Source organism: Ixodes scapularis, unplaced genomic scaffold (genome assembly GCF_016920785.2).
Source record: "Ixodes scapularis isolate PalLabHiFi unplaced genomic scaffold, ASM1692078v2 PGA_scaffold11__112_contigs__length_91849675, whole genome shotgun sequence".
NCBI lineage: Eukaryota > Metazoa > Arthropoda > Arachnida > Ixodida > Ixodidae > Ixodes > Ixodes scapularis.
In genome coordinates, this window is record NW_024609837.1 from 21,375,168 (window position 1) to 21,519,346 (window position 144,179).

At 45.3% G+C, this 144,179-nt stretch overlaps 2 protein-coding genes across 2 annotated transcripts; one reads left to right on the forward strand and one right to left on the reverse strand.

Moving 5' to 3' along the window:
* Window positions 1–49,377: 49,377 nt before the first annotated feature.
* Window positions 49,378–78,467, reverse strand: LOC8053650 (zinc transporter 5). Its single transcript, XM_029984023.3, has 16 exons — window positions 78,259–78,467; window positions 77,813–77,910; window positions 77,595–77,717; window positions 77,443–77,509; window positions 76,136–76,306; window positions 74,823–74,910; window positions 71,555–71,631; window positions 70,135–70,305; window positions 66,312–66,597; window positions 63,024–63,235; window positions 60,083–60,240; window positions 59,451–59,580; window positions 58,163–58,346; window positions 55,131–55,360; window positions 51,035–51,163; window positions 49,378–49,697 (listed from the first exon to the last, which is right to left on the reverse strand). The coding sequence occupies exons 2-16, from the start codon at window positions 77,878–77,880 to the stop codon at window positions 49,509–49,511; spliced, it is 2,283 nt and encodes a 760-aa protein (XP_029839883.2). The 5' UTR covers window positions 77,881–77,910; window positions 78,259–78,467; the 3' UTR covers window positions 49,378–49,508.
* On the forward strand, window positions 78,468–108,656 carry LOC8036761 (importin-11). Its single transcript, XM_029984022.3, has 25 exons — window positions 78,468–78,711; window positions 79,870–79,970; window positions 80,411–80,483; window positions 83,669–83,872; window positions 86,058–86,187; window positions 89,015–89,122; window positions 89,220–89,296; window positions 89,767–89,866; window positions 91,206–91,298; window positions 91,773–91,928; window positions 92,606–92,646; window positions 92,765–92,909; window positions 93,562–93,667; window positions 95,360–95,523; window positions 96,442–96,482; window positions 96,562–96,627; window positions 98,419–98,776; window positions 100,428–100,507; window positions 100,938–101,018; window positions 101,405–101,500; window positions 102,126–102,239; window positions 103,090–103,211; window positions 103,943–104,035; window positions 104,235–104,310; window positions 105,184–108,656. The coding sequence occupies exons 1-25, from the start codon at window positions 78,577–78,579 to the stop codon at window positions 105,427–105,429; spliced, it is 3,006 nt and encodes a 1,001-aa protein (XP_029839882.1). The 5' UTR covers window positions 78,468–78,576; the 3' UTR covers window positions 105,430–108,656.
* Window positions 108,657–144,179: the final 35,523 nt, after the last annotated feature.

Sequence of the window (144,179 nt, forward strand, 5' to 3'; positions counted from 1 at the left end):
GTTGAAAGGAGAGGATTCGTTCAGTACTATAGCTTTCATTTCAGGCATTAAGCCTCCCTTCATTATTGACGGAGTGCCAGTTTTATAATCAGGAACGTGTAAATAATGATTGAATTCCTAAAAGTACTGGTTGATTAACAAGGAAGAAAAACCATAGAACGACTGAAATACGGATGACCATTGCACACAAATGCAACAATTTTGCAAATCGTTCAAAAAATATAGTATACATCAATTCAGAACACCTGTCTTTAAAAAGAAAAACGGTTAGCACGTTTAAGATGTATGCAAGTTTTCGGAATTCGACGAAGTATTTTATGCACAGCCTGTGTTACGTTAAACGAAAAGCATTCATAAGCCTCCAGACTAATTTAATACGGATTACAGATAGCCTTGATTAACCTGGAATTGGGAGGACGTTTATTTTAAAAAGTTCTAAACAAGTAAAAAGACTGACGGACCTCAAACGCAACAGACACACAGAGGCTTGAACTCTCGAGCCTGCAGCTTTAAATCTCCCATATTTTTGGTAAACTCACCTGATGACGTGTCAAGGCTTTAAAAAGCGTCCCTTAAACCTGCTCTACATTTAGACTTGCTAATATTGAAATGTCATTTTCTATCAAGATTGAGGTTCTAAGCGTCTCAACGAAGATGAAAAGGCAGCATAAAATTTAGAGTTTGGTTATAGGCGGTTTTCAATAGGAATACCAATTGTTCTGGAAAACATTTATAATAATTTATCGATCAAAGAATGTCTACTGAAAAATATACTACTCCAGAAATATTGTACGGGCAACCTCTCATTTACTGATACATGCCTGATGTCATTGCATAGCTTTAGAAAAAAAATAATTATGGTTTTTAAACAAGGAAATAAGTGGACTTTGAATGTCACACACAAAAAGAAATGCACGCGTACTCTCTCTTTCTCTCTCTCTCTCTTTCTGTCTGTCTCACACACACACACACACACAACACACACACACACACACACTTATACACTTATAGCCTTAAACATTTATGCACTTATACAGAAGCGAGAGGCAGCTAAGAATAATCCAGGAAGCTTAAAAGAGCGTCATCGAGAAGCCTTCAGAAACCACGTAAGTTGACGTGGGAAACGTAAGGGCGAATTTGACAGGAGCTATAACGCCTGCCCTTCAAGACGGGCTCATGTCGCCTCGCCGGTTTCTATCAAAATGCGAAACCGACTCGAACTGGGAAACAAAACACGAAAATAAAACCAGATCGCTACAAAAAATAGAAAATCTTCAGAAAAAGAAAAAAAACAAAAGCTAACACGGCAATCTAAAAACAAACTAAAAAGAAACACTGCGAATACCTTGACGAATGCAAAGAGGAAACCATTCCGTTAAGGATATATTTGTTCATTGTTCCTGCTCATATGGCTGCTTTCGTCGTTTATTTCTACAGACACAAACCAAGGCGCATTTGTAGAAGGTAGCACGACATCCGGTTGATGTAGACTTTTCAGAGAAGGAAGGAAAGACGAAATGGGGGGGAGAATGCGCCTGATTTGGCGAAATCTTCCACTCTAGACACTTTCGCAAAACAGAAACGCGGGAGAACCCCCTCGACTGAAGGCCGCTTCAACGAGTCGCAAGGGACTTTCGGTTGAAAGAGAAGAACGCGAAGAATGCAGTGCGCCATGAAGGCGCATTTATTTTCGTCGGTCTCTTTCTCTTTCCTTTTTACCCTCCAAGCCGTCCGTCGAGAGTAACAGAGTCCCAAGACAACGAGAAAAGACGCGATGTCGTTTTCTGGACGTGTTCCGTTTGTTCGCTGGCTGTCTGATCAGCATGGTCCGTGTTTAAGGAAGACAGACACAACCGCGGTGGGGTCCTGACTTTGTTACAGCTGCCGCGTTAAATAATTCTCTTTAGCGCGAAGCACTCCGTCTTCCTTCCGTTTGTTACGGCATGACGTTATCCGGGGCGAAACTGGAATTTAAACGAGTCAGTCAGAAATAAATGAATTAAATGTTATTCAATTTATTGCGTCGTAAGTGACTGCATAGAGGAACTTTATTTAGAAGTTATAAGGAGGCTCACCGTATTAAAAAATATTTTTGCAAGAATTTTCCAGAGCGATAACATAATAAATCATGGGTATGAGTCCTAATGTGCTTCAATCAAGGCAGTCACAAATCCCTGCAAGTCAGAAAAACTCAGATTTCGTTTTTGTAAGCAGATATTGCCGCTGGGAGTGTGTATTGTTTTGTACAGGCACCGAAACTGTTATAAAGATGTTAGCGACTTTTAGCAGACCATCCTTCCTTTTTCCCTGTGCTCTACGGCACCAAGACGCCACTAGTGAGCATGCGCGCAACTAACCTTTGTTTGCAGAATGCCGAATCTCCACGCGGGTTCCGGAGGATGTGGCAGGACGGCGAAACAAAGTACAAATGCTCAATAATTGGTACTTTTTTTACCTAATTATACTTCCGCTTACTCGTGTAGTTTAATTTAGCACAATGTTTTCTCAAGCACCATGGTATCCATTAAAACGGACACAAAAAGCAGATGACCTCGTATTTCACAGTCTGTCTACTATGCCCATTTTCATTTTCAGAGACGTCTCCTCGCTGTGCATGCGTCACGCTCAAACACAGCCATGGGAACAAAAATAACGAGGAACGAGGAGATAAAGGGAGGAAGAAAGGAAAATGGCCGGGGAATGTCGATGGAACAGATCGCGTTCGGGTGGGGATGCGATCTGATCTGCGCTCAGCAGCATGCTCGAACGCACGAATCGATCATAAATGTGGCGGAGGGGCAGGTAACGTGGGTAGCAGAAGAATTTCGCCAGAGACTCGCGAGACCTCGGGAGAGCTCGAAGAGGCTGCACGACAGAGACGGAAAGAAGATGAGGGGAAGAGGGAAAGCACTTGATCCCCTTCGGACTCATTAACTGCTCTTCTGATTGCTCATTGGAGCGCGACCTTCCAGGGCCTGCGATTCTTTCGGAGCGGCCGGACCAAGCCGGTCCCCCTCATTGTTGCCCGGGAATAAATTCTGGAATTAGCGCGCAGAAGGTTTAGCAATTTCGTAGTTTGACCAAAGTGCGCCTTTTTCGCTGGAGGTGAACTCTCCGTTTATTGTGAAATATTTCTGCGAGCGGTCTGGCGGAAGAATAGCGCCAAAGTCAGAGCAACAGCATCAACAATTTGTCTTTCGAAAAAAAAAAAAGTCGGCACACTAAATTAGGGTTAGGGGTTCTGTTAATAGTTTATTCAGTTTATATCAATCAATAATCCTTTCACCAGATATAAAACAAAAAATAAAACCGTCGAGTCTTCTTTTTGTTTCTTAGGGTATTGTACGCAGTGAAACAATTATTTACTGTAATGTACGTCGTGTATTTACTTTTTACTGTACGGGTTGTAGGAAAGGTATTCATCCAAGTGCATAATTAAAAAAAAAATTGCATTCTTAAAGGGTTATAGCGCAGGAAAAGGAATGCGCCTCGTGAGATAGATGAGGCCGCCTTTGCTGCGACCATTTCAGAATATGATTTTCTAAAGAAACATTCACTCATACCAATAAAGCATGCTGCTCCAAAGGAACCCTATATATATACCGGGTGTTTTTCTTTCTTTTTTTTAACTTAGCAGTTTTGTTTAAAAAAAGCCGTGAAAGTTAAATTAATGCGGTTTGTCCGAGTGAGTTATGCACCCGGGGGGACATTATGCGGGTGGCTAATCTGCGATTATTCGTCCTAAAATTCGTTAATTAACTTTTTAATTAGTGAAAATAGACATATGGTTCCAATTCGGAACTTGCTGAGCGTTATCGTAAATCAGTCATTTTCAGAAAGACTTTCACCCCGTGAGAAGCTTAGAAGGGCACTGTGGAGGAGGTACAAGGCTAGCGGTTACGGTAAGGCACCCGCGCGATTCTTCCGTCTCTTATCTAGCCCCAGCTTTGTACCTGCTTCACGAGTGGTAACTTTAGTACAATACTACATTACTAAGCTTCTCACGCGCGCGCTCAGACTTTTTTTAAAATGACTGATCTAGTGGTTTTCGAGGACGCTGAGCAAGTTCCTAATTGGAACCATATGTCAATTTTCAATATTTGAAGCGTTAATTAACGAATTTTAATTACCTAGCCGACTGATCGTTGCGATTAGCCCCCTATACTATGTCCCTCTGGCCGTGTAACTCACCTGCACAAAACGCATCAGTGTAACTTTCACGATTTGTTCTTGGAAACATACATGTTAAGTTAAAAAAACAATATATATATATATATATATATATATATATATATATATATATATATATATATATATATATATATATATATATATATAACTGAGAAGAAGAAAAAAACATGGTGCGAACAGCAACAACGCACGGATTATTCTACGACGTTTCGGCCGAAGTCAGGAAGGCCGGACTTTGGCCGAAACGCCGAAACGTTTCAACAAGATTTATTTTTTTTTTCCTCTCAGTTATATACCCACGCCTTCGCCCCCCCCCCCCCCCCCCCCCCCCCGCCACTATGCTTGTTATATATATATATATATATAACGCTGAAACTTTGAACTTGCAGCTTAAATTTCGTAATCAGAAGTCCGGCGAGTCTCCATTTGTTGAAGTTTTATTGCCAAAGGGAAGTGGAAGTTGAATAGAAAATAACGGTGGAAAGGATGAAAGCGAAACGAAGGCGTCTTAAGGATATTTGGTTTATGTTATTCAATTACGAGGAGGACCTTTAAAAAAAGCACCACGTATAGAGCTTTCCTTGGTGAAACATATGTATATGTATATTAGATAATATTTTTATGTTCTCGTAGAATCGTGAGGGCTGCCATCGATCGAATATTTAATATTCCAGCCTGTTGGGAAGTGACGATGTGGCAACAAATTAATTGTTAAACGCGACGTGATGGCACGAGCATTCTCCGCACCGCTCGCACCGTGTCGGTGTTTCTTTCCATTTTGTTTTCCTTTTCTTTTACTCAAGCCTTCTTTCTTGCAGTAAACCTTCAGTTGCCATCTTTCTGCTGCACGGGTCGGTCGTGTCCACCCCTAGTGAAAAAGTCATTTGTATGAGAAATGTCTTGTGCTCAATAAACACATATGAACCATGCAAGATATATGAGAACATATAAGAACCTTATACCAACTATATAAGAGCTATATAAGAACTATATAAGATATATGAGAACCATATAGGAAACGTATAAGAAACTTTTCACAAGTTTCTTAAATATTGCTTGTACGTTCTTATATATCTTATATAGTTCTTTTATAATTCTCATATAGTTCTCAAATGGTTCGTATATGTTCTTATATATTTTGTATGATTCATATGTGTTTATAGTTAACAAAAATTTCTCATAGAAATCAGAATTTTCAATAGGAAATTTTCAATAGGGACTTCATAGGAGAGCCGGGCCACTTTATTTTACTTTATATTTCTAAACTGTGTTTATTATTTGTTTAAGCTATACTTGAAGAAACGATTTTTGTATTCGGTTGTCTTTAGGCTGTTTTTTTTTCACTTGTTTGCAAGAAAATTCGCGTGTTTACCTCAATTGAAAAATGAAATACAAACCTTAAATATATAAATTAGGGGTAAGAGGTTATGACATTCCTCTCAACACTTGAATAAAATATTTGAATTGAATTGATTTTATCTTTATTTTCAGCAACAGTATGGCGAGGGCACAAGACAAAAAGTTACCTGGAGCTAGCTTCACTCGGTCCGGTGCGCTAGCACGTACAGGGAATGCATGATTTAAAAACAATCGAATTTAAACATTTGTAGACATGATACAAAACAACACAACAGATTTCACACAAATTCCTGTAAACAATTGAAAACATTGTTATAAAATATACGCAAAAACACTTACATTCACCTAAATAAACAGAGTGTGAACTGTTTTTTTAGTTATGCAATAATATTGTCACGACTAAATGTGATGAGAGGACGAACAGTGAACTGAAAATAACGGTTTAATCGGCGAACTTAGACCAAGCGAAATAAAGAACGAGCCTCGAGTTAGCAGAAAAACGGGCGGCGATATGACGGCGTAAGTGCAAGCGAGAGTAAGACTGACGCGACAAGGTCCCGCGCAACTCCTTACCTACTGTGCGTGACTATCTCAAAAATTCGGCCCAGAAGGTTCGAGCGTCGAGCGCTCGGGGCGAGAATAAGCAGGCACTTTTGAGAACACGAAAGCAGGAATGAATGATAGAAGTTACGTCCGAAGCGAGAACAAAAACTTCTAGAAGTTCGTGACCGAGCGTTGCTTCCTCTGCCCTGAGAGCGGCAATACCAACGCAGTTTCCAGTTCATGCAGTTGTTGATATGCATTGTTGGTAGGTTACAAGCAAGAAACTGCGGTCCGTAATTTGTACGGAAATGCGGAATGTTCCAAAATTTGCTGTGACGAACATTGGTGGCTGAATCACGTTTAGTGAGGTTTGCTACATCCGCCAAAAAAGTAATTAACTCCAAAGTTGAAATGCCGTAAGCAAAGAACAAATGACAGTCATAAACACTGAAAATATCCATGACATTGTACACCAAAAATAGTTGCTTCGCGTGTGTGCCGTATAAAACATCTGCAATAAAACTTTTTTTTTCTGAAGAATCATTAGTTTGTTGATATTAGTTTTGGTCGTTCGGTCGCAGACAAAATGGCAGTAGTTAACCTATGAGTCGAACAGGGTATGCTAAATTTTAATCTTAACTTTTGTGGGCAGAAGAAAGTGATTGTGACCGATAATACCAGCTACCTTTGGCAGTTTGTGATGTTGTAATATACGATGATCCCATTGCATATACTCTGAAAAAATTATGCCTAGCATTTTATTATGGTTCCTATTTCAATCTCGTTGCAACCAATTTAAAGTGCGTAATTAGTTTCAATACGTTTATCTACTGGTCTAAATACAACCGCTTTCATTTTAGCAGTTTTATTTCAAGGCCGTTTTGTTCAGATTATAAAGAAACTTCTCCAAGACAGCATTACCTTTAGTTATGAGTTCATCAATATTCGTCGCTGTAATGAACATACAAGAATCATCTGCATAGATTATAAAACATGAGTGTCTGCAGATATTTAGGATGTCGTTAATACAGAAAATGAACAGAAGTGGGCCAAATATGCTGCCCTATGGAACACCAGACAGATTGTTGCAACGAAGCAATATAACCATCTATTAAGACACGCAGCTTGCGATGTTCTAACAATTAATGAATAATTCCTAAGGACATGCTCTGTACACCATAAAAGGAAAGTTTATCAATGATCGTTGTATGGTTAAGAAAAACGAAGGCTTTGCTGAAACTCAATAAAAAGTTTTAGTGTTAACTGTAATTGCTCTATATTCCTTAATATTAGTTATTTTGGGATAACAGCGCATTCTGTGAACTTTCCATGCGGAAATCGAACTGAAAGTCAGTTACCGCTGAAGGTTTAATAACAAAAAAACGTCTAAACGACGAAAAATAGTTCGTCAAGCCCTTTAGAAAATATTGGTGATACAGATATTGGTCTATAACAGGAGTGGCCAAGCTGCGGCTCGCGAGCCGCGAGTGGCTCTTCGCGTGTGAAAGTGCGACTCGTGCCTCCCTCCAGCCCCCCTCCCCCCCCCCCCCCCCCCTCCCTCCCGGTCACAGGAGCACTTCCCCAAAAAGAGAAATGGAACGAGTTTTAAATCGAAAGGCAGGTGAGGCGTGGTAGTCTTGTGCTACGTTATACACCGTTAGACTGCTTTTGACTCGGATAGGTTGAAAGTTGTTCCAATTTCGTTTATTGCTCGGGACAAACGTTTGCCCCCCGACCCCCCCCCCCCCCCTACACACACACGGCTCTTGGAAGTTTCGTGGTTTTGTTTGCGGCTCTGTGGCCGGGTCAGCCTGGCCACCCCTGGTCTATAATTTATAACCACACGTTCTTACACCTCCCTTATGCAAAACTAAAACTGTTGCGAATTTCATGGTATTTGGGGACTTGCCAGCTGACAAGGCCAAGTTAAGTAGTATATTAACACTGGGGCCATTTAATCAATTACAAATTTAGTGGGCTTTATTTGTATGCCATCAATATTGTGACTTCGGCTATTACTAAGTACCATAAATACAGAAATACTTGTGATTCGTCCGTAGGGGCCAGAAAAACCGATTCGCCTTCTTGACTCGAGATAGACAAGGAAGCACACTCATTGTGAGCGCTGGAAGGTAAGTTGGTGAAATAGCGGTTCAAATACTCGGAGAGTGGTATTTTTAACACTTTTTCCCCAGATATTGAAAGCGTATCTATCAATTGCTTTGGACTGCTGCGTTAAAGACCTTCGTCTATGTAATGGTAGGGCGCTCTTTGTGAGTGTCACGGAAAAGACGTTTGTGATAATTTCTCTTTTGCCCATTTAAGTGTAGATATAAGTTGATTACGATATTTCTTGAACGCAATAATGTCACGGTCATCTCTAGACGAGAGATAGGTCTGATAAAAGAGGTTTCTTCTTGTATCATTGCTAAAATATTAGGGCAACCCATGGTTTCCTTATTCGCTTTTTAACCGTGACCGCTTTATACGGAAAAGACAGAGCGTAAATAGACTTAAACGTACTAATAAACTCGACATATGCGCTGTCCACTCACTGTTTCAAAAATACAGTACTCAAGTCAGTTTTCATTACCGTATTTTGAAAACATCGCAGTTCGCGGTCATTCACAGGTTCAAAAGGAAACTGTTAACTAGCGCCGCCGGATAATTGGTGAGTCTTAAACACAAAACAAAGATATAGGTAAATGGTGTTTTATGTCACAACTTGAAGTCCCTGCACTGCCATCAACAGTGTGTATAATTGTAACGAAAACATCAGTAGCATGTTAACGTAGCAGCTGGGGCGAGTTGGTTGCTCATTTTTACACACACTACAGCGCGGTTTGTTTGAATTTTGCTTTATTTTTCGTGTGTAAGGAGTGAGTGTTGCTGTAGTGTGTGTAAAAACATCAGTAGCAGTTGACGCAGAATAGGTAATCTTAGGGGGAGACGAAATGAGATTGAAAAACCCGCTACGACTAAGAGTGTCATTAAGTTGAGACGAATCAGACAAGTTTTCTCAACTGTTTAAATTAAAATCACCGCCAAGAACAAATTTTATTCACGCTAACAAAATTCAAGCATCTATACAAAAAGTACGAATAATCGTTAAAATTGCCAGCTGGAGTGCGATACATCACGTAGATTAGCTGAAGCACGTGTTTCAGGCTCACAATTTTATAGTTATCGGTAGTTTTATTAAGTGCGTCAAATATTTCGCACTGAATATCCAAAGCAGGGGAACGCACACCGAGGCGCGGGCAACGTCTGCTTTCCCACACAACTTTTAATCCGGCTCCTTACGTGATCGGATCTCGGCGAATAGCGGCGCGGCGGCACCTAGAAAACAGACGCGCAACTCCTAGCGCTGACGGACACGCAGCGCCATGAGGTGGCTGGTCGTTGAAACTGACGCACAGCGTCAGTTTCAACGACCGGCCACCCCATGGCGCCGCGTGTCCGGCGAATGGAAGCTTGGTGGACGCACGTTAACCAATGGGATCGAAGCGTGTAAATGGTGCCGTTGGCGGTCGACGCGCGCTAGCCAATGGGGTGGTGTAAATATGGGATGGAAGCGGTGCAGAGAGAGCCGTTTGGCGTGGCTTCAAAGCTGATGACGTCGGCTCGCACCATGCGACAGTCAAAGGGACACTGACACGGTATTTATGTTCCCGCCGAGGTTTTTAGTATATGTCACATATGAGAGCCTAACTACCGAGAACAGAATTTGCTGCTCGAAATTCGGTTTCTTTCCGCTCGAAAACCGCCGATCGAGAACTGGCCGGTTTGAGCCGCGCTCACTCTCTTTTCCGTGGTCACGGGCCGTTTTCTAAGGTTTCGACGCGACCACCAAATTTAATCAAAGTCGTTGGTCATTGAAGGGACGCAGTCAATACTAAAAACTAAAAAAAAAAAATATGAAACCCATTTTTTTTCGACTTCCAAAAAAGTGCAAATACACTGATTGAAAAAAAAAAAAAGGTTGCACAGACAGCCGGAAGCATTCTGTGCGTTCACTGCATAATTCTCAACATGGCATCGTTTCGCGTTTCGTGGGACTCGCGCGTGGCAGCGGACGACGGGCGTGGGATCTCTACTTCAGAACCGTTGTTCACGGTACCGGCGAATTCTGTCTTCCTTCGAAGGAGAAATTTTGAATTGATCAAAAGAATTGATATTCATCCCGTACGGTAAGCCCGACCAACAAGCCGATTGCACGAAGACGTCGCCGAGCCGTCGTTCCTTCTCGTGGCTGAAGACATCGCTCGCTCAAACGTCATGCACGAAGTACGTACATCGAGTTGAATACGCACGCGTACGGTTTCTTTACTTGGTGCGAATGAGGCCAATGCGTGGTGCTGCCCCATCTCAAGCCGGGAGTGCATGGAGGAAAATCGGCAGCAAAATTTCCGACATACAGTCGACCGGATGCATTACTACGACCAGCAGAGTTCCTCCAGTACCTCAGTGGAAAGACGTCTGCTTCATAAGCAGCGGGCACGGGTTCAATGCCTAGTGTAAGCGTACCTTTTTTTTTTCTTTTTTTTTTTCAAACATTTTGCGATGTTTTCATTTTTTTAATGTTATCACTGAAAAAAAAATGTTGTGGACGATACGTCGCCGAACTAAATGGTATGTGATTTCATTATTTGACACCCCTGCCGCACAATGCCACTTTCAGGTGTGAGGCAGCTCTTCACGCAACATCTTGGGGGTATTCTTTTCGGAGCCGATCACGGAAATTCACCACGGGCACTCACTACTCATCTCCAACTCTTCAATGTACAAAACAACTCATCTTGAACTACAGAACAGCGAGCGGAACAAATATAACTGCAAAGGAATCTAACGGCGAACGGATCCCGAACGCATTTTGTCTGCTGCACCCGGAAGAACGAAAAAAAATCACACGGTCCGGTGTAGCCACGTGACTTCCGCCACTCACTCTCTCCTCTCCACATCTCCGTGCGGTGCGTGGGTTTCGGTTTCGGTTTCAATTTCGAGCAGTTGCGTTTTTTGGCTTTATTAAAAAAATACGTGACTCTGTAGCAACAGATTAATTGGGTGGTATTCCAACACTATGATAAAGCGCCTGGCGGAAAATGAAAAAAATGTTTTTGGGTGGTGTCAGTGTCCCTAGGGTTTGAGCGAGCTAGTTTCAAGCCTCCGAGATTTTACAACACACGAGCCGACAAAAAAAAAAGGAACGCAATGAAAAGTGCAGTGGTACCTGGTGTGTGAGTAACAGAACCTGGTTTTTCTCAATGAAAATATAAACTACACATCGCCGAACCTTCTGTTCCCACCAAATATATCTCTAGCGATCGCAGGTCCAGGTGTCACAGTTTCCGAACCTCACGTTATTTGATGCAAAAGTTATAAAAGAGTTTCTATGATTTTTATTGGAAAAAATAGGACCCTTAGCTGTAACATATGCCATTTAACTTTATTGATTCGTAAAGTCCTTAGCCGCCAGTTCTTTAATTAACCTTCTGGAAAATAGCCTCAAACCTTTGAATCAGATAACTCTTAGTTGTGAAACATTGGCTTCAAGTCTCAATCCATGGCGCTATATTTGAACTGAGACTAAGAGTTCGACAACGCGTATTTTATCATCTGATGTGGGAACACCTCGGTTCGGTTTTGTCTCAAACGCTCAGTACGTTTCCACGATGCTAGTATCTGCCGAGCCCTTCCAATTACCTTCCTCGAAAAGAATAAAGGTGCTTTCTTTGTGTGGAAACCGGCTTAAAATGACGTACTAATAGATGTAGATTTATGCGTTTTGCCCAAATTTCTACGCAGGTATCCGAGGCAGAAATTATGTATAAGCAAGTATGATTGCGGCATGTTTTAAATGTAGCAAAACACACAACGCCCACTATATTTAGTGCTGTGTTCTTCAGAACATTGTTCTTACCGCCTTCACAGAAAGCTGTAGAAATGCATGGCATGACGTAATGCGTTTATGCTTGCTTTTGATGCTATACCCTGATGATCGGGGCTTGTTACGTGCAATCACAAAATTGTTGCCGTGAAATTATAAAATTGTTAGAAATGTGGGAAAAGGTTACCCATAAAACATAAAATTAAAGCGCGTTTTATTAACTAGAAATCGGATCGTACCAGTTCATCAGCCCTCATCATATCCGTCGGAGCTAATATTTAAATACCCTATTTGAACGAGGAAGCCGCGGTTTTTGAACCATTATGGTGTGCATTTCAAATTAAATATTGCCGAATGTCATTGACTAGTATACAACGCTGTGAATGCTACTGACGCGAGTGCGTGGCTTCATCTATGGTTTGGTTTGCGAGGGAAATTGGGCAAGTGATCCGCGGGACCAAACTCCATGCTCGCTCGAGCAGCTTCGATAGCGTTACACACTAAGCTTGAATCAGGATGTAGTCACTGACAAGGTGAGAACGACCTGGAAGGAGCTCCAGTTTTCCCGCCTGTGAGTGGGAGCACCCTAGCTTCGACAACGGTTCTGCGCCTCGTGTACCACGAGCGTTTGGGCGCAGCCAAGTCCCGGTGAAAGACAACGAGCGCGTGCCGGAGGTCGGGCGTTCCAATGAGACGCCCTTCCGCCCTCGCGTTGGCAATGACTATGTGGGTAGAAACTGGGGGAGAGGGAGAGATGAGAGGGCGGGGACGCCAGACAGCCGAGCTCAGACTGGAATGACTAGTGTGGAGACGCAAAGCTAGATGCCTTTTTTATACTCGCAGTTCGAACGCGTTCGAACGCAAACGCAGAAAGCTGGACGCCGGCGTTCGGCGTTCGTACGCGTTCGGAGAGTGCGAAGAGACAGAGGAAGTTATCTTTGCGACTACCAACTAATCATTCCAGTCAGAGCTGTGCACTCTGGCGTCCCCGCACGCTTCCGTCCGCTCCTACCTCTCAGTTTCTACTCGTATAGAGGTACAGTACGGCAGTGTTTATAATGTAAAGTTGAGCTGCCATTTCTATATTTTCATATTTCATCCCCGTGCTTTTCATAAAAGCGCTGCCATGAGCTGCCGAAAGATGGCGCTAGTATGCGATGTCTCTCTCTCTCACCCCCCCCCCCCCCCCGTCTCTCTCTCACCAGGTGCCTCTCGCGTCCCCCGCCTTGCCTGTAGAGTCCGTTATTTATAGCGAGTTCGTTTCACGGCACTCGTGCCCACGCGTGCCCACTCGCAGCGTGGAACGGGTTCGTTTCGGCCGGCGCTCCACGAGTGGTTGCACTCTCCGAGTTCGTTTCAGCGCTGACACCCCACGCGTGCATGCACTCGCTGCACCGAGAAAATCGGGAGTGCGCCAAAATGCAATCCCGTCATGCCTCGCTCCGGCGGGGCCGCCGAGGAGCGGGAGCAGACGACGAGGGTTCGTTTGCTACGATGTGTCGCGGAACCGAACGGAAAAAAAAAGTAGATTTTCTGATAGAAATCGCGTCCCGCGGGCAACGAAATCAAACGCGAGCTTGAATTGTGAGCGTCTGCTATTTCACGAAGAAAGCAATTGACAACCCGTGATTTATTTGCAGGTTTTAAATCGCTCTGTTGCCGTGCAAACGCTCAAATATACCAGTGTGTAAAGAAATGCTCAGAACAAACGCAACAGCGGCCCCCGAGATGTCTATCACCATCCGTGTGCGGGTGAAAAATTTAACATTTTTCGATAAAACTCCCCAGCAGAAACCTCTGACTGCCCAATAAGCAGCAGAGAAAGCTAAAGATGGTGACTTTACCCGAGGATTGGGCAACATCATCATGTTTAACATTTACCTACGCAGCTAACTTGCCCCGTCGTATTTTGTTCGAGAGAGCTCTCGTTCTCGACGCCTTCACCAAGGCTAATATCTAATCCACAATGACGATCCAAATCGAAAGTCCCAGTTTTGCTGGATATTCCAACAGGCTAGCTTTAAGCCGTACCCTTTCAGTGGTTCACGCATAATACCATGCTCAAACGGATCAAGCTTCTGCTCGGACAGCATCATCAGTTTTCTTCAGTGTAAACGGTTATAAGGATTGAAAGATCGCAACCAGCTGCTTTGTGGACAGCTGGTTGCGGAAATTTACGCCGTCTGTAACTATCTCTACGGAAGTCGAGCTGCTTGAAGACATCGCAACTATAAACTACAGGTTGCAGTTGCCAACGTTTGTAGATAAACGTTGGTAGCGACTGCATTCTCGCATTCCCACGCATCGCTCGGAACAGAAAGGCGCTAGTTTCGGTTTGAAGTCGGTACCTTTTCTTCCACATAGATGGCGGCAGCATCAGCCTTCTGCACTCGGTGCATTTGGCGAGTTCGTTTGAGTCCAGTTTTCCGTGCAACACTCTGTGAGTGCGATGCATTCTGGGAGAGAACTCGAACGGTGCCAGTGCGTGTGAAACGAACTCGCTATTAGTTCCGAGCGGTTGTAATTGCCCTTTGTCGATGTTTCGGGCTCCTCGGGGATCACGTGGTCCCGCTGCCACAGCAGCTACACCGGGGCGGGGTCCCACGTGCCATTGCGGTTGCCACTCGATCGCCTCTTCACCTTCTACTGGAGCTGTACCTCCCGGTCTTCGCCCGTGCGGAAGACCTCTCGGATCGGACTCCGCTCCAACCACGTGGTGCACCCCGTGTGCGCTCCGTCTGCGTACGTGGATGGACGAAACGCGGCTGCGGTGTCTGGATCGCGTCTCCGACTGGTGTTTCGCATCCTTAATCGCCCATGCATCGAAAGTGGTCCCGAAGTGGCAACACGTGACGTCACAAAAGCCGGAGTGTTATGCTGTTGGATGTAGCGATTCTGGGTGTGTCGTTGAAGTCCCGGCAGATAAGCACGAGCAAAGGCGAGTGTAGCTATCATTAAGGCGTGCCAACTCCTGGCTGCTGACGCTTCCCTGGGTTGTGACGCTGGAGGTCGACCTGCAGGAGGACAGGTATCCGCCACATCCAACACTGCTGCTGTGACGTCACCAGGATTGCGCCCGGCTACAACGTTACACTTCTATGACGTCATAACGCGGAAATGGAGTGACCGTTTTTTTTTGTTTTTGTTTTTTGACGCGGTAAACACATCAGTCGAAGACCCGTTCTAGGCGCCCGTAGCGGGGCCAACGTTCCCACGCACGTCAGATTCCACGTTCTTCGGTAGGCGCCAAAGCCTCACAGATGGACAGCCGACAGCGGCACCAATCAGAGTTTGGCAGCCTTTTCATCTTCACTCACCCCGCCCAGCAATATTTACCATAAGGTAGTTAAAATATTCAGCAAGCCAATGCTATGAACTGTTTTGCCGGTAAACAATATGTCAATATCGGATTTATTTATTTTATTTAAAAGAAACCCTGCAGCGCCTAAGCATTAGAGCAGGGGAGTGTGATAATATGATCAACTATTAGCAACAAACTTTGCTTGTGTGGATTTGTTATATTAAATGACACTGCATTGTATATGCAGTGTCATTTAAGCCCCGTCACCTCATATCGAGGTGATGGGGCTTGTATGCATTTCCATACAATGGAGCGATTTTACATGCGATTTCCGACTTATGTTTTTGCACACGGATACCAAAGATGCATGGAACCCTAGCCACATACTGTTTCGCTTAAAACACTGTGAAAAAAATATTTTAATCTATATTTTGATAGCCCAAAAATGTACATAGGTAACACAATAATTGCTCCAAAGTTTGACAACCCAAAGAGGCAGTGAGAAGTTGCAGAATTAGCAGAAGGTTGATAGCTAGCAAAGTTTCGTCGAAAGCAGATTTTAAACATAATGGCTGCGTATGAATCAAAACTCTAGCACAGATCGGTATAATTCGAAGTAAGCGAGGATTTATTTCCAACATTAAAAAAAAATGTGCCCTTTAATTTATTTTGTTTGGGTCCAGGAAAGCGTTCCTTGTGGGTACATATATAGTTGAACAAAGTGGGAACTAAAAAAATTAATAAAAGTACAATCATTAACATTTTTTTACAAATAAAGCATCTGCCATGGTACCACGTCTCCAGCTTTACTCGTAAGAGTGCTAAACATTTATTTATTTTCGATTCCTTGTAACTTCTAGGTGAAGTAAAAGTTTTCTCCTTTTTAACCAAGTCCTACGGTAGTTAGGCACAAAAAGTAAATATGAAAGTTTTTTTTTCTCCACTAAAATATTTAAAAAAAAACACACACAAGCAGAGCTTAGGCAGCAATCTGTCCACAATAAGCGGTAAATATGTTTTCTAAACAACAACGCAAATTCGTTTTGTCTAAAAAAAATTGAAGGATGCGCATTAATAAAACTTGCCGGTCTTTCCTAAACTTCACCCTCCTCAATACAAAAAAAAATGTCGCAGGTACATGCAACCTTTATTCTGTCATTATGGAATTTCAAATGTCAGAGTTTAGACCATTTTCTTTTCCTACGAGTGAGATTTCGCACAATAAATAATCTTTTCGTCGTTTCTATTTTGACTTCGTGTCTAGTTCATTTTACAGATTAAAATGTTCAAATGTTTCCTTTCGACAAGGCCGTTTTATGAGAGGTATGGTGCAGAAAATCTTTTTATAGGCATGAACTTTTCAAACATTAACAAAAATCCGTGCTTTTAAAAATGGTGAGAAACGCTTTCTACGCGCTCGAAATATTTTTTTTAAATTTACTGACTTAGTGGCTTTCGATGACAACACGTTTCTAATTGAGTTATACGTCTATTTTCACAAATTAAAAGGTAAACACATTTTTAGTTACTTATCTGACTTAATGAGAAGATTGGACTTCTATATTATGCCCCCTTAGCAGTGTATAGTTCACCTGCACAGACTGCATGTAACTGTCACCGAGTAGCTGTCACTGATTAAAAAACAAATATCTATAAAAAGATACCCTGTGTACGTAGTTTAGTCTACTTTTCATTGATCCGCTACAAGTGGGGCTAGATGCATAGTTTTATAGACCATGTGTTTGAATAATTTATGTATGTAATATTATGTTAATATGATTACTCGCACACGCTTTGATTTGTCGCTGTATGTTTTAGTTAAATGGTCAGCTAGAACGATAGGGACAAAACACAGACAGAGAGAAACAGAGACATACACACCGCTGTGTATGTCTCTGTTTCTCCCTGTCTGTGTTTTGTCCCTATCGTTCTAGCTGACCATTTAACTAAATTATGGACCAACTAGCTCAACTTCAGCCTGTTATTGTCGCTGTATTTTTGTATTTGCATAAATGAACCTGTCACTAGCCATAAGATATGGTTTCTGTTCAATGTATGAATTTTTTGTATCTTATTTTTAATGATAAAGAATGAAATAAAAAAAGACTTGTTTCTGACGTATACTTGAAGTATACGTCAAACCTATGGTTTAGTAATTTAAAACTAAAGTATACTTTAGTACTTCGATAAAGTATACTCAAAGATGTTCTGAGGAGGTTTTCGATACTGGCTAAATATGGCGATAGCTCACTTTGCAAGCTCTTACCATCGTAGAAATGCATAAATCATAACGATGCGGTGCCGATTTCCCTAGTAAAACGTAATCAAAGATCGAAAATCCCGAGTTCATCTCTGGCGATGGGAGAGCGTTGTTCCGGCTGCCAGGACGACATGTGTTGACACCAATCTCCAATGGAGGCGTCCGCCATTAAACTGAAAACGCTCCCCGTGGTTTGAGTTGTACCTTCTCAATAATCTAGTCTTTCTACGAAAAATAGGCCACAGAGGCGACGACGCCGGCGTGCTCCTTTCCTATACCCCGTTTTGCATTCCTTCTGCCTTCTTCTGTGCTCTAAAACCACAAAATAATAAACCAACGTCAACTTCGTCTTCGTCTTCGCCTTCTAAATAACCTAACGTGCCCTACATCTGAACGTCGCAATGCGTCGAACGTATACGGTGGGGCGCCGCATATTTTTGGAAAGGTCTATTCGCTCGACATCGAACAGAGTCGCCACCGTGCGGACGGTGTTGGAAACACTGCTATACTCCGTTTCACCTTATGTTGTACCGCAGACAAGGCTATAGAAGCGCGAGCTCATAGCGTTGGGAGCTAGAGCCACTATTGGGAGCTAGTCTTAACACACGAGAGCTTGTGCCGCCGAGATGTGCCCTAGAGCAAGGAGCTCGGGCTTTTAGCCTTTCCTGCGGTACATCCCGAGGTGAAACATAGTAGAGTGTGGATACCGCCACACAGTCGTCTGCTCTTGGCGCACGTTGAAACATGGATCCACGCGACGATGAAGGTTTGTTTTTCGGTGAACTGCGCTACTTACGTTGTGGATGCTTGTCGCTTCAAAAAGATTGTATCGTTCCACGAGAGTGGAAACACGCGAAGGCAAGGAATAACAAGCAGGATGCTTATATAATGCTGTTACTGTGGTTGCTGTTGTGATGCGGTTATTTGTTTCAGTTTCAGTGCCATTGCATATTATTATGGAGTACATTACCAACAGAAAGCGGTGCCTTGTTGAAGGCGAACAACTTGTGAATGCTGGGCACATTATTTAGTGCAGGTTGTGGGCCCAACGACCACGTCGACGAACGTATGCATGCGGAGTTACGTGCTGCAGCCGTCGGCTCTCAGCAAGGATCTTCACAATGTGAATCTGAAACTCACGAACGGTGCCACGATTGACGAACTTCCGTGCACTCGCTCTGCCAAATAACTATTGTTTGTAACCCCAACGGCCGAATACGTCTTTGAGAGAATCGCACGATTCGTCCTCCCGATCGTTTTAAACGCTGCATACGTAAAACCTTTTATTTTTGCGATCCCATTTATTCGCAAATTATAGGCATTGGAACCTATTCAAGGCAGCTAACTCTCGTGAATTTTAAAGACTTGAATTCTCGCCTCGAAACAAGATAGGTATTCGCGTGCCTCTGTGTTTTTGATAATTTAGTGTTCCTCGAAAATATTGGGTTCGCGAAGGGTTTTGCAGTTGGCGGTGCAGCCACTTCGAAAAAAGAATGACTCGAGCTTCGTACGTGGCACCCATGTTCTTTAGTGAGCTGTTAACCTTAGATGTAACCATGCCGTTTTCATCTGGAGGGATTTGCCGTTGAAAATTTGTTTTTTAGGCGAAGTGGCCCAAATCCTTCGTCACCCAAAGGGTGAGCACAATTCAGGAAGTATAAACAAGTAATTGATTAGGCTCAATAGTTTCTGTTGCTCCTTCGGTAGATTGACTAGTTGCCATCAGCCCTATTTACTACATACTTTCGACCGAACTTCAAGAAAATTTATCAGGTGCGTCCGACGCTCATGCGGGCACTGAGCGAGTCACTTCCGCTGCAGTCGCTGTCTCATTTAGTGTGGCATTGTGTAGGGGGGGGGCGGAGGGGGGGGGGGGAGGGAGGGGGGGGGGGTCTCGTAGGAATGACACTTCTACAAGGTTTCAAAAGTCGGATCTCGCGCAGTAATAAGTTCACATCCTTTCCACAAAAAAAAAGAAAAAAAAAAACGCAGCGGGAGAATCTACACAAGGGACGATCACACTGCCCAGCAGCGAGCGAGTATCAACGCGCACGCTTTACGCGTAATATACTTCAGGCCACTCGTGACACTTATGTAAACAGTTTTATTTTTCTAGTTACCTTGGCTGTCATGCATCGTGTGTTTGAAGTTTTGGGCGGTCAAATGTTAAGAGCAAAACCATCGCGTGAATCAGATCTCAACTTCGAGAGCCATCCTTTCCTCAGCGCGCCGGCCGCTGGATACGGTGAAAACTGACCCCCACCTCGATGCAATATGTATTGCACTGAGGCAATGAACAGTATGACCCCATGTTTTGTTGAAATTGCATTCACTATGATACTGTACGAGGCAATAAACGCGGTATCCTGCAGGTTCTTGGAGCGACCGCAGCTAGCCTATGGGGCAGCCATCTTCCTATCCACACATTGATGATGATGATATCGCGACAGTCGTGCCACCTTTAGTTCGATCTCGAGGCAAATTCCCGCCCCTGCTTGCTTCAATCTGGATGAGCATCGTACGGCCGTGCGGTCGTGTATCACCACTGCGTGGTGCAAGTTAAAAACCCCAGGCAGGCGGCTCTACCGCGCTGGTTAAATTTTATCCACAGCTGAGAGACTACACTAACTTCCGGCTGTATAAACATAAATACACCGAAATCATTATAAATATTTTCTGGACTATACCAGAAACGATCTACTGGCCGGAGCCATTTTCGGCAATCATGAGTATGGCGCGTGTACAGTGTAGGTGCGTGCTCCGCCACTACCACCGAGAACATAAGGTCTGCGGATGACGTCCCCGAAAAAGACAAAGACAAACGCAAACATATGAAGGCACCCTAGCCCTATTTACAAAGCGCCAAAAGCGACTTGATAGCGCCTGCATCACGCCGTAGCGATTCCCACACTGGCGTCGTTGGTATACAAGAACCGCCCATATCTTCTGACAAGAAGATATGGGCGGTATGGGCAGTTTGGGTTATGGGCGGTATATGGACAGAAGGTATGGGCAGTATGGGCAGAAGGTATGGGCAGTATACTTGTCAGGTTTTCACGTGAAAAGAAGACAAAGCTCTCAATGTGTTGTCCAGAAAACAAGAAAAGAAAACAAAAAAGAACAGGTGCTCGTGACACCAGAACCGCATCGCAGGTTGGAAGGTCATGAGAGAGCCGGATGATCTGAGGGTAAGAAGATTTTTTAGCCGACGCTTCGGTAGCTTCAGGCAACCAGACTTAGTCAAGTCCAGAAATTGAGCGCTCCGGGAAAGCGTGTTGTTTGTTGGTGATGTTTTTTTCGACCTGTGAGGGACGTCCGGACGACTGAGTTTAGGAATGGTCTTAAATGTATCCATAGAATTCGTGATAAACCGTGTCTTTCATTTTCGCCTTGGAGTTACTGTATCTGCTGCTTGCCGCTAGTCAGAGATAAACTCAAAGGCAGATTACGTTTTGAATGCTTTCTTTTCGTTCTCGTTTCTGTTCTTAACTGTTTCCTTTCTTACTACGTTTCGGGGTCATAATCTTTAGTCCTGACCTGTGAATTGAAAGAAGATTATTATTGGTCTGCTTTATTCCTTAATATTTTACTCGGGAAGGAGTCCCAAACGACGAGCATGCGCTGCGTAGAACACGCAAGCTTAAAAAACGCACAACGCTTCCGTTTGCATGCTACAATATGCTATACTAAAACCCTCTAATACAAAAAATCCAGTCATGTACGAACACGACACAGTCAGCCCTGGCGATAGATTTTCGGGTTTTGCTGTTTTGCGTCAAAAGTTTAACAACTGTCAAAGAATATTACGCGTGGAGTAGAAAGTCTTCGTGCTGCTCACTAACTTGTGCACAAAAAAAAACTATACCCGTCAATACAATTGTGGCTTAGAATGCTAAAAAGAAAAGCGTCGGTATCGTGTTTGTGTTAACTGAATCGCACCCTGTCAACTACACGCGACTGACCCTTTTCCTTAGGGTTTGACATTTTGCGTCTTTTCGCGCAATCATTGCACAACTCCAACTCATGCGTGATGTGCACAGGAAACGGGCTAACATATTTTTGGGCATAGATCCGCCTCTGGTAATATTAATAAAGTATACCATAATACTAGAGAGAGAGAGAAAAAAAAAGTAGACGACTGCATGGGAAGTTCAAGCCAGTTTCCTTTCGGCTAGAGGTGTTATCCAAAAGCAGAAATCATTTCTTTTGAAAGGGAGGGAGGGTATGCTTCCAGCACCACATTTTCTTCCCTGCTGTAAAGAAAATAAGGAAATAAGAAAACACAATGAGAACACAACATGGAACGCCCTACCCTTCAAAAGTAACCATGTCAGCCAACAAAACAAGCCCAGAGACACGGAAACAAAACGGAAGTGTCGAGACTGAGACGATGTTGTGTACGTCCTTTTTGTTTTCGTGTCTCCGGCTTTAATATGATGCCTAATACTCACCAGCTCACCTGCGCCCTCACTCTTTTTCCACTATGTCGTTACTTCGTCACCGAAAAAAAAGAGAAGCAACTTAAGCACAAATTTGAGCCGCCCCTGAAACTCGTACCACAGGGTCGTTCCCAACTTTTAACTAATGTTCCCGTCCTGGCTTCGATCCGGGGTTATCCAAGCTGGTGGACACTGGCGCCATCTGGTCTCCACTGTACGGCCAGTTCTTGGGAGATCGTCAGCTGCGCAAGCTTGTTGTCCTGGCCGTGACCGCTGCCTGTTCGTTCTTCCTGCTCCTTGCACTCTACCCTGTCCTGATGACCCACGTCGGGTCCGGCCTAGGGAGCATCAGCTTGAACCGCAACCAGCAAGAGAACGTCGCGTCCTACGCCGCGGACATGCGGCGCTCGATGAGCGGCCCGCGCAGGGATCCCTGCGACGACTTCTACGGGTACGACGGGTATCCTGAATAGCAAGCCCGCGGTGCTGTATTTTCTACGTCATTCGCCGAAGGCCACCACGGTCCGTAGATTTGACACGAGTGATGCGACTTGTGTTCTGCTAGCGAGGCACGAATCCCAGCCGGACGCAGCACTCGGTGTCTAATCTGTGCCTCGCGCTGCAGCTTTCACTAGATGACGTAGACAGCCCAGCACCATGGCCTTGTAGTTTGTGAGGTGTTGGTAGGGGCCCCTTTAGTGTAGGTTAATGTAGTCCTCGCCGGGTAGGGTGCTTCGTGACTTCGAGACGACAGGGCACAAGAGGGCCTCGGTCGGGTTTGTACGATAAATTCATTTATTTTTCCACACACACACACACACACGCATACGCACACGCAAGCACGCACACGCGCACACGCGCGCACACGCACACACACACACACACGCAAACACACACGCACACACACACACGAAAACATTTGCAGTGTCAAGTGCTGACAAAGGCATGGGTGGTAGCGTGTGGCTTTGAAAAGTGCCACCTATGAACGAGTCTTCATATAACTAGAGGCATATCTGCTGAGCACACAAGAGCGTGTGACTTCGTCTTTAATGCAGACATGTGTGAGAATGGGTGTAGAATTGTTAGAGTTGAGCTATTCCCGTCACTGCCCCGACCCGAATCGAGAGGCGACCAATCACACGTACCCAATTCTTTCAGCTTAGTCCTCTTCTTCCCAATTACAGTCTCTAAATTCATACGCTACCATCACATCCTTTTGCACGCAATGTCTGACCTAGCACAAATGGAGTGTTCACGAAGTGCTCGTGTCGAATTCATGAGCCGTATTCTACTACAGACGGGATGGGGTGTACCAGCGCGGCCAGGTCAACATCATGGTTCCCGCGACTACGGCAGGTATTAGCGGTGAGATGTTTCGGTGGTACCCTCGTTCGGTTACCTTTCGTGACGTCATTACCTTGTGAACAACAAGTTCGATGGTGTTTGTAATGAGCATGGTGAAAGCCTGAAATCATAGCGGTCTCAAAGCAACACTGCCAACACCGCCAAAATTGAAGTTCTTACATTCCTCTTATTTCTGTAGATCAGACATCCCTTGCTGACGTCATAGTCATCATTCGGCCAATTGTGGTGGGCCGACCACAGCGACGCTTTCGATCGCTCATGTCGCCAATAGCTTCGAGAAGGAAGGATCGAAGAAAAAATAGCCCGCTTCAATCCTTGAAATTACACCACCGTAACTTGAAGGCATTTGGTTCCGCGGCATTTGCGTGCTTTTATGCACTGCGTAACATTGAAACCCAATGTCGTTCCACGACCACTTTACTGCCAGAGTCCCTCTAGGGCGACAAACAGAAACAACCAACACCGACAAGCCTCGTGCACACGTAGGTTGCTCGCAAAGGTAGTCTTATCAGGCTAACAATCCCTCGTGCTTACTTCACGAACACCGAGACACTTCGAGTCTGCCAAAGGTACCTTCACGCGCACCAGGCCTGCCGGTGTCGGCTGTTTATGTTTGTCGCTCCCATGGGACTTGGGCATAAGGATTTCGACGTGGCCGCAGGTTTATCTGCAGCCAGTGGCCGAAGACTCACCCTCATTTCGAGCAACAGTTCCACCTGGCGGACAACAGAGTCAAAGTGGCCACTCTAGAGCGACTACTCACCCGCACGGAAGGAGTCCAAAATGATGCAGTCGAGGCCACCGTGGCGGAGAAGATCGACCAGGCGCTGAGCCTGTGCCTGGCCGAGCACGTGAACCGGCACGAGCACGCCGATCGCGTGACCCTGCTGCTCAACTCTGTCGGCATCGACTGGCCCAGGCTCGTTAAAGTGTCCCGACGGAACGCGCCCTTTAACTTCCTAAAGGCGTTCCTCACCTTCGACCAGCGAATGGGACTACCCGTCTTCTTCCAGGTGGTGCACGCTCTCACCATGTATAGTAGGTGGCAGATTAAGAATGCGGTAGATGCTCCACTTCTCAGCATCAGCTCTCTGCCTTTGATGCTACCTATGGCCCGCGCAGCCAAAAGCCTTAAAGCAACGAGCACGTGCTAAAGGCGGAGCTTCCATACTTCGTGCTTACAGGTCTTTGACTATAGACCTTTCCATTGCTTATCACCCGGGCGAAAAATGCTGAGTCACTGAGCTGTGGACGCATACGCAGCGTCTGATACACCGCACAAGAGAGCAACAGCGCATGCTCAGAAGGAGTTCCACAACTGAGCAGACACAAATGACAGCGCGAAGAAGGCGATTCTTGCAAAGGTCTATACACCTTTTCTACGTGGGCGCCGCCATCTTTAATTCTGGAACTTCCGGTATGCGTGAAAACATTGCTTTCTTCTCGCCTCGACAGTAGAATCTGTTAACATTTTAATTGCAACCGTCAGACCTTCTTGTTATGACCCTTCTATACTTTTTTACTTGTTCGGGGTTGTAATCTCTTGCTTTTTTTTTTTTTTTTTTTTTTTCGGAACGCATACCGGATAGGAAGACAACGTGGCTGGGTGCGAGGCTAAATGAAAAAGGTGTATAAGCGACAGTCCATTGTAGCATATCAGACGTGGCCGAAGAACCCGTCTCGTATGCACTTTGCATCATATACATGGTTACTTTAAATCCACGTGGCGCGTAGTATGATCTGTGACGACGAGGCTGCATTTTCAAAGCACAGACCGCGTTGTCTACGAAACTTTGCGGACAGTTTATGTAACTCACGTTTTAAAAGCGGATATTTATTTCATTTTACAGCATTGTTTCACGTTATCCTCGAATAATTGAGCTCTGATGCTGCCACTTGATTTTCTAATCAGGTGACTCGAGGCAGTGCCTCTATATATAAGTTATAATATACGCACTATGCCTGTCAGCTTCTCTCCAAGAGGTTTCCAGGCCCGATGCTTCACCTCACAGCACGCACGTACGGCTAGGTAGCGCGGCCTGGCGGACGTTCGTTTTTGTTTTTTTTTTTTTTCTATTTTTTTAGCATGTTGCATTTACATTATTATTGAAGATATATCATATATATGTTTTTTTTTTTAACAACATGTGGGAACACTGTTCCGGATGTGACCGCCCTGACTCAAACGAGTTTCGCTGAGACAAAATACGAAACTACGAAACAAGCACGGCCAGGCTTCGCTTTTGCAGCGCGAACGCGAAGAACGCTTGACCGCTTAACCGTCTGCTTTGGCGCCAGTTTGGGGCTTTGGCGGTCACCTTGAATCGCGCGCATAGAAATAGTTGGCGCCGGGTCGTGTGCGGGTGAAAAGGTAGGAAAATAAGAAGTAATATTCCGCTGAAAACGGCGAGCTGGTCCCGAGCTGTCAATCAAAAACATTTAGATTTCTTGCTGTCGGTGCTGCTGGGGCGACATCATTGAACCTCCTACGGAAAAGAGGGTTGGCTTCACTACACAGCAGGTTTGTACGCCTAGGTGCCTCCACCGCACGGCAACCACACGTACTATTTAATAATAATAATAATTTATTTTCCTCCTTTTTTTACAAAGAAGGGAGATAGGGCAAAAAGCTGCGTGGCTTGCAGCTTGACGAGGCCCTACTCCGTGTAGCAAAGCAGCAGAGACATTTCAAACAGGACACGCAAAAAACAAAGTACTACACCTTATTGCATCGATTGTCTACAAAAAAAAGTCTTTAACACTGTTTTCCAATAGCATTTCGCGTAGCATACCCTTTGATTTTTTTGTAATGTCAATATTTTCACCTTCGAGCTCACTTAAAAGTGACGGTAGTGTATGTTTTAAAGAAGTTAGTCCATAGTTCGTGCGGGAAGTAGTAACACACCAGCCCTCACTGTGTCTAGTTTCATACGTCTGGGTTGTTCTCTCCAGGCCCGACAGTACAGAAAGAAAAAAGTTGTTATTTTGTTTTGCTGCCGCATTGTAGGCTCCCATCAAACGATAGTTGTACAAATGCTTAATTGTCACAGCTTTATGTTTACGAAAAAACTCCTCGGAAGAATGCAAAAAAGAAACATTTTCAATTATGCGAAATACTTTCTTCTGTGTTAGTAGCAGTGTTGTCAAGTTTTGTTTCGTTGTGGTTCCCCAAACCAGGTGACAGTACACGTAATGTGTGTAGATCAGAGAGTAATACAAGAGCAACTTCACTCGCGCGGGAAACATAAAACGAGTTTTTGATATTATTCCTATGGCTTTGCAAACCTTCCGGTGGATATACTCAACGTGTTCAGTCCAAGAGAATGATTCGGTAAAAATGACACCAAGAATTTTAACAGATCTTGCAATCTCTAGGGGGATGAATTCATCGTGATATTTAAAGGCAACGATATTTTACGATTCCGTGGTCTAAACAGTACGCATTTAGTTTTGTCTGTGTTTATTTTTAGTCCATTGACTTGCATCCATAAGTATAGGTTTTCAAGAACAACTGCCGCCGTACTTTCGATCTCAGAAGTTGTTTGACCTTTAATAAAAAGAGTGGTATCATCTGCATATGAAAAGAATTTGACGTTTGGTGCGCATTGTTCGATATCATTTATAAACAATACAAACAACAGCGGCCCAAGTACCCTCCCCTGGGGGACTCCAGTCACAATTCTTTTGGTTGCTGAATTATAATTATTTATGCTAACAAATTGCGTACGATGTTCCAAATATGATTTTAAAAGTTTAAGTCCAATTCCTCGAATGCCATAGTGCTCTAACTTTTTAATTAGTAGGTTATGATTAATTAAATCAAATGCCTTAGAAAAGTCAACATACACACCTAGAATAAGCCCTTTATCCTCGATAGATTTGAGTATTTCTTCCTTTTGCATTAACAGCGCTGTTTCAGTTGAACGCTTCTTCCTAAAACCGTGTTGAAAATCGGAGAGTATGTGATGTTTTTCTAGATAACAAGAAAGTCTGTGATGCATTATTTTTTCAAGACCTTTAGAAAAGATTGGTAACAAGGAAATCGGTCTATAATTGCCCTCTCCCTTCCGCTTGCCAGTGCTCGGAGCTGACAGCCACACTGTAACTTATATAGGAGGCACTGCTCGAGGATAGTGGCATATTGCTATTTTGATTGCCTCTTTAGTCTGTAAGCCCTTGAACTTCTATCGATCAACTGAACCTCGTGCACGTTTACCGTACCTCTGTATCCTCTCAGTTCCTACCCGAAGTGGACCTGCGTGGAGCAAACAGGACGGTGCTCACCATGTCGCAAGGCTGGTTGCTGCAGCTAACCCAAGAGCTGAGCGCCAAAGACTGCGTGCATCTGGCCGAACAGTTCGGACTCTACGACCTAGCACGGAGACTGGTCGACATCCACCAGCGCGTTGTAACGCTCGCGTCGCATCTTCACCAGAGCTCGGTGGATGAGACACCGACCTACGTGAAAGTGAACAGCCTGGCCGAAGAACTAAAAGTCCCGCTGAAGGCCGACACGATGCTTGAAATGATCAACGCCAACTTCGACGAAAAAAACCACGTGAGACTATGGCTTAAGGTCTGGCTATAGGCCCTGTGGCTCGTTGCTCCTCTCTTCCCACCGTTGTTAGGAAATGGTGGGAGACACTGCAGTCACTAATGTTAAAATGACGTACATCTAAATGCTTGTGTTTAGACAGGCTCGCAGAGCAGAGCTCTGCAGTGTTCTGGGTAACCTTCATCAAAGCACAAGCCTGTAAAAAAAAAACAATAATAATTCGTGAGCTTTAGTACCAACACACATACAATCCGTTTGTTGTTTAAGGGAATCGTTGAGATATAAAATAAATTAAGGAAATATGCCGATTGGGACAAACCGCGTGTTGATGCCTGATGGTTATCTAGGGAACGTGCTAACCAGTGATATAATCAGACTCTTGAGTATTAAGTGGCTGAGGGCTCAGGAAAGTTCAAGAATGATTAATAAAGCTTGGTGCTGTTGTGGCAATTACGATTATTGATCAAGATTGGCACATGCAAAGATGCAGGCAGTTGAATTTTATGCTTGCCTGTCCTAAAACATGAACGCGTAAATATATATAAAAAATAGATTTTATGATTATTGCAGGATTGCGTGAGGTGTGTGACAATAGGTCTAACCTATTTTGGGGCTCCATCTAATGTAACCAATGGAAGTTATATCTGTCATGTTACGTAACACAACGTAAAGTAACGAAACAAAGACGTGACGTTCTCATATTTGTCGCGGCTGCCCCTTCCAGGTATCCCTAGGAGACGACGTCTTCGTGACGGACAGAGGCCGTTCCTCCTGGAGACTCGCCGCCGTGTTCTCGTCGGAGTACGGCGAGGAGGACGCCGAGGCGGCGGCCGCCTACGTCAGCGTGCTGGTTCTGCGGAAGCTTGCCGTGCAGTCGTCGCCTCTGCTCACGAAGGCGCTCGGCATGTCCATGTATTACTGCTTCGAGGCGGTGCACGACGTGGCACCGCACGCGCTGGCTTTGTCCATGGCAGGTGCGGAAAGAGAGACGCCATAAAGGCTGCTTCCCGAGTTCGTGCCGGTTACGTGCCAAGAGCAACCAAGGCGACCGTAGCGAAAGGGACACCAGGACGACCGGGACTTACGGTTGCACGTTTGCCGAAGCTAGACCAAACCTTTATACACACTTAAGGGTGTAAATCAACTTGTGCCAGGTCAAACACCCTAGAGGTGTTGGAGGAACACCCTCTAGGTGTCATAAGAACACCCTTGAGGTGTTAGAGGAACACCCTCGGGGTGTTACAATAACACCTTCGATGTGTTACAAGAACACCCTCGAGATGTTACAAGAACACCATGAAGGTGTTACAAGAAAACCTTCGGACCGCTGCTGAACAACCCAAAGATATGATGCGTGCGATCTTAACATCCCTCTAGGGAGAGTTGTTTACGAGCAACAAGTTTACAAGCAACGTGCACCACGTGCAGTTCTCACGTGCACTGAAAGGGCCAATATTGACGCAGTAAATCACGCGACCCTGTGGACTGTTCCGCCGCCTTATACCGGGTGATACTTTTTATTCGGGACAGATTTTTAAGAAAGGCGTCTTCTACTGTTTTCACCTGAATGCCGTCTTCACAATATATTTCTTGAGCTAGGCGAACATTTCCAGGGCGAACAACCGTCACAGTCTAGCAAGTAACTAACTAAAATTAGTGAATTAACTTTTTTTAATATTAAAAATAAACATGATTTTAATTAAAACTTGCTGACCGTAATCCAAAACCCCTAAATTAGTATTGTGTTAGAAACACTTTGAGCGATTGAGAAGCGTACTAGTGCACTAAAGTTACAATTCGTGCCATAGGTACAGTGTACTCAACTGTTAAACATAACGCGGGAGCGGTGGCCGGAGAGACTGCATGCGCCATCTACCGGCTCACTCTGAAAGCTTATGCCGCTGTTGTTTTCTGGAGTTACACTCCCAGCTGCGAAACGATAACCGATGCGTGACTCGGCGATAAAAAAATCGCTTTTTGATTGTTTTTGTTGTTGTTTAAAGAAGGTGGGCCTTTATTAGAGAAACTGCAAGATCACCGAGATATGGTAGCCCGGCATGGTAAATGCGTAGATGAGACTAAACAGACTGGAAAAAACAACAAAACAAACAAGTACAAATTTAAAGCGTGGGTGATAAAGAAAGGAACGAAGAGGTCGTGCGATAATTGTATCGGGGACTGGCGACAATCCCAAGAAGAGCCGGCTTATTCTCTGCCGCATCATTGATTTAATCGCTAGACAACTCTGCTATCAGTTTCGGCCACCGCTCCCGCGTTATGTTTAACGGTTGAGCACACTGTACAAGCCTGGGGCTATGATAAGAGACGGAAAAATCGCGCGGGCGCTTTATCGCACCGGTAGCCTTGTACCCGCCGCACGAGTATTAACTTTAGCGCAATACTGCGCTTCTCACACGCCCAAAGTGTTTCTGAAATTGACTGATTTAGTGGTATTCAATTACGCTCAATAAATTTTTAATTATTATCTTATACTTATTTTCAATAATTAAAATTTCATCAACTACTTTTAGTTCATTTCTCCCCAGATTCTGACGGTTGCTCACCCCTCGAATGTCAGCCGCGCTAAAGAAACATATAATGAAGACGGCATTCACGTAGCAGTAAATACGCCTTTTTTTAATCTGTATCGAATAAAAAGCATTACCCGGTATATTCGACAATTAAGCGACACTCGCTCACAGTTGAGTGTCTTTCTCAATTTAGTTGTTGCTTTGTTTTCGTCAATATTTCCCAAGAAACGCGATATATCCAAGTTCAAGAAACGCGTCTCCAAGTGCTCCAAGTGCGAAAAATTTGCACATTCAATATTTATTTGACATAGTCGCTAAAACAACCTCCCCTAAAGTTGTTTTTAAAAAGCGAACACCTTTCAGAAAAATGTTCGCCGCACTTTATCGTATCACACACTCATTTCAGACCCTTCAAAATATGAACAATGTTCCATGTAACAGCACCCTTTCTTTGCGATTGAAATGGGTGTTTGGCTCGAAATAATGATGCTGAAAGAATGTAGCCACGGGTGTAAGTCTCTGAAAGAGGCTTTTTAGGCACTTAACGGAGTAAGAGTTCTTTGTGAGTACCTCTTACATGACTTGCCGCGTTGTGTATTGCGAACACTTGTGCCCATCACTTGCAAACAGTCTAAATCAAACGTAAGAGAGTCGAGCGAGATCTGACATTGACTTTTTTAATTTGAATCTAGTTACTTTCAACAGTGTTTAAATATTAAAAATCGTCAAGCTTCTGAACATTTCGCATAGCTTGTGAAAATTTGCTGCAAAAGGTGATTCAACTTCATTTCGAGAGCGCGATTTTTCTCAAACCGCTTTAATTGATACTTAATAATATGCCCTATGTATTACGTAACAATATCGGTACGTTTGAGAATCTGTGAAAGATTTTTCCCATACGTTTTCGAATTATTCGTGTATTTAAAAGATAACGACAGCTATTTCACTATTGAATACACTTGCCCCACGTCCTATATGATTTTTAAGCCCCAAAAATATAATAGTAACTGACCTCAGACAAACTGCTGTGCATATAAGACAAATATGCCACCATTTAAATTAATTAAATATTAAAGCTACACTCCGGCATTATATATGTATAAGGAGAAGGCATTTCTTTTTTCAGTTGGACACGGATTTTGCCATGTATAATATTTTTTTTTATAATTTTAGAGGCCGCGAACGTCACGCAAGACATTCCTGTGATCCACTCGATCACACGTCATCTCCGCACCGCCATAGAGCTCTCCCTCCAAGACCATGCCTCACCTGAGCAGGTTGCTGCACTCAACAAGCTCAAGGAAACACTCGAGATAGTCGGTGAGCGGAAAGAATTTAAGAATTCTACTTAATACTGCTTGCAGTAAACGCAGGCGTAAGTTTATTAAACTTTTTTTTAGAATGATGAAGAACACACTTTAAACGTAGAGAAGCATCGGCTTAGTTAAAACGAGAGCTCAGTAATGTATCGTTTCAACCGTTGCCACTTCAGGAAGGTACCTAAAAACAAGATTCATCGTGACGGCATATGACACCGGTGTTCACGCCAGAAAAGAGATCTACGTGTTATCGAGGATTTACGTTTCTTCTCATCAAGGATATGGCTACGAATGAAGTTATGCTTGCGATCATACGCGATGGCGGTTAAGGAGCTTCAATTTTGTCAACTGTTCTATCTCAGAACGAAGACGCGCACTGTTGTCCTCGGCAAGGTGGCTGTCTTCGTTTACCTTGCAAAGGGGCACAGTAATTGTGGCTGTTATTCTGTGAGCGCACTGCGCGATACATCACTCTCACGGCACACAGGCTTTTTTCTTTTCTTTTCTTTTTTTTTTTGTACACACACGGACGCCGTAATTTCTTGCCTTGAAACAACTAGGTGGAACACGTTGATAGTTAAAATAATTAAGCTGACGGCTTCTTTCTGCTGACTTTGTTGAGTGCAGTACTCGAAGCCTGGGACACAACTCCACGTGAAGAGTGCTTGCAGTGCTATATAAGAATCGCTCAATCTCCAAGCTTGCCTTCTCATGTTCATTAACGTCGGAATACACTCAAACGGTTTTTGTTGTTGCTGCTGCTGCTGTTGTTGTTTTCATTTATTTTTTTTTTTTTCTGATATGCTGGCGGACAACTTCCTGTGGCATTTCGGACGAAGGTAAGAGCTCGCCCGTGCGCCCACAGCTGTGACTGCGTAGACACAAAAAAAAACCCGAGGTCCTCCCGAGGTCCTCCTGAAGGAGTTCGAGGTCCTCCCGAGGTCCTCTCAAAGGAACCCGAGGTCCTCCCGAGGTCCTCCCAAAGGAGCCCGAGGTCCTCCCGAGGTCGTCCCGAAGGAGCCCGAGGTCCTCCCGAGGTCCTCCCGAAGGAACCCGAGGTCCTCCCGAGGTCCTCCCGAAGGAACCCGAGGTCCTTCGGGAGGACCTCGGGTTTTTTTCGGGAAAAGTTACCCATAATGCACCGCGCGGTTACACCGACGGTGACGCCGACGCCGCTCAAGCCGGAAACGGGCGCCTAAGAGCTGCGCTCTAAAAAGTTGTCCGCGAGTACGGCTAATCGTCGACTTTTAACCTTTTCCTTCTGGTACCCAGTGGTCCCCGAACCACTGATGAACCCCAGCGTCCTCGAGCGACACTACAGCCACCTGCCTGCATTCCGCGCCCCCTTCGTCGCCTCCTACCTGTCCGCCCACGAGCGCCGTGCTTCCCGCGCCAAGGCTACCCTCGGGCAACCCGTGGTGACCAGTCCCGTCACGTCGCACCGCCTCCTTTCGCAAAGCCGGTGGCCGGAGTCGATGCGCAGCGCCATCTACGTCCCCGTCGCGGACCTCGTCAGCCCCATCCTCGTTCGAGGCTCGATAGACGCGAGCTACGCCGCCGTCGGACACTTAATTAGCCGGGAGCTGGTGCGGGTCCTCGAGGGCCTGCCATCGAGGCGCTCGCAGAGTTCGGCACATCGGGCGAGATTGGACTGCCTCCGACGCCGAGCCGGAGACGGTCTCCTCGATGAGATCTACGCGGACACGATGGGACTCAAGGTCAAATATGCAATTTAAGGCCGGCTGATTCGGACACTTTCGTCCGCTTACGACCGAGTTCTCGTGATTTCTTTCCCGGAGATACCACACTGACACTCCGGCGCCGTCTATGAGGTAATCCCTGAACTGCATTTCACTAGAGCGAAGGTTTCACGGTATTTGCGAGACCACATGTGCGCACTATCTGCGAGAAATGGTAGTTTATATATCATAGCCAAAAGCTCTTTCACGCCAAAAAAAGAAGAAAATGGTGCACGAAACAAAAAAAAAAAATAAGGAAACTGCAAGCGTTCCACGGATACCCGATACTAGCTGCAAGTTGGAATACTGAAGACTTGTTCACGCACTTGCGGCTGGTTACGACTGTCTCTTCAAATCCCTTACAACCAGAGATCATAGTCGTGCCATCTATCGGATAGCCGTGGAACAATAGCAGTTTTTGTATGTATATATATATATATATATATATATATATATATATATATATATATATATATATATACATATATATATATATATATATATATATATATATATATTTTTTTTTTTTTTTTTTTGTAGGAGGAATTTGTGGCCGAGTGTGTTAGTACACCTCAGCACGGAGCAGGTGTAGCGAAAGCTCGCGCTACAGAACCTATGCATCTTGGGTTCAATCGCCACTCCTTGCCCGTTTCGATCTGCGAGTTTAATCTAAACACCTGGCGAAAATGCCAACGAGGAATTCTGCGGCCGTGAGTGACCGGCGGACCGTTTTCCTCCTCGCCGACTTTATCGCCAAGTGTCCAGGTTAGAATCCCTGGATGAGCATCGCACAGGAGTGCGGTCGTGTATCACCACTGTGTGGTGCACGTCAGAACCACGGGCTGGCGGGTGCAATGCACTGGCGAAATTTCTCACCTACACCTGAGTAAATTCCGACTACATAAACATACATCAATTATTATTATTATTATTATTATTATTATTATTATTATTATTATTATTATTTCGTGCACTCCTTCCTTCTTGCTCGTCTTGAAAAACTTTTAACATTGTTTTAAATTACCATTCGTAGAAGAAACTACGTACATTTGATCTCACATATACCGTAAAACCTTCGCTCTAGTGAAATGCAGTTCCAGGGTCGCCTCATAGATGGTGCCAGCGTGCCAGTGTAATCTCTCGTCGTAAAAGATCAGAAGAACTCGGCCGTAAGCAAAAGCAAGTATATATATGTACGTGTCTTCATTAGATTTTTGTTTCATTGCGATAGCAATTCAGAGCGAACTCTAAGCACATTCACGTCTGTAACTCGGTTTCTAACCAACAAAACAGGCGGCACGGATCTGTTATACATGGTGTCCAAAATAACTTGCACCAAACATTAAAAAAAAAAAATGGAGCGCACTGTGAGAGTGAAATTAAAGGAACCCTGAAGAAGTTATTAAACCAAAAACAAGTTGGAGTTAAATTTTAGAGTATTTTTATTCCGTGAATCTGAATATTACGTTCGTTTTCCCCGAAGCTGTATCTAAACGCAAGAAAACACGAAAAACATCCGACCAGGCGTGACGCCATAAAAGGGTTTTTTGGCCGCCAAGCGCGTGTCGCTCGTGTGGGCAGCCCATGCAGTTGCAAGTTTGCCAGGTATAGACGCTTTGCAGCAGCTGTGCATGGATGCCGCCGTAACTGACCTTCAGTTTTTGTTTCCTCTTATTCCGTTTATTTCAATTCATCATTACCATAGCAGGCCAGGTTATTGCCATATTAGATTCAACTGTGTCCTTTTCTAAAGCATCGGCCTTTATAGAGGATCGTCAACAACCGTTTCAGTTGCTCGGCATCTCGGTAAGACAAGAGAAGGTCAGCAATGGCGGCTGTGATTTGGCGCGTGTGTAGAGCGTCTATATTCACCCGCACTGACACCAGGCGTCACGTATTTTTCTAACCTTTTTAAAAATAGCAAGAGTGTGCGTACATAGCTTCATAGCTTTGATAGGCGCTGAAGATGCGCGAGAGCGGAGATTCCGAAAACTCCTGTGCACTACGTATTAGAGGGGTGTCGTGTGAATCTTCGGAATACTTGCCTTTAGAACGCGCCAGGAGGCTCATAACATAGCCTCCATTATACGATATGCTCATGACAACAAAATGGCGGACCAAATTCCCTCAGTGAAAACGCCCTCTAGCCAGCGGTATTTTCAACAGATAGCTTTAAGGTTCTGGATGGGTAACGGTGGAGAGACCTTGGATCCAGGCGGTGTTGGTCTAAAGAGATCCAATCTCTCACTTATGCGGGCGACATTGTTGCTCTAAGAGAAGTATCAAAGCGCCGGCCTTATACGTGGCTTTCACTGACGTCAAACCATACCATTTGGGAAGGAGGGGGGCGGGGGTGCTTGCTGCTAAGCTAAGCGCGTAGCCTCCATATCATACAGTTCGTACCATCGAACTGGTTTTCATCGGCCAGAACAAGTATTAATGGCCACCAGCAGGATGCAATGACGTCACGAGCGAGCCACGTGTACTCTTGCGTTTTATTCTGTTTACCCCAGCCTGTAGCTTCGGAGTTCACGTGCTACTATTGTTCCCCTCGTACCTTTTCCAGCTTGCCATGAAAGCACTTCAGCTGAGCCAGAAGTACGAGCCACTCGAGCCTTCGCCATTGGACTCGGGCTGGACACGTGAACAGCTGTTCTTCGCCAGTTCCTGCTTCAAGTGGTGTGCCGCCGGGAGAAACGTCAAGCTTCGGGGCCTCAGCTCGGAAGTGCGTTGCAACGAACCTCTTAGGCACGAAGAGACCTTCCGAAGGGCATTTAAATGCTCGACCAAGTCGCCCATGGACAGCAGGTGTGGTGGTTGGGACATGTGGTGAACGGGATGAAGGACAGGGCAGTAATATTTGTTTCGCTCTCTCAATAGCGGGTTTTACAGAATTGGGGACAGTCGATGTGAATGCGCTTTCGTTAGAAGCCACGGGCGTCCATTTTGCATGCATGGCGCAATGTCTCGCAGATCGTAGGCGGGTTCACCGTCTGATAATCGGTTCTTTAAATGTGCCTTGCACCGGTTCTAACGTGTGAAGATAGATACGACACGTTGAACAAGTTTATTTGTTCGGATGTCAGGGAGTACGAATGGTGGTTCAAATCAAATAGCGCTGCGACATTATTAACTCAAAATTGAGTCATGTAACGTCAATAGTGCGCTAAAATATTTCTGGAAATCATCTTTTTGTGTGTGTCTGTTTGAGACATACGAGTTCATTAAAGTGTACCTTAAAATGTATTTATGAATACAATAAGTTTTTTTATTTATTTTTTTACTAAAACAAACATTTTGACTGTCTTTGCGTTCCTCTTTGAACCATCTCATAAATGTCTCCGGAAAATTCTATGCCAGAAATTTTTGACTAAGAAAAATAGTAATAGTCGTTTAATTTGTGTTTTTCCCTTGTCTAAGCTACGATTATCAAGTTTCAGCAATAAATAGACAGCAAATACTGGCGTCTCAAGAACCCGGTAAGTGCTTCGGGGTTAAATAAAAACTCCAGCGTAGTGCGCGACAGATTTCATTTCATATTATTTATTTTTCTCTCGGGGCCCAAGGCATTACACAGAGGAGTGGGTTTAACAGTCAAGAGGTCCAACGCGTCAAGAGGTCCAACGAGTCAACAGGTTCAATATTGGACTTCATGACGCATTGGACCTCCTGATGCGTTGGACCTCTCGACTCGCAGTGGATCTCTTGACACGTTGGACCTCTTGACGCGTATCACCTCTTGGCCCATACTGGATCTCTCGACTCGTGCCTCGATGTGTCAAGACGTCCAACGCGTCAAGAGGTCCAATATTTGAATATCTTGACTCATTGAATCACTTGGTGTGAAATATGTACAGGTAAAAAGTGTAAAAACAAAACATGCAAAACAAAATAAAAATATAAGTACGAGGGCATCTAAGCTTTCTCTGATGATGTGAGAATGCGTGAGCACTACCTATGCCCGAGTTGTGTTGCCGCAACAGAGAGCGCGCTAATTTCACGATCAAGAGGGCCTAGGTTTGAAACCAGGCCTAGGTTCGAAACCAGGATGGTTTAGTGCTCACGTAACCAGAGAGGTCACGTGACCAGGGGTTTTTCTTCTCGGTTTGGTCACGTGACCAGTTTTTTTTTTTTTTCACATGACCAGATAGGTCACGTGACCAGAGAGATCACGCGACCAGTTTTTCTTTTTTTGTTGGATTGTGTTGGACAAGTCACGGATTGTGCCGACGGCTTTTTCGCTGACTGAGCCAGGTAATGCGGACGCATTAAAAAAGCAAACAACAGAGATGCTAACAAAATAAGGCGGAAAAGAAAAATGTCGAAAAAAGAGTAAAAAGTTAAGCTGTGAAGACTTCACACGGTAGGGGGGATCTCACGAACACGGCTTTGATACATTGTTTCTGCCCGGTGATGTAATCAGTGTTCGTGCGTACATGGGCGTACCAACCGAGGGGGCGCAAGGCGTGTGTTTTGCCCCCCCCCCCCCCCCCCCCCCTAAAACAGCCGCCACTGAGCAGGGCAAACACTGGCCGAAGCCGCCCAAGGAATACTAAGGGCACCGTCCCCCGACCCGAGGGCATATTGTTAACGTGAAGGCGATACACACCCCAGCAACGGCGCTCACGCCGGATTGGATGGTACGTGGAGATAGGCGCTGCCGCCGTCAATGTAGGCAGCGGTTGCAACGCGAGTTTCCGAAGCGGTAGCGTATACCTTAGTGGTAAAATATCTGTCTCATACGTAGCGGACCCGGGTTCGATACACGGTGTGGGCTTACTTCTTCTATTTATTATTTTTTTTTTAGCATTTTGTTTTGTCGAGGCATTTGACGATATTCACGACATTTCTTTTTTGCGATTAACACTGATAAAAACGAATGTTGTCGACGAAACTTCGCTGAACTAAACGGTATGGGACTCTATTTACCGAGGTTCATGTTGGACAGTAGCGCTCGGGTTGCCGGCTGGACGCCGCAAAGCGGCGTGTAAGGGGGGGGGGGGGGGGGGGGTGCGTTAAGTGGGTTAATAGTTTTGTAATTACCAGCTGCATACTGCCACCGCAAAGTGGCGTGAACGCAGGCGGGGTGGTGGGTTAAGGCGCTTCGAGTATACATGCGCCGTCCAAATCCGAAATTTAAGTTCCCGCGCGTTACCGAGCAGCCAATCCGGCGTGAGCGCCGTTGCTAGGGGGTCAATCGTCTGCGCCATAAACATTAGAGACGAGCCGAATCTGCCGAACTTCAAATTCGGCAAAGTCCGGTACATGCCGAAATTTCGAAGGAAAGTTTGGCAAAGATTCAGCGAAAAATCGGCAAATGTCTGAGCACGCGCGCGAACGCGACGATTGCAAATGGACGCAAATGGACGCCGAGCAGTCGTGCTGTTACCATCGTAGAGTTTAGTACAAACAGCGGTTACGGCGGGGTGCGGAATAGGCAACACGGTAACTGTGCGTTTGTCAGCCTTTGGGAGTGTGGTTCTCTTCAATATTCTCCACCTCAAGAACAGAAAATCGACCAGTAATTTACGCAGTTCACTGCGCAAGTGACAAATGATGCGGTACATTTTGAATAACGTGATTTTAATTTGACCTTTCCATTGATGTAACGAGGTAGTTGAAACATTGACTGACAACTGAAAATTACGCTCAGTGTGCCCAGCCCACTGCTGTCAAACGGGCAGAGTCACGAGAGCTGGCCAGGATGTATGGGGAAGATATTTTCTTTCCTTTTTGTGTACTTTATATTGCGTGTATATTCTGTACATATAAATGTCCGTTTTGTTTTTTCACATGTGGTGGCGGGCTGGCAGGCACTCTGCGGAAGGTAGCAGCTTAGCAGATAGATTACGAAGGCATGCCATAGTCGCATTCAAGCCGCGACATTGAGCCGTCGGCGTTTGCGAAGGGATCGCGCCGCAGCGCGCAGTTGTCAGGCGCCGCAGCGTTGCATACGCCTCAGCTTCGCAAACATTCGGGCAAATGGTTCGAGGCAACAAAGCGGCGTGCTGTATATTGGTCAAGTAAGCGGAACTCGAAGGCATACGCTGCAGTGCGAGTCAACGGAACGAGCGCAGGCGGCCAAATCACTCGGCTCTCGCTTCGCGATTATTGATTCAGAGCTCTGCCTATAGTCCTATGACATGTGCGCGGGTGTTCATAAACGGCTCCTCTCGACTGCACGCGGGTAAAATGAACCAAAAATAAACAGCTAACAGCGCGATAGTGATCGGTAGCAACGGTAGTACTCACCCGGCGAACGACGCGCGAAGCGGCGTGTTGTCCGTCGGTACTCCCGTCGAAAAAGGCAAAATGAAGACACAAATACTGTATATATACAAGAAATATCGCACGCCGAAGAGAATATAAACACTTAAAATAAAGAATACGATGAAATAGATAAAATAGGTAATAGAATCGAAAAACAGAGGATTAAGAGGAGACAAGCTACACGGCAATGCTACCTCAAGGGAGAGCGGCCAGGCGAGGGACAGTCTCTCCCACAATTCCTCGCGCGCGGGCCGGGGTGCTTGGGGGATTTCGCAAAAGGTCTATTGCAACTGTTGGTAAAATTAAAATAACCCTTTACTTAAATAAAACAAAAACATTCTCTAAATTTAGACATGCTTGTACGAGGGCGAATCAGAAAGTCTTTGCCCCTTTTTTTTTATTAGCCAAAATAAGGTAGATACAGGTAATTACAAATATACGTACAATTCTACATGCTTTACTATATTTTTTTCACATAGCCCACACACAGGTACAGACATTTGTCCAATCGCAGCACTAAATTTGAGATGGCCATGTGGTGGAATTCGTCCGGCTACCCGAACGCTCATTGTCATGTAAGTCTTCACGGCCTTTTGCAAACTCACAAGTCACCACACCACCACCTCGCACTCCTCAAAGCGAGACACCTCTACCCATACGTGGGCTGCATTTCCCTATGAATTTCGATGGGCGCTCGTCCCTTGTTGCATAAAAAACGAATCAAACTTCGTTGCTCGTACGCCGTGGACGTGTGAAGCACAACCGCCATCTTACAACTGACAGCAGCGCCGTGCCGCGGGGCTACCGACAGATAAGGCCGGGCCGGTCCAAGAAAGGTTCACCGCAGGAAATGGATATGTTGACTTCGCATTTACAGTCGTAATTTGATTAAAATAAAATAGGAGCAAAGACTTCCTGATTTGCCTACGTATCAAGGTCTGGCCACACTGTCCACAAAGTCGAACCGGTCGAACCTGGTTAAAAGTTCGAAGGTTACTCGAACCGGTCCGAACCAGTCGAACCCCAAAAGTTCGACCTAAGAATCTGGTTCAACAAAAGTTCGCGACACCCCTTGATACCATTATGTCGCACACGCAGACAAATCTGGGCGGGGGCATAGGCGTGCGCACAAAAAAGGGGGGGGGGGGGGGGGGCAGGGGGGGCGGCCGCCCCCTCTAATCATCTAGGGGGGGGGGGGGGGGGCGCAGAGTTGGCCCGACTCTAATCATCTAGGGGGGGCGCCGGCGGTATAGGCCTCCTGCGCTGAAGCTTTGAACAAACTATAGCGCCCTCATTTTGGGTAGTACAAGCTCACCGGATTGAGCACATCCCTACTTATGGCACGTTGATCGAGCTTTTTTCAATTCTATGTGGTGCTAAAGAGCGAAAAAACAACTTTGGACGCCAGAAATCGGCCAAACTCAACGTTGTAAGAGAATCGAAAGTGCCAAATTCATGACATCACCGCTAGGGCACGCGTCTCTTACCTTTGCGTAGTGACGTCACAACACCTGTGTCGCGACGCTTTAATTTGTTTTTCTTTTTGATGTCTACTTTGGAACGCGTGAAACGGCATCTCTTGGCTCACGCCGTCTTAGCTTTGACGGCGTTCGAATTTTTGTTCTGTCTTTGCATTTTCATCGTGATCTCGCGCTCCGCACCAGAGCAGGCACGCTTCTGCTTGCGTGACAGTTTGAGACGCTAAAATTTGTACTACCCAAAACAAGTACTAACAAGTCTTATTCGCAGCACTCTCTGGGCAGCGCAGGAGGCCCATGGTTTCTTTTTGGACGGCATAAAACACCGACGCCAAAGTTCCCTCCCTCTAGTGCGCGCAACGAAAAAAACAACCATAAAAACACGCCGCGACGCAGTCAGTCATCGAACAGTTCGTGACAAAATCGCGTAGAATTTTGCTTAGACTTTTCACGATTGGTGAAAAGTACTATATCTCCCACGTGCTACACATTTTCAGTAATCTAGTCATAAAATATTTTTACCACCACATAACATATCCATTAGTTTGTATAATGTTTGTTGGGCATGACATAATGCGTGCGTGTTATCTTGTTGTTTCTATTACATGTTTCTATCAACCGTCTGAAAGTAAGATTATCAACTGTACATTTGGATGCTCAGAAGAAAAAAAATGGCATGTCATAGCGTTTATCTTCAATAATTACTAAATATTGTAACTTGCTGTTTCGCGTATTTTTAATCTGCGGTATATTCTCGTGCTTTTAAGCGTTGCCATTACGTTGTGTATTGAGTGGCGTTTTTCGTCCTCTGCATGAACGTTGCAGACGCCATATGACAGCTTTCGCCATGTGCAGGTGCACCCATGCGTTTGCCCTGTATGTATACTATATTTTCCATACAAGCAGAATCACGTTGAGGCAATATTTTTTAATATTTTGTGCTGTTAAAGATGGCATATGTGTCGTCTCTTTCTCTGGTTGAGAAAGAATAAAAAAATTTTGTATGCGCGTTGTGTCACTGACGCCTCAGCTGCGCAGGGACTGCCTTTCTTTGCGGACGTTTCGCAAGAAAGTGAACCCTACTGCTTAATAATATTTTGTATATGTTACAATTCAATATTGTTGAAATAAACGTTTCATAACCATATCTCGTCTCAGCCCTACAATATGAGCGTAAGGACATCAGTGGGAGTGCGTTGATAGAAAGCGGAAGGGAGGGGGGGGGGGGGGGGGCGGCGGGGGCGGTTTGGGGGAACCTTGCCCCCCCCCCCCCCCCCCAATGAAAAATCCTGCGCACGCCTATGGCGGGGGGGAAGCGAACTTGTTCCGGACTCCGGGGGTGGACCATCTACTGGGTTCCTCTTAACCTATCATGCACTATAGAGGACAAGTGCTCTGATGGTGATAAGGTGAAACAAAGTGGAATATTTGGTTTGTTCTTGAAGGGACACTGATAGGGTATTCATGCTCGCCGAGGTTTTTATTTGGACGTGACCTATAAGAATCTAACTACCCAGCACACAATTTGCGGCTCGAAATTCGTTTTTTCTTTGCCCGAAAACAGCCCGTCGAGTATTGGCCGGTTTCAGTTATTTTCTGTGGTCGTGTGCTGCGCCAGTAAAAACTTTAGCGCACTCCCTGTGTTGAAACTTATTGTACGGAAGCGGGCATCCCGACAAAGAGGAAGAAGAAGCGGGAGCTCGAGAAATAGAATGCACGAGATGGATCGAGGCCTGGCCATGAGCGGACGATGCCGGACATTTTAATGTAAATATTTGTATATAAATGCTGCTGTTGGCTTCATCTACTAACGACTAGTCAGCCGTTCTTACAACACTCCCCACGCTCCACGCGCGCTTTAAATTTTTTTCTTAAAATTAGCTGATTTAGGGATTTTCGATGACGCTCAGCAAGTTTGTTTTTAATTTCAACCATGTTCTTTGGGACTTAATAAAAGGGAATTTTTGAATCTTGGTTCATCAGTTAGGCCATTAATGTGTGTGTTTAGAACCCCTGACTTCCACCGCCGTTGGAAGGTTTTTACTGAAAAGAGTTTATTTTCTTCTTTTTGTTTTTCCGCGGTAAAGCTTCTCTGAAACACCGGCATATTGAATTGAACAAAGTTTTCAACAGTGGTTTGTGTTTCACGGTAAGCGAGTTGTTTCTTTATTTTATCCAGCAAATGCATTTCATTGAAGAAGACCCCCAAACCTGTACGGTAACTCCAGGCTTGTTGCCAGTAAACTTTAGGCCCAAACAGAGCGGATGCTTTGATTGGGCCTGGCGGGATGACATCAGGTTCATTGCATGTATAGTTTTAGGCGAGACAGGCATCGTCACTACCTGTCAAGGTTCCTAGACGGGCATTAACAAGCGAGGCTTTGGCGACATCCACCAGGTGCCCTTTGCTAATCGTTCAATTCGCTTTAAGATTCCTTTTCTTGCCTTTTTCAACGAGAATTTGGTGTGTAGCGTCCCTTTAAAGGGATACTACAACGAAATTTCGACGCTCAATTCTGGGTCTATTCATGTTCAAGGGAGTATTATCACATCAGACACATCAAGCTCTTGGTGAAAAAGACAGGAAAAGGAATTTTAAAACGAACTAAACGATTAGCAAAGAGCACCTGGCGGATGTCGCTAACGCCTCGTTTGTAATGCCCGTCTAGGAACCATGACAGGTAGTGACGATAATTGTCTCGCCACCGGCCACGACGAGAGAAGAGCTGAAGGAGGAACTCTCCCCTCTCCGACACTCTCCTTTGTGGTTCCCAGAAGTCGCTATTGTCCCTCTACAAGATTGTAAAAGATTAACCCGTCACTCAAAATTCGTACAAAGGCAGCTTTGGGGTTACTTGCGGTGGCCCGATCGCTGGTATGCTTCTGCTGGTTTCAGCGGATCCTACGAGCTACCGGGGCCGTGTGAATTTTTGGAGAGGGGGCAGAACGACGGGCGCGGAAAGTGTATCACGGGCTATGTCCACAAAGCGGGATTTGCTGGGTTAGCTGGAAGCCTCCGCTGCGTCCGGACGAAAGGTCCCGAGACAAACTACGTCACGATTGCTGCGGATGTGACGTGCTCTCCGCTGGCTGCTCTTTGAGCGTTTGCCAGAGTGGGCCGTTTATAATGAAAAATACAGCCATCAGGCTCAAAATAGAAACGTGCGATTGTCATTTACCGATATTGTGGATCATATATAACCTACTGAACGCGACGGGTATATTTCAAATTGCGTTGAAGTATCCCTTTGAACTTTGAAGGGATGCTACAACAAAATTTCGGCGCTTATTTGTTGGTTTATGCGTGTTCAACGGAGCAGTATCACATTGGACCACGGTGAAAGAAATACATTTAGGTGATGACACTGGCCGTTCTTCCCGCGGGGGGCGAGTGACAGGATCAGGGTGTAAGACAGACAGGTGGGGAAACGGCCGATAGAAACATACCGCAGCGCCGTGACCGGATTGTGTACTCGTCTGCTTGCGGGTGGCTTGCGGGTACCCCCGATTTGCGACAGATGGCGCTGCGGCGAGAAGAAAAAAAATGGAATCGAATTTGCATGGAACTCTATGGGAGAATGCGCAAAATAAACTGAGAGCACGACAGTCCTCCATTGAAAATCCACGAGAAACTTTCTCCATCAGTTTAACCGGTCGCCAGCGTTCGCCCACCTGGAGTGAGAGTTCGCGGTGCTCAACATAGATGGCGCCACAGAAAAAAAGAAAACCGAGGGGGACACAATCCGGACGCTCATTTGGCTCTCGTTTCACCACCTGTCTATCTTACACCCTGGACAGGATCGTGTTCGGAGCTAGCCTCGAACCAGGAGTAGTCAGTTCCGCGCCGCCGCAGAGGCCACTGGTCTATGAACACCGTAGGTATGACCAAATACTTGTTGCCTTGCAAAGGCGAGGCTCGGGACGTCATGCCATCCCCCCGATCGGCGCATGGAGGGGGGTATGGCGCACGTGTTGCGCGTCTCGGCCACTGGGGGGCAGGATCGCGGGCGCAGAGATGCGCTCAGATAAAAAACCGAAACCTAGAAACGCGTCAAAAAAAAAAATTACGGAATGTCGTAAAATGTTGCCCGATCCTTATATATTTTAAAGAAGAGTTGATTTAGTAGTTTTCGATGACGCTTAGCAAGATTCTGGGTGGAACCGTATGTTTATTTTCACGAATTAAAGAATTAATTAATAAATGTCAGTTAATTATCTTGCTACTCAGTTTGTTTTTTGCAATCCTTGACATCCGCCCAGGCTGGTAGTTTGTTCCCGCAAAGAGCTTTTTTTTTTTTTTATCTCGATCAGCACATTTATAGAGCTTTTTTGTTTTAAAAGACTTTGCAAGAAGAGCTTGTTAATATTAATCCGAAAGCGTTAACTGCCCCATGGAGCGAGCCGATGTCAACACAGAATACAATTTGCAGCTCTAATTCGTCTTCGTTCCGCCCGAAAACCGCCGATCGAGAACTGGCCGGTTTGAGTCGCGCTCACTCTCTTCTCCGTGATCACGTGCCGTTTTCGATGGTTTAGACATAACCACCAAAGATAATCAAAGTCGTGGCTCATCAAAGGCACACACTCTCAATACTAGAAATGGACAAACAAATATGATACCCATTTTGGTGGCTTCTAAAATGCTGCAAATACGTTTATACAAAATAAAATGGAAGACGTTTACAATCCTTTGTAACGCCGAATTAGAACGCAGCTCTTGAGGAGGAGGAGGGAAGGGTACAGAGGGGAGAAGGTGGAAAGTCCTTCACTACTAACATTGGTGTGGATCGACGTGTGCTTAACGCAAGACGCAGAAAATGCACATCTTTGGTGAGAGCGTCGCGTGTAAATTTGGCGGGAATTTAGCGGGCAAAATTTTTCCGCTAGATTTAGCGCGGATTTTTTTCTGCTAGTGACGTCACTGGTGGTCCTTGTGTCGCCATCGTGATAACGTCATCGTCACTGATGACGTCATCAGTGACGTCACGCGTCCCATAATGCACCGCGCGGTTACGCCGACGGCGACGGCGACACCGCTCAAGCTGGAAACGGGCACCTAAGAGCTGCGCTCTAAAAGTGGCAGAGCCACGTGACTTCTGGTAACCTTTTCCTTTTCTATATTTCTTCTTCCTCTCCAGCTCAGTTTCAGTTTCGAGCAGTTGCGTTTCTTTACTTTATCAAAAATATACGTAACACTGCAGCAAAATATTCGTTGGGCAGTCTTCTGACACCATAAAAAATCCTGTCAAAAAATTTTAAAAAATGGGGGGGGGGGGGGGCGGGTTGTTAGTGTCTCCTTAAATGCACAAGTTTGCATTTTAAAACATACTTCCCTACTGTCGAATTTTTTGGGGGCCTTGGGACCTGTCAAGGTGTCTGTAAACAGCTTTCCTTCCTCGTGTACCCCAACATTGCGTTCGTTTGAAAAAAAAAAAATTATATTATTATAATTTTATTATTAATATATTTCCCACTATTGGATCTCCTTTGGTCATGTTGCCTAGCTGCTCCTTGGTTGGAGTCCAGGATCCCTTTCAACACGCCCTTATACTGTTTCATACCGGTAGTCGACGGCAGGTTAAGAATTTGATGACGCAAGTTGAAAAAGCTCCGCCCCGGTCGTTATTCGCCAGCAATAATCCCCTCCGCTGTCTAAAATGAAGCATTTCGTCTGTGCCGCGACATCTGCTCAACACGACAGCGAGGCAGTAGGTTTCCGTCAGCTACTTTAACGGCCAAAGGCAAACAAAATAAAACAAGACACACACGTAAAAAAAGAAAAAAAAACGACAACGTTAAGAAAACATTTTACACATAAAACCGGAAGCGCTGTTAGTGACGCCACGTTGCAGCACTCTAAACTTCCGAACCAACACTGTCCTAAAGCGCTTAAAGGCCGACGTACACTTCGCGCTTTCCACTTTTGCCCGCCCACTCCTTTCCTATATCCTCTCCACCCTTTACCTTGCCGCAACTTGGCTCCCCTCGCAGATTAGGAGAGGGGAGCGTTAACAGGATTATCTTCCCTGCAGAAAACCGAGCACGTAGGCTCCCTGGAAGGCGGCTTTTCCTCATTAAAACAGATGCTGTGGCCAAGCATTCCAAAATCGCGCAGGAGCCTCTATGATCGGAAGCTGGAGATCGGCCTCCGCATCTTGAATCGCTCGTTGTATTTACTCGTATCTCTGAAATCTAACTAATCATCTTAACGTGTTACCCTTAGTGCCCTGGTACGTGCGCTGACATTGCACATCGTTGGAGCACACGTTTATAGAGTTCGCCTCGTCGCGCCTAGCAGCCGCGAAGATCGCCGGCGAAGTGAGGACGACGGGTGTATCACTGGAGCGTGTGTCAATAGTCAACCCCCGTTCACATCACGCAGCCGGCGTGCGGGCGCGCGCTTTGAAAGTCCTGGAAGCTCCTGCCATCGGCTTTGGAAACCGGTGGACGCACACAGGCTGCGGTTCCGTTCTTCGGCCTGCCACGCCGTTCTCGGCGCGCAGTCGTCTTTAACGTGTCACCAAGCCGCAAGCGCGCGGTATCGTCGGCCCTGTGTGCACTGCATATATGCACAACGACGAAATCGCTCTGCCGTGTTCTGCGCATCGCGCGCACGTCCTTCATGCGCCCGCCAAGTGACCTGATCTGCCTGCAGGAGATGAGGGGTTTCGGGAATGTTCACCCCGGGTGAAAGTGCCGGGAGCATTGCGACATTGGTAGAATTGGATTGCTCCCTCTTCATGTGGACCGTAGGTTCACACGAAATAAAACTCACCAGCATTAAAACACATACAGGGGCGATGGAACAATTTTTGTACTTTCAGTAAGTACCACTTAGAATTATTCCTAGACATTTGTGACCTACGAAACACGCGTCAGTTTTTTTCTCCATGCAGTGGCAGCTACAAAAAAACGTTTGAGAAAAACGTTCAGCCCTTCCACTCTCGTGAAGAAGGAAGACCAGCGGTGCTGTACTCGATACACTGCCGCAACGCGCACGCGCCCGTTTCCCGCTTCTTCTCGTCCGACACGCCGCCGATCGTGGATACGTCTCCGGCGAACCAGAGTCGGTCGCACTCGGCGCACGTGACGCCAAACGGGTTCTCCACGAACTCCCTCCGGAACCTCGCCGTCGCACCCGGGAACTGTTCAGCCGGCGTGGAGTGCAGTCGTCACCGGGCCTCGCGCTTGCGTTTGGCCTCCGTGGCACGATCGTCGTCCGCGGCGTTGGCCCGCCGGTGCTTTTTACATCGCTGGTTCTGTTTTCGGCGGCTCGATACACTGTGTGCCTCTTCTTCGTCGTCGTGTTGTTCGCGCTGTTTCCTACGATGAATTCCCACCAACGCGCAGAACTATCCATTCTTCCATTATAGCTGGAAAGGTTGCCGGCGTCTACGAGCGACGGCGGAAACTATACTGGTTGTATGCTTGCCGCCGTCGCTTATAGATGGCGGTAGCTGTCCAGGTAGGTTCGTGTCGACATACACGGACACGATCCTGGGGAACCTAGCCCTTAACAGCTACTCTGTAAAAACCAAGCAGTATTAGCCCCCTCAGCTCGCAGCCAGAACAAGCGGCCATGTGACCTGGAGCCAATTGTATGCTGCCAAAGTTTATCATAACCCCGCGCTGGTGTTGGCAAAATACAGGTCACACGCCGAGTTGCACGCATCGCTAAGGTTCGGCTGTTCCCGTCATCGCATCTATTGGGCACGAGCTACTACCCAAATGCATGTCGAGGCATTGAATGTCGTGAGCCCAAATCAAATGCCCGCACAGTGCTCATGCTCGCTGTTTGAACTGCATTTAAATACTACTGTCGTCATGGGAATCGTAAAGCTTGACGACGAAGTCCTTGGGATCGCATTAGTATTGAAAATACCGACAATGTGATTCCCACAACTTTGTTATCAGGTTTTGCGAAAGACAGACTGAAAGAAAACATCTTCTTTTATCTTTAAAATTACTTGGTGAAAAAGTACAGCTTCTTGGTTAATGGCATTGCATGCAAGTATACTTAAGTCCCACTAGGGCCAGAAAACTTGTGTAAAGATAGAAACACTCCTACCCAATATCGATCACGGCCCCTTTAAAATCACCTAAGCCTCTCCATAAAGAAAAAGGGACACAACCAGCTATGTAGAAAGTTCACACAGCATTGTTTATTAGTGCAACTACATATAACTTCCCCCGCAGTCACACACTGTACAAAAATGGTTTACTATGGAGTTCTGACGACGCACAGGCTGGCAGCACCGTCTTGCACCGTCATCAGACGGCTTTGACAATGCACACGGATAAGGCACCGTTGGCGGTAGGCTGATGTGCAGCGGACCTAAGCAGCACATTGTTGTAGTACGCCGAGCTCGCACGAAGGCCGGACATGTGCTGGAAGAAGTCCTCCTTCTCGATTTGCACCGTGAAGTAGTGGAAACCCAGTTCCTTGAAAATGGCCGTCACCTGCCATGGAATGACGGTTTATTAATTTCAAGTAACTTCGCAGATAGAAATGGAAGAAGCATGAAACATTAAACATAGGACAGCCCCTTTCGAAACAACCCCAATTACAAGCTAGCATTATAACAAGCTAAGGTCACAATGAACTACTGTTATATAACAGACTTTTGAACAAAGGTAAGAACAGATTTATTGTCTCGATCGGTGCTCATCATGACGAAAGGTACGCTCACACATGTCGAGGACTATTGCTGCTTTGAGAAGCCAGAGGAAACTAGACACGCGCGACGGGATCGCCCTCCGGCGGAAGGAAAGGAAATTAGGCACGCAAGCGCTTGGAACAACGACAACGAGAGGGCAGTGCGCTTCCCTACCCCTCCTCCTTCCCATTAATTTTTCCACTAAACTTAGTGGGAAAATTTCCCTGCTAAATTTAGAGGGGAAATTTTTCCACTAAATTTGGTGCCGAAATGTTTCTGCTAAGATTGATGGAAAAATTTCCCCACTAAATTTGAGGGGAAAATTTTTCCACCAAATTTAGCAGGAAAATTTTTTCACTAAATTTAGCAGGTAATTTTTTCCACGAAATTTAGCGGGGAAACTTTTCTGCTAAATTTAGCGGGGAAATTTTTCTGCTTAATTTAGCAAGCAAATTTTCCCTGCTAAATTTAGTGTGATGTATCTGCTTATTCTAGCAGAGGGCGGGACATGTTGGGCAGCGCACGGGAACCGCGTGATGTGAACGCGCAGTTTGAAACGGCACGGGCCTCGGTCAGTCAAGAGCCATGATTAAAACAAACAAGTCGAGCGACTAACAACTGCAACTGGGTTCTTATTCGCGATACATCACATTTAACAGGTAAATTTTTCCGCTAAATTTGGCACGGAAATTGGGGAATTTTTCTGTTAAATTTAGCGGGTAAATTTTTGAACTAAACTTACCAGGGATATTTTTCCACTAAATCGCTAAATTTAGAGGGGAAATTTTTCCGCTAAATCACAAAATTTAGCGGGGAAAATAAAGTTTCTGTAAAAGCACACGAAAAATCCATGGAACCCTAGCCATAAACAGCTTCGCTGTAGAAACCATCAAATAAAAAAAAATATCTAATTGTTTGTTCCATCCAGATTGGTTATTCTCTACTGTGCCATGACAGTCTTGAAGGCACCTATCGTTCTTAAATCCAATCAATGATGTATATGAAAAGGAACAAAACCAGTTTCTAGCTAGTAATTGTCCATGCCTGTTATGCCTCTGTGTCCACTGTACATGTTCTGGATCATTTTTACCCTTCAAACCAAAAATCTTTGAAATTTTGTAGAAAGCAGAAGCCACACACCTGACTCAGCACTTTCTGGGCATTGGCATCCTTGGTCACTTGAACGTGAATGGACCCAGCCAAAACCTCACTCGTGTGATACCAGAAATGTTCGTTCTGATAAGATATCACACCGTCCACCTTCACAACCTGCGCACACAATGGAATAAAAGCCGCGAGATGAAGATGCCACATTTCTCGGACTTGTTCCTCAATAACCCGAGAAAGGCACTATGGTTTTGTTTCCGTATGGTTCAAAATGCGTTGGTAACATTGGGCATTGCTGAAGAATTCAACGACACCGCAAAACAGTTGTATCTTTCGAGATTTACTTTCTCCACAGCAAGCCACAAAATAAAAATCAGTTTGGAGGAAACTTCTGGCACATAAAAAAAGTTGTCATTAGGGGTGTGAGAATATTAAAATTTTCCAATATGAATATTCGAAAAAAAAAATAGGTTTGAATAATAAATATGTTTCAAATATAAGTGCACCATTCAGAAATAACAAAACAAATATGTAAATACTTCCTATATTACTTTGCAAACCAAAAATGATAACCAATTCAAGTAGATAGATAAAACTACCCGACTAGGCAGCATATAAACAATGCAATTAATAACAACTGTTACATGAAAGCAGGCAAAAGGTGCAACTGATAAGTTATACAAATTGACAAAATTAAGAGTGTACAAAACTGCACATGTCTAGACAGCATGTAAAATGCAACCTCTAATGTTGTCATACAAACAACTGGTAGTGACCTGTTTTTTTTAAGAAAATAATTGAAATTGCCCTTGACCAGCCAGCAAGTTAGATATCAGCTGCAAGTGCAATAATTGTAAATTATCATGAAAGAAAAATAATTGTTCCACATGTTCAGTATATGAACAACCCCTTTTGGCCATGACGATTGCTCTTGCAGCAGAAAATACCCTTGTTCCTGTAGCGGAAGTTATAAGGGCGCTAGAACAGTGACAATGCATGCTTGGCAAAACGAAAACCAAAACTGCTCCTTTGTCGTGGGCCAATACACACTTGTTTGAACAATTAATGCACACTTTTTTCGTCAAAATCGGTGCCAAAAATACATCCACGTTACAATCGAAACCAAAAGTCGAAATTCAAAAGAAAAAGCAACACTCGGCGGAAGGTGACTAGACCCATCGCCATCGAAACCATTTGTTTACATTCCCATTCCAATAACCGTATCACGCGAAATCTCTCATGTCTACAGACTCTCATGCCGTTAAGACAAAAAAACAAATTCCACTAGGAAGCTTTATTTGAAATAAAGGCCAACATGCTAGCAGTGCTGGCCTTTCGTTGCGTGGCCTCACAATCCCAGCAACCCGACGAGCTTGCAAAGTTGTTTTGGAAGACGACGCTCTCAGAGGCAATGGTTGCGCACTCGTACAAGTGTGAGAAGCATGGCACTTGGAATGCTTTAGACGAAAGCAAGGGGTACTTCTTTGGACAGCGAAGAGCCATAGTCGAACTTCGACAGCGGCGACTAGTGTACGGTATTTATTTTCATGTTGGCGTGCGTTTCATAAAATTTGTTCTATGAGATATGCATTCAAACTTGATTATTTTACCTGCGTGGTAGCATATCAGCAGCAATTTACATTTTAAATACCTGGGAGCTAAATCTGCCTACTAAGTTTTGGAGGCACATCAAATTGTGCAAACATGGTAGTTCTACATAGAACGTAAATGGCAAGGGTTTATACAAAAATTGCTACAATATTCGCAATTTTAGGTGACTAAACACGGCTTTTGAGGAAGCTCTGAATGTTCAGGGCATGTCCCAAGCGTAGACTATTCGGTATTTGCGCGAATATTCATACACTACCCGAATACTTGGCCATAACCGAATAATCGGAAATTTCCGTATACAGTCGCCGACCGATTTTTCGGACTTCGCAGGGACTGAAAAAAATGTCCGAAAAATCTGCAGATTAAGAAACTTCTTTTCATTACGTCTAAGCGGGCTTAAAAAATCCGTAAACAGTGCCTTGCTCCAGGTTACGCCTCCATTTGCATTTGGCAACTTTCTATTAGCTTGAAAATCGCTGCCTTCTTTCCTAGCATTATGGTCAAGTACTTTCTGCTTTTCTTAGCGAAACATTGTGGAGGCAGAAGAACAAATGGAGCAATGACATCCAAACCAGCAAAGTCCAAAAACACGATTCACAGAGACGAGATTGACATGAGAGGCGCAAGTTCATGACTGCAATGACGAATGAACAAAGCATAAAGCAAAATAGTAACAACAATGATGATGATAATGACACGCAGCTAGAGAAAAAAAAAAGCCGTGCAGCGTCATTTAGCAACAGGACTTAGCAGTACTCATGTAGTGCTGCCAAACCAAGTCAATCTATGTGCAGCCAACATAGAATCCAAAATGGCCGCTCCTCGATGGTGTATCCCGCTGATCGCTCGCAACAATTTTGTCTGAAAAAATTTACTTTCGGACTTCCAGCTGTTCGAAACATCGGTCTTTAAAATGCACTATTTCTATTGGGTAGGTCACAGTTCCTCCTTTAGGCCCGGAATATCCAACAAGTCTGAATTATCGACGTCTAAAAAATCAGTCGGAGACTGTATGTGATTCTCGAATCCAACAGGAGTCAAATAAGAAAAATATTCGATTCGTATATGAAACCTCGAATATTCGCACACCCCTAGTTTTCATCTATTCGTAACAACCCCTCTGTGGTGCAAGGCATGCCTGTTGTATCAGTACAGTCATGTCCCGTTAATATGAACCCCATTAATTTTAATACCCCAATATACTACAGGGTGTTACAGGAAAGGCTTTCGAAAATCCCTAAAAATAGGGTGGTTTAGAAAAAAAAGCTAACTTTTCTGGGAACAAACTGCCGGCCATGGCAAGCATCGGGAGATGCAAAACAAACATGCCAGTTAACAAAAAAACTTACTAAATAAATTTTTAGTTTCTGAAAGTGAACATAAGGTTCCCATTAGAAACTTGCTGAGCATCATTGAAAACCACTAAATGAACTCATTTCACAAAGGTATAAGGTAGGGGCAGCATTTTACGGCGTTCCCACAAAACGCTCAATTTGGACGCGTCCCTAGGTTTCAGTTTCTTATCGTAGCACATCTCCGCGACAACGGTTCTGCTCCCCAGTGGCTGAGACGTACACCAAACGGGAGAAGGACCGCTGGCGCAAAGATGCTCTCCCGTAAGAGACTGAAACCCAGAAACGTGCCCAAATTGAGCTTTTCTTCGGAAAGCCGTAAAATGCCGCCCCTGCCTTGCCTCTCTCTAAAATGAATTGATGTAGTGGTTTTCGAAGATGCTTAGCAAGTTTCTCATTTGAACCACATGCTTATTTTCACCAACTAAAAAGTCAACCAGTAAATTATAATTAATTATTTAGCTAATTAGAACGTTTTTGCAATTCTTGACGTCGTCTGTGGCCGGTAATTTGTTCCCAAAAATAATTTCTTTTTTTTTTTTCTTTTTCTCTACCACCTTATTTTCGGGGATTTTTTGAAGCCTTCGCTGAAACACCCAATGTGTTTCAGCGAAGGTGTTTCAGCGAAGGCGTTTTGGGAACAAACCAAGTAAACGCGTGCGCTTTCGTCTCGTTATTAGGGACATTTGTTGGGAGAACGGAGGTGTCTACACTGATGAGGCACGACCGCACTTTGTTTCAGGCAGACTCACACTTATGCGTGGCAATCCTTACTCAGCATTTATTAGTATTTGTTATACAGGCAAAGCTGTCATAAATTTCTTGTATGTACTGTATACCACCAAAAGATTAACAAGGATATTGTTTTTTAATTAAAAAAATGCATAATGGAATGCAAAGTAAAAAAATTATAGCATCCTTATGAGTTGCATTTAGTACTGTTTTAAACAGATCTAATGTTGTATACAAGATATTAATTAATTTTATTTTTCGCTTCCATTTTGCCGATGCCACCCTCCAGCACCGAACTGGGGCGTCGGCACGCTGCAACAGCAGCTTTCTTTCTCCACCAGCTTTGTTGCCCTTCTGGTAAAAATAAACTTGAAACCTAAACTTAAAAAGAGGAAAAACTGTCCCTATGCATGCAGCACACTAACAAACCATACCTTGGCAAGTGCAGTGGTCAGCTGCTTGTCCTGCAGCTCCAGAGGACACCTGAGCACCAGGATCAGGGAGGAGTGCTTGAGGAGGGGCAGCACGCTCAGGAAGATGAGCACGGCGATGAAGAGGGAGCACACGGGGTCCGCAATCAGCAGACCAAACTGGTCGATGAGCAGCGACGACACGATCACGCCCACGCTGCCCAGGGTGTCCGCCACTATGTGCAGGAACACTCCTGCGGAGGAAGTCCAACATTAGACTTACTCATACAGGCTCATACAGACTCTCAGAACGCCGGCTCCTTCAAACAAGCTCTCGGAATGCCGAGCCCTTCAAACAACTTTCAGGGTGTAATCTCCTTCAAACAAACTCTCGGACAAAACGCCAACCTTGAGGACCTACCGCATGATGCAGGAAAGAGCATCTACCATGGGATGCAGTACCTACTCTAAGTACTTGCATAATGAACACATTTTTCTTCCCGAAAAGTCTATACATATTAGGGGGGGGGGGGGGGGGGGAGTACATTCATTACGCAGGGTAAAATTTCTGCATTAACACACTTTGCGCAAAGTTCATTACACAGTCTAAGCTCGTTAAACAGACCTTGATTTTGACCAAGATTTCAGTCTGTTGTAAGAGGAGTATGTTGTATGCAGATATAAAGTTGAGTCAATGGTATGTGGAGGAAAACCAACCGAACTTCACAAATCGGTATGCTATATCTAAACATCTGTTGTAACCAGGTCTGTTGTAATGAGTTTAGACTGTAGCTGCCAATATGGTATGGCAGGGCACTGTGGCATAGCTCCACTGACGGAGGCACACTTGCGGCTAGTCATGGGAGTGCCACAGTAACCATGCTCTATAAATTGCTAATCTTTTCGGGCGCTTTCGGTGTACCTTTCGCTGAAGGAAAAGTACCCTTAGAAGCTCACGGAAAGCGATGCGACCGTTATTAGGCCTAACCACTTCTACGATTTCACTGTCCACACGAAGGTGTGCTTGTCAACATCAATGCATCCGATGGGCAAAGCATGTCCGGGACTGGGCGATTCCCTGACCCCAGCTTTGCTAGGTGCGTGCGCCACTCGGTTTCACTGTTGATCGCTACCACAACTATGCACTTGCAGCCATTACGAGCGCATGCACTGCTATGCTATGCTTGGCTTGGCTTGGCTTGGCCGCTTGGTGGCAAAAGAAAATCGGCTTGGCGGCTGGCCGAGTTGGGCGCAGTTCAAGACTCGCGGAGCCGAAAATTGAAGGTAAATTTATTACGTGAGGAAAAAAACAACTATTGATGCCTGCTGTTAGGGATGTGTTTATTGTGCGAGTAAATATGGTATCTCATGACACAAGAGAGAGTGCAGGCGCCGCTTCCCACCTGCCCTCACCCATTCACTTACGTTACCTTCGTAGTCTGCTCCAGCGGCCTGTGCGCCCAGAGTTCTCGCAGCCAGAGGAGCGAAGTTCAATCCGCACGTACAACAAATCGTCTGATGGGTCGTACGGTGTGTTGGAGACGATCGAATCCAACTACCGTATTTACTCGCATAATGAACACACTTTTTTTCCTGAGAAATTTACAGATATTTGGGGGGGGGGGGCTTTCATTACACAGGGTAAACTTTTTGCATTTACACGCTTCGTGCAAATGTCACATAAGGTGCCAATATGATACAGCAAGGTACTGTGGCACGTCTCCAGTGATGAAGGCGCACCCATGGCTGGTCGGGGGCGCGTTACAATAACCATGTTTTATAAATTGCAAACCTTTTTAGGGCACTTTCAAAGTGCCTTATGTTGAAGGAAAAGCACCCTACGAAGCTCACTCAGCACGAAAAGCAACATGACCGTTCTTAGGCGATATATATTGCTAGTATCCAGCAGGCATGCTCATGTATAATCCGGGACTACGCGTATAAGAACTCGTACGGAGTCCAACCCCCGACCCCCAAAGCCCGCTCGCATGGATCAAGTTTCGTTCACTGAGACAAGAACTCGTACAAAGTCCAACCGCCGACCCCCGAAGCCCGCTTCCACAAATCAAGTTTCGTTCAAGGAGAGGCTACAAGACACTCTCAGCCTACAGCGCAGCGTGCACCTCGCTGTGCCGTTCTGTTGCGGTTTAAATAAACTCATTTACCCGGAGTATGTGAAATTAGGCCTAACCACTTTCACGATTTCACTGTCCGAGAGCGGACCACAGACGACGGCTTGTTTGTTGACATCAATGCATCCGATAGGCGAAGAACGTCAGGGGCTCGGCAATTCCTCGATCCAAGCTTCGTCAAGTGTGCGCGACACTCGGTTTCACGATTGATCACTTCCGTAACTACCGCAACTACACACTTGCGGCCATTACGGGACCAGCCTGGCTTTGCTTGACTTGGCCTGACCACATGGCGGCAAAAAAAAACTGGCTTGGTGGCTTGCTAAATTGGACGCAATTCGAGACTTGCGGATCCGAAAATTGGAGGTGCGTTGATTACGGGAGGGAAAAAAAATCAAAACATTGATGCCCGTTGTGGGGGATGCGTTCATTATGAGAGGGCGTTTATTATGTGAGTAAATGCGCTATAGTCTGTTGCAGGTTTTAAGGAAAGCAGGACAAGCTCTTCTACTACGCCCTCCACTCTTTCAACTTTAGCGGAGGAAACGTTAGGAAGTGAGTGGGGAGGGGAAACCTGCAATTACGGCGAGCAGAGAGCTTTGTGGAAGGAGCCTTTCCTTGACCTGCAACAGACTATACACGCTGACAAATCATGGTGTGCTAATTGAGTGCAATGCTCCGATTGGTCAGCGCCTGGTCACATTCAGTCGTCTTTCCAATCCGTTGGAAATTTTTGCAGTGCGTGTGTCTGACACACTGGTCGAGGGCAGTGGCAAAAGAGCATGAGATGTGTGTGGTTCCTCACTAAAAATTATTTTTGGCACCGGCAGAGGGTGCTACACATTGATTTCATTAAGGAGGGGCAGCCGGTTGTGACCATATGGCCACAACTGAAAGGTCACAACTGGAAAGCAGTGAAATCACCTTGAAGGTTTGCATTCCTGCCAGCAGCGTGGCTGTGCCCATGGTTGTGAGTGTGGCCATGGCTGTGGCTACTATGGCCGTGGTTGTGAGCGTGGGCATGACTGCTGCCGCCGCCGTGACTGTGCGTGTGCCGGAAGGCGAAAATTCCTACCAGGTTCACAAGAAGCCCAGCCACTGACACAGTCTGAAAACAGAGGAAAGCGAAAACAAAAACTGTCAGCAATATGGAGCCTGCCGGTACATTCTAAAAAGCAGAAACAGAATACCGAGAAAAATAAGATTATCCTCACTGGTTCTGCGGTGGTTGGAAGCTTTGATTACGATTTATAATCGGAACCTAGGAGTCCCACCGCCGACAGAGACGAAACAATTGCGACATCAAGAACACCTTAGCTCGTTATGAGTTTGGCTGGCTGTACATGTAGCATATTGCCATTCTGTGTAAGTTCTATTTTACAAGTTCTATTTTTATTTGAATCTGTGCAGACGAGTATCGCAATTACGGTGATCACAATTCGTAAACCAGCCCGAATGCAAGACGGTGAACGGCACGCGATACACCACACTGCGCAGTGGCGGCTATGCGTCAGGGTCCCAGGGGTGGGCAGTACTTGATGTAAGAGCCACACCAGAACAGCTGCCAGCTCTTCGAGCCGCTTGTTTTCACACGATGCGCGGTCACACATTGTTTGATCGAGTGTCGAGATTGTGCAACCGTACTGGAGTGCCAACTCTATGTTTCTCTGTATCAACATGCGTAGTCCGGGCAGTTTGGGCTTTCGGCACTCGTCAATAGACATTCCTCGTCCGCAAGCAACCAAAAACTGCGCCACTGGACGCAAGATCGACCCTGTCGGAAAAAACGGTGCACCCGTGGCATCCGCAGCGGCGCGGGACCTTTTTACTGTGACGGCAAACAAAGAGGCTTTTGCAGGCCAAAATTGGGATGCGTCTGGATGCTCTCTGGAATTAGAGGTCAAGCTTGCAAAGCATGTCGCAGAACCGTAGTACTGTGAGATTCAGGACAAAAAAGTGAATAAATGCGAATGGCAAAATTCACATACCAACCAGAAACTACCAGGAGTAACAAACAAAGAAAAGCAAATAAAGGTTCTTCTATGGGAATCATTAAACAGAGTTTGTTGAAAGGCCTTCTTTGCGTGTTCTCCTAGTCAACAATCGGGATTTTGTCAAATCCCAAACGTTTCTGTTCTATTATCGCAGAAAGCTGTCTGAAGCCGAAAAACACTGCAAACATGACTGTAGAGCGTTAACTTTTGCGACGTACCAAAAGGCGTTCGGTCTTCACTTGAGGAGGGTCAAAGAGCCTGGTGACTGCTTCGCTGAACACCATCAGGGCAATCACAACGAGGAACAGTCCATTCATGAACCCGGACAGCACCTCCACCCTTCCATAGCTGAAACGGACAGCAATCATTTTCTAAGAAACTCGCAGTGTCCAATGACGGCATATAGACGACAATAATTATAATAAAATTCTACGACACCAATGATAAAAAGGTATCATGCCTTAAATGGTTCATTTTAAATGACAGCAACAACTTTAATTCATTGTAATGATACTAGCTGAAGAAAAACTATTAGATCATATCTTCACGTTTTTTACCAACTCCCTGACTGTCCACTGTTCAGGCACAAAATATGGGGGTACATGAGACATGTCGCCTCTTTCCCAAGTCACATTTTAAGGCCCAAATGCAACAAGGTAAGAGAAAAAACCTTTCCTTAAAAAGTGACAAGACTAATGTCTACTCGATGGCAATGCCATCCTCTGCTGTTCTTACGGTGCCTTTCAAATGTCCTTTGTGGCATCGAGAAAACCCGATAAGCTTGAGGGAACCTCCAGACGTCCTCCAAAATGACGGTGAAGGAAAAGCTGAACCATGCGGGGACGGTTACCCGAAGGGAAAGGTGCGAGAGGCGGCTCGTCTGGCGAGCAGGGAAGCAGCCAGGCCCATGACGAGTGCGGAGCAGTCGAACAGCATGTGGAAGCCGTCTGAGATGAGCCCCAGCGAGTTGGTCCACATCCCGTAGAGGAGCTCCACCCCTGTGAACAGCTGAAACAGAACGGCAAGTCGGACACCGTCGCTGAGAGGAGACAACCGCCAAAAACCATGGGAGCAGAAAGCAGAGAAACAAAATGAGAGCATAAATGAGATAACACTGTGAGAACTGTGACTCCTGAACATCTATGCACGGTGTTAATGTAGGCCGCTTTAGCGGCCACCAGGAAAAAGAGGTCGTGCTTCGACGGCATTGCTTCAGTATTTCACTGCGAAGCGATTTCCTTCGAACCTTCTTACAAAATGAAGTGGATGCGATTGGCCACTGAACTTCTTAAAGGGGCACTGACACCCCAAAGGTCGTATTTATTTTTATTGTCTAAAACGATGCAAGTTGCAGTCATAGACACGCAAAAAAAACCGCATCGCGAAAAAAAACTTTCCCGCGCGCGCGCGCGCCTTTTTATTTTTGGCGTTTGATTTTCCCGCCTCTCGCCTCCTCGCTTCTTTTGATCGGTGACGTCAAAAATCAGGAAATTTAGAAGCTTTGTAGGCGACATCTCTATAACATTTAATAACGGCAATCGTAAAACATGTTTTTTAACGCAATTGCGAACGCACTACGGCCCTTCTTTTTGAAATACCAAAAATCGGGAGTTCGTTGTGGTGCCGTCTCCTGGATTTTTATCCTCCAACGGAAAACAGGCGACACCGCTCAAAACCGGTCCGCCGTAACGCCGCCGCTCACTCCTTTCCTCCTCGCTTTGGGTCGCCATGGCAACAGCAGGGAGTGGTGAAAGAAAGTCGACTCTCAGGTCTCCGCGATTTTTGACGTCAAGGCACCGGCGCCGATCGCGCGGGAACTTCGAATTCGGCATTTGGAAATTGTTTTTTTACTTCACAAATACTGAATTCCCAAACTTCAAATTTTGAGGGTAATGTCCCGGCATCGTTTTCAATCGTTTCGGATAATAAAAAAAAATATGATTTTGATGTGTCAGTGCCCCTTTAAAGGAAACAACCAGAGTGATGAACAAGAAAGTCGCATGAAAAAAGAAGCTAGTCACCTTAAGCAAAAGCTATTCTACTTCCAAGGCAGTCAACAGCATTCATAAAGTCTTTATTGGAGTGCTAAGCAAGGTATTATTATTGTTACCAATGTACAAGCAATGCCCGACTTGCACTCGGAGCATTCAACACCAAAGCCTCAGTGTGACAGACTCGCTGCCACAGTGGAACACCAAGCTGCAGAGTGGGACTCCCAAGGCTTGCATCGACAAGGAGAAACCCCCAACACATGCAGTACCATATTCGTTATACTACCATGCAAGGCGAAACTAGTGGTGCGTGCATCCTTTTATGTTTTTTACGCTCCTGCCTTTCCTTATTTAAGGTTTTAATTGTGATCTGCTTACCTTTAGTCTGAGTTCGAGAAATCAATTCGGGTATGAAAGAATCTAGCATCCCCTGTTTTCGTGTTTTTCGGTAAAACTCACAAATCAAAAAAACAACTTGCTGTGTGTTTTGCAAATTTTTTTTTTTTTTTTTTTTATGATGCAACATAAAAATTAGATTTTGAAATATGGGTTGATATTTCCATAAAAGACCAATTAGTGTCATGTTAGTGTCATAACTTTGGATGCAATCTGCTGTAGACCCAAAGGATTGTGATGAAGATGTACTACTCTAATGTCCCCAAAGATAGCCCCCATAAAATCGAAAGCAAATGGGGTGAAAATAAAGAGTAAGCTAACTTTCGGTGTGCGATAAAAAGAGAAGTTGAAAAAAGGCTACTTTCATATTTTGTGAGCTACGAAACTTTTGATTGCAGGGAGGGGCGATGAACCGAAGATGCCTGTCCCTCCCAGTCAGCAATGTTCGCTCATCTCCTGTCGTGGCTAACTAACACCGTTTCTGCTGAGGTCGTGGCTAAGTAACACCATTTCTGTTGAGGTCAGCATTGACCAGGGCCCTGCAATTACTTCTAGAAGTGGACTATCTTTCAGTATTTTTTTTAAACACTAGCAAATCGTGCCAAAAATAGAGGGGGCGGGAGTTGTCTTTAGGAGGCTGGGAATCTCTCGAGATATTATGGTATACTAACACACAAGGAATACATTCATATTTAGCTAAAAGCACCGTTATTGAAACCTCTACAAAAAACTGAGCAGTGCTAACCTCCTCAACTTGTGGCCAGGACAAGCTGACAGGCGTTCTCTTGTAGGTTTGTACCACCAATATTCATCACAGTCATGTGCCAGTGTTGGCAGTTTTCAGGGGATGTGCTATGTTCAAATGTTGTTAAACTACAGCAATTTCTGCCACTGCACCAATCGATCGCTAACATAAACTTAAATGTGTATTCGCCGGAAGACTGACTGCTACCGAGAGCAAGCCGCATGCCCTTGTCCTATCCGTGAGCCGCAGTTGCCTCTATGCGAGTAAGACACTTGTGATCCAGATGACTCGCAAGATTACTAAGTTTTACAGGGGAGAGAAAGAAAAAAAAAATATTACTTGCTCTTATCTTAGACGTCTCATAGTGGAAAGTATGTTTTAGATCTCTATTTTCATGTGCCAGCTCTGTTGTGTCCCACTATATGCAACATTCAAATATTGATCCGATTGCCATTTCACTGTCACTTTACTTCAAACCAATTTCACTGCGGCGAGACGATTGAAATGCCCTTCGAAGTCGGGTTTGTTAAAGATTGGGCCGACGGTTGGCCCTTTCACCACACCACCCAGAGACCGACAACACTCTTTCCAGGTTCGCCTCGTTAGAGCTCCGTAACGCGTGCAACAGAGTGCCCGCAAAGCCGCGTCTGTGCGCTCACCAGGTTGATGCAGAGGAAGTAGAAGATCCTCCTGGAGTCAGACTCCTTCATGATCTGCGTCAGGCCCAGCTTGAGCAGGTGCAGGAAGGAGTAGCCGGAGCCCCTCTGGAGCGCATCTCCGTTGAAGTTGTACAGGGGGTGGCCGCCACTCGAGAAGCCCACGAGGGTACCCTTGGAGCCTTTCTGGTCTGGAGAGCTCAGCACGACTGTCGCTGCCCAAAAACAAAACAATGTCCGGTCAGTGTCACCGTAGTCACTAGTAGGATGAGAGTGGCAGGGAGGAGTTTAATGAGGTGTGACAAATAAGTTCCGGGGCTGCTTTTGTCAAGTAAAAAGAGAGGGCAGCACAGTGGTGCGAATGCAGCAATCGAAAAAAGGGATCTTCGCATCTCCTCATACCAAAAGGGATATAAGCGCGGCTACAAATGCTCTGCGAACATTTAAAGCCGCGCTACATGATTTCTTGTGACCGCGTGCATGGGTACAATGGCAATTTCACCACAGACTGCAAACCAGTACGAGAGCGAACATCAATTCTGCATCAAACTCGGCATGTATAAAACAGAGACCTTTGAAATTATTCAGCAGGCTTGTGTCAAAAAGCAGTGAATTTGCAGAGCATTTTAAGTGGCATTCGCGCCTCGAGAACGGGAGAACGTTGCTGGAAGACAAAGAGCGGTAGGGCGACCTTATCCCACCTCCCCTTGACTTCATTGACGTTCTTCCATTCTGGAGGTGCGAGCACCACTCAAAACACCTCTCACACTTCGCTGGTTTTTGACATAAGCCTTTTAAATCATGGCAGAGGTCTCCGTTTTAGATCTGCTGAGTTTGACATAAAATTGATGTTCGCTCTCGGTTTCGTTAGCAGTCCATGGAGAGGTCGCCATTATGCTCGCGCATGTGATCAAACAAACTCGTGTAGCCCAGTTACAAATGTTCATAGAGCTGTGCCCTTTGGTATAATGAGACACGAAGATCCCTTCCTTCGACTACTGCCCCCGCATCACTCTGCTGCCCTCTCTTTTTACGCTACAAAATCAGTCCCGGAATTTTTTGATCACACAATGTAGTTTGCCAAAACGTTCGGGGCTCACGAGATGCCGAAATGCCATCGAAGGCAGCAAGTGAGCTTGCTACCCTAACCGATAGAAATAGGTCATATTCACGACCAATAATTCGGCCAGCTGGAAGTCCGAACGTTCCAAGTTTTCTAACAATCAGCGGGAAACACCACCGCGAAGCGGCCATTTTGAATTCTATGTTGGCTCCACATGAATTGGCTTGGTGTGGCAGGCCTCATTGAGTACTGCTAAGTCCTACCACTAGGTGACGCTGTACAGCTTTCTTTTTTCTAGCAGTGCGTCATTATTATGATCATCATTGTTGTTACCATTTTGCATTGATAATTCGCCATTGCAGTCGTGGACTTGAGCCTCATCTTGAACTCATTCCGGTGAATCATGTTTTCAGAGTATGCTAGCTTGGACGTCATTAACCATCTGTTCATCCGCCGCCGCGATCTGTCGCTAAGAAACGCAGAAAGTACTCAACCATACCGCTAGAAAAGAAGGCAGCAATTCTCAAGTTAATAGAAAGTTGCCAACACCGACGGAGGCGTAACCCGAAACAAGGCACGTAAGCGTATCCTGAAACAAGGCACTATGTATTTATGGCTTTTTTTAAGCCCGCTTAGACGTAATAAAGGCAGGTTTTTTACCCCTTAAGTGCCTTGGACGAGCTGAGCTCGTCGGCCACTTTCTGGCTAAAAATGCCGTGGACGAGCTCAGCTCGTCCAGTGGTTTCTTCGGTTGCCCTCAATTCCACGGACGAGCTAGGCTTGTTCGAGTAGTTTTGCAGTGCTGATCATAGATGGCAGCACTCATATTAGTTGGCAAATATTTTTTTCACCTCCACTGATTTTGGCGTAATAAACTTTTCCAATTTTAAGTGTAATACTAGAGGAGTAAAAATTCAAAATAAAAAAAATCTGGCACTTTTAGGTTACTTTTGGAAAAAAGAATTTGGCACTTAAGGGGTTTTAATCTGCTGATTTTTCGGACTGCTCTATTATTCGGATTATTTTTCGGTCCCTGCAAAGTCCAAAAAATCGGTCGGCGACATGTATTTACAGATGCTGGATATATCGGCTTGATGGACTAGCACTTGTTATCATTTATTCTCGAACGAGAGTCGTGATGCTCATAAACGAGGCCCGTGGATATAGTTTCGCACAGAGCCCACATCCAGGCAAACATAGCGTTCTATGGGAAGACCTAAGTGCAAATGATTCTCGAGAAAATGCAATCTACGTTGAATACTGGGTATAAGTGACACATTATAATGTCATGGCACAAACGGCTTTCCAACCCCCAACTGATTACAGCCAGCATGCGTTCCGGAGAATGGGAGAATGCTGCTATCATTCTGGATCGTGACGGTAGCCAACACAAGCATGCAATTGTGTTGGCCGCTGTTCCAGTGTCAGATCAAGATTATGCACCATTTGGGCATGGCACAGGAAGCAGTAGTCTGTTTCTATAATCACAGCTGCCACATTCTTTCTGATAAATATTCGTGACAATCAAAATGGCCTTCTGCGTTTCTTTCGATGGGTTTTCACGTGGATATCAACCCTTTTAATTCGAAAGTTTGCAGAAAAAAAGAACATATGACAAACATTAAACAATGACAACCAGCAACATTAGGAGATTTCGGAATTTAAGATATGCTAACTCTGATAAACGTAAAATTAACAATCTAAGATAAACTACAGAAACATACCTTCCAAATTGCACCAAAAGTAGCTCCGAATAAATGGAATTTCAACCATGGACATTGTGCCCTTACCAAAGGATAAAACATGGCATACAGTACAGTCAACACTAAAAAAGACTAGCACACGTAGCTAATCGATGGCCAGAATGACAAAACCGTCAAACGCAGCGCTGCGTTATCCAAATTAAACCGAAAACGAACGGTCGAGCCGTTCTGATTTCTCAATCGCAGGGACGTTTCAACAGCCAGTTATCATTTCCAAATAATATTTTTGTTCTCTATAGGTCATCTATAATTCTCGCCCATTCAGCATTTTAAAAGCACCTGGTGGTAGTAAAGAGGTCAATAAAAAAAAAAAAGATGTCGCCGCTCTCAACAAGCAAGCACGACAAAACCCCATGTGTGCGGATAGGACACTAAACAGTTCAATCGGAAACGCATTTCTGGCGCCGCGATTGCGCCGGTCTTTCTCGGTGCCGACCGTACCCGCCGCGTCAAAGCGAGCCTTACCCAGTACAAACATGAGCCAGGCGAAGACCAGACCCCCCGACAGGAGGTGCTGTTCGGGGGTCGGACTCCCCCAGTAGTTGGGAAGGCCCAACGCGTGCCCTCTCCACGCGAGGGCGAGCGCCAACGCCGCCGAGAACACCGTCAGAGACCCGAGCTTGGCCGAAGCCTGCGGCCCCAGCCGGGCCTGGCACACGGACTCCACGTAGTAGTCCAGGACGAACAGGACGATGCCCGAGAAGGCCATGGGCGGCAGGAAGGGGACGGCAGACACGTGGTCCTTGCCGGCCTGAGAGGTCCGGAGCGTGGACAGTGGTGAAGAAGCGGAGTTAACTCCGAATGACGGTGCAAAAGGCACGCTGTATTCATGCTCGTTGTTAAAAACAGCCCGCACGGTGTGTTGCCGGAGGCACGGATGTCCAAGCATGTCCACAAAACATTTATGGAACGTTTGGACATCCTCCGGACGTCTGCAGGACCAGAAAGGACAATGGCCAACAGCTTTCGAGACAATGATGTTCCCCAAAGAAACACGGCTTTTTTACCATGGTAGACATAGGTCTACCATGGTATTTTTGAGAGACTGGAAGTCCCTCAAAAATATTTTTTTTAAGTGCCTGGTTAGGGCATGTATCCAAAAAATAAGCATTTTCCAAACAAGAATAATTTTGAGCACAATGTTTACATCACCAGATTCATTTTGAATCATACTGTGCAAAACAAGAGACTATGGCAAGAAAAAAATTCCAAGGACACCTAAGCACTTCTTATGAGCTGTGAATGTGAAAGCATCCCTGACACCCTGATGACTTCTGCGCTGCTGGGTGAGGCAGCGGCAGGAGTGCGAAGCTCGGTGCAGCGCGTGCCGAGATCCTGTGTCCTCTCATCATCATCATCGCCCTAGATGAGGGTACCAGTTGACGACGTTAGAGCTCAAAGCGTAAGGTTAGGGCTAACATCAGGCGAGTGCATACCCACATCCCCCCCTCACGTCTAACAGCTGTGCGTACCGGATGACGTTAGACCTCAAAGCATAATGAAAGGCCTAACGCCAGGCCAGCACATACCCGTGCCCCCCCCCTCCCACTGCGCCGTCAGCAGTTCAGCTGGCACCTTAGCAACGATGATGCCATTGCTATGGAGCCACAAAGCGCATCACAGCCAATGGAAATTTAGGTCCGGTTTCGCTCAGAGGAACTTAAATGCTGTTTATTGCTGCTACAGACCACGATGATGCCGGCTTCACTCAGAAAACGCCGGATGGCTCCATGAGCCATTTAATGCTTTCGCATTAGACAAAGCTTCGGAGTCAAAGGAAAAGATGCAGGAAGAAATTGTCTTTTCCTTCGTCTCCAAGTTTTTTTGTTTTTTTTTTCCTTACCGCAGTACTATTGGGTTTCGCAAAATATTATTAACCACCAACAACTCGCCTGATCTCTCACTTTTGCTTCATTACTTACTTAAAATTAAGAATGATTCCAAAGCATGCTTCTATTTCCAGAAGTTGCATGGGCTGGTGATGCCCTATGTTATCATCAGCTCGTGCAAGCTGACAGAGTTGTGTAGCATGACAGGGATCTTAGACCATGCGTGTAGCTATGAAATTAAGCTTACACTTATTGCTAATGAAGCGTGCCTATACTCAAAGGAGGCTTCCAAGCTTTTTGATCATCAAAAACACCCATCTACCTCAGATGACAGCAGTCTCAGCATCACTGCAATACAGCCCCACAGAAGCCTACAGACATTTTTGTTTATCAAGAAAGCATAAACAAGGAAGTATTTGGCTCATGGTTGTGCATCAAGGCATGGTTGATACATGCTAAAATCGTAGCTGAAACTGAGAAAAGACTCTACTTAGAGTTAGAAAACTCTAGAGAATTTGGACGTTTGGGGAATTCTGGGGAACGCTCCAGTAACCATGGGTTTCCGAGGTGTCAAATTTTAAAATCCCGACTTAGATCTAGTATTCAAGCTCATACAGCATAGCTACACAAGCAAGTAACGCATATACTGTACCTCTCCAGTGCTTATTATTTAGTGAGTCACTCGGCTGTGGATGCATACATGGCACGGATATTCCGCACAAGAGAGCTAATGTGCATTCTCAGACAGCCTTCCAGAGCCCAGGAGACAAAGATGGCAGTGCACAGAAGGCGATCATTAGACTGGTCTATGGCCATGTGAGTCGTCTCGTAACAAAAGAGCCTGTCCCCGCCTTTAATTTTTTTTTCAACGCACAACATGTTTTACGAGTTGTTTCCTATAAGAAAGTCGTCGTAAAAGAGCGTCGTAACAAGCATCATAGTGAGTGCCATAATGAGTGACACACTGGAAACACTACAGACGTCAAGGTTGTATGTAAAGATTATAAATAAAATTTCAAGCCTCGGCGGGGCTCGAACCTGGGTTGGCGCGGTGGTAGTCGGATACTATTGGCGACTCCAGCGAAATCGACGCTGTGTAGCGGCAACGCCGAGAAGCTCAAGAGAGGAGGCTGTTTCGACTCTATCGTTTGCTATCGCTGCTTGGTTCGTGTAGGCAGCATAAAAACAAACATCGTTCCCAGTGATTATTTTTATGCTCCCACCGTGTCGTTCCTACGTACTGACTAGAAAAAGGTTCCTACCGTCGAAAAATCGCTTTGCTTTCATAAGTAACCCCAATTTTATGCTGCAGTGCAAGAAATTTATGGTGGTCTGCGAGCTGAACGACGAAAACGACCTCCTTTTGTCACCCATTTTGCCTGACCTGATAGTTCACTGGAGTCGTGAATAACCACTGATCTACTAGCACGGCTGGTCTATAAGGGTAAATGATTTTATTTGAATGCCTGTGAGAGAGGCAGGCTTTGGACAAAAGAAATAAAATAAAATAACAAATACAATAAATAAAAGATACTAAATAAATTAAAAGAACAATAAAAAAGATACTATAAGCAAATAAAGTGAATAAAAGCAAATAATTACCAAAATAAAATTAAAAAAAACATAAATAAATGGAAAAGAGAAAATAAAAAAAACGACCGCATCTCCACGTGGTGATGTTGATTGGGACGAAGCTCTGGTGGTGCCGATGATACTGATTTTGTTCATAGGTAGTGCTGAGTTCCGGGTTGCGTTCCGGGTTCCGTCTGCGTAGACGGTGAGCCGCAGAATGCCGAGCTTTTCGTTCGTTTTCATCCATGCCAGAAAGAGAATGTGTGGTATGGAACATGGTTATATATGCATTTCAGCATTTGACTGCAGCACCCTCTCACCTATAAACGTTGAGCCAATGCATGTAAAGTTCAACGCGATTATATATAGATTTGACCGCAGCTCCCTCTCCTGTATAGAAGTTGAGCGGCTACATGCAACGTTTCATCCATGAAAACCCCAGCTCTTGAGTTACTACCACATCTCAGAGCCTACTCGTCCCACAGTCGTGGCCGAGTGGTTAAGGTGATGGACTAGAAATCCAATGGGGTCTCCCCGCACAGGTTCAAATCCTGTCGACTGCGCAGACATTTTTTTCTTTTTTTAAGAAGACAGATGGGATGGCAATCGATGTGAGCACGGACGCCAGACGGACAAGCCTAGACCCTAAGGAGCTTTGCCCCTAAAAATAATGATAGAGCTAGCACAAACTACACACAGAGCGTTGTTTGTGTGGGAAACGTTCCCCGCTCCCTGGTGTTTGTCGACACAATCTAGCCTGTATGTTTTTCTTTTTTGCTGTCAGTTTCGAAGATAGGTTTTACTGACACAGGTCTGAGCATTTCATAGACCCAGAGTTGAATGAATCAATCGCTGCCCGTTGAAAGAGGCAAAGAAATCGGTCCTACCGACGTGGAGAACTGGAGGACGAGAGCCAGGGGTGCCAGGGCCACCATGGATATCACGCTGGAGAGAGCGTTCAGCCGCTTGGCACCCCCGATGTCCACCGCCAGCGTTCTCGAGAGAGTCCTGAAGCCCGTCTGTAGACACAGCGTCAGCACCAGCAGCAGAACTCCGCCCTGGAACCGGCGGAAAGGCATTCAGCTCCTACCAGCATCTCATACAAAATACAGTAGAATTTCGGTAATTCAAACTCGCGGATAATTCAAGCTATTAACATGCAGGTACCATCCTATTTGTTTCTAGGAAGGAAACTTCAAGTAATTCAAACTTTGCATCATTCAAACAAAGTTTTAATCCCCCTCGGGTTCAAATTAACGAGATTTCACTGTAGTTGCTAGTATTCTAATGACAACAAGCTGGTACGAAGCCCGTTTAGCCTCTTCTCGCAAAACGTGACATACGGCGTGTCGCCCCCACCCCCAAAAAATTTACAAGGTCTTTTCCGCTGCAAAAATAAGCTATGCGTCGCCGAACGTTCGGTGTCCGCCCAAACGCGTCGCCGACGGTTCGAACCAGATGCCAGAGTTTCAGAGCTGACCGTCACCTTACTCAAAAGTTATACCCGAGAGATTTTCTGAAAATTTCCATAGGAAAAATGAGACCCCTTCCCAACAGTTGACGCCAGTGAGCTCCATGCATTCGTAGGCTCCGTCGGCCGCAATTTTCTCACTGGAAATTTTCAAAAGTTGCAGATGACATTTGAATTGGATGACGGCAAATTCCGAAACTCCGGCATCTGGTCCGGAACACTTGCCGGGCGTTGACCGAGCGTTCTATGATACATAGATTATTTTTGCGGTGACAAAAACACTAATGCACATCTTTTTCCATTTTTTTTTTGTAACAGTAGTTGCATTCTTGAAGCAAATGCACCGGTGACTTTCAATAAAAATGTGCAGCAATCATGTTTAGAAACAGAAGAGACTTACATACAACAAAGTGTGATATTTGCACCTTGTCACTCTCCCCCCATTCAAATTAACACTGAACACGCAGCTTTACAACTTCGCTTGATACTACCTCTGAACATATTCCATCAAATTTTAACCCGAGACGAGGCGAAGATAAAATAACGGACATACACACACGCCCAGTCTCAAACTCAGCAATTAGATTATTTCAGAAGCTCGTCTTTACAGACACAACAATACCTCCTTGTCATTTGCAACCAACCCCTCGAGAAAAATGCCGAACAAAGGAACCAACCCAAACATTCTACCACACAGATAGATTCAATTACAGCCTCCTAGTAGTGGTGTGAGAAAGGCGGGAGAAATTGGCCAATTGCATATACAGAAAGCAGCAGCCAACTGCCGCTCTCCTTAAACGAGACTTCGAACCCATCAAGGACGAGTCCCTGCTCACCTTATGGTCAGGCAGTCCAAGCCATGATGCCATCATGTAGAAGCCATGGCTTAGGCCATGGTGAAGATAGCCTTCCGCTGAACAACAACGTCAAGAATCGCAAGCAAAACAAAAGATTAAAGCCTATAAGAACACACCAAGAGTTGAGCCTGCCTGCAACTTGTACACTGGTTGCACAGTTGTGCCCACATAAGCCTACGACAGTTGTAAACGTCTCTCACAGTGGGTTGCCATTTCTGTGAAGCTCATTGTGGAAACAAATACTGCAACGAAAAAGACGTCAAAGGCTGCACACCAAGTCCCGCGGATGGGACTCAGCCTCAATCAAATCGTTCAACCTCAATTAAATTGTTTGAGATGTCTAAACATGCCTCTCATTTGCTGCAGGTTGCACACCTTTGTAAAAATATCAAGAGACCTATATAGACACAGATGAAAGCTGTGACAAGTACAGTTCACCAGTTTTCGAGGAATAATATGAGCCACAATGCCCACAGAAGACATAAACAAACAGCAACACATTGCTTCACAATCTAAACCCTGAAGACTAGAAAAATTAAAATAACAGACAACTCCTAGTGTCAGAGTTCCTCCTAGTACAGTGTAGACCGCATATAACGTATGTCGCGGGAGTCGCGAAAATCCGCACTATAAGCGGTACCGCGTTATAACCAAAACATCAATTTTTCAGGCCAAAATACATGCCATGAGACAACTTACCTTTGTAAAAGAATTTATTTCATGTTAGATGAAAAATAAAGCTTAGTTTGAGGAAAGTCTTTATTTCACCAGACTAGTACACTTCTCTCTCAAGTGTGTCACACATTTTGAAAGAAATGAGCGACTTTTGCCTGGCGCAGCCTTCTAGCGGCGTCACGGGTTGCAGATGGACATTGCGAGCGTTCAGGATTGCTAACCCTAATGACTTTTCTCCGGTGATGAAAACGCGTGAAAATTCGCATCCTTTATACACTACGCTCCAGTAATACCTTCAACTTGAGCACAGGCATGAAATGCTCCAAATAAGAAATCCGGGAGATGTTCTAAAACACAAATGTTTAAAAAGCACCTCTGTAGTCGAAGTAAACAAACACAACAACACGGGTGTTTGTGCCGTCTTGAGAGTGCCGCCACGACATCGCCGCACGAGTATGTGGATCTTCCCTTCTGGTACGTGCTGGGTTATCATAGCGACACACAGCGAAAATTCACATTCAAGGATAGCGCTTTTACGCGGAACGATGAGATGAACGCCGTCTAAGACGACGATCACAACGTTGATCACAACCAATGCCATGTTTGCGGAGAAGCAGCCGGCCCGCGACCGGCATGCGACGCGCGCGAACACTTCTCGACCTGCGATTGGTCTGTCGTTGCGGTTGTTTCGGATGTTTTCAAGGAAGCGGAGGGACGCACGCACGTGAACGACACGTGCGTGCGTCCCTCCGTCGCTAGGGCAACTGAAGCCTCTCTCTTCGCTTCTCCCGCTTCTTCGAGCAACCTCCTTGCCCCGCGAGTGCCGCTTGCGCAACGCTTGCGGCTCGCGCCGTCAGCGCCGTCATCTAGTGTCGCACAGGGAAGCGTGCTCGCTGCTCCGGTCGTCGGCGCGGTCGGCGGGCTGTGCCAGAAACCGCACTCTAACCGGTATTTCCCTTCGCGCGCCTGCGTTTTAAGCGGTATGTAATTACATGGAGTTCTATGGGAGGCGAACCGGTGGTTTAAAAAAACCGCGTTATACCCGGTCCTGCACTATAAGCGGTTACGTTGTAAGTGGTCTATACTGTAACAGGGTTTACATTATGGCACTTCCTAACCAGTTCGAGTGTATACTTTTGCTTCCTACAATACATTGCTTCTTTTACATGTTCTATACCTAAAGTCCAGAGGTTACAAACAAAATAAAAATATATTTTTGTTCTTTCCAATTTAGAAAACAATAGTCACAGAGACCTGAATAATAAAAGTAGCCAGTACACTTAAAATTAGTCTCTGTAGAGTGCCGGGTAAATGGTCGTGAGGGAAGCCACTCCAGTCTGCAATACAACCTCGCAGGGTTGGCAAAAGGGGACTTATCATTATTGCCTATTCAGGGATTTATTCGGGACAACCGGTCAATGTATCTTGGAGCTATAAGAGAAGCAAACCTAAGTATGGGGTTGCACAAGGCACTGTTTCAGATTTGAGCTACAGGGAAGAGGGGGCAGCAATTTTATATGTAATAATGGAAGCTACAGTTACTCATATTTTAGCATGCATTGCTCATAATCAAAGTGGCTTCTTGCGTTTTAAGTCCGTTAGAACTCAAGAAGGTAGGGCAAGGGAAAGGAAGGCCGGGGAGGAGGAAGCTTACGGAACACTTGAGAAGAGAAAGAAAACTTTCTCCTTTCTCCAGCGTTGCGTCTGCTTCCACTTCCTTTGGCCTCTTTCCCTCACCCTACCTTCTTGAGTTGCAATGAACTATAGTGGTTTAACAATCTTTTTTTTTTTTTTTTCATAATTTATGAAGGGTTAGACATATGACATATCAAAAGAGCAATAAATGGAGAATTCAAGAGAAATGGGAATTTAGACATAACCTGCGAAAAACAACAAAATTTGGATAAAAAATTAAACCGCAAACAAAGCTTTGCGAGTTTTCTCAAAAGTACAATCTAAACAGCCAGGACCTCACCTAAACCACATTTCTTTTCATAATTAAATCAGATTCAGATCTCGATGAGACTTGGACTATTGCAGGGGTGGCCAAGCTGCGGCTCTTCGCGTGTTAAAGCGCGGCTCGCGGCTACCTCCCATATGCCCCCCCCCCCCCGCCTCCCTCCCGGTCACACGAGCACTTCGACACAAAGAGAAATGGAAAGCGTTTTAAATCGAAAGACAGGTTGCAACTCGGATAGACTGAAAGTAGTTCGAGTTTCGTTTACTGCTCTGAACAAAAGTTTGCCACCCCTCCCCGCCCCGCGCGGCTCTTTGAAGTTTCGTGGTTTTGTTCTGTGGCTCTTAGGCCGGGTAAGCCTGACCACCCCTGGACTATTACATTATATCTAAAACGCCAGTAGAAGATTGCTCCCATAGAGACTACTTTTGCTACTTCGTGCAACTTCCCCCATAATGTTCCCGAAGAGCAACTTCCCTGTGACAACCAATAACATAACTAAATTTTTTTTTTCTTTTTTTTTTTTTTTTGGGGGGGGGGGGGGGGGGGGGGTTGAGGTGGCTAAAATCATCCAATCTATTTTTTCGTCCAAGACATTTCAAAAGGGAAGGATACGGTGTTCCGTCGGGACTGCTTGACTATCGTCGAAGTCCAGAAACAGCAGAGCAAACACTCCCAGAATGAAGCAGACAGCTCCCCTGAACTAGAAAAAGAGAAGACCCCAAAAAATGACTCAGTCAGGGTTGAGCATAACTGGACCAAGATATTCAACTCTCCTTCAACAGGGCACAACCCACAGCTAAGCAAGCCTAGTGGAAAGTTTGCTCGAAAGGGCTAGAAACATTGAAAGTATTGCTCAAACTGCAACATGACCTGGCCGAATTTCAATCAGCTGTCCTTTCAGACTAAGGTTTAGGATTTGATTCCTGGCAGTGACCAATATTTTATACGTCATAGACCTTCTGGAATGTCCCAGTTTGATCCCAATGCTTATAGTGCGTGCTAGCATAGAGAGTCTCGACTGCCCAGGGTGTGTAAAAAAAAGCCTGGGGCTGCAGCCAGTCATTCTTGTGGCAGGGTCCGATCCTGTCTGCCATGCGAACATTGTCACCGCTGAGACAGATGCAATTAAATTCTCTTTGAAAGCAAAAAATTGCTTTAGTAAAGCTGTTTACTGCTTCACAAGTCAACGCTTAACCGATGCCAATATTGCACAGACTCTTGTTCTCACTTAGCTGCAGGATGGAGCGCGAAACTTACGTGTACCACCGATGGTCACTTTTCTTGAACTAGGGATGTGTAACTCCATACGGGAGAACTTTCCTCAAAGAACTAGGAAAGAGCCTCTCTCAAGAAAACAAAATAACTCTTTAAATTCGAGTAAGAGATTTAGCTTGGCAAGTTGGTACATACAAGACAGAATGAAAAACAGCACACAAATAAATAAGAACGGAAAGAAAGATGCACGAGAAACATTTTTCATGTGTCTTTCTTTCCGTCCTTGTTTAGTTGCGTGCTATTTCTTCTTGTGCCATTGAACTAAGGAAAGCACTTGGAATTCCACATCATGGCTAACTGTGTACAGTCTAAGCTCGTTATAACAGACCTTGATTTTGACCAAGATTTTGTGGTCTGTTGTAAAAGGGGTATGTTGTATGCAGATATAAAGTTAAGTCAACGGTATGTAGAGGAAAACCAACCGAACTTCACAAATTGGTATGTTATATCCAAATGTCTGTTTTAACCAGGTCTGTTGTAACGAGCTTAGACTGTATTAGGTTTATTAGTACTTTTAGGTGTATTAGGTTTATGATTAGTCCTATCACAAAAATAATATGGAATTTCGGCAGTCACAGCAAAGAGAGGAAACTTGTCATAAATCAAGTTGACGTGTCGGAAAAGAGAAAACGTGCCGGCGGAGCACTCACTTTAGAATGGCCCCCAGCGCTCGTGAAGAGTGCTCTGATGCCCACAACCATGACGAGATCTGTGTGCTGAGTCAGCAGGACTGTCCTCAGAGGCCCACAGAGCGTGAGGCCAAACAGGGAGAGCAGGGTGAGTGCAGAGTTGACGACTGCATGACGAACCACTCGAAACCACTGCAAAACAAAGGTTTGGACGTTTAACAAAGAAAACTTGACATTGACACCAACAACTTACCATATTTTTCAGAGTGCAAACTATACATGTCGAAGTTTCAAATGTAAGGGGTGCGGACTACCTACAGACGCGGGCTATACAATGGATGGAAGGATGGATAATAACGGCTGTACCTTTTACAACGGGTGGTAGCTTGTGCCACCTAGCCTAAAAATAATGACAAAAACCTGATTTCCCCTTTTTTCTTTCCAAGCCAATGCATTACTGTAAGTATCACCAGGCCATGAAGGTGATCGCCAGGCAAACCCTTTGGAAATCAGGCAGAAAACCTAAAAACATCACCCCCTCCTCCCCCGGCAACGGAGTCGCCAATTTTCCTCTGGTTGAGCCTTGTCAGCGTCACCTAACAGTAACAACAGACTCACTGGGGGTCAGGGTAGAGACTTTAGGCCGGAGCCACACGGGGGTGTCCCAATTTTCTCTGTCCCGCCTGTACCCCCGCTGTGCTATAGTCCGTTGCAACTCAAGGGTAGGGCGAGGGAAAGGAAGACGGGGGATGAGGAAGCAGACGGACCGCTAAAGAAAGAAGGAGGTTTCCCCATCTCTTCTCCAGCGTGCCATCTGCTTCCTTCTCCCCAGTCCTCTTTTTCTAACCCTACCCTAAACCAACGGACTATACTTATAGTTGTACTTTGTTCAATTTTCCCTCGATAATTTCCACCAGCAAAGGATTTGTATTTTTCAAGGTTGTTCAAATTATGACGCAATTGACAAATTTTGTGAATGACAGATTACGCTAAATATAATTTACTTACGATGCAAGCTGGTTTGTGAGTTAACGAAGCTGACGTTTTTCGAGGTGTGACGTGCATGAGAATTTATAAAGTGTGCAGTATGCACCAGGTGAGGGCAATGCAACAGGTGCGGACTGTTAAGAAAACTGTTTTCAGAGAAAATTCGCCCCTGTAGACTATTTACCCGGTGCAGTTTAGGAAATATGGCAGTTTCATGCAAACATTTCCACTACTGACTAAACCCATGGCAGTAGTGAGAGTCACTTAGTTCCCAGAACTTTAGTGGTGGCACCGATTGAGGACAATTATTATCCGTGAAAACCCAAGGTGATCTCAAATACCTGATTGCGGGTGAGTCTCGCCCCCGACGAGAAAGGCTTCTGTATAAGTACGAGCCCCGCCGATGCACTGAAAGCAAGATGATCGAAACTTCGAGACCACCGTACTAAGGATCCAGGTTTCTAACAAAAGCAAAGAAGAAGGGATCACTTACATTATCCGGGAGATGAAGAGAAACTGTACAACGTGAAGATAATTTAATACGTCGAACGAAACGGAATAGGAATAAGCTAAGATGCATTTGCAGAGGATCAGGGCTGCTGTGTATCCTTTGAGCCTGCGCAAACGAAAACAAAATTTATCACCATTTAAAACAGGACAGCTGTCTGACAGCTATGCTGTTTATGCCGCGCTGCCGGAAGATCGCCTTACCTCGAAGAGTGGTAGATGACTTGGGAGCTGGGCTCCCCATGCCTGTAGTGTGTCGGTAACCGATCCATGGTTATCTTACACAGTCTGGAACATTGCACCTGCAATCACAGAATCAACACGGATTTTTAAATTCGCCATTATTGAATTCGCATGCCTTTCTCATGAGCTGCGCGTCTTCAACGCGACTCGAAATTGAGGATAAAAAGTCAACAACCCCTCCCATTCGAAGTGATTGTCAGCTCTTGGTTTCTATGAAACCGAACTTGAATGAGCCGAATATGCACTATGACATTGAAGACTACATCGAAACAAATCCGTTTCTCAACTTCACTGAAGGATCACCGCCGAACCGGTATCTAAAGACCCTCCCAGTTGCGATACTATCTCCGTAGCAGATACAATACATAATCAGTAGCCCGAACGCTATCGCAGATCGGGAAACTTACATTTTGGCTCAGAACCCTTCGTCGTTAATTAGTACCTGGAATTTCGAGAGATTCGGCTGCGTGGTGAAGTGGCGATCATGTTTTGAAGCCTTCGCTGCCTTCGCGATCAACGCGAGTCACCGAACCGCCGAGACACCGTGGCGGGCGCCATTACAGGAACCGGAAGCGCCTCTCAAATGTTTTTTAAGGCACTTCCGCTTCCGTAACGCATTTTTCCCCCTCACAGTAATGGCGGCCTACACGAGCGTGTCGGAGGCAGTCTTCTTGTAAATAGAAACCTAATTTAGTTTTGAAGGCTTTTTTTTTTTTTTTTACACTATGAATCCGGATAATTGTGTCATTGTTTTAGAGACCCTACGCAAGGCGACGAGTCAGAACGCCGAGCAGCTCAAACCTGCCGAACAGCAACTCAAATGTTGGGAAACCGAGAAGTGGTTTTATTCCGCGCTTCTGGTGAGTTTGCCCGGCGGCCTTTGCTCTTGAAAAGCGTAGACAAATTACACTATCGTTCGATTAAACAGATCCCCTCTGAGTAGATTGTCCGGCGATTCCAGTGTCGCTACTTTGAGAGCCCACTAGAACGCGATCTCGTGTTGTGCCGCTCCGCCAGAGAGCACGTTTCATCGCTAATTTTGAACGAGTTTTGATTGCTGATAGCTTGGATTGACGGGCATCGCTCCCACACTGTGTCTGTGTTCTATGCTAGAATGTAGTAGCAGCGTGAAATGCCGACGAAAGACGCCGATTATGTGCACCTCAACTTGACACTTCGAAACTTGTTCTGTCTCTTTGCATGGGAGTTGTGACTGTCACATCGGCGTGCGTTTGTGTTCGACTCGCCAGAGTGCTTCGATATGTTCTTAACACTTTCCGAGAAGAACTACCAAAGTGAATTACATCGGTATGTTAAATTATCGGGTTTCGTGAGACGTTGTCAAGCGACAGCATCTTCGGAAACTGCCAAGTTGGAAATACATGAACTGCCGTCAGCGAATATCACTGACGGACATCATAAAATCGACTTTTTGACGTTCCGAGCTATCGCAAGCACCACTGCATGTTCGCGCACATTTTCTTCTGTGTCGAGTGTTTGACGAAAAGGCAAACAGCGAACAGTAAACGGCGACTAAAGGAAGAGCAAACAGGACAAGCGCTGACTCTCAACTGAAATTTAATCATATGAAAACAAAACAAAACTGAACCTATCTTCAGTAAGACGGGTATCATTGGCTATGGAAGGGACAGAGTGAATCGAGAAATTTTAGAGGCGCATGCAATTATAAAAGCAGGCGCAAACTGCGTAAGCCAAACGTCACTGGGCTTGAGTAGTAAAGAGAGGGTTTTTTTGGACACGTGGTGAATGTATCATGTGACATGGGCGGAGTTGCTGTTTTCTTTGTTTTGTTTTCATGTGATTAAATTTCAGTTGAGAGTCAGCGCTTGTCCTGTTTGCACTTCCTTTAGTCCCCGTTTACTGTGCGCTGTTTGCCTTTTCGTGAGTATGAACCAACTAACCCACATCGCCACCCTTGTCGAGTGTTTCTTTTAAGTTAGCGCCAACTGCCTATTTTGAGCTGCAACTTCTAAGAGCTATCTTGTTTGTCTTTGCAGTCAGTTTTCTCTGATCACAGCGTGGAAGTGAACGTGAGATGGCTGGCAGTGCTGTACATAAAAAATGGCATCGAGAGGTATTGGAGAAAAACGGCTACAAAGTAAGCACTGATGACATCCACTCATGGTCTTTAACAGTTTTGGAGCTCAAATGGTTGGAGGAAACAACTCTTTTAGTTTTATTGCTATGATCTAAAGTAATGCAGATTACCAGTGAAGATATCATCCTCTTAACTTGCAAGTTGCTGTTATAACAAACACTTTGCATGTAAGGCCAATTAAATTGTGTGCATAGCTTTTCGTTTGTAAGCGTTGATCTTCCGTGTGCAAAGCTACAGATTTCGTGTTTATTTCTTGCACGGTAGAGAAGCTGCTTATGAAGGAATCAAAATATATAGCATCCTCTTAGAAATTTTATTCTGGCCTGTGTCTTAAGTAGTATTGTTTGAAATATATTTTCCTTAACATGACCTTGGGAATTCATTGATTCGAAGCACACAAATCGACACCCGGGTTTTCCCCTTTGCATCCTTTGTTTCAGTGCAATAGCAGAAGATGAAAAGAAATTGCTCAGGCAGAAAATGATATCCAACTTCAACGAACCGGTAAACCAGGTAAGCGAATCATCACCGTCGTGCGTTTGCTCGTTCGCGATTATTAGGGTTCTGTGTTTTTGGCACAATATCGGTAAACCCCGAAAAGCCACTCCCAACCCGTTCTATCAAGATGGGAGCTGTCCTTGGACTCCATCTTTTTAGAAAGTTTTATTCACAGTCTTATTTTGTGTTAACCCAGAACAAGCCTGCACAGAGCTCTCTGCAAGGCTGCTTCTTTCTTCGTGAACCTCGCCACTCATTTCGTCCCCTTCTTAATAGACCCTTTCCGAAATTGTAAAATGTATTGATTACGCGCAGCCGCCATTAGTTGGTCTCGTCACTCCCGGCGTGAAGCCCGTGATTGGTTCTCAGAGCTTGCGTTCCGCACTGACGCAGCACTCGTGCGGAATGCGTTTCAATCTTAGTACAGTCTGAATGCCGATGAAGCACTCATGGCCAATGCATGCTTTCGGTGCATGGCCAACTAATGGCAACCGCACATAATCAAAAAGGGTCTATTGGCAGCATACGCAAACCACAGAAAGTGCTTCTCTTGCTACCATCATTATTGTTTGTGATGTCATGAGTAGGGCAGACTGAATGGGACAGACCGCGCAGATCTTCGATCCCTCAGCTTGTCAGCTCGTTTCGCACTGTTCGGGTAACGCGCGGCAAAGCCTATTTCATGCATTGTGTTTATTAGGTGCAGTAATATTTATTGTGGGACATATTACCAAAGCTTGAAGCTGTGACACGCATAGTCGGGCTAACAAACTCTTTTGGCACTGATGTGTTGAAGCACTTGGATGGTGGTGTGCTGTTTTCTACCACAGTACAAAAAGCTGTACAACAACAAAAGAGGGACATGGAAGACAAACAAACAACACAGGCTTTCGACTTGCAATGGAACGTTCCATTGCAAGTCGGAAGTCTGTGTTGTCTGTTTGTCTTCCATGTCCCTCTTTTGTTGTTGTAAAAAAAAAAATAGAAAAAGCTGGATGATGAAAATAGAATATCTAGCGCTTTACCCAACTACAACATCTACCATGGCGAATAATAGGGTGTATATTTTTGTTATGATTCAGACAAAATAAAACTGTAAACGAAATGTCTCGTCAAATTGAAAACAGAAAAGCCAAATTCAAGAACCTCTTGCATGGGTAACAATTCAGTGAAAGCGACTCCGCGTGTATCCAGTTGGTTCCAATGTGTTCTGTGAGTGCTGGTCTCTTATTAGTTCCAAGTTGATTCCTTTTTAAATTTTGTAAACCAGTAAATAAACATTTTCTCAAAATAACTATAGCAGGAAAAAGCGTTGACTGGCTTCCATTGTTGGTTTAGTTAAATCACTGCTTATTCACCCGGTCAATGCGAAACATGTTAGACCCCCTAGCGATCGAAGTCTTATATCTAGTAAGTCGGTGACACTTCAGCATCCCCAAAAAAATGAGGTATACACCAGCTATGAATTACTACAGTTTGCATGTTTAATTTTGCGGACCCCAATGCGCATAATGCGTAATGCACTTCTCAGCGAACGATTTTAAATTTATAAGGAATTCTTAGTAAAGATTGGATAGAACAAATTAATCAATCACCCAAATTTGCCGGGTCATTTCCAACAATTTTAAAAATTTATGAAAATGTCTTCGAGCAGGAATCGCGATGTGAAGAACTTCTTTGCCACGTATTTGATGCGGGAGGAGCTAAGCATCAGTTGCTGACGAGCATTTACTCTGCAACAACTGTCGAGTCACGCTTGGATAGAAGCGTCGGTATCAGCAAGCTCAATGTAACTAAAGCATGTGTGAGGTGCTTTTGCAACACAACTGTGTGCACATGCACAGCTAAGATGACAGCACGTAATTTACTCTGGTGAATGCACACCCTTTTTCTACAGCAGCCTCCACAGATCCCAAAAAACAAGAATCGGGCTGTGAATAGCCTTGAAGCACACCGCACAAGCTGTAATGCGAAGCTCCAGGCTTGTCTTTGAACATTTTAAAATTTTAATAGAATAAGCCACTTCAAGGCACTATTATTCTTCAGAAGGATCCCAAACAAAAACATCTTACTTGTTTCTTTAGGAAATAAATCATTTTTAATCGGCATAGGTGCCAACTAACATAGCCACTCCGTGCTTTGACATAGCACGTCGTCTGCTCACCAAAACATCTCGTCACCATTTGGTACCGGGGCACTTTCTAAGTATTCGAGTCGCACGCACGTTCCCCGAGAGCTGGAAAGTTTCACCACAATGACTGCCAATTTTCGTGTGTGACGCCAAAGTCGGCCATCGAAAAACACAGAACCTGCGAAAAAAAAGTAAACCCGGAAAACCAACCTCGAAATCAGAGAAGAATAAATCCCAGAAACTCGCAAACACTTTTCGTTGCTTCATTTTCGAAATGGGCAGCACCTAGTGGGAGAACAACCAGCCAGCCAGAACGGGCCTTTTGCCATTTCTGCTCGTCTCTCGCGGCTTCCACAATCGCACATTGTAGGCGGCTGGCGCGCCGGCCGCGAAGGTAATGCGGGGGAAGTTGCGTTGATCACGTCCAGAGCAATGAAAACGGCCGCAAAGACATGGCTGCAGAGAAAACCACGACTTTTAAGGGCCCGAGGAATTAAGGGTACCCAGCATCGCTTTTCGCGTCGCTTAAAGCAAACATTCATCGCGACGACCCCGTCTTTACCGTCGCGTCGGCGTGTCTTTTGCTAAAACGCAACTTGCACAACCGCGCGAACCGGACATCGCGCGTTCGCCAATGTCCGTCGGTGCGATAAAAGGAAAACTAAGTAGTCCTTTTGTTACTTTCCCGAAGAAAGCTGCGAGCCTTTGAAGCTCGCCTGCGTCGGCACATCGCCGCAGGTTTGGAGTGCAGCGAATAAGAATCGGGGCAGACCATTTTGAATCCAATGCTCGCCCGGCGAAGCCCGAGCATCGTGCACTCGACTGGCACGGGGCACGGCACGACTCATTCTCAACTGCCATATTTTTCCGAGTGTGGCGACCCCTATGAGTCGCGAATAGTCGCGGACAAGGCGAGAAAGGCTTCTCCGAACGCCTGGGCTCCTCCTCGCGCCTGTTGGCTTTCATGCGTGCACGCCCACGCTGGATGCGGGGCAGCCAAGACTCCTGCCTGTCGTTCTCGTCCCTTCAGTGGGTGATAATCGCCCTCTCCCCTCACGTCTCCGTCCAGCTCGCCCTCCAGCTGGCAGTGCTGGTGTCCAAGGTGGCCCGCTTCGACTGCCCTGCGGAGTGGCCGGAGCTCGTGCCGACGCTGCTCCAGGTGGTTCGGAGTCCGGAGGACCTTCCGCAGCAGAGGGCGCTGCTGGTGCTGCACCACGTCACCAAGTCCCTGGCCTCCAAGCGCCTGGCGGGGGACCGCAGGGTTTTCCAAGAGGTGCGGGCTTTGAGCCGAGCACATCACGTGGTGCGCGGTTGTACGACGAGGGGTCGGACGGGCTTGAAATGGGGCCTTCTGTGTCTCTTATTAAACGTGAATAGCAAAAGGACGGGCCGGGACGCAAAGAAGACGGTACTGGTGCCATAACGCTAGTCCCGTCTTTGAGTACTCGTTCGTCTTTTGCACTGCCGTAAAATCCCAAGCAAGCGCCCGCTTAAAATTTTTATCCTGTAAAAGTGGGGGATGTATGCTTCTTAGGTCAAAATTATGTAAGGACATGTCTTTTGTGTATTTTCCTAATGTTACGAAATTGAGGGGTAGGCACTCGTAGAGCGGTTGGATGCTCGGTATTTGGTAGTATTTAGTACGCTTAACCAACCAGCCCAAATAATATTTTAGTACAGATCCTGTATCTCCTGTTGTGGTGGCTGATATGGCGAGTGGATTCTATCGTGTGCGGCTCGATAGGGATTACCAGAAGTGACAATAGCAGCCAGTAGCCGTACTCTAATCCGGAAGTCTCCAAACCCCGGCCCGCTGCATGCTGCTACAAACGCCGAAATAAGCATGCATAAGAAACAAAAAGGACTCCGGAGCACGCACCAGAAACACAAACAAATATATCAGAAAGAATGAGAGAAAACTGGTGCATCAAAACGTAGGTCTCGCCATATTATTTATTGTACATTGTCGTCACCAGCATTAATATTCACAGTTTCCTGCTTTACGTTTGTGTAACTATGATAAAATTCCCTTGCATTCTCATGTATATCGTGCTTAGTGTCCTGCGCAGGGTTCTCCCTACGGTGGGCATCAGTGGCTTTGCCACCCAGCTCTGACTGACCGCCCACCGCTTGATCATGCCACAGGATGACGATGCGATTTTGCCTGCGCTCATGGCTGAAGTCTGTCGTACTCAGCAGGCCCAAGCACCGCCACATTATCATGTGCTATCGTAACTGCCGCCACTCTTTCAAACAAGGAGAGCTGAGCCGCAGAGCGCCGCCGGCAGTGCGGGGAGGGTGAGGGGGATGCTCGGCCGATGAGAAACACAAAATAAGCAGACGCAACGTATGCACACCGCGCAACAGTTCTCTCTGCAAGTATTGATTGACAGAGAGCAGAAAGCTGAGAGGACTTTTCTTCAACTGCTTAATGCTTGCTCACGCAATGGCTCGCTTTATCTTCGCCTCTTCGCTCGCTCCACGCCTTTCCTCCCCCCCCCCCCCCCCCCCCCCCTCCCTTTGCCTTTTTTTATTTCGAGGCAATTTGGTTTTGGTTTTATCACCGCAGAGTGGCGCCACTCAGAGGGCTGCAAAGTTAGGGAGCCTGCGGAAAGTGCATTCTTTTGGCAAGTCAGATTGTGTTGCTTAACAAACTACCTACCTCCCCTCCCCCCACTGCTAACATGGTGGTCATAACCACCCTTAAAAAATTCCTGCGTCATAACTCATGCATGTTGTCATCATCAGATGTACCAGTCTCATGTCTTCTACCCTGTCTGAATATACTATAGTTCCCATGCGCTCTGATTTATTATTTGGAATTATTTGCAGTGTCATTATTAGCTACATATTGCATTTAAAAATAAAGTATATGTATTCCCACCTTCCATATATTTTTGCTTTTTGCTCTAGTTTAAATCTTTTGTATTTAAATGCTTATTAAGTCTTATTTATTTATTATTTCCTCATTTATATTGTCTTATTTATTTTCTGACCGTTGATACCATGACAGGTCCCCAATTCGGCCCTTCAGCCAAAACGTTGGGAGACACCTACTCTAATACATGCCAATAATTCTGTACCCCACTGCTTGATCAGATAGGCGGTGAACCTATTGTAATGATTCATCCACCAAACCTATGGCTTCCTTTATGAGTAGACCTAAGATGCAGAACTCTAAAACAGTAAAATAAAAATACTTCCCAAAACTTTCTTTTTTTGTTTATAGGAAGTGTTTACTCGGTGATGACCTTGCATTGGTCTTGGCAGTCCTTGTGCCATGTGTGGGCAAATGAGGACGGTTCCTCGAGCTCCTGTCATGCTACGCCATCTCCCGGTACTTGTCAGAAATGCGAGCGAATCTTCGACACACTTGCTCTCGGGCGAGGCAGCGCCATTCAGACGCAAACCAAGCTATTTACGAGACCCAGTTCAAGACTGCTCGTGGTCCTTTGCAGCTGGCCAGCAACATCTTTGGCTTCATCCTGCAGCTGTGGACGAACCAGACGGAGGGCTTTCTCGGTCAGATGGCCAGCAATCAGGAGAGTGTGGGCATCCTCCTGGAGAAGTCCTACCTCTGCCTCAAAGGTGGGATGGACAGACCCCGCTCTAACAAACTGGGCTCGCATGGGCACAAAATCTAAAAGCCAGAGAAGAAACAGGCAAAAAGAAGGGGAAAGGTAACGCACGCCCTTTGTCAGACTATGGGAAAACTGAGGGGAAGTGAAGAAGAATGCGAGGGCTGTCGCAACATGACACCAGAAGAAAATTTACCAACGAAGCGAGAAGGGCACAACAGCAAAACGACAACCAGATGTGGAGACGAGGGCGGGGAAGATAAGGATAATGTGAGAGCCAAGAGTTTCTGTTCCCTACCTTGATCTCCTTATCGCGTTGTTGTTTTGTTGTTGTGCCCTTCCCGTTTTGTTTTGCTTGTACTTTGTCTTCTGGCATGATGTTCAGACGGCCCTCGTATTCTTTTCCTTAGTTATCGTATCTCTGAAGTCGACCCCCTCTCCCACTTTTATTTATTTCCCCTGACCTTCACCGTTTGTAGCTGGTTTTGACCACCTCTCCCCCATCTACTTGTCATTTGCTGCTTTTCCTTTCTTGTTCTGTTTTATTTTTCTTCATCTTCTGGCGTCACATTCCCACGGCCCTTGCATTCTTCTCCTTAATTTCTCCTAGTTTTCCCATCGTCTGACGAAAGGCAAAGGGCGTGCACCCTAAACGTCGCTTGTTTCCTTTCCCTTTTTTCTTGGACTTTTTTTTTTCTCGCCCTTTTAGTTTTTGGGCCTACCTTTACGTGCCAGCAGCACTCCTTGCTTTGGAGGCTTACATATAGACCGACACGCGGAGCGACTCTGTTTACCAACACGGCCGGAAGGCCACGCATGTGCAGTAGCTACAGTCTAAGCTCATTACAACATACCTGGTTACAACAGACATTTGGGTGTAACATACCAATTTGGGAAGTTCGGTTGGTTTTCCTCTACATACCATTGACTCAACTTCATATCTCCATACAGCATAATCCTTTTACAACAGACCGAAATCTTGGTTAAAATCAAGGTCTGTTATAACAAGCTTAGACTCTAAGTGGGCAAAAGCAGCCTGGCTCTCCGTGTTTTTGCCATTGTGTTGTGTGGCGTACGCTCATTGTTGACCTTGTAGGGACGCTTCTAGCTTTATTTGTGTCATACTTTCTGACAACGTATGTCGTATGCTATGCCTGACTATTGGAGCTCGCTACCCGAGCCTGAATGGCAGCGGTATCGAAACAAACTGTGCGTGGGCGGCGTAGGCCTGCTGGACTTCCGACGTGAAGTTGCTGCCACCGAAGTTGACGGCTAATGTCGTCGTTTATTTGGTTTTGTCGCCAAGCTGGTTCACGGCCGACACGGTGCAGGCTTGCAAGTCTCTCGAGGCCTACGGTTACTTCGAGTCGGTTTCCGCTCTGCCGGCGGGATCAGCAGACTGTGGGTCTGCGGAAGTGTATTCATTAGTTAAATAAATACACACAGCGTCTTGAAGTCGATGTATGATATTTTTCCTACCCTCATAACAACAAGGCATGACAAGCCGTAACGCTTTGTCCGTTCTGCAGTCTTGGCGGTAACACGTTACAAGTAACGGCGTTACCTGGAATGCGTTACTTTTTCAGTAACGTAGTACCTACTCGTTACTTTTTCGGCAGTAACGGGTAATGTACTTACGTTACTATTTCAAGTAACATAGTTATGTTACTCGTTACTACTTCCCAAGTCTTGAAAGAAATTACACTTCAATTTTTTCCGTGCTTTTAGGCGTCAAGCCATGTTTTTCTTTGCATTTTTTCTCGTGAGTATTTAGGTGAAACCGTAAAAGAGATAAAGTAATTATGTTCAGTTTCTGCATGAACATAATGTTTCTTGATATATGAGCTTATGCATACCTGTATCGTCAAAACCGTAAAACGTGTTAAATCATAATTTAAAAAGTAGTGCAGAAGTAACGTGCGTTACTTTTTATCGGTAGCGGTAACGCATTATTTTTATTTTTAGGTAACTTAGCTCAGTAACGCGTAGCTTTTATTTGCAAGTAACGAGTTACATATTTCGTTACTTTTTTTTCTGTAACGCCTACAACACTGCCGTTCTGTCGCCGATCCCCCTCTGCTGGGTAGCACGGGCGTAGCGAGCCTCCGATGAGCTCTTGGTCGGTGTTTTGTGCGCGAACACCATGGGAACAAGATCCGGGTGGTCTCGATCAGACAACGGTTTCCCTGCACATAAGCAGGCCTCTGGACGGAGATCGAAATGGAAGCCGCACTTGCCTTAAAAAAAAGTGCTTGCCGCAGAAGCGGTCGTCCGCACGAGGCGACCATTCTTTTCGATCTATGGATATTATCCACTTTCTATGCCTTTCAGAGTCCGCTGGGAACTTGTGAAAACTCACTCGGCTACTTTTCTTGTACATTTCGGTGCAATTAACGACAATACAGCTTCACGGCATGCTGAAATGCTATGACACCCATGCGAAACATGCGCCCTTTTGCCCACACCACCCGGCTCCGGCGCGATCGCAGCGCCGCCGCAGCTCAGTGACGTCGAGCCCGCGTGTCGGTCTATAGGTGGATGGATGAATGTTGTTGGCCATACCCTCTGCATTGGGCAGTAGCTTGCGCCACGTAGTCAACACTGTCCTTTGTAGACGTAATGTGCACGAAGGACAGTGTTGCTATGATTGGGTCAGTGGTTTGAGTGTGTTAGTGTTCCAATACCGACATGCATCCAAAAAGGAGAAAAACCATTTTACGTGAAAATGAATGTTTTCCTCGGGCCCTTGGCTTACTTTATGACGGAGAAAGTTTGAGGAAGGGAGGAAGCGCATGGCCCTAATTAATTGATCGTGACGACGGCCGTCATGTTTTCAGTCCTGCGAAAGCTGGCGGTGCACGGTTTCAAGGAGCCTGGCCGGGTTCCCGAAGCAACCATGTTTCTCACCCTGGTCTTCCAGTGGATGAAGCCCATGCTACAGTGCCGTGAGCGTCCCCACGCCGTTTTACGCCTGTGTTGAAAACCGTCGTTAAGAAATGCACATACATATTGGATCTAATCAACATTTCATTGAACTTTCAGGAAAGTCGTTGCGATGCTCCTCTCATCCTCAGCTGCGCCAGATTTGCGAGAAGTATGTCGTCCTTTTCACCAAGGTGGTGAGTTGCTTTTTCTTTGCTTCTGATGGCGTTTCATTAGGTTACTTTTATTTTTAATGCGAAAGCATTAACTGTCATGGAGCGAGCTGACGTCATCATTTTGAAGCGCGAAAACGGCACCTAGTTTCCTTCGGTTACATTGGCTGGCGCGCGTCGACGGGGCTCCCGTTGGCTGCTGTGCGTCAGTTTCCGCGACCGCTCTCCCCATGGCACTGCGTGTCCATCAGCGTGCCATTAACACGGAGCGTCCAAGGTCACCGTGCCCAGGGGAGCACACTTGCTGACCGGCGACGAGAAGTACACAGCAGACGAAAAAGGGAGCGGACGAGCAGCTTGCATGCTTTCGCATTCACAACTTATAAGAAATGCTTAGGTGTACCTCAATCTTTTTTTTTTACTCTTTACACTTCAAGATTGTTATTACTGAGGGAGAAGAAGGATGAAGGGTAAACTATGTTTCTTTGTTGCAGCTCCACGACGTCCTGGAACTCCACCCTTTCTCATACGTCCCTTTCATCAAGCCGTCACTCGAATGCGCCATCTCCCTCTGTTTCACCGAAGCGGGTGAAGGTGAGAACTCATTTTTCAGGAAGAATAATGGTTCTCCAGGACTAGAAACAGCTCTGTGAGGGGGAAACCTCCTTTTCTCTTTAGCGTTCCGTCTGCCTCCTCCTCCCCGGCCCTTACCCTTGCCCTACCTTCTTGAGTTGCAATGGACTACAGTATCTACTGCTCTCTTCATGCTTGTATAGATTTATAGTGGTTTGTTCCTTTTACAAGAAAGGCGGTGCGAGAGCATGAAGGGTCATGTGCTTTCACTCTTTGAAATTTTATTGCGGTTAGGTCTGTACTTTGGCACAAAATAACTGCCTTCATAACTATTGTGATTTCTCGAGTATGGCTGTTTTTTTTCTGGCGGGGTCTATTCTTGCTTAGTTGCCATCAGCATTTCTAGGCATAAAAAGCTTCAGCAAGCATGTTGCCTTACTGCCGAATTCACAAACCTCACTCCAACTGAGACGCCCCTCCACTTTCTCAAGGAAGGTGCGAGGGCCGGCGCTGGCCAATCGCAATGACGAATAGGCGACCTAGGCTGCTTATCCGTCGTCGTGATTGGCCAGTGCCGGTCCTCGCACCTTCCTTGAGGAAATGAAAGAGCGCCTCAATTGGAGTGCGGTTTGTGACTTCGGCGGTTTGTCAGCTCCAGGTTAATGGAATTTCTAACTGCGAGGCTGTGGATGAACTTCACAAAAAATTTATGGCAAATTGCGAAGCAATTGTATTGGATACGTGAAGCGTTCTAGCATCACAAACGTTTGGCGATACTCCGATTTGCCAGACGCCTACGTTCACGGCGCTCTTCATCAGATATAGCTTTACGTGTACCATGTGTACACTTGATAGTGGTACCTAGAATGAAGTGATACAACCACTAATTGGGCTGATAAACCTGGCGATCTTTCAGAGCCTTCCATACTCTCAAGTCCCTCTCCCTTGGTGCAAACAGGTGGTCGAGCTCCTCCTCGCCTGCCCCTCTGGTCGTATGACCTCCCCATTAACCAATCAGTGTCAAGCACCTCACTCCTCCTCTCCCACCCATCGACCAATCAGTGTCGAGCCTCGCGGCCATGCCTTTGTCTGGGCTTCACGAAATGCCGAACACCTAGCCAAAGAACGTTTTCCGTTAATATTAAAAACGTTGACCGCCAAAGCGGATCCCTCGAAGGAACTTTGGAATGTCAGCCAATGCCTCATGAGACATGTGCTGTTCGTTCAGGGTGTCATGATCGTTTGTGCGTTTATGAACCATATTTATTTGAGTATTGATCGGTTCTTATGGAAAGGACCCAATGTACCTTGTGTGATAAGTCAATCACTGCAGTCTCGGATCGGCATTTTCTGCTTGCAGGTCTCCTGTTTGAGCGTTTCATTGTGCAGTCTCTCAACCTCATCAAGGCCATTGTTTCCTGCGCCGAATATAGGCCATGCAAGATCCCTGACGGTGTGTTTGCGACTTTGTTCTTTTACTTGCACATCTTTCGTTTAGTTGTTATTGTCTGGGTATTCGTATTTAGAGATGGTGTAACCCACTCAATGTTCTAACCCAAAGTGTTTCTTGACATTGGAGCCTCGTCCTTAGAGGTTTGAGTTTGACTGTTCCAAATTCATTTTAAGGTCAAGTTTGTGAAGCCTGACAGGAACATGTGACTGAAAAAAATGTTACATATGGTGTACCTTCGCCCTAAAATAAGTGTCTGACTTGTTTGACAGTGTGGGCAGGATGTCACTCCGATTGCTTTCATTACTGTCTCAATCATGTAAAAACGGGCCATGTCTTATTTATTTTCTTCGACAGGATCACAAAGAAATTTAATGTCCTCTCAAACAGTGGGAGATCATAAACAACTCAGTGCTGGACAGATTAAGTACTTGTATCTTTGCCTTATGATGCTTATCGGTTTGATGCATCTTGCAGACACCCAAGACCCGGCCACGCTGGAAGCAGCCCAAGTGAAGATGTCCTTCTTCACTTACTCGACAGTCACCGAAATGTGTCGCCGCCTCGTGCTTCACTACTTCCTTCTTACCGAGGAAGAGCTCGCCACTTGGGACAATGACCCCGAAGGATTTGGTCAGTCTCGTTTGCCATTCGTGTCAAACAGCATACTTCCAGGCTAGTGTTATGTCTAATTTGTCCAAAAAAGCCCTCGAAATTATATCTTTACTTCGGCCAAGCAGTGTTCAAAATCAAGCTTTGCTTTGTATCGTAGACCGAACTTGATGCTCCATGAGTGGCGGTGATGAATAAACATACAAATAAATAAGTTTGAAGCCGTTTCCCACCAGACTTGAGTTTGGTTTGGTTTAGCCGGGAGACAAAATATCTGCGTACATAGCACCAATCTCGCTACAGATTAGTGTAATCAGGGTTAGTGGCAGGCGAGTGCTATTGTCCTAAAACTAGTTGGATCTGCACTTTCTGGGGTACCGTACTCAGTGACTGGTTAAGAGTTTGGGGGAAACTCCTCCCACCTCTTTCCACTTCAGCAGAGAAAATGCTGGTGGGGAGGTCGCCTCCTCTTGTGCATTCGCTCTGTTGAAGTGGAGAGGGGTGGGAGGAGCTTTCCCCAAACTCTTAACCAGTCACCGCCTTTAGTTTTTGTATGTTTAGACACTTTTAGTTCTTTGCATTTGATGTCAACAGCCAAGTTTGTTTCTGAGGGGTTAGCTTTACGGTTTTCCATTGCCTCATTCGATTTGCACGAACTGCTTTGACCGTCTGACATTTAATTTTTTTGCACTTCTCAGCGTCGGACGGCGGCGGAGAGGCTTGGAAATTCTGCTTGAGGGTAAGTGACTGAATGAGGGCGCAGTCGCTTCGCTTAATTCGCCTCAAACATCCTTTCAAGTTCAAGACGGACGTCCTCACTGTTGATCTGTCGTTGCGCGTGTATCCGCTGCACACAGCAATGCACGGAGGTGCTCTTCTTGACCATCTTCCACGAGTTTCGGGAGACCCTGGCTCCTTTGCTGCTCGAAATGGTGCAGGGCATCCAGCCGACCGTGGACGCTAATTCCATCAGCTTCCAAGCCATGCTCAACAGGGATGCCGGTGAGCGCCGCGCCATCTCTGATCTCGTGCCAGAGACGGCCTTAGGGGGCATCATAGTAATGCCTGTAGTTTGTGTGCACCCCAAAAAATTGAGTTATTGTATGATTATTATTATTACTTGTTTTTGCAGCAGCTCCGGTCTAAACCGAAACCAAAATAAATGTCTGGTATTGCTTTAATGGCACAAATATGATCACAGCCGAAATGTTACGTCAAAGCGGAGCCACGTGCTCCACTAAGATCAATCTTAAAGATATGGCCAACTGCTCTTTGGCGGGTGGCAAGCAGGTTAACTTTTAGTCGAGGGACACTGGGCGGCACATCCTCATGGCGTCGCGTTGCGGTGGAGCTGCGGTACACCAATCGCAGAACCACAATGACGTCACGTCGCGGCCGTACGGCTGATGATCAGCGTTGCCATCCCTCTAGCAGGTAGTTTCGGTTCTGCTGTAGACACCCGAAACCAAACCTTGAGCCATAGTATTTCAAAACTATGCGCAATATCGAGAAGAAAAAAAAATTATACCTTGTAATTCAGGGACACTGCTTTAGCTGAAAACAGTCTTAATCCCAAATTAAAATATATTGACCGGAGTTGCGCTTTAAGTGAGTAAAGGAATTTGCTTCGTACTCCTCCCATTGTGCGTTGCAGTCTACACGGCGGTTGGGCTCGCTGCCTTTGATCTGCACGATGACCTGGACTTCGACAACTGGTTCCTGCACGTCCTCATTCCCGAGCTCAAGGTTTCGGACCCAAGGTGACGAAAGATCTTTTTTCCGCGTTTCTAGAAGGGAGGGGTGTGCCTCCAAAAGCAAGGTGAAGCGTAAAAAAAAAAAAAGTAATCTGCAACGGGATGGTTAGGTGCCGGCAATCGTAGCTTCACGCAAGAGTGCGTTTGGGTCAAAAATTTGCTGCTTCTCTAATCCTTCATGTCAAAATACCACTGGATGGAAGTTTAGTAGTGCATTCTATGTTTGTATTGGTCGCAGGCATTTACTTTCGGCTTTAGCACTCCATGTGCTAGAAGCGATCACTAAACTTTGTTGACCACCAATATTGACTGATTAAGCCTCTGAAAAGTATCTTCCGTAAAATCCTGTAAGGGCACCCTGCCCCGAGAGATTGCTGATCCCGCTTTTTTTGCCGAATATGCATTGGCTAACAGTTCCAAAACATTGCCCAGCCCCGATTCCCGATCGGTTATTGTGACATGCGAGTTTGTAGCGGGACCCTGTATGCTTGTCACTCAATGAGACGCAAATCTTCTGCGACATCGGTTGGCGTGACATACGAGTTCATAGCGAGTTCCCGCATATTTATTGCATTGTGGAACAGCAGTTTACTGCGTCCATGATCTGCGGTATCATTTCCTGTGACACGGTAGTTCGTAGGGAGTTCATTGCACCGTGGAAAGCGAATGTGATGTGTTTGTGATCTGCGCTCTTGGTTCCCATGACACGGGTGTTGGCGAGTTTTGGCTTGTCTATCGCACTGTACAGTGCTAGTCTGTCTGTGTTAACCTGTGTGTCCGCTATCTGTGGTATCAATTCCCGTGTCTGCAGTGCCTGGTCTTTATCACTTCCTTGATCACTTTTGATAAACTTTCTCTGCCTCATTCTCAAAGATCTCCCACCTGATATCTTTCACCATTTATCTCTTCAAAATGGGCGGGCGTCCTTACTGGTGGTGCAGTAATGGAAAGGTCTGTTTGAGACTTGCTGAATATGGCAACGTGGGCTCTTGAAACTTCAGCGCACAATTAACTCGCAGTCAGAATGGGTATCACGAGACTCTGTTGCATGCTCGGTTCATTCGATTTTGTTGTCACTTCCAACACATTCGTAAGTTGCTATTTGTCTCCCTAGCCACTGCGGTTCAAACTCAATTTTTTTTCAGAATGACTAGAGATTTCTGCAAAACAAATGTACCACCTATAGGCTTCCCTGTTTTGGCCGACCGAGCTAGCTACTTGTTTTGTGCCTTGTTGGCTGGCGCTTCCCTGCCCGGTGCAATGTTGTTGCTTGCTCAAACTGTACCAAAGAAAGGAAGTATTTTATGGCCGTAGATGTTACAGGAACTTCCCAACTGCAATCACGGCCTCGGGGTTGTGCCAGGTAGAAGAACTTGTCATTCTTGTGCACTTGCGTGTGAACTGCTTCCTAACATCAGGCAAAACACACACACTTGGCTCTCACCGGGCAGATTTGTCTTTCGTGGCTAATGGCGGATGCCACTTTAACTTTCCTCATTGTGTGCATTGTGGTACCTTTCCTACAAGCTTCAGCGACAACAAGATTCTGTTGTGTGTGATAGAGCAGATAAAGAGGGTACATGTGTAAAAGTGTGTGTTAACTGCACACAATCACAGCTATTGTTTCTTCGCATATTGTGGCGAAAAGCCGCAGATATTTTGCCGAGTCATTGCTGGACACCTGTGGACGCGTTTCAGGTACCGCATTGTGCGTCGCCGTGTGGCCTGGCTCATCGGACAGTGGGTGGGCGTCAAGCTCTCTCCCGAGCTGAGGCCCGTGCTCTACAAGACCCTCGTCGAGTGCCTCGATCCTTCCGAAGACCTGGTCGTGCGGCTCACGGCCGCCGGGGCCGTCAAGGCCGATATCCTTCGTTGGCGTCTTCTGTGCGGGGCTACAAATCGGGGAACAGCATTGCCCCCCAGGTGGCGCACCACAGAGTGTAAACAAAATGGTTCCAAACAGATGGGCCAGGACTGTTTTGACCTTACCATGTTTTCTAACACCCAGGAGACTACCTTATCCGGAGTGCAGGTCGTTTGCTTCTTGCGCAGGGGTTGCGGCGACGTCAGAACGACGCCGAGTTCTGATTGGCTTTGATTGGACGGATAGGGGGTAGACGTCAATGCTAGATGCCTTAAGGTCTCCCCACTCTTTGTTTTTCAATCAGCCAATAAGAGCTCGGCATTCTGACATCGTCACAACCATAGGCAGACTTAGCATTGTGCCACCCAAGGCAGCCTTTAACAATGTCCCCTGCCCCAAACCCCGCTCCCCATGGTCAGTGACCATGGGGAGCAGGGTTTGGAAGAGGGGGGAGGGGGACTAGCTAAGTTTAGAGTTAAAACATTCAAAAGTAGCTAGGTTTGGAGCTAGAATTCCCGAAGTTAGCTAAATTTGAAGCTAGATTTTAAAGAAATGTAGAACCAATTAATTTGGGGGTGGCCACAAACTTGCCGCTTGAAAATTCCGCAGCCCTAGGCAGCTGCCTACTGTGCCTATGGGTAAGTCCGCCCCTGGTCGCAACCTCTTTGCATCGAGCAGACGAACTTGCGCTTCACATAGCTTTTGAGGTTTCTCTAAGCGTACCAACTGCTTCGTTTCAGTTCAGTGAAGCTCGGAGTGGCGCGCAAGCGCTTCAAGTATCATAGGAGATGCATTCATTATAAAAGCATTTGACCGTATCTTAATTAAGTTAAAAAGTGTAGCCTCTACAGGTATGTGACTCGGGTGGTCTTACGCTGCGTTGAAGCTGACTTGCCGTTTCCTTGACTTTATTCACCTGTGGACGAGTTTGAGTTCAACACGGAACAATTTCTGCCTGTAAGATTTTGCATATTTTGCATGTTGTTTGCACTGAAGAGCTATGGATGTGGATTTTTTTCTTCTCCTATTTATGCAGTACCTGGAGTCCTATGTATCTCTCCTCTACAAACTGCTTCAACAAGTCACGGAGTGTGATACTAAGGTATGTGGTGCTACATCAACCAAGTCTCTCTTTGCCAGTGTTAAGTTTCTAACAATTAAACTTGGCTCGCTGTGATTGGTGCAAAAATGAGCGTGCGTAAAGAAATGCCATTGCAACACACACCTACTGCGTAAACTAAGATTCCAGAAAACAAGGCTGGAGAGAAATACTTTGAAAGTATTCAGTAATACAAATACTGAGACACATGTGTTTTAGAGCCAAGATGCATATAGTACTGAGATACATTTGCCTTTCATGTTACGGGATATCCCCGTGATACTTCCGCAAAATCGTCAAAAAAGTGTTCCGGAATACAGATACATAAATAAATTTATTTCCCGAACAATCTCAGTCACGGAGGGTGCAGTGTGCGGCAAATGCAAATGGCAGGGCTAGTATTCCTCAGTATTATGTCAGTTTATACACCTTCCCTTACCTCAAACCACCTTTTATTTTATTTTTTTTATTCTTTCATTTCTTATTTTTGTTATTATAATATATACCAGAAAACTGGGCTTCCCCCCTGTCTTTGAGGTTGTGCGGAGTGTGCATATTCCAGATTCTAGGACCCCTTGCACCAAAAAGGTGTTGTTCGGTTATCGTAAAGAACAGACAGTTAATTTTTGTTTGTTGGGCTTTTGTTTTGTTGCGCTTTTTAACCTTTTAAATTCAAGGGGTTCGTCCTGCTGAGAACTAGGTTGCTGTCTGTTCCTTCCTCACGCCGCAAGGCACACGACAGTTTGAACGATCGCTTACCTGATGGCGCTGCGTGTCCGCAAGGCAGCGGCTCAACCGTTCCATGCCCAAGGTCAGCGCGTTGTATGCCGCAGAATAAAGAAGGGAGCAAAGAGTGGCATGCGTGCTTTCGCGTTCACAACTCGTAAGAAGTGCTTAGGTGTACCTCGAGCCCTTTTTTGGCTTTGTCACTTTTATCGAATTATCGCTTATATCGAAGTTTTTGCTGTCCCTTTGACTTCGTCATAACAAGGGATTAGTGTGGATGTATTCATCCACCTTACATTCTTCTTTTCTTTCATTTTACAGAGAAGCTGTTTATGGCTAGGGTTCCATGGATTATTTGTGTGCAATAACTAAGCTATGCTCGCACCGCCGCACGCGCATGCCTTCCCCATATAAAAGATTCAAAGTAAATAACCAACGTAAAGCGTTGACAAACATGCGTGCAGGATGCCATTTGTTTTAGGCTTTTGCTTTAGAACAGTTACTGCCGCAGATGCCGGCACATGGATTACCATTCCCTGCTTTCTCCTTGATGTTTGGGTAATTTAGCAATAGGTCTATTCAGTAGACTAGTTATCAATAGGCACCATTTTCAAGATCAGTAGACTCTCAGGTAGATAATAAAGGTTTCTCGAAGATTTGTCGCTGTGCAATCCACGTCGGCCATATCTACGCTCACACCACCCTCTGTCGTCATTCCAAGCGCTTGCGTGCCTAGTTTCCTCTTCTTCCGCTCTCCCGGGGTGGCAGTCCCGTCGCGCGTGTCTATATTCCTCCGGCTCTTCGGAGCGGGTTTGTGACGTGTGCTGAACAGCTTCGCTGGTCATCCACCTTCGTAGAGTGGAATGACTCATGATTTTTTTACTCTGATATTCAATTTTGTTCTTAATAATGACTTACTTATGGTTATTTATTTAGTTTTTCCTCATTTATATTTAACTAGTTTCTTTTCCGGCCCCTTAGCGAAAAAGTTTGGAGAGCGCTGTTCTAAAGCAACCACAATCGCCAGCTATTGCTACATCATACGAGTGCTTGTCTTCCACCCCTCAGATCACGATCCTGCACGTGACATCGTTCATCATCGAGCGTGTGGGCAGCCAGATCATGCCGTATGCCGGCGACCTTGTCCACTACCTTCCCCTGCTCTGGGAGACCTCCGGGGACCACAACATGCTGCGATGCGCCATCGTGACCACGCTCGTGCAAGTGGTGGAGGGGCTCGGGGTGCACAGCGAGAAGCTTCACCCTTTCCTGCTGCCCGTGGTGGCCTTTGGGGTGGACATTCTGCAGAGCCCTCACGTCTACCTACTGGAGGACACTTTGGACCTCTGGTGGGCCGTCCTGAACAACACCAGTTCTACGTCCACGGACTTGCTGCAGCTGGCCCACTATCTGTTCCCCCTGTTTGGTGGGTGTCTTTGGTCTCGAGCCTTGTGAGGGTAGATACTAGATGACTCGGTGCTTTTTTTACTGCCTTGAGCTAAAGGCTTGACCACATGGGCGCGTTTTTCACTCGTTTCGTCGGCGTTCGTGTCTCTCTGCTTCAGCGGCAACTGACGAGAGAAAGGGTGAGCAACCCCATGGAAACGTGTGCCAACCTGCGTCGGTTGTGTGCTGCGCAGTGTCGCCAGATCGACTAGTCCTAAATCATTGGACAACCAGCGTGAACCACCTGTTTACAGTGTATTACTGCCACACAATTAAGTTTATTTAAACTTGGAAACCTTTCCTCTTAATTTTACGTTAAAGATGTTAAAGAGTTACCTGTCAATCTCAAGACTACCCGCATCCGCACGTATCTGCACAAAGGCTGACTCGGATGTTCCAGAGAGCACGCCTGGGAGCCGGTTGCGTGACTCTGATTGGTCGCTACGTGGCAAGTCACCTCCGGCGTGACGCCGATATCTGGCTGATTCAGATATCAACGGCTCGTGCGCTTCGCACTGTTGTGTGTGACCTCGAGCGACGTGCTCCGATGCTGGGAGATGCTGACGCCAGTGGCGTCACAAGGGGGTGCGTACCGCCCCTCGTGGTTGCTGCTGGGCAGTGAAAGGGCGGGTGGGAAATGGGCGGTTCGCAGCGGGCTACCTCCTTGGGTGCTGCTCTTTCTAGTGACATCGCTGGTCGACGCGGCTGAGGCGTGATTGGAAAACCCCTCATGTGGTTGAGACTTAAGACTGCGTCCACGAATTGGCAGTTTTTAGTAGGCTTCTGTGGACCTTGCATTACAGCAGAGACATGTGGTCATCGGTGTAGAAAACTGCATCCTATATGGGGTTGGTTAGTGACGAGCCAGTATGGCAGTAAATTCTGCAGGAGCTGTAGTTAAACAAGTTGCTGCTGTTTGTCCCAAGATGGAAACATGCTTGCCGCTAATTTTAGAACTTCGGTATGAAATGCAGTGATTTTGCTACCTGTGGTGACCAGCCTGTGAGATCCAGAGCTGTTAGGTTTCTCCCGTCAGATAAAAGGGACTCGCTGGTCTGACCCAGCGGTAGTCACGAAACCGAGCATTGCATTGGCTGGTCGCACGGAGAGTATAGAATCCAGTCGGTTTTTAACCTTACTACGTCATAGACAGTCCATGTAAAAAATTATGTAAAAAAAATCATATAAAAAGCTTGCTTTGGAAATTGTGCTTCTGAATTTCTGTCAGTAAGGTTCTGATTCTTTAAACTACCGTAGAATACCGCATATCCGCCCACTCCACATTAAGCACCCATTCCCAAATTTGTAACATCTGAGAAAATATGCGCGGTACATTTATATGTAAAATTGATGACCGGACAAGCGCCCATCCCCCGTTGTCTCGTGATTATTTCCAAATTTTGTGTGGGCGCTTGCCCAGTATTTTACGGTATGTGGTACAGTTCGACACTGTTTTTTTTTGTTGTTTTTTTTCTCTCTTTTTGTTGTGCATTATGCCTAGCCCATCTTTCATTTTGACTTGTGGATACTAACGAGAAGTTGGCGCAAAAGCAGCTGCCGAAAATAGTATGCCTTCCCAACCCCCTCAGCATCTCTGTCGGTGTCTTAGAAACTTGCTGTTTATGTTGCAGAGCTCGGTTCTGAAAACATGAAGATGTGTCTGCAAGTTGTACAGGCTTACATCCTGCTGTTTCCAAAAGAGTTTCTGCAGGTGAAAGCTTGTTCCATGTTCCTTGATCTCTCCGACTTGCTTGGTCAAATTGAGACTCCATTTGTAACGAGATTAGCGGCTGTTTGCATTACCGCAGACTGCCATCTACTAGTTAATTGGCTCTGTAACTAACTCATTAAACTTGCACTCCAGCCCCTGTGTCGTATAAGATTTTACCGTGCTGGTCTATAAAAGTTTTATAAATCATCACTTGAGATTTTGAAAAAATGCATGTTTAATGTGTAATAATTTATTCGTGTACTAAGGATAAAAAATTTCAAGTGGTAAATTTAAATAAAGCGTTTCCCCTGTGATTCCTGCAGAGCCGAAGAAAACAGTGAAATGAGGAGAAGCGTTTGTTTCGATTGTGGTGAAATCTTTGTCTGAACGAACAACTTGTAATTTGTTTTTCGTTTTGTCCGAATTGCAGACATATGGGGACAGGTTACTGAAGGCAACCACCGAGCTTGTGAACGACCTGAACCGCGAAGGAATGTTGCTCGTCATGAGGGTAACAATACATTGTTTACTTCTTTCGGAAAAATTTAATTTGCTAAACCTGCATTACTGCGCAGTTACAAACCTGTTAAAACTTATCCTGGAAAGATTGCAAAGCTTGTTTTAACCCTCTCTAACACTGTGGAACTTGTCTGTGGATGTGAAATTCACTTGCAATTTTCCTCTTCTGCTCTCTATCCTTCAAATCGGCACCCTTTTTACGTAACACGCCTTGTGCCAAATACTTTCGGTTATGGCAGTTTTGCACCTGCGCTTAGCAGGGCAACTTTAACCTTATTTGTGTTGCTTCACACAGATGGTGTCTTATGTTGCATGTAGCTCTGCTAAGTGCTGTTTTTCCTGGTCTTATATGAACTTTTTCTTTTTTTTTTTTTCCAGATGGTGGAACTTGTCATCAGGGTGTTTCCAGAACAGGGCCCACAGTTATTTTACCCATTACTGATCCACGCGTTGGACGAATCTTTAGAAGGAGAGGTGAGTTTCCTTCATGACTGATGCCTAAAACTTAACAGCAAGCTTTAGTTGTAAAAAAGTACATGTCCTTATTCGAAGGCTGCAGAGCTAAAACTGCAATGCCAAAAATCACAGACTTGTGAGAATGTCCGTGATTGTATGTGTTATTGTTAGGCATTGTATTTGTTATTGTTAGTTATCTGCCCAAAGAGCACTACAGAGAGCCCTTCTAAAAAAAATCCAAAGCACCACCTCAAGCTATCCGTGATTGTATGTGTTACTGTTGGGCATTATATCTGTTATTGTTAGTTATCTGTCAAAAGAACACTGTAGAGAGTCCTTCTGAAAATTCCAAAGCACCACCTCAAGCTATGGTTCTTACCTTGACTGGTATGCCGGTTAGCATAGGCAAAACAGCTTGTTTCTCTGGCACCAGTGCAAATACAGCTGTGCCGGTTGCCACTGCTTTATCGTAACATCCGAAGATATAAATTGGCTCTTCGCATTTATTTCATGTACTGGCAATCATTGTTCACACACTTATTGAACAAAACATGTGTCATGCAAGATTACTCGGTGGAAGACATGGCATCTAAACGGTGCAGAGTAAGCCCGCGTCTCAGACAAGCGATATGCTTCTGTGCAGAAAGCTTCGATGCTGACATCGGTCTGCCTGTCCATCATTTCCCGGGTGATCCTCCATTGCAAGTCTTGCTTCACTAAGCTTCTTCAGGAGGAAGCTCAGAGCAAGGGCTGCGAGGTATGGCTTCCATTGTATGTGTGTGCAGACATTCAATACAGCAGAACTTTTCTATTGTAAAGTCAGTTCTTTTTCAGCGTAAATCTTCACTACATCAGTATATTTTGGGGACTTATATCGGCATTACAAACATGCTTCAAATTTGCTTCAGAACATTCATATTGATGCTATACGAAAAACAGGAATGGAGGGACCTCTTTGGATTGGCAAAGCCAATTCATAAAGGTGTTTTGTTTTTTTTTCGTTTTCAGAAACACTTTTTAGTTATCAACACCTCTGAAGCACAGTGATGCCCAAAAGAAAGGCATTCATTTTTGGGGTGTTATCACCCATTATGGATGCTTGCTAATTGATGATAAACTAATTAAGTATGTATAATGGGGAGAAGCCCCATTTTTACAAACTGTCTGGGGGCAGTGTAATCAACAGTGAGCACAAAGGCAGTGTTTGAGGCGGGCCATCCTTGAATTTCACTTACTCCCATGCCGCTCTTAAGAAAGAGCTGAAGTTGCTCATTACCTTTCTTAGATCCACAGGTCAGTTTCTGGTGACTTATCTGTGAAGTCATCTTCTGTGACGCAGAAGACCCCTTTCCAGTGTGCTTCTCTTTATTCACTCTTGTACACCTCTCTCCTCCTCCCCAAAAGGAGCTGATCTCTGGGCTACTCCCTCAGAAAAAGAGGAGAGTTTTCTTATTTTCGGCTGCCCTGTGGGCCTTATTGGAAGTGCTGATTTGTTTGAAATACCCCGACCTGCTGTCCTTGGCGCAATCTTTTTTTGTTGTAGGCCACGTCACAATGTCCTTTGTTTGCATTTGTGTTTATATGTGCACGGATGGTTGTGCATGCAGGTGGAGGAAGTTTTTGGGAACTTGCTGGACAAGTGGATCGAGAAGATGCCACTCGTGAACCCAGTCGAGAGAGAGAAGCTCCTCGCCCTTACCCTCACCTCCATTCTCACCTCAAACTCCAAGTGAGTGCTCAGCACAAGCTGCCACCGCCAAGATATTCATGTGGTACTCTATGACAGCTTCCAAGCACTGAAACGGTCGTAATGGTGTTCGAAGCAAGTCGTCGTCCATACAACTTTTCTGGACGAGAAGTGACAGGAAAGATTTCCACGCAAGCTTTTGTCCAAAGTGTTTTCAGTGTGGAATAACTAAATGTTCTCTGAGGATGACAAGGCGAAAACCAATCTGCTCTGCTCCGAGGTCTTGTGAAAAGCCTGCCACTGACTATAGTGAGGTTGATTTTGTAACTTGGAAAACTTTAGAATCAGCTGGTGTTCCAACAAGTCCTATGTTCTAAAGTATGAGACTCCTAGGAGCGATCATTTGACTAGTTTTAGCTTCATTGTTAGCTAAAGCAGCAGACTATGGGAGTCACGTGTTCTACAATGCTGCACACCTGTTTTAGTTTTGCAGGCTCGATTTATTGCACGGAACTTGTAGAATGAAGAGCACTGTCTTGTATAGAGGCTTCTGACTCTGTGCCATAGTTTATCGCTTAGCTGTAGTTAGTTGTCCGCACACTAGTGCAGCGAGAACCAAACTCGTGATCTTTGAGCCTGCAGTGAAAACCTGTGCTTCACGTGATCTGAGCTCCAGTGGTACTGTGGTGACTCTTTGGTGTTCACAGAGGGATGCCTGCATTTATGAGACACATTGATGTTTCTTTTTTCTTTTTTTGCTGTTTCTGTTTTAGCGCCGTGTACGAGCGTATCTGTGGGATCCTGTTGGCCATTGTGGAAGTGCTGAACGACGTAACAAAATGTGACAACCTGGGAGCTCAAGTGGAGTGAGTTTTCATTTCTCTTTTGTGGGCCGTCAGTTTCCTCGCTTTCACTTCCAGAATGCTTTATATTTTTTATAGTATGTCTTCTAAGGTCAAAGTAGATATGTTGTACGGAATTTGATTTTGCTTCTTTACTTGCAAGGCCAATTTTCAGTTTGGTTGGAAGCAAACATTTTGTTAACATCTTTCCATCTGTCCACAGCTCTCTGGTAATGCTCGACAACGAGCCAGTCCCGACAGGTGAAGACGAAAGTGAGCACGACTCTCGCAAGATTGAGGTGAGCTTTGTTTGTTATAAGGTCTTTTCGTGAAATGCCAGCCAGAGGTCCAAAAGCTTATTTTGTTCAACCTTGGTCGCAAACTTAGCAGAAAGATAAAAATATTTGTTGCCATATGTGTGCAGTTCTACGAGTTGAAGTTAAGTTGTTCTACTGCCACCAATCTTGTCACTGACGTTTTAGTCAGGCCTGCGAAAGTCTCGGTGGTGACAATAAAATCTTGGAAGTGATGTTATGGATGCGAACATACTGCAGTAAACTTTCGTTAGTTCGACCTCGGTTAATTTGACTTTTCGTTTTAATTCAATTGTGTTTAAAAGTCCCGGCAAGCACCCATACATTTCTATGGAAGGATAAGTTTGATAGTTCGAACTCGGCAGGGCTTCCCATCGGATAATTGGTCCGGAGCAAATGCGCGGGCTCACCATTCCGTTCTTCGATGGCAGTCGTTATTCCTGACATTGCGCGGCTTTTGGTTCGGCAGCAGTGGCATCCATTTTGCGTACTGCCGTCATCGCTCCTGGCAGCTCGCAAGCCTTGTACGAACCTTAGCACGCAGTGACGACGAACATCGGTACAGATCGATTAAAAATCACTACCTTTCAAAGTTCAGAAGTTTCAATAAATCAGCTTTATTTTTTATCTTGTCAGTCTCACTGGTTAGAATATACTCGAGTCATAATCCACGTCAAAGTCTGCAAAGCAAGAATATCTGCATTCTACACATTCCTTTTTTACAGCAGACAAAAATGTTCAACGGTGTCAAGATCTGTTATAACGACTTTATGCTTTAGTGGGAGATGCGTTCCAGGCACAATACTCGCGCCAGTGTTCCGAAGGCCTAATGTTTTCTAACGGTTTGTTGCCCGACAGCTGTCCCGGCAAGATCCCGTGCACACCGTGGCACTGAAGGACTACCTGTGCTCACAGATGCGAGCCCTGAGGGAATCGCTCGGGGACCAGCACTTCGAGGAACTAATGTCCCAGGTCGACGTGGAAACTATGCAGCAGCTGAAGCTCTATCTCGAGGGCCCAGGCGTCTCCCAGCAGCAGAACCACGCTTTGGGAGGGCACAACGTGCTCGACGTCCCCCGCATCGCCAACTCGAACCCGACGTGATGCCGTCGTCTGCCCGTGCTCGCCCCCGGCGTACCCCCGACTTTCGCCTGTCGTTCTACGACTTTGGTCCGGCATTCGCTCCACCTTTGCGCACTGCCGGGAAGGATCTGTAAGGTACTGAGGAGGAAAACGAGAATGTTAAAAAAAAAAGGGGGGGGGGGGGGGGGGGGGGGCTTGTGGTTTGTTGCTTGGAAAGAAGGCCGCCCTTGTTCGTACGCGTCTTTGGATGGTGAAAGAGTGCTTTTGATGCAGAGACCAGTTTGGGAGGATGGAGATCCAGTGGGCTGTTATTGCTTACTTGCGTGAACATGCTTCTTTCATTCTGCTACTGTTGGAAGGCGGGGGGGGAGGGGGACGAGCGATCGGTAACTTGCAAAGGTGGAGCCGTATTGTGTGCATCAAAAGCTGCCCCTCTCTTCTACTGCACAGTAGCAGTCGCAATAAAGTAGATCACCCATGTAGCTAATGTGTCATTCACTGTCGGAAGATTTAACGTTGAGAGTTTTTACACTGTCCATCGTCGATACATTTCAGAAAGTGTATTGGATGAAGTTGTGAAAGAATGTGGGAAAACTAAATCTCCGTCTTAAATTGAGAAATTATCTTATTCTATAGATATGGAGAGGTACTATTTTTGACATCATTGTAGATTGTTTCTGTCGATTTGATGTGGCCTTTTTGGGGTGGGAGCAACTGTGCAGGGGTTTTCACCAACTACTGAGAATGCTTTCTCAAAAAAGGGGCAGTTAAAGTTTAAAAAAAATTCTTCCTTCGAAACAATGTTATTGACTGTGGCAGACGTCAGGTAGAGAGTGCGAAGTGATAACTAACAAATTAGTTGCGTTCAACCCACTAATGAACTTCAAATACATTCGCTTTAGCTGTTGTTTTCCGGTTGGAAATTTCTTGCCCCCCTTCAAAATATGCAGTTCTTAGAGTTCCGACTACTAAACATTATTTTGTGCTGTTCTCTGGCAAAGTTAGGCTGTCTGGAGTTCATCACACGGAAGTAGAAAAAAGTGGCATTTACGAATCATTGCGAATATCTTCGGGAGACCTGCCCCACTCTGCTCTTTTCTGTGACCACGTGACCCCGTGACCCCGTGATGCAGCAGAGTGTGGTGCTTCTTTTTTTATGACTCCCCGAAATAATGTGGCACTGTCTGATTGGCTCGCAATGATTGGCTACTCACACCCGCTGCGGACGTCACTTCCAGGTGGGACTTCCACCGCTTTTTTCTTCATGTTTCCAGTATCTCATTCTGACAGATTCAATTTGTCAGAATAGATTGTGGAGCAGAATTTAGTTGTCTAAATTTTAACAGCAGCCAGGGCATATTTTGATGTCTGCCAACACATTCCCTAATTGGAATGTGCCAGCTAAGGCTATCATTACAAAAGTTAATTAGTGGATTTCAGGTAATTGATCCGCTAATTATTATTTTACACGCGACTTAACGTCCTTTGCAGTCGACAGCATTATCCCGAAGGAGTCATTTCTTGCTTTTTGCTTAACATTGATGACTTGACACAGTATGGTGTTTATTTGAATAGATATAAAGAGACAGGAAATAAATAGCAGCTTATGTTTTAATTAGTGATTTCCCTTTTTTTTTATTTAGTTATATTCTTACTACTGTTGTGAACTCCTATTATATATCTAAGTTTCACTATCTACTGTAGATTCCTAGACCACAGTACTCAAACGTGCAGACGATTTCTTTCCTGAAGCAAAAGTAACTCAAATTGGCATAATTAGAAGAAAAAAAGATTGAGGCTTAAATTGTATTTTAGCTTCTGTTTTAAGTTTCACAGAAAGAAAGCAGTCAAAAGTGGTTTTGTCTCTAAAACCTTGATTAGATGCCTTCGTTTTGAGCTGAATTGCTGTACTATACTCCGTTTCAGCATAACTTGGCAAAGAGCAATCACTATGCCCCTCTGAGCCAATCACAGGGACGGATCAAAGCACGCTGGGATGATCTGTCACATGCCCCATCCGACACTGATTGACTCTGAGGTGTCAGCTTCTACTGTTTGCCAAATTGTGATGAAACAGTATGGCAAGTGATGGGTTTAAATTGTCTAAACTTGCCAGATATTTTAAAAGTTTCTGTATTCAAATACACAGCACTCTGTGTTCGGAAGTTTACGAAGGGCATACTGACCCACTTTCTGAGTTGCAGGGATTCTAATCTTTTTACGGTCTACCACAGATATGTCAGGCTTGCGACCGAACGGGGTTATTTACTGCCGAGGAGAATTATTTGCATAAAGTTAAGAGTTGAGGCTTTGTTTGTGGATATGATATATGGTTGCATTGATTGCTCCATGTGCCTGCATGCATTGTAAGAGTAGCTGCTGAGAGGGGCCCAAATTCATTGCGGTGATTTCAACGACGGAATGGGGGAAGGTTGTGGGAGGCCTTCAGACGAGTTGTATAGAACACGCTTTGACACTAAGAAACCCATGAAATGGGATTCTTTGACGGGTTGCAATTTATTTTTCGTAGTGTTGGTGTGATTTACTGCTGCCTGATTGAGGCTGGTTTTTGTTTACCTGATGAATGTCTTTTGTTGGGGGTGGGGACGGAGGCGGGGTTTGTGCGAAAATTGTGTACTATAATTGCACTTCCAGGGTTTTTAATTTTTTTTTTTGTTTTATTTAGACATATGCAGATTTTTAGTTTAACTAGTTGTCAAACTACCCTTTTGGTTTTTCTTATTTCCATGTTGCTCCCAGGTTAATTGTGACTTCTGTAACAACTCCTACGTGACGGAATAGTAAAGGCATGTCGTAATAATTAACAGGGAACGGCGATCTGTGTTCGTGTTCTTCCTTGGACATGACATTTCATGAAGCCATTTGCTCGACTTCAATTCTTGGCTGTTCTATCTTTGTTACCATTCCTCATGCCAATGAGAAAAATTGTGCCATTGCATTTTGAGCAAACACCAACTGCATGGGCTGTTGTTGATGAGTCCCTAAAGCTTTAGCCAAGAAGAGGCGTGACATGGTTTGAACTACTGCTTCCGTGAGGACAGATTGACGAGTTAGCCACTAAAGTTTCTTCTCCCGCTGCTAACAGTGTTTAAATATCTTTCATTTTCCTGGCTGTGTCTGCAACATTGAAAACCCTTTGATTGAACTCCTCAGAGCTGCGCAGGTGTGTATGTGATTGTGTGTATGCATAAAGGTGGAGACTGTTAATAAATGTTGTTTCCCACACAGTCTGTCTTCTGTGTCCATTAAGGGGTGCATAAGAGAGTTAAACTTATTACAATAATAATAATAATGTAGATGGTTGAGCGTGTTGGTTTCTAATTTACGATAAGAAAATAGGGACATCGAAGACAAACAGTTTGTCTTCAGTGTTCCTCCTTCCTTATCGTAAATAATATTGTTATTGAGAAAATTTTCTACTTGATTTTCTTAATGAGCCAGTTGATTTGCTTTGTTATGATGCTTACCGTATCACCAATCCGATCATTGCTGAAAGCTATCGCATTTGCCAGTGTTCTCATGTATACCTTCCTTAGCCTCCTTTATTCCAGAAAGCCTGTCAATTCCACGGCGAAGCCATTGAACGCGCGACCGCCGGAAAATGGCGAGGAGCAGCGCTGAACGGTTACCCATATGTAAAATTTCGTGTTTCCCGAGTTTTTTTTTTTTTTTTTTTTTCCCTTTGAGGTGGGGGTGTTTGTTTTGTTCTTTTGCGGGGGGAGGGGAGATTTGTTTTTACAGATTCGGTGCTTTTTGTGTAAATTGGTTAATTAATTTACACAAAAACACCGAATTTGGGAAAATATAACCCCTTCCCCTCCCCAAAAATACAAAAAAAAAACACCGAATTTGAAAAAAATAATAAGTCGGGGCTTTAATTTACGTTGTGAAGGTGGTTGGCCAGCGAACTGTGGTATTACAACGATTGTCCACTGCACTATACCAAATGATTGACGAACGAAAAGTAAATGCACAGTACCAAAACCTTTTATATACAGGCCGGGTTTTTCACGTAAGAGAGAAAAATTCCTAAAATTAGTGTATTCGAGGTAGAAGGATAATTTTCTCAGAACCGCAGTACTCGTGGGGGGCGGACCTAAAAAAAATGCATGATGCTATTTGATAACTAGTGAAAATAGACATGGTTCCAATTAGAAACTTGCTGAGCGTCATCAAAAACCCCTAAATCAGTCATTTTCACGAAGACTGAGCGCATGAGAAACGTGGTAGTGCACTAAAGTTACCACTCGCGGAGCAAGTACAAGGCTGACTTGCGGTGAGGCGCTCGCGCGATTTTTCCGTCTCTTATGAGAGCCCCAGCCATGTACCATGTTCCGCGAGTGGTAAATTTAGCGCATTACTACGCTTCTCACGCGTAGTAATGCGCTAAATTTCTTTCTGAAATCTGATCAGTAATTTCCAAAAAAGTCTGGAAATTACTGATTTTGTGGTTTTTGATGGCGCTCAGCAAGTTTCTAATTGGAACCATATGTCTTTTTTCACTAATTAAAAATTGAATTAGTAATTTTCTTTAATTAACAAACTCATTAGTAATTATCGCACATTTTCTGACGTCCGCCACCAGGAGTAATGCGGTCCCGAGAAATTTATCCTTTTACCTCCAATACACTAATTTTAGGAATTTTCGTCACTCTTACGTGAAACACCCTGCATGAAATGCTAGTGACGTCACTCCCCACGTCGCTAGCTGTCGTCCCCGAGTCAGCTTGCGCAACAGTAATCTTTACCGAGAAACGAATGCGGGGAGCTCTACGTGCTTCGCATTGTTATCCGGAGCACCTTATCGTCAATTATGGGGTTCGGATGCTTGTTTTGTGCTTGTTAATTCTTTATTGAAACGAATGTTGTGCTGTATGTTGTATACGTAATATGTGCTTTTCGCTTCAATCAATATATATATATATATTTTTTTTCGTGAGGACGCCGACACGAAGAATTCTGACTGGCGAGTCATATACCGTTTCACAGTAAAAATAAACTCCGTATAAACACGGATCTTTGCCTATATGGTAGTGCAGAGCCGCTTCTGGGGTAGGCCTTCAGCCAGCGCCCACAATACGTGCGATGGTCTCCGCAAAACAACAAACCGCGACAGAAAAAAGAAAGGAGGCTATCAGCGCGTAAAGAAACAGGAAAGGGGTGGGATAGAGGAGGGTCCACGCAAAATGTTCTCCTTTCCTGAAGAAAAAAGAAAACGAAGCGCGGATGGAAACGGATCGACAAGTGCAAAAATGAAAATGAAGGTTTAACCAGCGAATGTGTGCCAGAAACAGAAGGAAGAGCGTCGAAGTGTCGGTGTGACACCTGGCTAGCGCGAGAGTGAAGTCGGAAAGGACACTCTGGGCTCCTTATTTAGTGCACTCGGGATCTCTAATATTCGGCCTTGAATGTTCGAGCGTCGAACACTCAGGAAACTAACCCGGCAAGGTGATGTTGACATACTACACTTGGTGTCTTGAGCATTGCAATCAAACGTAGAATCATTTTGGGTAAGAGTAAACGCGAATCTTCCAGAAGTACGGAGTAGCGTTCCTCTCGGTGCAATATAATTACGGTCCTTCGCAGTGGCGTACCAACTTGTTTTTGAGTGAGTGTGTGTGTGGGTGTGTGTGTGGGGGGGGGGGGGGGGGGGGGGGGGGCAAAGCAGGGGGGCTATGTTGCACGTTTTGGACTCCCAGGAGACTAGGGAGACGGAAGTGACGTAGGTGTGAATGAACGTATCTTAGCAGCACCACGCAACGCGTGGTGCTCCCTAGTCTCCTGGGAGTCCAAAACGTGCAACATAGCCCCCCAGACCCCCCCTGGGCCGGGGGGCGGTACCCTTGGTATCCCTTGGGCGCCGCCGGCCAGTGTTTGCCTTGTCCAGTGGCGGCTGTTTCAGAATGGGGGGGGGGGGGGGGGGGTACAAAACACGTCTTGCCCCCCCCCCCCCCCCCTCTGACAACTGAGGGGGGGGGGGCAAGTGCCCCCCTTGCCCGCCGGTTGGTACGCCCATGGTCCTTCGTTTTCGGGTTACACCCCGATATTTCTCGATATTCAAACCCCGGATATGTTTCTTGAAAATCGGGTTAAACCCGATTTTTCCCCGAATTCGGAAATTGAACGCCTGCACTTTTCAATAACTCTCATCTGAAAATATTTTCTAAGAAACAAAGGGTTGGTAGGGACAGGTGCGGCGCGGCTCCAGACCTCGGGAACAATCCTAGGTTGTTCTTTGGGATTCAGTGAACTGCAGTGAAATACATCGAGCCCTCAAGTGTTGCCTTTGTGTCCATTGTGAAGTATCCTTTGCCCTTCTCCTTTATCCGTTTCAGTAAAAGCATTAAGGAAAAGAGCAAAAAAAAAAAAAAAAAACGAGAGAGAAATTTGCATGTTTATTGTAAGTAAGCTGTAATGCTGAGATACCGTTCTCTCAATTCGAAAAGTATGTCGGAAAACCGAGCAGTTCTAGGATGGAGACAATTAAAGGTGCTGCGCCTGCAGAATGAAAAATTTAAGAGCCGATGATGTGAGCTCTTACCATGTTTCGATGCTATATCGTGTACAGTGCACTATGAAAGAATACTTGTATTTAAACCGATCACTCGTTAATTATACTTGTATATTTCTATATATAACCTGAAAACCACGAATTTCGTAATAATTAAAAGAAAAAACGATTTCTCTCTGATTACTATTTTGAATCAAAGGGCCCGATTTTTATTCCCCGATTTTTGGAAAAATGTAAAACCCGAAAACGCAGGACCCTAAATATAATGAGTCGCACCATAAAACCGAGTGATCGAAAAAGTAGAAAGAACAAAATAAAAACGTAATACAACGAGTCATACAACAAAACGAAGCACACAAAAAGAAAAACACAATATACAAAACATACTTTTAAGGCAGTTCCGGCATTCATAGCACGGTGGAAGCAAAAGAAAAACTCTAATGGAGCCTGTGAAAAATAATAACGATAGGCGCGCAAGGCCCCTTTTTTCTTGAAGAGGTAATACACAGGTAAAGCAAGCTATGATCGAGTATTCCTGGGGTCAGAGGTTTTGTCCAAAAAAAAAAATCATGAAATGTTATTTAATTGAACTACCTAATTTCAGGATTTGTTTTCTGTCCGTGTATTTTCCCGACAAATTTAGAACGGAAATTAACGCCACGTCACCAATTACGTTTCCTCGCTAAATTTAGCGGGAAAATTGACGTCACGTGAGCTAATTCAGCTTCCCCGTTAAACTTAGCTCGGAAATTGCCGTCACGTGAGATAAAGAAAAAATTCACTTTGCCGGCAGAGTTTTGCGGAAAAGTTTACGTCACGTAACCTAAACACCAATACACGTGGACACGTGCTCAAGCGGGCGCTGGCACTCCCTCGACCAAGGAAGCAAGGTCCGGCTGATTCTATTGAGCTCCAGCGACCTAGAATGGGTTCCCCAAAAGTGCTTGTTTACAAAACGACAGCTGTTATGGCCACAATTCCCACCACTGGAAAAGACGTCCGTGTTCGATATTGTAGTTGGCGTTGAAGGGCTTGCGTCGCCGATGCTGCCGAATCCTCGGGAAAGATCACCCGCTGGCCGCGGGAATCGAACCTAAGTCCGCTGCGTGCTAAGCGGAGGCTTTATCACTGGCTGCATTTACATGGGTGCGACCGTAGCACATCGAGTCGAGATTTCACGATTTGATTGGTAGCAGTTGGGTAGAAGAGGAAGAAGTAAGAAGACAGGCTGCGTGGGATTGGTCCCTGCTCGATTCGACGCGCTACGATCGCATCCATGTAAACTTAGCCACTGAACTACGCCACAGTTTTTTTTTCTTTTCTTCTTTAAAAAAAGATATATATACATATTATTGCGAGTTACGGGCTACAGCGGCGGTAATAACCCGTTCTATATAGAGCCAGTTGCGCGTTCATCCCCTTAGCGCCGTCTTTCCTGCACGGCATGTTGATCCTGCTCCTCACGTGACTGAATTCGGCGAATAGCAGCGCCGCGCGTTCGAGGCGCGCGGCGCGCTCAAAAGCTGGGGAACGTACGCCGGGGCGCGTGCAACGTCTCCTTTCCTGCACGGAAGTTGATCCGGCTCCTCACGTGATCGGATCTCGGCGAATAGCGGCTTAGCGGCACGTGGAAAACAGGCGCGTAACTCTGGCTCCCGTAGGGAGCCAGAGTTGCGCGTCTGTTTTTTAATCGAGCGTTCACTGAAATTCGTCCACTCAGCTGAAGTATGCTGGGATGACTTATGCGCATGCGGTCATCCTACACTTCACTAGCATATATTTTTTTTAAATATAAAATCATCCTGTAACACGTCAGGCGTTGCCCGAATAAAATGAAATAAATATTTCAATTAAACGCTAATTAAAAACTTTCAGCCTTTCCACTCTGCTGAAGAAGGAAGAGCAGCGAAGCTGGTACTGTGATGGGAATGAAGTAATGGCCGGCCGCAAGTCGGCAAGCCAGAGTGGAAAGGCTGGAAAGGTTGCCGCCGTCGCTCATAGACGGCGGTAGCTGTCCGGGGTATTGTGTCGACATTTATTTGCTGGCGGACGCGATCCTGGGGAAACTAGCCCTTAACAGCTCCGCTGTAAAAATATAACTAGGAGAATTATAACCAGTGTAGAGGACTGCAGCTTGAGTATATATTTATACTTTTATACATTTTTGTGGGCTGAATCAGCTTAACACGTTCGAAAACTCCGCGGGTAATGTTCTTGACCTACTGTTATCAAATATTACAATCAAATCAATTCGTACCGTTTCGATCCCTCTCGTTCAAATGGATGGAGATCATCCACCTCTCAATGTTCAAATGCGGCTTCCAAAAAGTTGCAAGCATTGAACAAACCCTTTGCTTGCTGTCATCCCAAAAGAGATTATTTGGGAATGTATAGACCGACACGCGGGCTTGACGTCATGGCGCTGCGGCGGCGCTGCGATCGCGCCGGAGCCGAGGGCTGTGGGCAAAAGGGCGCACGTTTTGCATGGGCGTCATAGTATTTCGGCATGCCGCGAAGCTGTCTTGCCGTTAATCTCACCGAAATGTACAAGAAAAGTAGCGGAGTGAGCTCCTACAAGTTCCCGGCAGACTCTGAAAGGCATAGAAGGTAGATAATATCCGTGGATCGAAAATTATGGTCGCCTCGTGCGTTTGTGCGGCAAGCACTTTCTTGGAGGCAAGTGCGGCTTCCATTTCAATCTCCGTCCCGAGGCTTGCTCATCTACAGGGATACCGTCCTCTGATCGAGACCATCCGGATTTTGTTCCCACGGTGTTCGCGCACAAAGCACCGGCCGAGCGCTCGTCGGAGGCTCGCTACGCCCGTGCTACCAAACAGAAGGGGATCGGCGACAGAACGGCAGTGCTGTAGGCGTTACAAAAAAAAGATAACGAAATACGTTACTCATTACTTGCAATTCAAAGGTACGTGTTACTGAGCTGCGTTGCCTAAAAAATAAAAGGAACGTGTTACCGCTACCGATAAAAAGTAACGCACGTTACTTCTGCGTTACTTTTTAAATTATGATTTAACACGTTTTACGGTTTTCACGATACAGGTGTGCATAAGCTCATATATCAAAAAACATTATGTTCATGCGGAAACAGAACATAATTCCTTTATCTCTTTTTACGGTTTCACCTAAATACTGGCGAGAAAATACGCAAAGAAAAACATGGCTTGACGCCTAAAAACACAGAAAATCTTGAAGTGTAATTGTAGTAACGAGGTAACGTAACTACGTTAATTAAAATAGTAACGTACGTTACCCGTTACTGTGTCCAAAAAGTAACGAGTAGGGTTACTGCATTACTGAAAAAAGTAACGCGTTCCTGGTAACGCCGTTACTTGTAACGTGTTACCGCCAAGACTGCAGAACGGACAAAGTGTTACTGCTTGTCATGCCTTGTGGTCATGAGAGTAAGAAAAATAGCATACCTTGACTTGAAGACGCTGTGTGTATTTATTTAATTAATAAATACACTTCCGCAGACCCACAGTCTGCTGATCCCGCCGGCAGTGCGGAAACTGACTCGAAGTAATCGTAGGCCTCAAGAGACTTGTACGCCTGCTCCGCGTTGGCCGTGAACTGGCTTGGCGAAAAAACTAAATAAACGACAACGTGAGCCGTCGACTTCCGTGGCAGCAACTTTACGTCGGAAGTCCAGCGGGCCTTGTTTACGGCGTACGGATCCTCGTGGGCAACGCCGTCCACGCACAGTTTGTTTCGATGCCGCCGCAGTTTAGGCTCGGGTGGCGAGCTCAAATAGTCGGGCATAGTATACGACATACGTTGTCAGGAAATACAAACCACAAATAAAGCTAGAAGCGTCCCTACAACGTCAACTACGAGCGCATGCCACAGAACGCAATGGCGAAAACACGGAGGGCCGGGAGGGCCGGGTGGGCCGGTATAAAACAAAAACGGCAAGAGAAATTCATGAAGCTTTCCTGATTAGGTCCCTCCACGACAATACTTGCATAAGCGCTCCCTCTTTGTCATTGACTGACAAAGAATTCTACTATTTGAAGAACCAATGACGCTGGCATTTGAGGGGGGTGTGTTTCTGGACCATATCTGTTGTTCTGCCACGTGTGCCTGTTTTTATATTATATTTTTCCTAAATTCTGTCTTCTAAATAAACAATTCAGTTGAAAGTTACGCCGCGTCCTGTCTAGTTCTACCTTCGTTTTGTCTGTCCCTGTTGTTTTGGCGTATTACACCATGGGCCGGGTCGCTTTTGCCCACATATAGCTACCGCGCATGCGCGGCCTTCCGGCCGTGTTGGTAAACAGAGGCGCTCCGCGTGTCGGTCTATAAGCACCTTCATAATTATGACTGAAGCGCTGTTCTTGCAATGTATAACATCAATCTTGCAACAGAAACGTTTACTTCAGTTTTGCAAGACGCGATTAGCATGTTTGTTCCAAAACGCGATTCTCAACTTTCCTTTTACCCCGACTGGTTTTCCAATTATTAAAAAAAAAAAAAAACGATCTTTTCATGGAATTAAAGAAAAACAACAGGCTCCAGCTTCTAGTACACTCAATTTAGTATTTATCCTTCTCTCGTCAAAAAATTGTACTCGCGCGATAAACAGTTACATCTTGATGATGTCGAGCGCAGTCTGAACCGCCGCCCCGAAATTTTCTGAAAGTTTGCAAAGCAGCACACTCGAAACAATGCACATGGAATTTCACTGCGGGATTGCTCTAACGGAAACACTAAGTATTTTTCGTCCCCACCAGAGGTGGCAGATCGTTTTACAGACTATTTAGTCAATGCTACACAGTTGGTCAGCCAATTATTCAGCCTATTGACATGGAAGTAAACTGCCAGGATGTTTTATCGGGCTTTGGAGTAGATACGGATGAAATTTAGGAAGGTATCAGAAACCTTAAACCGAAGTTATCTGCTGGAGTATACTGTATTCCGAGCTTTATAATCAAAGGTTATGGTAACTTGTTTGCTCCGATTTTAAAACACATTTTCAACTTGTCACTTCGCTCTGGTATGTTCCCATCGTTATGGAAGAAAGCGGTTGTCGTGACGATAGGGACCTTTAGCAAACCGTTGCCGTGATCCGGTAGTGCGGTACGCGGAACACGGCAACGGTTTGCTAAAGGTCCCTAATATTAAAGGGATACTTCAACGAAATTTGAAATATTCCCGTCGTGTTCAAAAATAGGTTGAATATGATCCACAGTATCCGTAAATGACAATCGCACGTTTGTATTTTGAGCCTGGTGGCTGTAGTTTTCGTTATAAACGGCCCACTCTGGCAAGCGATCGGAGAAGGCCCAGCGGAGACCACGTCCAACGCAATCGTGACGTAGGTCGTCGCAGGACGAGCAAAGCTACGGCGAGGTTGACGTCGAGAGGATGGCCTAGTCGTTCCAGCCACCGAAGCGGCTGCTTTTGTACGAATTTTGAGTGACGGGTTCATCTTCTGTAATCTTGTAGGGGGACAATAGCGACTTCTGCGACACACAAAAGGCATTCTCGGGAAGAGGGGAGTTCCTTCTGTCCCTCTTCTCTCGTCATGGCCGGAGCCGAGACAACCCCCGTCACTAGCTGTCAAGGTTCCTATAAACGGGCATTACAAGCGAGGCGTTAGCGACATCCACGCGCTCTTTGCTAATCGTTCAATTCGTTTTAAAATTCCTTTTCGTGACTTTTTTTTAACAAGATATTGGTATGTTCGATGTGATGCTGCTCCTTTGAACACATATAGACCGAAAAATGAGCGCCGGAATTTCGTTGCAGTATCCCTTTAAAGAGGGGTGATTTATCGGTTGTCATTGATTATTGGTCTGTTTCTTTATTGTGCGGCTTTTCTAAGGTTTTTGAGAAAGTTCTTCATAACCTAACAACTCATTACTTTCATAAAAAAAAATAACAACTTCGCAGCACGAATTTATTACGGGACGGTCAGTTGAAACGAACCAGAGAGGCTTGAATTTGCCTCTGTGGTTTGGAATTATCTTACACGTACACTGTCTTTAAGCATTGAATCAGTGCAAAAAAGAATGATGCGCGTTTTAAAGGGATACTACGAAATTTCGGCGCTCATTTTTTTGGTCTATACGTGGTTGTTTTTGGGCACACTAAATAAACTATATTATTATTATATCCTTATTATTTATGAAATTACCTTTTGTGCAGTATACCAACACCGCCCATTGCGAAATCTTCACGTTTCAGGAGCGGGGTTTTCAATTCTTACAATATTCAACCGGAAAGTAAAAAAATTCAATATTTCCTCTATCCCGGTATACGTCTGAATTAAATATGGTAACACTCACCCGAAATAGGCCAACATAAAAGCGGAACGAGGCTATAGCCAGGGTAAAGAATAGAATAGAGATGACTTAAAGCGTGATGCAAGTCAGACCGGTTTTACTAGGATGATTTAAATCAAACCTTTCCCGCAAAAACAATCCCGAGCCATTTTTTTTTTAAATTTAACGTTTGTTTATAATTTGATGCTTTCAATATGCGCCTATGTTCTGTATTTAAATCGAAGAATCATCACACGAGAAATATTTATATCAAACTGAACACGAGAAAAAAAAAAAAAAAAAACGGTGGTCTTGGGAGCTAATCGATGTGTTGAGCTTTATTTCTACCGCCCACTTCGTTCGTAAGTTACGTCACATCTTTCTGCAGTCAAATCAGAACTTGAAAGATAGCAACGAAAACTGGGAAAGTAATGTCGTATTGCGAGAAAATCAGATCGCGAAAAAAAAAAAAAGCCAATACAGCTTTTTCACTAACAAAAACCTGAGCTATTACGTATTTAAAATTTCAGTAATTCTTTTTTCCGCATTGTTTCCATCGGTCGGAAGAATTGATCAAAGAATGTCCCGTGTTTAAAAATAGACATATTATTAAATAATCAATATTTTTTAGGTACAGTAAATATTTTAAATATAATAAATATAACTTAAATTAATATATATATATATATATATATATATATATGTAGTTTTGTTTTGTTTACAGCAGAGCGATTTGATGTAAAGTGTGTACAGTACGTGCTATCAACATAAACGAGCAATGGGATTTCTTTCTTTTTTTTTTTTCTTAGGCTAAGAGTTTAGCGCGATGGAAAGAAAGGCTGGGGAGGGGAATCAGACGGAATCCTCTTATTGCCAAATATGTGCTGCCACCTAGACACATGACCGGGTTCGAGACTAATAAGTGGCTAGAAAACAACGCGAGCGCAAGGAAACTTCCACCCGTTTGACACCCAAAACGTCAGCTGCATCCTGTTTGCCCATTGGGCAGCTGTGACCTGCATGCGGCTCCACCAAACTCGCCTTTGTCCCCATCGTGGGCTATCTTTTGCCCCAAAATTGACATAGCGAAACCATCTTTCCTCTCTGCTCGGCCAGAAGGAAGAGAGAGGGGGCACCCGATTTATTCTACAAATGGTCCCAAATCTCGGGGTTTTTGTCTTAAATTATGTTTGGAGAATCATCACCGTTCGCGCCCTACCTATTTGTTCGTAAATAAACCAGGGGTTCTATGTTGGACAACTGTTTCGTTTCTCCTAAAAACCAACGGAAGTGACGGAAGTGACGAAATTGCGTCTGATTGGTTAGAGACTCAAATGACGAAAGAGGGGACTTTTGTCATGTGAGCCTCTCATCAATCAGACGCGATATTATCACTTACGTCACTTACGTTTTTTTTTAGGAGAAACGAAACATTTGTCGAACATAGCCTCCCTGCTTTCTTAGTGAAATTATCGATTTCATCACTATCGCTGCTTCTATGCTTTACATTGGAGGATTTAGACAATTCTTCGGCAGCGTCCACTTGACATTCTTTTAGAGAGCATCGTTGATTTTCCCGCCACTTCAAAACGTTGCGAAAGCTGGATAAAGCATACCGGGAACTCTTTAGCCTTGTTTCTGTAGCTAGACGTTTCTCTTCTAGCTGTTCTGTGCTCCGATGAGGCTACAATACATATGTTACCATTCAGAAAAGACATAGTGCCGAATAATCTCACCCACGTACCTCTCGGAGTCTGCCCACAGAATGCAAGTCGTGGCGGAGCGCTGAGTGTTCTGTCATGTTTGTGAAGGAAAATGAAGTGTGCGAGGTTTTCCGTAGACACCACCCCGTAGAGAACAACTTTGAATTTAAAATAGAAAAATCGTAAGCTCACCGGACAAGAAAGACGGGAAAAAAAGAATCTTGGACTAAGTATGCCTCGTCTATTAGTAGTTTCGTCGCAGCAAAGGAGGTAAAGGATCTCGTAAAAAAATCAAAGGGGACTATACCGTAGTTTTACAATCCCGGTTTTCAATTTGCCTCTGGGGTCTGTCATAGATGTGTCCAGTGTGCGCTCTCAGCACTTTCACCCACTATCCATCCCCAGTAGTAACTATACGGTGCAAGATTTCCAAGTTCAAATCTCGGTCAGAGGGCCTCCATTTTCATGTTCTTGGGCCACATATGGACATTTTGCCATGTTCCGGGTAAAGCAGGCTCTATAGGTAAAGAAGCAGTCTGCTCCAGGGATCGACGCACTACGCTATGAAATTCTTCGGGAGCTATCAAAAATCTTGTTTAGAATTTTCCTGGTTTTCATCAACTCGTTGTGAAAAATGGCTTGGTTTCTAGAGGCTTGGAAGCGGTCTCAGAATATACCGCCTATGAAGCCACACAGTTCATCTAACAGGCGCCAAAAATACACAAGGACAAGAAAATCGGCAGTACAGGGCGCTAAAGGATGATTGGTAGGAGAATAAAGAAAGGAAGCAGATGTAACAGAAGTTATCCTAATTAAAATTGCAATTTGGGTCAGTTCGTTGGTTATTATCTAAATGGGCGCCAGGTATACACAAGAACAAGAAACTAGATTATACATGGCTGGGTTTTAATGGCTACACTGACTTCCCAGGTGGAAATGTCTGACTAGAACCAGTCGGAATCCCATCTGGGAATCAACCGGTCTAATTCTACTGGTTCCAACTGGGACTCCATGGGGACCAATTGGGTTTTATCTGGGACCAGTTGAGGAGCATCTAGGACAAGGTGATTCAACTTGCCGTAGCCGTTCTCAACTGAAAGTCAAATGGTTTTCAGATTCTGTGCCGGGAAACCAGTGACAGTCAATTGAACTGATTCCGAGTCCGGGTTGGACTGTTCTTACCATGCGTAACTGAGTTTGAGTTAGTGATTCATTGCAGTAACTAGCTGGCCGAGGAAGACGCACGAAACGCTCATTAACAAGCGATTAGCGTGCGCAATATAAAAATATTTATTTGCAAATAGCCCGTGCGGTTTTCGTTGGGGGCGGTCTGCTGTGGATCACTCAGTGCGTTTGGAAACGAGAATCTGTGAAGGATTTGTGTACAAGCAACACTGCATTTATTCCTTCTTTCATATAGAAAAAGTGTGACACTAGGTTTTGGAATCCTCCCAAGACTTCTAGGGCACTGGTATTAGTGGCCGTATGCCAAAGTGCATAAGTGACTTTAACAAACAGGACATTTCAGGTTTGTCTCAGCGCTGCTTTATCAGGTTCATTCATTCAAGTGAGCAGAGTTCCTCAAAGGGGCACCTGAACTCTGTCGCATGAATACTACTTCCATCTAAGTTATACTCATATGTTTACGACGGTAACCGGACAAAAGCTCACCGGACAGAAGCTCACCGGACAGAAGCTCACCGGACAAAAGCTCACCGGACAAAAGCTCACCCGTTTTTTGACAGACCCGGACAAAAGCTCACCCGTTTTTTGACAGACCCGGGCAAAAGCTCACCTCGATTTCTTTTTTTTTTTTTTTTCCTACCCGGGCGAAACACGGGCTGAAATAAAGTGCGGACGCAATGGACATTAAACCATTTTTGGGAGAACTTGTACCTCGTCCACCATTGAGTTGCGAATTTTTTAAAAAATACTTGGAGAGAACGGGAGTTCGGCCTTTTGGAAAACTACAGGACAGATGACAAATTTAGAAAATTGTGCGGGATTTTAGATAGGCTCGGGTTCCTTCCACCACAGCTTGTTCCACAAGAACTAACCACCAGGGAAAAGTCTACCGGTGACATCGGCTACCTACTGGACTACTTTGATTGCACGTATGTCAACGGTCCACTTCTTTGTCCTTGTCTTTTTCGGCGCTTTTAATTATTTAAAGAACCATGAACCAACTGGCTCAACTTTCCACTTTGCGTCAACGGCCGCTTCCGTTATGCTTCTGTTCCATCTGCGGCGGCACCCAGAGCGAATTCTTCCCTTCGCCTGACTCTGCGCCGACGGCGACCGGAGTTTCCCCCGGTACGGTGGAATATGTACGACACCACTCTTCAAGATAAAGACCGAATGAGCAACACCTGCGAAAGATAGAGTACCGGGTTCCAGAAGCTCGTCGGCCACGCCCATCCAAGTGTCTTGACGCTGACTGAATGCCTACAGCAAAATCAGGCGCTCGTTGCCACGGCATTGACAAAAGCCCGGAGAGGTGAGCCCACAGTAAAGCGGGTGCGAAAAATTACTCTGCACCTGCAGAATCGTCTTAGAAATATTTGCGAGGGCTTGCATGTACATCGAGATCTACCAAGGTTGCTAGAGCTAGTGGGGGACTGCATTCGCTTCTAACCAATCGATAAATATTCTTGTTTCTATTAAAATCAACAAACCATGCGCCTGTCAGATTTAATTTATCATTGCCTTTTTGTGTCGCACGCATGCACCCAAGTTGTCCGCACTCATGTTAAGACCAACATGAAATTTTCTCGTGGTGAGCTTTTGTCCGGGTCTGCGAAAATATGGGTGAGCTTTTGTCCGGGTCTGTGAAAGAATGGGTGAGCTTTTGTCCGGGGAGCTTTTGTCCGGTGAGCTTCTGTCCGGTGAGCTTTTGTCCGGTGAGCTTTTGTCCGGGATTCGTTTACGACATTCTAACGTCCTCTTCACCCCATAACAGTTGCAGCTGTGAACGCCAGCTTCATGGTCGTTTTGGAGCGCGCCGGGATCGACATTTCTGGAGCACGGATATTTTACTGGGCGTTCCACTCGTCGTTTTGGATCAGCTCCCGCTCCAGATCTCGATCCGGATCCGAGAAAAGTCGCTCCGCCGATTTCGGCGGATTCTTTCGACCGGAAGCTAGTTTGACCAGCCCGACCGGAAGCTAGTTTGACCAGCCCTCGACAGCACATGGGACTTTCTTTCTCGCTGGACATTTCGCCTCTGTAGAATTCGTAATGACCGCTCTCGAAGTTATTATATGTACGCTAGAGGCTCAACTGGCCGAGTGTGCTGGGAAAAATTGAAGCAGAGAGCAACCTGTCGAAAACTGACTTCCGGTAATGCATTTCTATGGGAAAAAGTGAGTGCATTTTCTCCTTGCGCTCGATTAAAATACCAAATATCCCGAATAATTCGTACGTACCAGGTAGCTGGGAACCTTTCTCAGTCACGCAGACGAAATCATTGGTCAGTTGTGACGTTTGTCTTTCAAATTGATTGCATTAAAACGGTGTTAAAACGGCCTCGTGCATGGATTTATGTACACTGTCGGAAAGTGTTAGCGCGAACACGACGTCGGCGCTTTTCAGCATGAGGGACGTACGTGCCAAACGAAAGAAGGACATCTGGAAATCAAGAGGTACAGGAAGAACTACGCAGTAACATTGGATCAGTAACTCACTGTGACTGTACGACCAAATAAATTGAGGGTACGTAATATAGTCCGATTTTTAATAGGTAAGAACTGTTTGTTTTTTTCTCTGCTCTGTGCGAAGATGCTTTTTCTACGTTCAAAACGTCACCCGCACGTTCGAAATATTTGATAACAAGTGCCCGATAAAGGCTGCCCGGCAAATAAAATGATAAATAGAGACTCCTTTCATAGCCCACGTACTTTATTCTTTACGGTTTGAATGTTTTTTAACTGCCCGTAAAGATGCAAGACGGGGTCATTTTCAGATAGTGACAAGACTGGCCTATTAGCAATATATAAGCGTCACCGGAGTGCTGGTGAGCCTTGAACACAATCTATATTCCTTTCGATCGTTATTTTGCTTAGAATCGTTGTTCGTTTTTACACACCTGCTGTGGAACAGAGGTTTGGGCATGAAATATCGCGAAATTAAACATCGTTCACTGCTCAAGGAAAATGCGCTAACTAAACCAATCGCACTTTTACAATGTTAATAAAGGTACATACTATTTGGTACAACCCAAAATAACAAAAGTTTTCTATGTTATTTTCCGTCAAAGAGGCAAAATGCGCGCGCGTATTCCCACAGGAATGCGCAGGAGCACCGCAAACGTTGACTGTTTGTGGTCTGCTTCAATGTGACTTCCGGAAGTCGCATAGACACTAGCGCCAGTTGAACCTCTAGCGTCCATTATAATAAATCTATGGCACCGCCTGCTTTACTGCTGCAGCCTCCTGATGACAGTTCGTTGTCAAATTGATCGAGCAGCTCCTCCAGCAGCAGCGGTTTGAGTAGCACGACAACAAGGATTGCTGGTATGTCTTGTATGAACTCGATTGCCTTTTCGAACCCCCGCAGTAGAGGCCGAAAATCGAGACGTACTTGGATACCGTTCACAAATATTCCGATGGCGAGGCAAGTAAGCTACGCTGATGCACATCGCTTATCGACACGCATCTTTCACATCATGATTTACTTCGCTCGTGCGTTGAACTCATGTTCTTAGCGCCGCGATTGCGAAAACATGTGCTTCGAGGTCCGGTACCTCGGTAAGGGGATTCCTGAGAATTTGAGCGACCGGAAAGCCTCAGCCGATCCCGGAGCAACTCCGGAGCGACTCCGTTCGGATCGCTTGCTCCATCTCGGATCCGGTCTTCTGATCCCGGCGCGCTCCAAAACGACCAGCTGAATTCGCCATCAGTCAGCCCTGGAGAAACTAGGTATTTGAGCAGATAGGAATGGTTTAAGTGATCCCCAGAAAAAATAGTATACGTGCCATTTTACTTCTGCAGTGGGCTGCCACTTGATCCAGACGTTAAAACAAGAGCCCGTTCCTGTTGAAACGAAGCATACAGTATCGGGATAATTTTTGACAAAGATCTAATTTTGATTTCGCACCTAAAGCTCCCAAAAGAAAGCCTAAACGGTGTGAACCTCTTAAACGTTCTAGCGCCTAATTCTTTGGTAGAGTCACAGCAACAGAATAACAAGACAATTTTGTATTCGCTTCTATGTGTTCGTTCTCGACACATACAAGTCCGCACTCTGTTTCAGTGCGTTTATAAATAAACTACGTTTCCTTTATCTGTTTGTACGCCAATAAGGTCGCAATGTATAGAACATTTTCGACTGCTTGTTTTTAAAAAAAAAATATTATGTAGGCTATATATGTGCCTTTCGTATAACATATTGTTTTGTGTTTCGTATAATAACGTTCTAGTGTGAAGGTCGTTTTTGTTTGTTTGCATATAATGATCTCCCGCAACTCCTCACCCCACCTTGAGTAATGCTGGTATGAGCTTTAAATAGCCACTAAATTTTGATGATGATGATATGTACCGCGCTTGCCCAGGCGTCACGGCTGGAAGTACCGATATATAAACACAAAATTAAACGGAAATCCGAACGCCCCGTCTAACCGGGCCCACGTCGATAATTCATTCGGACTGAAAAACAAACCCCCACTGGGTTCAGCGCGCGCAAAGAGCCGTCAACAACGCGTCAACCGTTCTGAATAAAATAACCCGGCTTAAGAGAAGAGAAAGCCAGCATCCCTACGTTCCGGCAAACCGCTTCCAGCTCCCACAAAGCCCGCCGGCGTGGCATCTCAATTCGTCCTAGCCACGGTAAGAAAGGGGCGTCGTATAGAAGACTAAACACAAATAAGCGCGGCCAAAACGCAGAACAAAACAGGCGGCCGCAATTCTGGCCACTCCTCGGCCCACTCCGGCGAAGGCAGCAGGGGTCGCCCCTCATGGGAAATAAGGCAAGCCCTTCTCCGCACCGCCACAGCGTTGAATACCAGCCCTAAGTTTCCCCGACTCCGTTTTCCATCTGAGGAGCAGAAAGAAGCAATTGCGGAGGCAGCGGGCGGCAGACGCCGCACGGCTCATAATACAGCGTCCGCGACGGGCGGCGAACATCACTCCTTCCAAGAACAAAGGCGAACGACTAAAACCAAACAGCAGCAACCGAAAGAGGGGAACTGGCGATACAATAAAGAATAATTCGCTTACCTTTTCGGCGTACCCTCCGCAGCTAACCCCGGAAGGAACCGGCAGGAAGCATTTCTTAGTTGGGATCTTTGTGTTCTGCTTTGCCAGAGGGCGATCGGGGTGCGAGGGGAAGATTGCGATACTTCTGCAAATGACTGCAAATTTCATTTTTGGGGCAAGAAGGGAAAGTGAGGCTTCCTTGAGGGAAGGATGGAAAGAGTGCGAACCGCGCCTTCGCTCCTTCTTGCACGGAACGGAGAGGCACACCGGCCAGGGGTGGATGGATGCAGTGGCTAGTGCCTTGTGGTTAGCGTCAGGAATTGATGGAAGCGCTTATAAATGGCTTGCACGTGACGTCATGGTCTCGTGCTGCTGGTAGCTTTTGGTTAAACGTGGTTATACCTAAATGTTTTTGACGAAAAAAACAAACAAATTCTATGATGCGAGATGCGCGCTGCGGAAGGTACACACTCAGCGGCAAGGCCGCCAGAGGCTGCGTTCCAAAATTTACGCGATCCGACTCCGGAGTAAAGGGTACGTACCGTCGCCTTGCAAAATTTACTCGCGCTTACTCGATGACATCAGAACTCGCGTTCCAGAAGCGGATTTTTTTACTTCGGAGTAATTATTCACGCTACCCTTCTCGTGGGGAGGGGTGGGGGGGGGGGGGGGGTGTTGACATTGAATTACATGGAGCAAATACGTCACGTGATCTGTTCGCCGTCTGCTCGTCATCTGCTTTCTGCGCCGACAGCCGTCGATCTCGTCTGCTCCGTTGGCTTTGGCGGCAGACGTTCAAAATGAAAAATAATGAGGTGCATCGATTTATCTGTGGTTATTACTATTTGCTGTTTTCAGCGCAGGAATTGTCTGTGCACCACATCCAGATGATGCAGCTTCCCCGGGAAAGTATATCTGCTTCTGTTATCAGAGTGCGAGCGTAAACAGGAGCTTCTCTGCATCCTCGTCCTTGGCGTTGGAGGGAACTTTGTATTCTTACGCTCAAGGTTGAAAATGTCAGAACGCAGTAGATGATGTGGAAGTAGTTTTTTTCCCAGAGTGTGTGTAATGACGGGGCACCGCTGGTAAAGCAGTCAAGGCTTCGAAGGCTTTATGTATATGATCAGTCAACAACCCCACCCCACCTCTCTCCCCAAGGAATTGCCTATGGCGCTTTAGAAGATCTCTTTGTGCTTTTGTAATCCTATTCGCGTCTAAGCGAACGTAAGTTACAAATCACTATTGAGAAAGTCCCCTGCGCTGTACCGCTACACCGTGTGGAAGCAATTTCTGCAAAATGTTTTTGATGGAAATAGACCGATCTCACTAGCCAGTTCAACTACGCCACCGCTGGCGCAATGCATTGAGGGAACTTTATGGTGAATTCCACTCGTAGATCTGGAGCGCTTTCCAAAATCCGCGAGGGAGGCAAAATTCCGCTCCGTGGGACCCGCTCCGAATCGACGAGGGGAAGATAAACTTGCATTTTTGGAGCGACCTCCCCCACACCCCCTCCCCACCCCTTCTCCCTCCGCCGTACAAAATGGCCGCTGCTTGAACTTGACCTGCCCACCAACGCAGCCGGCTGATCTTTCCAACGACCAGTGACGACTGTCACTGCTTAGCTGCAGAAGTAACACGCGACACAGGCCGGGCGAAATTATACATACCGCGGCGCCCATGTCACAAATAACGAAGACGTCCGCCTTCGGCACCGTCACATACCTTTCGGCCGCCTCGAAGCGGCGGGGCACGGACAGCGATTTCCAGCGTGGAGTTCAGATTTGTAGTACGACTTTAATAAACACAGAGGTAACAAACCATCACTTGCGCGGTCGTTTCCTAACCACTTCTTGCTTTATTTCACGGGAAAAAGCCGACGGAATGCAGTGTAAAAAGGTAATGAATAGGCCTAACCTTGCGTCTGCCTCCGGCTTTTCTGTCGTTCTTCCTCTCACGATCACAGACGTCAGCGCTTACGAGTTGCCACGCTCCACATTCCCGGCTTTTTATCCCTGATCTACGCGAGGTAGAAGCGTTCGAGCCGTCACAATCCAGAGTAAACACCGACGCACCCGAACAGATCCAACTCCACGACCGACCCAATCCAGGGTAAACACCGACGCACCCGAACAGATCCAACTCCACGACCGACCGGCCCGCCGATCTCTCCAACCTCGCCGCGCATGCGCACCGCCGATTCAGACGGAAGTCACGTGGGCCGCTCTGTCAGCTTCCGGAGAGATCCGTGAAATCCCGCAGAGCAAGTTCGGCGGAGTTTGGGGCGCTCCGTGGAGCGGGCGCTGCCAGAGATCTACGAGCGGAAGATGACCAACTTGAGCCAGATCTGCGAGCGGAATATGCGCGCTCCAAATGGAGCGCTTTTGGAGCGCTCGAGATCTGCGAGTGGAATTCACCATTAGTCTTTCTGCACGTGTGACTACCTCGTTGGAGCTCTCCGCGTGTAGAGCACGAAACAGCACGAGCCGTCTCGTGCACTGCCGCCTGCCCCCTCTGAACTAAAGTTATGGCGGCCTTACGCATGCGCGGAACGCTTGGTGAAATCGGTCTAGAGCACCTGGAGTAAACTTACAGCGATCGAGCTGATTAATAAAAGCATATTTTTGATGTCACACTGAAAGAGTAAGTAATTTGTATCGCAATATACAGCCCGAAAAGAAGGTGAAGGAGCTGGTGGAGCCACCTAAAAAACCACCACGTCGTTATTGTAAAAAAATAAAATAAAATAAAATAAATAAATAAATAAAAAAACGAAAAATGAAAGTCGTTTACAACTTCCTGTAACGTCGAACTAGAACGCAGCTCTCGAGGAGGAGGAAGGAAGGGTACTGAGGGGAGGGTATACCCCTCGTCCCTCCTCCTCATCCTGTCTGCTACTCGTCCGTCCGAGCGGCGTCGCCATCGCCTCACGAGGGTCACGTGACCCATGTGAGGTAACTTGATGATGACGTCAACGGCATCGTGATGACGTCACCAGTGACGTCATAAGTGACGTTACCGTGATGACGTGATCGTCATTGTCATCATTATCATCACTGATGACGTCATCGTCATCGTCACTGATGATGTCATGAGTGACGTCATTAGTGACGTACCGCTTCCCATAATGCACCGCGCGGTTACGCCGACGGCGACAGCGACGCCGTTCAAGCCGGAAACGGGCGCCTAAGGGCAGCGCTCTGAAAAAAACTTTAAAGCGGTTAATATTAGCGCCTCTCCAAATGGTTTCTCTACAATAAAAAAAAGGTCGTCTGCTATATTCCGCCATCGCCGCTATGTTTTTTTTTTTTGCCGTAGCCCCAGACCACTGCCCCAGACGAAGTCAATCCGCGTAGTATCCAGGGGATTATCTTGGCCGTTCCAAAATCGGGTCGCAGATTGTTTACTCGAGATGTCACGTGGTATTGCCCGCTGACGTAGGAGGCAGGTTCCTCGGGTAACATATGAAAAATTAGCCCCGTGCGCGACCGAACGCGTCGCTGTGGTCGGCCTTCCACGATTGGCCGAACGCTGACTATGACGTAGGAAAGGGGATTTATCATCGACGTAAATAAGAGGAATGAAAGAACTTTAATTTTGACGGTGTTGGCAGTGTTGCTTTAAGAGCTCAATGATTTCAAGCTTCCACCATGCTATTTAGAAACACCATCGAAATTGTTGTTTGTAAGGTAATGACGTCACAAGGGGGAACCATAGGAGGGCGCCACCAAAACATCTCGCCGCTAATAGCCAAAATGACCGCTGATGTGACGTCAGTGCAAGCAAGGCGACTGGTCGCCGCCATGTCTCTGCTCGTGCGGAGAAGCCCGTGCCATCGCAAGCTTGCCAAAGCTATGTTCAAGCGCAAGCTGCACGTGCTTGCCCGCATGGGACACCAGTCAGGGCTCCACGCTTGCAATTGTCTATCCGCGTTGAGAAGCTTGCTAACGGCGCTTTAGTTTTCCTCACTATGGGCAGTGCACGTAATGCCCACGCGGTTATGTTTTAATTTTCATAGTGCGCATAGAAGCTAGGCATTGCACGTGCTTACACCAGCAGAGGAAGTTGAAGTATCCTCACTCTGGGTTGTGAGAAAATTCCACCAGGCGGTGATACCCAAACTTCTCGCCGCGAAGAGGCCTGTTGCAACTTGCAAGCGTCGCGCTCCGACTGGTGGCTCGTACGTGCAAGCGCGTACAGGGTGCGCGTGAAGGTAACTTTGGTAGTGCTTGCCCGCACGAGCAGTGACACGGTTATACCATGGACATGGTGGCCGCTATATGCTCTTATTGCAATAGTCTATAGCTGACCCTTTTGGCCTCTAACAGAACAACGCGGGCAGAAACTGAGGGAGAGAAGGAGACAACGTTACTAAAACCAAATACTTTACTAGGGGGAATACATTCCACTCTGCTCATTAGCATTAGACAGAACGCCTACAGCGCCGCTGACGGTGTGGAGGTCCGCGTCAGTCCACGCGCATGTGCACGTGGATGTTCGCGGCGGCCGCGGTGGTGTCGTCTCCGCGAGGTGCGTCGATGCACGAGGCACGTACAACGTGCAACCCTTGGGAAGATTACGGCGGCACAGCGCAGCAAAGTATTTGGCGCAGCACTGGGCTATACTTCGGTTCACTTTATCTGCGAGCGAAGGCAAAGCTAAAAGCGCGAGAGCAGCGCTTTTTGCGTTTCTGCCCAGCTCGCGCGCTCGAGCAAAGCCTGAACGCACGGAGCTTTCGTGCTCGCGCTTCCAGCTTTGCCTTCGCTCGCATATAAGGTGGAACGAAGTATATTTACCGCCCGGTAGCCGAGACCTCCACGACGATACATGGCTCTCGCCAAGCCCAGAAAACCTGTCCGCGCCGAAGCTATTGTATTTGAGAGGAGTGGAATGTATTCCCCCTAGTAAAGTATTTGCTAAAACATTCAGTTGGGAAACTCGCCCTTGAACCTGGGTCGCTGGCGTCCACCGAGACCGAGCTATATACGATAACAGCGTCACCCTTTAGCGACGAGTTGAAACATGAAGGTTGCTTTACCCTTGCAAAAATTAGCAACGAGTTCGAATTGAGTTTCTAATATACCCCCCTACAAGATTACAATAAAAACCCTATTGAAACTCAACGATAACTTTTGTTACGGTATATGACTACTGCTAGAGTCACAGAATGTTCCCAGAGCTCGGAAGCTCCTAGGCTCGAGGGTCCAAGATGGCGTTTCAATCTTTTTTTCTTTACTGGGATGACCATGAGCTTTTAAAAAAGCAAAGTTTTTTTTGCGTAAAAACAAACGGGAAAGAACTTTTTTTTTTGAACGTTTATCGAAGACTAGTACAAAATAACAGGCGCGTGATGTTTTCTAAAATATTTAGTTTACAAGGTTTTGCGGCACAATTAATAATGTTTTTATACAACCATGCCTCACCGGTGGTTTCAGGTAGCGCGTCCCAACTTGAGCGCGTCCTAACTTCGGTAGTAATTCGCGGTGCGTCCGCTTGGGAGACGGGGGGGGGGGGGGGGGGGGGGTTGGCATCCTTAAGCCCTTTCCACCTTTCCACCGGCGCCAAAATGGCCATTTGAAGTCAAAATAGAACAGTCACAGCGGGCGCTATCGAATGCGATACTCTTGAATCAATAAAAGCAACCGTGCAGTTCCCCAAGCGGCCGCTGTAAATGAAATGGCGGCGTTGCGATTGCCATTAGCTCGGCTCTCCACTACGGATCGGTTCCACTTTTTCAGAGCAGGCTTTATGGCAATTTCCCAACTGAGTTTTTCTAGTAACGTTGGAAGTAGACGAGAACGCGCGGGGGCGTCCGAACGCCGAGTTCTGGTTGGAATGATTATTTGGAAGATGCATAGCTCGCTGCCTTTGTTTCCACTGCAGTGTTGGAACGCCGGACGCTGGTGTGACGCGTTCTAACGCCTTTTACAAGTGCAGTGGAGACAAAGGCAGCTTGCTTTGCGTCTACGTCCAGCTCGCTCTCTTCTCCTCTCCCTCGGTCTCTGCCCGCGTCCGGGAGCGAAGAAATATAAAAAGGAACGTAACAAATTTGTACTGAACAAGCACCTTTCTGTTTCTTATAGAGTGCAAATAATGGGTAAGGTAAAACTAAATCAACCCAAACAAGTATTGCTGAAATTTCCTTCCTAGTACACAAAAAAAAAAAAAAAACGGTGAAGTGAGTGCTTGAAATGATCCGGGGAAGATGTGAGTAATAGAGGTACGGGGCATGGCACGACTGACATGCAAATGCTTGATATAACACCTTGTTCATGTTACGAAAATTGCGTGAAAAAGAAAGTTGATTTGCAAATAATCAGTCGTGGTAAGTCGCAAGTCTAATATTTTAGGAGCCGACGGTCACGGTGATATAGCGCAACGATTAGTAGAGAGTTATCTTACTGATCGATGTCAGTATGGCATTGGCTATCAATCAATCAATCAATCAAAGCTTTATTTTTCAGAAACACTGGAAGGAATCCCAGACAAAAAGCTGCTGGGACCGTTTCACTGGGTCTGGGACCCAGTCAAGCTGTGTGAATAGAACAGCCTCCTCCAAATTGTACATGCAGCATGGCGTTCCCGGGGGATCTATACTAGGCCCCTTTTTAATGCGAAAGCATCAACCCCATGGAGCGAGCCGACGTCATCAGTTTGAAGCGCAAAAACGGCACCTTGAATCCTTTCTCCAAGTGAAGCCAGCTCCCAGCTATGAAACCGCACAAAAAGCCTAGCCAACGGCACCTAAATTCCCCGATCCCAAAGGAGCGGAGTAAAGCTGATGAATTTTCGGCTTCGGTCCCATTGGCTGACACGCTTCGACGAGGCTCCCATTGGCCGCTGCGCGTCAGTTTCCACGACCGCTCACCCCATGGCGCTGCGTGTCCGTCAGCGCGCCGTTGACACGGAGCGTCCAAGGTCAGCGCGCCCAGGAGAGCGCGCGCGCTGACCGGCGACGAAAAGTACGCAGCAGACGAAATATGGGAGCGGACGAGCCGCTTGCATGCTTTCGCATTCGCAACTCATAAGAAGTGCTTAGGTGTACCTCGAGTTTTTTTTTTATTATTTCTGGTATATAAAATGACTTAACAGCGATATCCAGCCCGCAGGAAGTAATTATGTTCGCTCACGGTTCGAACATTTTCTTTACTGGCTCAACAAAACATTGTATTGAAAGTGCAGCAAACTGTTATCTATTAAAGTTGGCAAAGTGGCTTCAAATCAGTAGACTGCAATTAAACACAAAACAAAACAAAATACATAATATTTAAACCAGCTAACAAACCAGAATGTGTTTGAATAAACATAAATTTTAATGACACGGAACTGGAACAGTCATGGAGCAAACATTTACTGGGGTACGATTCACAAAAGATCTTTCATGGCATAGTCATATGACAAGCTAATAGCTGATTTGTGTAGAACTATTGACATTGTATATAAAATTACAACTTTAATTCCGTGCTGGCTATGAAAGAAAATATGCTTTTTATTTTGTTCGAAATTAATTTTCGCAATTTTAGTATGGGGCACTGCAACCGCTTCAAATTATAATATTAATCCTACGAAAAAGATTTAAAGATGTTAAAAAAAGCTGTACGGGAGATTATAGAAACTTGCGCAGTGGTCTTTCGTTTTATAAACATAGCATGCTAAATGAAAATCAAATATGCTACTTCACACTGCTTCAATCAATAAAAAAATGAAAGCCGTTTACAACTCCCTGTAACGCCGAATTGGAGCGCAGCTCTTGAGGAGGAGGAGGAGAACGTATGGAGAGGAGGCTCTGCCCCTGCTCGTCTCCTGCTCGCCTCCTATTTAGCGGAAAATTTTCCGCTAAATTTAGCGGAAAAATTACCCGCTAAATTTAGCGGGGAAATTTTGCCGCTAGATCTAGCGGGGAATGTTTTTCGCTAAATTTAGTGGGGAAAAATTTCAGCTAAATTTAGCAAGGATTTTTTTCCGCTAAATTTAGTGGGGAATTTTTCCGCTGAGTTTAGCGGGGAAAAATTTCCGCTAAATTTAGCGGGGAAAATTTTCAGCTAGATTTAGCGAGGAAAATTTTCAGCTAGATTTAGCAGGGGAATTTTTCCGCTAATTTTAGCGGGGAAATGTTTCCGCTAAACTTAGCGGGGAAATTTTTTGCTAAATTTAGTGGGGAAACTTTTCCGCAAGATTTAGCGGGAAAATTTTTCCGCTAAATTTAGTGGGGGAAATTTTCCGCTAACGTTGGCGGAGAAATTTTTCCGCTAAATTTAGCGGGGAAATTTACCCATCATGCACCGCGCGGTTACGCCGACGGCGACTCCGACGCTGACGCCGACGCTGACGCCGACGCTGACGCCGACGCTGACGCCGACGCCGACGCCGATCAAGCCGGAAACGGGCGCCTAAGAGCTGCGCTCTAAAAAGTATTTCTGACACTTGAAGACAAGGAAGATGCGGCACCCTAAACAAAAAGTACCTAATATAAGAACAAATTATCATGTAGCTCGGGAGTTTGCAGTGAAATTAGCCTTCCTTACTTTTTTCTTTTCACTTTGTAGTTATTAAAAGCTACATACATTGTTTTTATGTGAAATTGTTTGTTCTTCTTTTTTGCTTGTTATAGTAATGGCTGAATTCATTTACAATAGAAGCGTTCAAAATTTGCCGAGGCCTTCAGGCTATATTGGAATTGTTCACCTACTTTCATGTGTTTTAAGAAATTGTTTTGAACCGTAGTACACTATCGTAGTATTCTTGTTTGAATAGCACTTTCGTTACCTTTCTTCGATTTACACCTCTGTAAATGTGTGTACATTTGGTTGTCTTTTACTAATATTGTATATTGTTTTTTTTTTTTATTATAGGACATTATTATAGACTCTTTCCTGTTTGCAATTTTTTTCGCTTTATACTCTAGTCCTGAGATTTCATATTGTAAGTGTGTTCTTTTGCTTAAATGTACTTGTTTTGTATGGTTCCTGTTTTATGCCAAGCGGTGGCAAGGGCTTGTCAGGCTTCACGCCCTCCGACAGTACGAATAAAGAAAGAAAGACAGAAAGAACTCAACACGGGGACCTACCAGCGTACAAGTCAAGACGGGGACCTACAAGTATACAGGAGCTTGTGACTGCACAACGCCCTTGTGCGACTCCCGTGCATATCCTATAATATAAAAAAGTGAGACGGATTTAGTTTAAGACAGTTTCCTTTGTTTCTATGAGTTTCGACTTGCTTGCGGAAGCTCTATAATATGAGCAAAAGTACGCAGCTAGTATCCACATTTATTGCCGTTTAAGGCAAAGGACACTCATAAACTCCAATGCACAGAATGGTTACCGTGCTGGAGTGACAACTTCAATCACAGGTTTCCCTATACACCCATATTTTGACGTGTAACCGGTGTAATTACCTAATGCGGATCACAACTATTTTCACGCTGCTGTTGGAGAGTGTACCCTCAAAGATTGGATAAATATGTATAATCTTTTCTCGTTGAAATCAGCACGCAAAAATGATGCCCTAGAAGATAATCTAAATAACTGTAAACATTATTTGCCAGATTTTACGAGGCAACAAACTTAATTCTTAGCAGAACTGACAAGATAATTACACAAATAAAATAACCGGGCGCTTATGATTATTAAGCGGTCCATTAGACCTAGGGCAGTGGTCGACAAAAACCAGACGAACGTGTATTTTTGTTTTTGTATTTTCAGCATTATTAAATTGCTCAAAGCATGCGAGTCGCTTGTGCTTTATATCGCGTAAAAAGAAAACAGAGCGAACTACTGAAACGTGCAGCCCTCCTTATATCTTCTCTTTCTGTTTAGTTTCTTCCCGTTTTTTTCTTTTGCGTTTTCATATTTGAAAATGCCATTTAGGCTGTGTTTACACAATCCTGCTAGAAGCTTAGTTTACTGCAAAGTTAAATATACTGTATATTTTGAATTCTGGGAGCGGCGCAAACGCCAGTGTTTGGCCCGTAGCACTTTTCTCGAGAAAATCTGCTGAGCTGACCGTTACTTTTCTTAATAACGTTGAAACTTTACTTAATATCAAGACGGCTGATTACGTTCTCAGACGCCCTACAGGCTATGATCCTCCTGGCATGTAGCTCCTGGAACCAGCGAGCGGCTGTGTCAAAACATTGTTTGTTTATTCAGAAATACTGCAGTAAATATATTTTTTTTGTTCCGCTATATTGCATTTGAAGTTGGGTGCGTATCTGAATGGCAGTTTTGCATATATTTTCAATTTAAATCTAGCTTACAAAATAAAAAAAAGTAACCAAGGTGCGTTATTCGTAATGCTCCCGACTTCTACAAAGTATTACTCTTATATGCGTTGAACTCTTTTGCGGTGTATGCCAAAGCTGAAACATTACCGGTTGAATGCCGAAGTCACTTGGCGTGTAGAAGAGGCGAATCATTTTTTTAAGACTCACTAGTTTCTGTTTCCCATAGAGACATGACACAGATATGGGTCTTCAACTATTTCTAACGTAAATGTACTGCTAAATATTCTTCACCAAGGAAGTCATCAACGTAGAGCCATTGTCAAACAACAACAGTCACTTATGAGACAAACTTTTTGGAAAAAAGTTTATTTATACTTAAGGGGGCACTGACACTCCAAAGGTTTTTTTTTTTTCTGTCTAAAACTATGCAAGTTGTAATCATTAACACGTAAAAACATACCACAACGCAAAAAAAAAAAAAAAAGAATTCCCCACGCGCGCACGCATTTTTTTATCTTTGATTTTTTTCTCTCCTCCTCAACCCCTCAACCTCCTCGCTTCTTTTTATTTTCGACGTAATCCATTATGAAATTTAGAAGATTTGTAAGTTCTATTTTTATAATATTTAATAACGGCATTCGTAAAACATTTCTTCTAACGCAATTGCGAACGCACTACGCACAATCTTTTGAAATATCGATAATCGGAGTTCGGAAAACATGTCGCCTCCTGGCTTTTTATCCTCCCTCGGAAAACATGGCGGCGCACGGCACACGCAGCACTGAGGATGGTAGGAGAGTCAGGGAATCGGACGAAGTTCACTTTTCGGTGCCGGACGGCCTCTCAGACTTTAAAAGGGAAACCGTCAAACGGTCGAGACAACTGGGTTTGGTGCCTGTGCGCCGTATAGTTTCGGTTGTGACTCCGCCGGGGCGGCCTTTCACGCAGCGCTGGTGCGACATGGCCCTTCGCATCACTCACTTCGGAAACTTGTGCGTGTCCTCTAAGAGCTCAAGCCGTTTAAAAGAATTTGAGGTCGCTGAAAGGGCCCCTAAAAGAACTTCAAACTCGAAAGTGAAGCGTCGTCTGCTCATAGCGATAGGCGACATGGACGGAGAAGCCCGGCTGATCGCGGAGGACGCGGGAGAACACGACACTATTGGTCAGGACGGTTTGGAGGCGCGTCAGAGAAACTCGAGTTGCAGGACGACTCAATTTTCGACGTCACTGCACTGTTGCGGATCGCGCGGGAACTTCAAATTCGGCTTTTGCAAACTGTGTTTTTACTTCACAAATACTGAGTTCTCAAGTTTCGAATTTTGAGGGTAATGTCCAGGCATAGATTTCAATCGTTTCGGATAATAAAAAAAAAGTATCTTCACCTGTAAGTGCTTATTTAAAGAACATAATACCTTTCCCAAGCATATATGAAAACTTAGCTGTTGTTGGATCGTTTCTTTTCGTTTACTTTACCTACTTAGTTTTACTGACCGTTACTGAAAGAAAAACTATACTTGATGGTAGAAAACTTGACCTTTTTCACTTCCTATTCTTAACTTTGTTGTCTAGCAGTCTTCATCTGTTTGCTGTTCTTTTCAATTCTATGCACCCGCCTACTTGAGCCTCAAACGGCCTGTAGATAGCCTATGCCAGCGTTTCTCAACCCTTGATGTTTCGCGGACCCCTTGTAGATAGGCGGAGAGGATGGACGACCCCGTTCGGGGAGAGGGAAATGGAAAGGTACAGGTTAATCAGGATAATGACTTATTAAATGAATATAACTAATTACTGATGAGAAGTAGGCTTATCGCATTGACATACACACAAAAGAACTCGCTCGAAAATTTGAACGTTTCTTCTCAATGTGAAAAAACACAGCGTATATTGCCGGGCTTGACTGATCAGACAGGACTTCGCGGATCCCTAGAATGCCGCCGCGGACTCCAAAGGGTCCAACGACCCCTGTTTGGGAACCACTGGCCTATGCCATCGTTTGGTACGCCCTAAAAACGAAATAACTGCGACCTCAGTATCAATGAGAGGCTGGGTTAAAGGGAGAAAATAAGTCGCTCATGTTAAAACTCACCAATAAAGATCAGAGAAACAGTGGAAAGAACGGAATATAATAAAGAAGGAGAAGGACGCTCAGTAAAAGAGATTAAGGGATAAGATGCTCTGTACAAATCCCTTACATAGGCAGAGGCTGGAATGCACATCTTTTTCACCAATGCGAATTAAGTCGGCATGCTTGTATGTGGCAATTTTTCAAGTATTCTAAGCAGACGGCACCAATAGGCGTTGCGAGTTCGTGACACCACACTATCATGTCCGATGTCCCGTTGACATTCTTCGTCCACGGCACCTCTGCAAAGGCAACAGGCGTCTTGGCCATTCTTTGTGCTCTCACGAGTCTCCACCCTCTGGCCCTGCGCCGGTTTCTCAGATTGCACATTTATTATTTATAGCGTCCATTTTTCTTTTCTTAGCTGGTTCTTGAGCCGCTGATGATGATGACGGTCTCCTCGCCCAGAGCAGAGTCAGCTGCCGCGTGTAACGAACGCGGCACTAAATTGAAGGAGATTGCGGAGAATTGAATTTACTCCCAAACAAACTTCTTTTTTTATTTTTTTTTTAGTTGCTTTTGGGAAGGGTAGTTTTCTCTCGGTGTTCTCCTTCTGGTCGACGACATCGACGTGACGTACCGACGACGCCAAGGAGCTGGAGAGTGCCTCGTTTATTACCGCTGCCTTTTGGCACCACCATTTTCAGGCAGAAATTTTCTTCCAACAAGAAGGAGGGAAGCGCGTGTGGGGGGGGGGGGGGGGGGGGGGGGAAGAGGTGCGGTGGAGGTGTTGAAGGAAACCAATCTGTTGAGGCTTCGTGGCTTCATTCATGTTGCAGCACCCAATCAAAAACAACCTACGTGAACACCGTTCTTCGTGTTGTTTGTGTATCCATCTTCCTGTTTGATCATTTGGCTGTTTTGTTTTGTTTTTTTGTTGTATTTGCTTTTCGTCGCGGTTTCCACTATTTTTAGGGACAATGTTTTTGTGGCAATGAAGTGAAAAGTATAGGAGCGCGCCTGTTTTCCAGCGCATCTTGGACGCTGGTAAGAGGCGCGCACGCGCACTTTTCACTACTTCCGTTGTGCCCCAGAAAGTTGCTTTCGAGCTGTAGTGTTGTCTTTCTGTGCGTTGTACGGGACTTCGGGCCTAAAGCCCCTTGGTGCGCGTGTTCATAGCCTCATATATACTGACAAAGCCTGGCAGATCGCCACGAGAAGCAGCCGCCGAAATGGAAAAGGTAGAGCGGCAGAGCACGGATGAAAGGAGCGCCACGTGACTGGCGCCCCGCTGCGGCGAGACGCCGAAACACACTTCTCCCAAGCGAACAAGCGTGCTTCGGGTCCTCGCCGCTGAAGGAAGCTGCGCGCTGACGTCCAGGTTTCCCGAGAAATGGCTTTTTGATGCTCTGTGCTACCAGATCCTCGCGCTCCAAATCTGCGTTCGGGCACCCAATGGCACCGTCGTCGAACTGCCAGGCTTTTTGAGTATAGAGGAGGCTATGGCTTGTTTTAGGAGCAACGAAAAATGCACCATGCACGAGGCGTGGGATTCGTAAAGCCCAACTTTACGATAATCACAGGGGCAACTTAACAAAACTCTGGGCTTATTATGTTTTTAATTAACAAAAAAACAACAACAACCCTGCAGCACCGAAGCTCCGGCATAAAAGCAGGTACAGCTTATGTATAAAAACTAAAGAAAATGAAAAGAACGCCTGAATATACATCTAGTGCTGTCAATAAAGAAAATATTTAAAAGGTGGGCATGAATGACAACACCAAAATTCAAGACCACTTTCCGAGATAAGTGGTCCCACGTCGTAATGAACAAAAACAAACTCGAGTAACAAAATTCCGTTCAGTCATTGTGCGTGAAAACATAGTTTTCTTTTTATTATAATCTGTCCGACAAAAAAAAAATAAAGTTACCATATCGTTCTTGGATGATCTACACGATTTAAAACATAATTAGGCAATTAGATGCATTTGCTCTTGTCGAGGCCTGTCAGATTATTAAAAATTGTGAACAAGAACCTCAATCGAAAATCTTTGCGTCTTAAGAATAAAGCTTACCAACCAAGTAAACGTTTAGTCTCCGTTACGCTATTGTTTCTATTATATTTTCCTGTTACAATTACCGCGGCACGGGTTTGAAGTTTATTCAACTTATCTACGAGGTACCTCTGATGCGGATCCCACAAAACACATGTATATTCTACTGTACGTCGTACCAAACAGCAGTTTCGTTTAGTTTCTGTGGAGTTCTTCGTAAATTTCGAATGAGAAAATTTAAAGTGTGACTGACTTTGCACTTTGACAGATGTACACGTTAAAGGAAAGGGTGCTTGAAAAAGCAATGCCAAAATACCTAACATCAAGGTTATTGCCTCATTTGCGATCATTATTAAAATAGCAGGATTGGAGAGGGTTTAGTTTAATTGCAAATGGGACTTGCACACCCACTTTTCCACATTCAAACCCAACTCCGAAATGCTGCACTAGTCTTATATTTTATGTAAATTAAATTGTAACAAAAAATACTGAATTTTAACATTTTGTATTCTTCTGTGGAAAACACAATCGTCCGCAAACAGCTGTGTGGAGAAATTAATGGTCAAAGTAGAAATAAAGAAATAAAAACAAGGTACCAGCACCAACCCCTGTGGCACGCCAGAAGTTCTATCAACAAAACCTGAGCTTGCACCATCTATGGCAACACGTTGCTTTCACGCAGAAAGGTAGTTAGCAATCCAACGATATATGTTTTTGTTCAGGTTAAGGGAGCTAAGTTTGCGTAGCAGTATTGGGTGCGGCACTTTATCAAATTCCTTGTGCAAATCAAGAAAGATAGCGTGCGTTTTTCGTCCCCTTCCAGCACTTGAAAGGAAGTCATGATAATGTTTCATTAACTGTGTGGCGCATAAGTTGCCCTTTTTAAAAACAAACTGAGTAGATGGAAAATATTAATTCGTATTGGGATGTCTCAGAATAGTGATATAAACTATATGCTCTAAAATCTTGCAACATATACCTCTCAGTGAAATCGGGTTAAAATTCTCTACATTGTGTTTTGATCCGTGCTTATAAATTGGCCTAACACAAGTCATCTTCCATTGACCCGGGAGCACACTTTGTTCGAAAGATTAACAAAATATAATAATATCTGAATAGCAGGAGACAACGAACGAGCTCAATTCTAAAACTCTGGGGGCCAAACCATCTGAACCTACAACCTTTCTAGCATCATACTCATTGAAGCACTTCTTTATCCTCTCTACAATATTGACAACCGAACGCATATGATTAATATTTTTTTTTCATTGAGAGGTTGTGGAGATTGAGTTTAGATGTTAGAGGCAAAAACAGATTCGAAGTTTGTTTTTGCCTCTAAAACCTTTGCCAAAAAAAAACAACAACTAGCCTTTAAAAGAAATCTTTGCCTTAAAACACTCAATTTCCTTGTAACTTTTTTTTTAATTACTTCTCTAAGATGTACTATATTTGGAATTCCCATGTTCTTCTTATATATCTTTCTGAAATATTTCCAAAATTATTTGCTACTAAGTCGCATATCATCAGAACGTTTATCAAAATACTCGCGCTTGGCAGTGTTAACAGCTTCCTTGTAGGTTACATTTAGTCTCTTGAGATTTGCAGCTGCCGATATGCATGGGTATGGTTCGTAATTTTGATAACAAAGTTCGCGCTTTTGTATCACCTTTGATTTACGGAATGTGTCATCCGGGGCTCATCATTCATTACTTTTGCACGTATCAGTTTAAAGGGAGCGTATTTTCTATTAAAATCAACAAAGGACGTTAAAAAAAACGAAAAGGAAAAACATGTATAGGGTCTACGCTGTTTTCTAGAGCGAAAAGCTCGAAATTCTTGAAAGACTCCGAGAGTCTTTTTTTTTTTTGTTATGTGGAACGCAAGTTCGTCTGCCTCTTGCACAGGGGTGCTATGATAACAGAACGCCGAGCTCTTATTGGCTGATCGAAACAATGAAAGACGTTTACAATTGTCTGTAATGCGAAATTAGAGCGCAGCTCTTGAAAAGGAGGAAAGAAGGGTACGGTGGGGAGGGTATGCCCCTTCTCCTCCTCCGTACCCTCCCCTCCTCCTCATCCTTCTCTTTCTCCTCCCTTTCACCTCCTCCTCTTTCCCTCCTCCTCCTCCTTTCCGCCTTCTCTCCTCCTCCCGTTAAAATTCTCCGCGAAATTTTGCGAGAAAATTGACGTCACCTAACCTCAACACCAGTTCAGTTTCCCCGCTAAAGTTAGCGGGTAAATGACGTCACATGGCTTCGTGTCACGTCACTCATGAATAAATTCAGATTCTCCGCAGGATTTAGCTTAAAAATTGACTTCGCGTGACCTCAACACCAATTCAATTTACCGCTAAATTTAGCGGGGTGCGATGGTGATGCCGCAAAACACGGAATCGGGCGCCCAATAACCGCACTTTAAATAAAATAAATAACAATGGGAAGACCTCAAGGTATTTAGCATTGACGTCGCTGGAACTCCTGCGTAAGAAGCAGGCGACTTTCTCTCCGCAAAGCTCCTAAATTGCCTTTATCGTACATATGCACTTTTATTTCTTGTCATTATCTCGGGCACGGAAAGAGCTGAGGGGGAACGTCAAGCTAGGCAGTGGCTATGCTGGGGTCGCTAGTTCCTGGAAGGACGACTACATCACGAATAGTTTCACTTCCCATGCTTCTCGCTCCGTGATTGGTTCTTCGCCGTTCCTATCGGCTAATGGCGCAGGCTCATTGGTTGCGGGAGTTAATGATAGGCACGGGACTCGGCACGCCCCCCCCCCCTCTGCGTTTCCTAAACTGTCAGTTAATAGTGTTAGTTTTTTATGAATAAACACAAGAGTATGGTGGAGAAGTATCACTAAAAATTTGAGAAACATCGAAAATTTGTTTTTTTAGTTGCCGCTTGATTTTTTGTACTTCAGAACAAGTTTGTAACAAACAAGAAATATAAGTTTTTTAGATAATGCAGGGATTTTTATATTAGTCGAAAGAACGTTCTAATAAGAATATATGACAAAAATTTTAATGTTGTAGCTATGCAATGTTTGTTTAGAAAACGGCTCAGAAATCTTGTGACAAAAAGTCGAAGGGACGATGTCTGAGCATTTTTAACGCAAACACTATAACTTCCAAAATGCTGTACATATTTAAATGAATAGTTCCTATGATCTATTGTAAGTGAAAAGATATTTGAGATTTCTGATATTTGTAGTTTGCATAGTACGTGTCACCAAACGTGACATAAACGAAAACTTCAAAAATAAAATATGCCCTCCTAGTGCACTCAATTTTTTTTGAATAGTATGTTTGTTTCTTTTCTGCAATTTTTTTTATTACTTACCCCACATATCATGAGGTGTAACATACGAAAAAAAATAAGGAAACCAAAAATACGTTCGAACTTGCGCGCATGATCTTATTTGAACAGAGCCTTGTGCATTTGAACCGAGCTACCGAGGTGCCACACTGCGTATTTACAATGATGATGATGATGATGATGATGATCTTGCAGCTGTTCCCTTTGTATCGGGCGGTCCCGAGCCACGTTTGTACCTAGCCAAAAAAAAAGTATTAAACGAAAAAAAGCACCTCGTCCGTGACACGCGCCTCGCTATTTCGAACAACGACTATAATTGTTTCTTCTGAAAACATTAACTGTGATTTGTGTCAAGCGAGATTTAAATACTTCAAAACATGTTTTCGCCGACCAAATATTGCTTTGAGAGCA

Excerpts from the sequence above, each read along its gene's own strand:
- LOC8053650 (XM_029984023.3), bottom strand. The coding sequence starts at position 77,880 with ATGGATCGGTTACCGACACACTACAGGCATGGGGAGCCCAGCTCCCAA. Across the intron at positions 76,307-77,442 it reads CGAGACTCACCCGCAATCAG|TGGTTTCGAGTGGTTCGTCA; the intron begins GTATTTGAGATC and ends TTTGTTTTGCAG. Across the intron at positions 74,911-76,135 it reads GCGCTGGGGGCCATTCTAAA|TTCAGGGGAGCTGTCTGCTT; the intron begins GTGAGTGCTCCG and ends CTCTTTTTCTAG.
- LOC8036761 (XM_029984022.3), top strand. The coding sequence starts at position 78,577 with ATGAATCCGGATAATTGTGTCATTGTTTTAGAGACCCTACGCAAGGCG. Across the intron at positions 78,712-79,869 it reads GGTTTTATTCCGCGCTTCTG|TCAGTTTTCTCTGATCACAG; the intron begins GTGAGTTTGCCC and ends TTGTCTTTGCAG. Across the intron at positions 80,484-83,668 it reads TCAACGAACCGGTAAACCAG|CTCGCCCTCCAGCTGGCAGT; the intron begins GTAAGCGAATCA and ends GTCTCCGTCCAG.